The 144,179-nt window shown below is 44.2% G+C and overlaps 1 protein-coding gene across 2 annotated transcripts in view; it reads left to right on the forward strand.

Moving 5' to 3' along the window:
* Positions 1 to 4,652, forward strand: part of mn1b (meningioma 1b) — a 16,334-nt gene extending 11,682 nt beyond the window's left edge. Inside the window, exons 2-3 of one of the 2 annotated variants that reach the window (XM_070834446.1) lie at positions 3,142 to 3,207; positions 3,247 to 4,652. In XM_070834446.1, the coding sequence (XP_070690547.1) occupies positions 3,142 to 3,207; positions 3,247 to 3,416 (236 nt within the window). In that variant the 3' untranslated portion in view covers positions 3,417 to 4,652. Of the gene's footprint in view, positions 1 to 3,141 lie in introns of both variants that reach the window. The other variant, XM_070834445.1, reaches the window with a different exon arrangement.
* The last annotated feature ends 139,527 nt before the right edge of the window (positions 4,653 to 144,179 follow it).

Here is a 144,179-nt window from a genome sequence, read left to right on the forward strand (position 1 = left end):
CTGCTGCGTGTGTGTGTGTGTGCGTGTGTGTGTGTGTGTGTGTGCGTGTGTGTGTGAGAGAGAGAGAGAGAGAGAGAGAGAGAGAGAGAGAGAGAGAGCATCATCACCAGGCACTAAATAACAAAGTACTGCACTTGGGGCGAGAGATATAGCGATATACGTGCATGGCATTAAATTCAGTATTTACTTAACACATCACTGTGGTAATCTTTTCTGGCTGTAATGTGGTTAAGGATATTTAGGTGTATTTGTAGCTCAGCACAGCTGCTTGTGCTGTTGCTGTTCCTTTTTTATTAGGTGTTTTCCCCCTCGCTTGTTGGTGCTGAGCACTTGTTCCCCTCAGATGAATAGGCTGTTATTGAGATATTACTGTGGATATGAATTCCACGTTAGTCAATGAACAGCCATAACAAGATAGATCTTATTGTGCATATAAAAAAGATTTCCCTGCGTGTAAAATGTCATGGTGATTTGGGATTTAGACTTGTGTGATGTAGAATTTCACACTGCCGTTTCCACTTTTGAGCAAACACGCAGCCATGGATAATGCATACAATTTAAGGGTAGTGTCTTGATTTTTCCATAAAAATCACATCCCCTGAATCCCCTTTGGCTACCATATAATACTGGGTGATATTTTAATTCTATGGTGGTCAAGTGTTTGGTTTGTTTTACACGGGCTGGATTTTGCATACGCTGTTAGTGGAAAAAGTCTATTGTACCAAATAGCAGTCAGTCATTCAGATCTGCAGGTCTTTTAAATTATAGGAAATACAACAAATAACAAAACAAATATATACACACATATATATATATATATATATATATATGCAACATTTTATAATTTCTGTTTATAGATATATTTTTACAAATTTTATATGAACTTATATGAAGTGTCAAATGTGTGAGTTATGTTTGTAATTTAAGCTATATGTATTTTTTTTTCAGTCTATTTTCCACGTGTGCTTGCATTGACGCTGAGTGATGTGTCTAGCTGTGATTGTGTGTGTTTCATGCATGCATGTCCCTATGTATGCGAGCATGTGTGTTTGTGTGCATGCGGAGCAGCAGCTGAAGGCTGGTGAGAGTATGGCAGCGGCGGCAGCGGTTGGCGTGTTGTGTGTTTTTGGCTGTGCGTGTTGTCAGTTTGCTGTGTGTCAGCAGTGAGCCAGGGGAACGCTTGGCTGCCTATTCAGGCCGGTGTGGACCCTGCTGTGCCCAGCTAGCATGAGCTGCTGGCGGGTGCTGGAGGGCACAGAGCTCGGAAGAGGGAGTGCGAGTGGGCGGAGGGGTGAGATGGGGTGTGGAGAGGAGGGGGGTTGAGACTGGCAGGGGGTGGGGATCCGCCATGCTGAGGTGTATGACTGGACCCTCTGGCAAATGTTAGATCTTGTCACCGCCACCACCAACACTGCTCTAAATCCTCATTTCTCCCTCAGCCCCCACTTACACTATGTCTCTAGTCCTTGGGAGGGAGGGAGGGAGAGAGAGAGAGAGAGAGAGAGAGAGAGAGAGAGAGAAATTTACAGGGGCCGGCAGTCAGAGAGACAAACGAAACAGGGAACAACGGGAGGCTTGGCTGCCTGACCTTTTACCAAATCCCCCCACTTTTCCATTCCAGTGGTCGCAGCCCAGACAGGCTGGGGGGCTAGCCTGCCTCACTGCCTGCATGTCTGCCTGCCTGCCTCTCTTGGTTGTCCTAGCTGCCTGGTCTGGCCTGGTCTGGATCGGCGTTCTCTTCCCTGGCTGTGTTTTGTTAACACCGTCACTGCTGCCTCAGGGTTCGTGAAAGCAGAGAGGGAGGGAGAAGAAAACAGTAAGCAAAGCAAGATAAAAACTGTTGAGGTAGCAGAGGAAGATGAGCTAAAAAGTGGGGAAATAGGGTTGTGGATGATGGGGAGGTCTGCACGGTGCCTCTCTTTTCTCTCAGGTGAGCAGCAGACTGACTGGTGTGTTGTGATCTGCAGCCTCTGTGCCGTCGACTGTGTCGTCTATCACAGCCTCTCCCGTCTCTGACACATGTAACTCAGCTTGTCAGAGCTGTTTTCTACCTGTCTCTACACTCAGACACCTAGTTGTCCCTGCACCTTAAAGCTCTGTGTCTTTGTGCAGCACACTGATCCATTCGCCATCCGCATGGAGCAAGGCAGTGGTATGTTTCGTGTGTTGAGGAGGAGGGAGAATAATCGGACTGATTTTAGCGAAGGATCCAACATCTTCACACACACACTTTCTCTTTGCTCTGGGCTTCCTTGGAGGCAAAACCCAAAGCACACGATGCAACACTAGTGTCATAACACGTAGCCCACTATTACCTCTTTCCTAGTTGCTGTTTTCCCTCTTTCCCTCTGTGGATTTTGTGTCTCTTCTTCTAAACTTTTCTTCATTCCTGCCCTCTTCTCCCTCACTCTGCTGCAGCCTGTATCTCAGCAGATCAAGTGCTCTTTTATATATATAGTTTAGCCAAGCACTTCCTGTCCACATGTAAAGCATGCATCTCAGGTTTCAGCATTAACTCTGCAGCACAGCTGATTTTTTTATGCCACTTGTAATCAACCTGTGTGTGGATTTTCTGGAAGCTTTGGTGCAACGATTTAATATGAAGCTCCACACCTTGGTGACACGAGGTCGATACTGTGGCATGGTCATTATACCAGTAAATTGGGTCAAGCAGGGTTAAAGGCCAGTATTCTCAGTGCCCTTTGACCCTCTGACTGGAGGTCATGCAGGAGCGCTCCAGATTTGCACGCCTGACTCGGAGCAAATCAGTGCGTGGATGTGTGTTTTTGTGTGTTTTTGTGTGTGTGTGTGTGTGTGTGTTTTTGTGTGTGTGTGTGTGTGTGTGTGTGTGTGTGTGTGTGTGTTTTCACGTGTGTATATCAGGCTTTAGGAGGAGGAGGAGTGTGAGGAGAGGAAGCTTTGCTTACAGCCTCCTTTTCGGGTCACATTGATGGGGGGGTGGAATAGTGTTGAATTAATTTCACAGTGCAGATTTAGAGTGGGATGTGAAAATGACACTGGTTTAATTAAAAGTGTGTATTTTAAATGGTTCATCTGTATCAGAGAATGCCAATTGCTTGAAGTTGTTTTTCATGTTGGTACAGTCTTAATTAACCTTTTCCTCTATGTGCTTGTCTGCAGAATCAGAGCTGTCTCAGAGTAAGGCTGGAGCTGGTGCCCCAGGAGCTGGAGGAGGAGGAGGAGGAGGTGGAGGAGGAGGAGGAGGTGGAGGAGGTGGAGGAGGAGGAGGAGGAGGAGGTGGGAGCAGTGGAGGGAACCACCTGCAGTGCCTGTCCGTCCACTGCACAGACGAGCTGGGGGACAGTAAGGGCCGAGGGGGGCCCGTCTCATCCTGGCGGTCTCTCCACTCTGATATCTCCAACCGATTTGGGACATTCGTGGCGGCACTGACTTGAACAAAAAGCAGGCTCAGCAGGAAGAAGGAAGAAGATCACAGATTAAGACGAAAGCTTCAGAGACAAAATATGATGATGAGGATGATGATGATGATGATGATAAGGTGTTGAGGCAACTGCGAGCAGCTCCGGCCTGTTCAGGGACAGAAAGACATTTACACTCATAAGTGCAAACATGACCACACACACACTCACTCACTCACACTCACACACACACACTCACGCTCAAACACACACTCACACACATGCGAACACGGTGTTTTCTCTGACACATGCAGTCACACTTTAGGACGCTCTCTCACATACTGCTGGACAAAACAGCGCGGGCTCTTCTCAGCGACGCCCACATCTGGAAAACCTCAAATCAATACTTTTTTATTTTATTTTCTTTGTTGAAGAAAAATAAAGAAATGTCAAAGGAGGGGAATACAAAACAAGAAGATGCAGAAGAAGAGATATCCTGTTGTCATTGGCTTTGATTGTATACCAGTGTAGAGTCTGTAGGTCTCATGACTTTGACTGTGCTGCTTCTTACAGGCTGCCTGCTTTCACCTCAGTCATGGTTACAGCTCTGATGTGTACATTATCCCTCCGATAAAAGGGAACTCTACCCCCCACCCCCCAAAAAACACAGTCTCCTAGTACACACAGGAATATGGATCCCCCCACCCCCACCCACTCAAATGAGGCCTACTGCGAGAAGATGCGGAGGGGGGTGATGATGCATGAATAACTCAACAATTTTTGCGGGAGCACAACTTTTTCCCTCTTTGTCAAAGCAAATTTTAACCTTTTATCATTTGCTGCTATTAATCATTTAAGATTTGTTGTAGCTCTGCGTTCTTTATATGGCAAAAATATTTCCCCTTATTCTCCTCCTCTCCTCACCCCTGCTATCGACCTCACGAGCTCAACCACTTGAATACAATTCAGCCAATGGGAACTGAAAATGGAGGTCAAGGGATTGTTTAATAAGGGAATTGAAAAAAAAGACTATTGGTATTGCACATGTATAATAAGAGAAAAATTTGCTGTGTGTTAGGCAATCTTGTAATCTTTAAATAAAGCTTCTGTTGAATTTGAATTTCTGAAACAATAGATGGAGGACTGTGACGGCAATTTACGAACTGATTTTTGTTTTTTGTTTTCTTTTTTTAATAATATGTAAAGTGCAGTCGTCTGTTTTCCTGCATATTGTATATATCTGTATATGTTTTATTGAGTAACTAAATAACAATAAATATGACGTTAAAGGTGCCATTTGTGTTTGCTTTGGTAATTAGCTCTTTTCATCTCTCCATTATTATCAGTCAAAGCAACAAATCAAAAATAATTGTATAGTTTAGTGCTCTGTGTGTAGTATACCACTCTGCTTGTACTCGGGAATATTCAACGCTGTAGAACGGAGCGTGTGTAACCTGAGTATCATCAGTGAATTACAGAGGTGCCTACAGTATATTCCAAGTGACAGATATGACAGGGAAGTTGTGGGCTGATGCACAATACCTGACAAGCATGCAGGAACCTGTGCCATATTAAAGCTAGAAGCAGCAGCATCAGGAATACTAGAAAATGTGGCTTCCTGGTGGATTAGGAAGGCAAGGCGATTAATTCCATGTACACCTGCTCACAGCCTGTGTCGCATTTTATCCACATATCGTTCCTGACATCTTTGCTCCAATCCCTCCAACATTTTATTAATCAGCAATGACAAAAAAAAAACATGCCTTCAGAATAATCATTAGAATATTACTCTAAATACAATATGCACATATAGCAAAACAAAAATCCATCATTATCTGTCTTGTACTTGTTATGTTTCATTTGTTCATTAGTCTCTGTTGTTTTTGTAGACCCTACACCATCTTACTACCCCCCCCCCCCCCCACACACACACACACACACACAGCCACACACACACTCACACACACTCCTCCCCTCTTCCTACTCCCCAGGCCCTCTTTGGCTCACCTGCTCTTTATTGGCCATCTGCATGGATGCTTAATGCTAATCAATAACTCCCCTGTGTGCCAGCTCGGAGGTGGAGACGTCAATGCTACCTAACAGGGCTAGTGATCAACCTGCATCACTGCTGTCTAGGACACACAAACACACACACACACACACACACACTGGAGCTCCCTGCAGGACCCTGTCTGTGTTATTCAGGTGTGTTTGTGCTTGCTGCTGTACCTGCCGCCTGCTGTGTAGGATTGCAGAGCCTGTTGTGAATGTGATGCACAGAGAGCTGCAGCGTTAGCAAACAGCAGAGACTGGTTATGTGAGAGACTGTCATGTCACCTGGGAGGGCCTGTTAAGGGAGGGAGAATGGGGGAGAAAGTGGGAGATGGCTGGGGAATAAATGCTGATTACACTGCTCACTGTGAAAGTGAGGCTGGAGATTCTTTGTTAGGTTTAGTCACTGAATGAGTAAAACCTTGTGTGAATGCTCATGGCATTTTATGTACACAATTGTTTTTCTCTGTCAATATATTTACTCTTAATCCCAGTGAACATATAATGCACTTGGCCACAACTATATAGAGTAATTACACGTGCCACCTTTCTATTGTTCACAGAGGACACTTTGCACAAAGGGACAACAAGTTCACAGCCACTGATGACACTGGTTTGACTAGTATTTGGCACTAGTGCGGACACGACTGACTAGCATACGTTTAACAGATCAAAAGGAATGTCTTTTTCAGCAGTGGGTCGGGTGACTGCTTACGGATCAAAAAGGGTTCAAGTGTTTCTCTATTGTTTACTAAACCTCGAGCTGAGCTCTGTGCTTTGTGTTAGCTCATGCCAAGGTTCTAAATTTCCTTAAAGAGTCACCACAGTCTGTGAATGCCAGGAGACTCCTGGGGTGACACACTACCTGCCTGTCTGGTTTGGCTGACCTGTTTTATGGCAGGACAAGGGCTTGTGCTCACAGGTTTCTGAGGCGCACTGACAGTTGTTGAATACCAGGTTATTGTTATGTACCAGAATGAAAAACAGTCTAAAAGGACATGCTGCCACATTATCTGCCTCAGTAAGAATTTGTTGCTGTAATGGATCTGAATGCAACAATGATTGTAGATCCAATCCAGCGGATCAATTGTTGTGTGTCATACAAAGCTAGAAGTGGAAAATACTAAGAGTTCCCCCTTCTCCCCGACATGCCTGCTGCCTAGCCACAGCCGTGCGGGATACAGTGACAAAGAGGCCTTGGGATATTGGCTCCAGTCAAGATGTATGGTGCTGGACCTTTTCCTTCAATGGGCTCCTCTGCATGGCGGCCATATTGGGAGGGAGAGAACTGTGTGGTCGCCTGAGAACTTATGTGTTTCCCAGCCAACGCGCATCTAAAGAATAACAATTTCACAAGCCATGAAGACCATCCATGGAGCCGTGGAGGCCGTGGCCAGAAAGCTCGGCCAAACACTCTCCTCTCATGCAGCTTTCTATATACTCCTATAAATACATCTCCTATTTGTATAGAGGCGATATGCATCTTTGGGAAAATACCACAATGTTGACTTAAGAGCACCCTCTACACCCCCTCCCCTCCTTCACTGCCACCCCCCCCACCCCCCTCTCCAAACTCTTTCTACCCCTTGCTGAACCTTTCACTGCCTAAGAGAGAGAAAGAGAAAGAGAGAGAGAGAAGGAAAGAGAAATGAAGAGAGACTGAGAGTAAAAGAAGTGTCTCTTAGAGGCCTCCACGGTCTTTAAGCCACTATGGTATCCACCAGAGCCCTCACATACACTCTGCCTCTAAAGAGCTTTTGTCCTGTAAAGAGGGGGTTTGGCTAAATTGTGGGTGCTTGTGGATTGGCGGGTGGAATTGGGCTTGGTGTAGTATATTTGGCTCTCACGTCTCCATCACTGGAATGGTAAAGTTTTTTTTTTTAAGCAGGGGAATTGAGAGGTGGGGTGTAGAGGGGCAAATGGGGCTCTGGTTTTTTTGGGGGGAGAGAGGTTTGGAAATCTTCCAAACAGTGCCTTTTTGCTTTCAAAGAAAGCTCCACTTGTGTAAATGTGCTCTTTGTCCCCTGGCCTATTGTTTGAATAGCATTGTGGACTTTTTTGTGGGAAGCTCACAGGGGCCTGGGGGGCCTGGGAGGCCAAAGAGGGACCAAGGGGGGCTCTGTCTGAATGACTTGGACCAAGGGTGGTAGGGCTGTGAAGGTACAATTAAGAAATGTTCATACAAGCAAGCATGCATCTGCACAAATGCCTGCAAACACTTAAGCACATCTAGTTAACTTGGATATGAAAATGTTAAAAAATTCTAATTCCTATTGCCACACTGAAGTTGTTGAGGTAAATGGTAACAGAGACCAGAGCAGAACTGAGGACTATCCTATTGTAGTGTCCTCTTTACTGATAGAGACAATATGAAAACAGGCTGCCTCCTTCCCCCTATAAAGGGATTTCTTGATAGAGTTGAGTGTCTGGAGTCTGTCGCTGCAGCCAATTCATGACTTCCATCTGTCCTCGCTCTCAAAGGATGCCGGCAGGTGGAGGAGAAGCACAAAGCATTTGCATTATGGGGCCATTTATTCTGCCTTTACAGAGTCCGTGGGTCAGTTGAGTAAAATGTCTAGCCTTGTTGTAAAATTATAGAGGTAGAGTATATAAAAAAAAAAAAACGGACTCCTGAGAATTGAACAGATCTGGGACCAGCGTGCATCAGGGAGAAATGACAGAGTTTTAATTTGAGTTGTGACAAATTCCCTATAGATTTACATAATTCTGAAGCATGCTTCAGTAATCGATTTAAGTATGGATGACTATGCAATTAAACAATGTGACTGTAATGGTTGCTGCAACAGGTGCATGTAGTTACACAGACCAGAAGCAGTCTTAAATTCAAATCCAATGAGGATAATCCAGTGAGGATAAAGTAAGGCCTAGTAAATCTCTCCCTTCCATGTCAGGACAGTCTACCTCTCTAGTTTCTGTTATTCAGTCTTCTCTGTTTGTCTTTAAATCCCTGTGCCAGCTGTATGGTCAAAATCCCCATACTTCCCTCAGTTGGTTTATACTTGAGTCCCTTCTGAGCTCTCCTGCACTGTCATCACCAGATATCCTGTGACCTCTCTTTCCTCCGAACCCCCAAAGAGCAGCACTCCGGCTTACTGCTGGAAGGTGATTGAGCATGGCACCCTGCTCCAGCCCTGTTCTGCTTTGTCTGGGGACGTGTGCCTGTGTCAGGAACCACAATTAGTGGGGCGCGTCCCCTACCATTAATCACAGAACAGTCCTGGATCTAGCGCAGGCTGAGTACCCCACAGCCCCACTCACTGACAATTTGCTCGGCTTCAGCATTCGCGTGGTGGCGCCCATATAAAATTCTACACAGCCATAAAAGATTCAGCATGTTTTGTTTTTGTGTCTTGGTCACCAGTGCTAGTTTCTGTCACACTATAAGCACTCACTGTATGGATACAACATAAATTATTTTATCCAAACGGGTCACCTGATGGGCCAATCAGCTATTAATAATTGTGTCTGTCTTTGAATGTGGAGACCCATAAGCACACGCGTCTCTATTCCTACTTTTATGACTACTGGGAGTCTGAATCCTTCCAAGACCTGATAAAATTCTTGCAGCTTAAAAGCAGTGTCCTTCACATCCACAACAGATGTGAAATCCCAAATCAATGTACTGCCTCACGGCTTCACATGAACTTTGCAGCCCATCCAGACAGTGCTTGACAGTGAAGGCATGGGAAAAAAGATGCATGCATTTTGCAGAATGTACCACAGACAGGACAAATACAAGCCTGACCTTGTGAGAGAAAAACACATCCTCAATTCCCTTTTCACTCAGAGTATTCAGATCGATACTGTGGCTGGACGTTAAATATTTGTCATCAGACGATCACACATTGATGAAACAAATCAATGGATGATAGGAAGGAATGAGACACGGCGGTGTGCTTGCTCCTAAGGGATGGGGAGAGAAAAGAGGAGGAAAAATGGAGGGAGATGGAGATTTGTGGCTCTCAGGGGCTGAGGTTTTTCTCCTGGGGACTATCTGTTTTTTTTCCTTCTCTTTTTGTAGATGGGGGACGACCATGAGGAAAATGATGAAGGGACTTGGGAGTGTGGATGGGGGTGTGTGAGTGTGCAAGAGGAGTTCCCACTGAGAAAATGCAGGGATATGCTGCCAAATTGAACTCTTTGTACTTCATCGGTTTGCTTGCATGTCTGTTTGTCCACCATTCCCTCCTTTGCCCACATGCATGAATATAATACATAACACACACTCAAACGTAAACATATGTGCTAGAGCACAGACACACTCTCACACATATACACACACCACTCTGTATGCTCTCCTTTCTCTCACTGTCTTTATTTAACGCATAATGAATTTTGTGCCCGGTCTCTTTCGATCTCTCTCTCTCTGTCTCACTCTCTCTCTGTTCCCCTCGCTTTAAAAAAACAGAGGAATGAAAAGCAGCCAGATGGTAGCTCAGGCCTAATATAAAATCAATACGCTGCCTCCAAGAGAACTGAAGGAGAGAAAAAAAGAAGAAGAGTTGGTGAAAAAAAGAATACTCAAACACCACGAATGCCAAAATAGAGTTCTTTGGTCTCTCCTTTTCTCCACCCTCTCTCTCTCTCTTCTTCTCCTTCTCTGTCTTTTCCTCTGACACACATATGTGCAGAGAAACACCACACACACACACACACACACACACACACACACACACACACACACACACACACACACACACACATTGCCTTAGTGTACTTCAACCACGCTCTCCAGCTTTGAGTAGGACCCGGACCTCCAAACTTCCCCACCTACTGCCTCACAACCCACCTCTAGGGAAGGCAAGAGGAGCTGCTGTGTGTGTGTGTGTGTGTGTGTGTGTGTGTGTGTGTGTGTGTGTGTCACGGCAAGAATGTCAGGACATCTCATTGGGTCGCAAATTGAGAGAGAGGAGGAGGACGTGGTAGAGATAGCCTTTGAAGAGGGCCATTGAGAAGTCATTAGGGTAATGATAATTGGCACGGTGAATAAGCAAAGAGAGAAAAGGGGGAGGAGAGTATGTGCATGTGTGTGTGTAGGGGGGGTGAACAGATGCAAAGAAGTGATACGTTACAAGTTAATTTGATTGACGGTCACATGTTGGATGGTGGTACGTGTGAAACTAGATGCTCTAGTGAAGTTTTGGAGTCCCTGTTAATTTCATGTGGATGTAAAAAAAGACAGATTGTCTGTGATAGAGAAAGAGGAAGAGGTGTTGTGTGTGTGTGTGTGTGTGTGTGTGTCAGCAGCTCCGCTCTGTGTGTGTGAGGAGCAGTAAAGCCTGTCCCCTGGTGACTGGGCCTGCTTGCCGGGTGACAGATAGCCCAGGGAGAGAGGGGACACCAGGCTGTTTAGCTGATAATTAAGGGGGTTTTATCTTAATTTGAGCTGTTACTCTCTATCCTCTCCTGTGATTTATGAGTTGCTGGCCCAGCCCTGCTCCCCTGCTCTGCCCCTTAGCATTAGGAACAAGACAAAGCAACCTCTTCCCTCTACACACATATAACAAGAGAGAAGTATTCAGATCCTTTACTTGAGTAAAAGCACCAATAGCACACTGTAAAAAGGTACAAGCACTGAAAAGAACTCCGTGTAGAAGAATGTCCCCTTTGACTGTTACTGCCAGACCATCATATATTATATAATTTGATCATTATTACTGTGCATTAATGACCAATAAAAGCAGGATTTTAGTGTTAAAGATCGTCTCAAATTTTGTTCATAAGTAGGATACGTGAGTAAACTTACATTCCACCACTGCTCATACATTACACATATACAACTAGCTGGTCCTTATCACCATCCAAACTCAACATGCACGCAGTGACACACAAACTGATAATTACACAAGGCCCAAGGAATACATTAGCGCATTAGTTCTCAAAGGAGTACAAAAGCCCAAAGCACACAATATCAGCACAGTGGCTGATAGATATCTGCCCGCAGTGGTGCAGCAGCTCTCACTTATGGCCTTTATTCTCCTCAGCCAGGCTCTGGTGGTAATGAATCATTTAAGAAAAAGGGCTGAAGCTTTAACCTCTCGCCGGCTGGCCCAGGAGAAACACACAGAGCGGGGCAGGATTGAGTTCCTGCGAGGTGGAGTGACCGCAGGCAAGAGTTAACTCGATCTTCAGCTGGGTGGGGTACAGGGTGAAGAGGAGGCAGGGTGGAGGAGTGGGGGGGTGGGGTAGTACAGGCAAACAATGCAAGCCACTGTTCTCAACCTATCACCCCCGGGGGTCACAGAGGAGAAGACATGCTAGTGCAACCTCATCTCCTCCAGTCACCTCTCACATAAAGGCCGGGGATTTCTCCAGCGCCCCGGCTCGGATGTTGTTTTTACCCAGATTGTGGGTAAGTCTTTTGGCCAGGCGTGTTTCAGGCTGCGCGGTAATAATCCCACAGGTATTTGGCTGGAGGGGGGGACCTTCACACCTCCGTCAAAATGGCGGAGGACAAGAGCAGTGTGGGCATTCTTTTTGTGTTTAAGCCAATATGTCATTCTCTCTGTCTTTCACGTCGAGCTGCGTTTGTATGAACTTTTCCTGTTTGTCTACATTCAGGAAATAATTCTATCAGGTAGTACGACTATTGTCACAGGGTTTCTTGGACTTAACCTTGTGACTCCGCTTTCTGTATGGTTGACTAAACAAATGTGAAGCTAGTTTGACAAAATAAAAAAGTACCAGAAAAGTAAAGCATCAGACAAGAGGACTAGAACAAGAAAGTACAAAAGCCAAGACACGTATGTGCATGTGTGCGAAGAGATATACAATAAAGATAGGTGTTCACTGCTGGAAGTTCTCCCATTGACCTCCCGACCTTTGTGAGTCAGAAACCTGTTTGTGTTTCCAAAAGGGCCCTCCTCCTTTGCTCTTATCTCTAGCTTGGGTGGGGGGAGGGAGGGCTGCAGGGGAAGTTGCGGTTTCTGCCAAAGCTACAGTCTTCTCAGGGCATGAAACCTCATCTGTTCCCTCCTCCTTCATCCATCTAGGCTCTTAACTTTCACCCCTGACCCTGTCACACCCTCCTCTGGGCTCCAGCAACAACAAAAGGAGGAGATTAGGGAAATCGACAGGCTAGAGGGGATTACTGTAGCCCTTTTCATCTGGGCCTGCACTCACAGTTGACACAGTCTGTTAGCGGTACTTCAACTTAATCTGAGTGCAGTTTACTTTTTAGTTTGTGTGCTTATGTTAGTCGAGGTTTGTACATAGACTTAATTGTTGCAAAATCCCCAGAAATAACAGAAGCTTTCAGTTTCATGTGCTTTGGGCATGTTCTATCCATATACTCCATCCACATTAACAAACATGCACACGTGTGAATGAATAGCTTAGTTTAAGGACCTTCTGTCCACCTTCTGTCAACATCAGAGGCTGGACAGGAAGTGGAGAGCCCAAACAGGAAGTCAGTGGATTGAGGCTCAATCCACCCCAGGGGTCCCCAAGCATTGGGCCGCAGACCAGTAGTAGAATAAAAACTTTTATTTGTCTGCAGGGTATTTTATTTTGAAAAATGACCACTTCCTTCCGCACCTGCAGTATGTTCCCCACAAGCTAACTCCAGCAAAAATGAGTAAAAAACGGATGTCGCTGGAGAGCTTCTTTGAAAAAGGGGGGAAAGAGCCGGTGATGAGGCAGCAGAAGCCTCCAGGACTGCCCCCCAAAACAGAGCTGCTTTTCAAAGAAAACACCGAGTGTCCTGCTGAAACAGGTGATTCACGCGCTCCAGGTCCTCTGTGAGACACGTGGCTGCTGGCTGTCCAACGAAGCCCTGAAACCTTCACGACTGCTGCGCCACACAGAGACCAAGCAGCCTGCTTTAACATGAAGGACAGAACATTTACTGAAGGCCACCGCCTCCACTGTGTGTCTGCACTGACAGCACCAGGCTCTGCGGCCCTGCAGCCCTGCAGCCCTGGACCGGTGCTGAGGACTGTGTCCTGCTGCTGCTGCTGCTGCTGGGGAGTCACTGTGGACCTGTAGGAGAGGCTGCGGTGGAAAAGGTAGAACCAGGTGTCTGACTGAGTCTACTGATGTTGATGAGAAACACACCGTCTCCCATCACCCCCAGATGGGACCGTCTAGTTGCTGGGAAACAAGCTCAGGTCTGCATGATGGTGAGTTGTATTATATTATATAATGTAATAATAATAGAATAAAGATATAAAATGTAATAATAACATTTACATTATATATGTAATGATTACATAGAAACCTGTCTGTGGTGCCAAAAAGAGGTTGGGGGCCGCTGGATTGAGTGACAGGTGGGCTAGAGAGGTGAAAAAAAAGGTCACTGAGGAACAACAGCATGTTCTCCTTCACAGTATCAGAGTGTTGTAGGCAGTGATGCAGTGACATACAGGTGACCAGAGGTCCTGTTTCTGGCAGCAAGGTAGTGAGGAAGTCCAGTGGTTGTAGTTGAAGATAGAAAACTGTGTCTGAATCACAGCGTCTGATTTATGCACACCTGTGCCTCTTAATTATAGTTGAGTATTTCCTCTGACTGGCCACCTCCCCTGTTCAGCCTCTGCTCCCTTTGCCCCTCGTAGCCCACTGAAGCGCCCCTGAATTGCCTCGGTTCTCAGAGTCTGGCAGCAAATCAAAACTATGTGCTCAACCCTCCAGAAGCACGTCTGCTAAACGTTAAGCCGTTTAGCCCCTAATACCAACAACAAACACTCTTTCTGTGCCGGCCCTGGGCATGGAGCACAGTGAGCCGCCTGTGAGAGAGGTCAGACAACTCTATAATCGGACTCTACCCATCTGCCCTCTGCTCTCCCACACTGAGCAGCAGGTTGGGCTCCTCGGCAGGGGACTAAGTGGGACATGGGGACACAGATGCCCATTGACACAGCACCATTCATGGAGCTTAAGCCCCAGCGTAGCCACCCAGTGATCTCACAATGAGCAAATCATTTAATGATGTGGTATTTGTGTGCTTTGCTCCCGTGTGTGTGTGTGTGTGTGGTTGTGAGTGGGAGTGAATGTGTGGATGTGTGAGAGACGGTGTTATGAACATGCATAATTGTGTGTGGAGAGGTGTGTATATGCCTGTATATTTATGAAGTGCTAGTTCAGACATTTAATTTGCCACAGCCTAGTGAATGTGCAGAGAGGCGTCTCAGTAGATGTGTGCTGTCACCACCCTCTCCGCCCCCCCTCTGCCTACCAGCATTCCTTCTCCTCACCCTCGTTCTCTCTACTCCTCTTCCACGCTCCCTCCCTCGACCCTGCCCCCATTCCCCTGTTCCTGCACCCCATGCTGGGGCTAATTTTAGAGCTTCTTCGCTGGATCCCAGCATCCAGCTGGAGGTGTATCTGCACCCCTGCCTAGCCGAGGAGCATCTCGCATGGATGTGCTCCACCGAGTGCTCCAGTGCTCCTCCGGGGCATGTAAAAGGTGTGCTGGAGGGGAGGGAAGGTGGAGCACTGGGGAAGAGGGGATGGGGGGAGTTGAGCTAGGAGCTCTGTGCTCTTTAACCATACCAAGGTGCCATGGTAACAGGAATCTACCTCTCTGATAGGTGATTTTCTCATGCTTTTCCCATTGTTTTTGTTTTCTCCCTCCTCTGCCATACACCCTGTTCACTGGATGAGTGCTGTTCTCCACTCAGGAGTGTAAGCTTGCAGATGATTGGCTCAGCAGAATCCCTGGTGGTCTATTAGCAGTTACACAGTACACCAAAAAGTGTGGTGAACACAGTTAGAGGTAGCTATCTGTCAGACGAACTGAAATGGGACACAGACAGCTGCACAAGCACACACCCAGAACACAATTTACACAAATGCATGGGTGTTTGCATCAAATGTGTCCTAACTGGGATAGTTTTACTGGGCAAGGACCCGTAATGTAATTTTACCCACTATGTGTGTGACTCTGGAGAATGATTCATGTGGGAAAAAGCAGCTCTGTCATTTCCCTGAAATTAGAGTTTCTAGCTGTATTGTGAACCATTTAGTTTATGAATAAAATTGACTTTTCAAAATAAAATCCTTAATAACTTAAGACTGAACAAGAAGTGAGTCAATAGCTGTATTGGTTGACACTGATTTTTGAAAACAGCTTGTGCTGATGATTTAGATTCATGCGTGGAAGAGGTCACATTTTTGAAGATGTCATTTTCTCAGTGAGCTTCTTTTTACTATTTTAAGATTTAGTCTGATGAAAAACAGTATTTGGCCCAGAGTTTTCACTTTAGAGTTGTTGGAAAACACATGGACATGGGCTTTTAGTACAATGTGCAATATACAAGGACATTTTGTAGTTTTGTTCCCTTTAGTGAGTTTTATTATTTTCTAACACAGAGGAAAATGGGACAAATACATTTTATACTGTCCTCGAATTGAGTTTCTTTTATACACTCACTTTTTTTGTATCCCAAACTGTAATTGAAATTGGAAGTGTTTTACCAGCAGACAACAATGCTCTCAATGACCGCTGCACTGCCTATAAAAAGCAGCAGCAGAAAGTTACAAAACAAACTGGGCAATGTCTCACTTTGTCGTCTGTCCGCCTGGATTTGCTTTCTTGTTGTTGTTTTTGTCCTAGCTTTTGGGCCAAATCCTTACATGTAGGCGTTCATTCAACTGCTCTAACAAGCCTACTGGGGCATGAGCTGAGCTATCTGTGGGACATGAATCGGACCTGGCCGAGGGCACAAATCACAGAGAGAGAAGAAGAGAGACCCTGACAGCAGAGGGCTGCGGCTCAGCTTTCTCCCTCCTCCCCTTTGCTCCTTGGTGGATTTTCTGCTTTTCCTGAGCCCTGTACTGCTGTTGAGAGCTCCGTTGGCTTGTTAAAATTAATCTCCATGCACAAAGAGGGAAGAGGACAGTTGTTTCTCTTACCGGGGCCGCTCTGAGCTGTGCTGAGATCTGGTGGGTCGGCTTGTGTGTGTGTGTGTGTGTCATTTTGGAAGGAGCCGGGATGTGATTCATCATGTGGTGGTCAGGCGGACTCAACAGGCGTAACCACAGCCAGCCACACCAGGCCATCTGAGACCATGCAGTGCTGAGGCATGGCTGCTCTCTGCACACAGCATCACTCCAAACACCCTAGGGAGACGGCAGAGGTGGCGTGTGAAACACACACCGGGGAAAGACTGGAGGGATCATGAGCTCACATATGTGCATGTTAATGTGTGTGTACTTTAACTGTGTGCATGTGTGCGAGTGTGAATTTATTTGGTTTTCACAAACATGCATGCTTCTGGAAATCAGTGGTCATGGAGGGAAAGAACACAATTCTGAGAATGTTGTCATGCCTTTTTTATGTCTTTCTTTTCATGGTTTGCCTGTGGAGAAAGTTTCCGGCCGTGGCTGAGGCCTCAGGTTCCTGAGACAGAGTGGTGGTGGTGGGGGGAGGCTGTATTTCTATCCTCTCTTCCTCTCCATTGCTCCATCCCTCTCTCCCTCTCTGTCTCTCTTTCTCCCTATGGATTGAGCTGAAGGACATGTCACCACAACAGGGCACTGGATGAGACAAGCCCACATCTCTCCCTCCCTCCCTCCCTCCCTCCCTCCCTTCCCCCCTCTGCCTCCCAACTTTCTCTATCTGCACACTCTCTCTTTTTCTCTTTACTCTGTCCCCGCAAACACAAACACATAAACAAACTCAATTAGCTAATGACACTGGCCCGGCCATTGGGTGGTCCTAATTAACGTTTACTGGCTGCCTGATGTCAGCTCTCAGGCAGTGATTAATAACTAGCCCCCTACCAGCACTCACACACACTCTCACACACACTCACACACACACACACACACACACACACACACACACACACACACACACACACACACATACACAGCATCAGGGCAGCAAGCACAGAGGTTAGGGGTGCTGCTTTTTTCACATTATGATATTACCATGCAACTGTTTAAGGCTGTGACGACTCAACATGTGCCAGTTGGCCACAAACCAAACCTGTTTTTTTTTTTTAAACAGTAGACAAGCACTCCGGAGAGGGAGAAGCTGTAATATGATCATTAAATCCTCTGCGCTGTAAAACAGATTAGAGCCTGAGGGGAGTACAGTGGAGTAGTAAGGGGCTCAGTCCAAACATACCGGACCCAGCAGACGGTGCGAGAACGGGCCTCTGTGGAGCTCTCCTCAGGAAAAGCTGCTGTTTAGCTTGCAAAGGGTTAACATCTGCTGGTCTTGCAGACTCCCTGCGTGTGACGCACTGTCTCGATGAGGGAAAGTCTAACAGGAAAGGCAGTTTAAAAAAGGTCCCTGTGCAGCGAGGGCCCAAGGTACGTTTTCTTTGGCCCTCTCCTCACATTTTTTGCACTTGTTTTTCCAATTTGCTTAACTACAGTTCAATGGTTTTTGGATTTGCAGATTTCTGCATGGTTCCTCTTTTAATTCCGGTGGTGGAAGCCTTGTCTTTTATTGCTATTGTGGAGCTCATTCTGTGTTTTTGTTAATCTATGTTTCTGGCATGGGTCCCACTTGCCTGCCCCTGGCCCCACTCACCCTCTGCCACTCTTCTATCCTTGTTGCCCATAAGTTCACCCTGCTGTTGGTGCACAATCCCTCTAAGCCGCTCGGAGATTTCTGGTGATAAAACGGCACCTGACCCAAAGGCTTCATGTGTATGTGTGTGTGTTTGTGTGTAAGTGAATGTGAATGAAGTCAGTTGGGAGGGTGGACACAGCAGTGACAAGGCTTCATATGTTAATATGCTGCACATGTGGCTCCGGCATTGGAGGGCTGTGGTGGTCAGAATAACCCCCTACCCATTTCCACCCCATCCCATTCATCCCCACTGAATGTGGCTCTCCATTCACGCTGCTTTCACAGAGGAGGGAGGGAGGGAGGGGGGCTGGCGGGAGGGAGGGAGGGGGAGGAGAGGGAGGAGGAGGAGGAAGAGGAGGGGGAGGAGGAGGGACGATGGTCTCAGAGGGAGAGAGGTGGTCTTTCTCTTCTCCCTGGCTCAGAGAGAAGGAAAAACAATTGGTGTGCAAATGGATGCCTCTCCCTTATTCCTGGATGACCCGCCTCTCCCTCCCTCCATCCCCTCCCTCATCCTCTCCCTCCATCCCTCCTTTCTGCAGTCTCTGACGTTAAGAGAGAGGAGCACAGTGAAGAAGAGGGTTATTGGCTGAGCATCTGTGTAAAATCTGAATAAATAAGATAGAGGAGGGTGTATCTTGTGGGTGTGTGTTTATACTGTTTGTGATTTCTTATGTGTTTGCGTGTGTTCATGTTTGTGTGCGTGTGCGTGTGTGTGCACGCTTGTCTGTGTGCTAGCTAGCCTGTCAAAGGAGAAAGGCCCCCAGTGTCCTCTGTAATTTTCATAGGTCAGAACTGACAATGGCCACTTTGATAGAGAAGCTGTGGAGATGTAAATCAGCCAATGGAGAAGACAAAACAACTGTCCTCCCACTGGCCCCCACACCCTACTAAAAAAGGGGAATTTAGATTTAAAGGAGTGAGCGAGGGAGCAAGAGAAGAAAGAAAAAAGAGCAAGAAAGACATCCCTTCCCTTTTTTTGATGATCGTCTCCTTTTCAGATACTGGGTGAGTTGGTGGTGGTGGTAGAAGCGAAGGAGGTGGGGGAGCGGCAAAGGTTGCGGTGCTAAATGAACTATTTTAGTCAATCCGCCTCATTCCTGGGAAAGTTTGGAGCATCTTCTCTATTGCCTGGCACCTGGAGTGGGTCGCTGGGAAGCAGGACAATAGCATTGATGTTGGTGGGTCGTCGGAGCACGGTCCTGCTCGGCTCCAGACGTGGACACGCTCCAGGCCTCCCCTAATCCCATCACTACAGCAGCCCCGGGGCTGAAAAGACCCTCTGGAGAGGGCGGGAAAGCCTCCAGCAGCAGTCACATTGAGAATATGCCTCTGTAGGATATGTAAATAAGCCTATATGAGAACTTCTAATAAAAGAGAGAAAGACTGAGTGCGTATGGGAGAGACAGCGAGGACAGGGCTTCAGTTTATTGAGTGTCATACATGAGCTGTGAGCAAACTTAGAGAAACAAATTAGAGATGAGACAAACATGCTTACCACTTGATAAGTACAAATTAAAGTCATAAAGATGCCATAAATAATGGATGTGTGCCAGTGTGCCCCCGCAGGCCCGGGAGCATGGACTCTACCCAATTTCCACAACAGGATGACTAATTGCCTCTAGAGGTATGACTTTAGTTCAGGACATGAATGGGCTTGAGGCAGGCCCAACAACAGTAGTGAGTAGCAGGTATGCTTACGTTTATGTCTTCACAGCACACAAAAAGAGTGCGAAGATGGGTGGAGGTTTGTACACCCATCTCCGCTAATGGTTGTGGTCACTGAGTAGGGGATGTGTGGAGGGGTTTGTTTTTTTTTTGGAGTGAGAGCTGCAGGGCTGTGTGGAAGCCTCAGAGTGTGAATGAGCAGTGAGGCGGTCTGTCAGACAGACAGTGGTCAGAGATAAGCAGATGAAAGCCCTGGGGATGGCTGCTGGGAGAGAGATTGATCCATCAAAGTCTACAGACAGTCTATGTGACATTTGATGCCAAACCCATGAAAACAGCACTCTGATGGTTAACGAGTTTATAAAGCAACCTTGAAAATAAACCAGTAAATAAGTCTAGGTAACAATTCGGTATTCTTTTTCCTATTTTCTTTGCTCCAGAGAGAGAGAGAGAGAGAGAGATACTAATTTACAAACACATTTTACCTCATTTGACAATCACTTGGAATTAACTGGATCACTTCCAGTTGTGATAAGACCTAATTATGGACTCAACTTTGGTGATCAAACATTTCTCATTAAACTTAAGTGAAAGTTTTGAAGTTGCTGTCAGGGAAATCCCATGTTACTTGACTTTTGGTGAGTTTTGTGGATTTCACTCATGCTGAATATTTACACGGTTCATTATATGTGGAGCGTGTTTCATGACTCTGGGGACCATGAAATCAACTCAAATCCCAAGCTGAAATTGTGGAGAAAAAAAAACCCCACATGGATTGGCAATTCTTATACCTGACAGCAGTGATCTATTACCACTTGGAATACTAGTGGAGATAAAAATATAGATGTTGGGAATTTGTCTCTTTCTGTGCCTGCATTCACTGGTAGGTTGTCTGTTTACTGTTTGCATGCAGGGACACAAGCTGAAAAGCACCAGTGGAAATTGCTATTAGATAATGAACTCAGTTCACCTCCAGTAGGTGCCAAACAGCCCGAGGGTTCGGAGCAGTCGAGTAACAACAACACACCTGGGTATATAGTGCCGCTGACAACAAGTACAGACCATGATGGAAAAGGGCAACATACCTCATTAAAATGTATATCATGATTGTGCAGCGTGATGACTCAGTCATGGAACCATTCGGTAAATGGTATGGTAAATCTGAACAAGTCTGTCATAGGGATATCATTTTCTGCTATTGATTCCATCTTTATGAGCAAAATCTTTATGGGCTGCAGTAAAATGTTGATTTCAGCCATTGGGTATTATGGCTGACCATTTTGGTCATTTAATGGCCCACATATCCACTCTATGGGACCCTGTGAGGGAGCCTGCAGTTACTCGCTCCCGGCTTGTGTCTGCTGTGCAGTGTAGTTTTACTAGGGATGCGAGCCTGGCGATGGGGAGCAGTGTGAGAGAGTTTGCTCAGAGCTCCTGTGCTGTGGGAGCGACACATCAAGACACAGAGAGCGCTCTGTTCCAGATATCTGAAGAAGAGGAGCAGGAAAACGATGGCACTGAGGAGTCATGAAAAAGTGTCTTTGTGTCAGAGGGTTGAAAAACAGCCCATTTAGAGTGGTCTGCCTATTAGCTGAACAAAGACAAGGGTCTGTCTCTGAAATCTGCTGCAAAGACTATTTAGTGTGTCTACTGTATCAAGGGACGGCAAACAGGATCTTCTTTTTGCGCCCGGCGCTGGCTGTCCCCCATCTTCTTAGAAAGGACTCATCCTTTCTATGCATTCCTCCTCTGGGCCCAAGATCCTCTCTGGCCCCTTTCTCTCTCCATTCATCTTCTCATCTAAGCCTCTCCAACAACACCAGCTTTCCTTTAGCAGAAACTGCAGGATAGTTGTGTCTGCAAGTTGCACAAGCAGCGAGCCACATCCAGCAAACCTAACCGTACTGTGCCGTCTCTGTAGTCAGACTAAACTCTTATGACAGGGCCAGTGGTTGTTATGTCCCCCACTGACCTCTTCTCTCTCTCCTTTCCTCTCTCTCTCCTTTCCTCTCTCTCTCTCCCGTCCAACTTTAAGGCACTTTAACATGGCTCCTGATTCTCCCCTGTCCTCACTCTGGCATGCAGCCATACATGACACTGCTTTGTCATTTTTTTGACGTAGACATGTTGTCTTTGAGGCCTCTAGTCAACATGATTGTGCGGGACACAGCTGTGGCTCTGTGCCTGCTTACTCACCACAGGGCACTTTGGTTGTGTCACACGTTGTTTATTTGTGCCTCCGTATGAGAATGTAACTATTCTATTGGGCACGATAGTTATTTTGTAGGCATGTTGGGTGTGTCAAAACTCATTAAGTCACACATTCTCGTGTGCAGGGGTACAAAATGGATCCCTCTCACTTGTGAGGTGGTGACTACTTTACGTCCTGATATTTACACACATCAGCACTAAACATTATGAGCACACACACACAGGTCTTTGTGAAGCTGTAACTGACTGATTTACCTTAGGGGGTTAACAGTGGAGCTTCCTGTGTTGCAGGGGAATGTGACCTCACCTGTACTGCTGCTCCAGACTTCATTGACTCACGGACACCTGTGTTGCTGACGAATTCTGACCTGTCAACCATTCAGCTGTGGCTTCCTTCACTAATGCGTCTTAATCTCACTCTATCCATCAAATGACCCCTGGCCTCTGGGTACTTTGGCACAAGTCCGTCTCCTCCCTTGGGTGATAAGACACACGAATGTCAGGTGAGCTGATATAAGGTTGGCGTGTCATCTGTACAATATCCTGTTTGCCTCTAATTACTCTACATGTAAGTGTTAAGTAGCAGTTTACATTTCATTCCTTTGTTTGTATCTGTGATGCCTCAGTATGGGCACATTAGCAGGGAGGTAGTCACTGGGACGATCACTTCTTTTTTTTCAAACAAATATGAATCAAACCAAATCAAACCAAACTAAACAACAAACAAACAAAAAAACCAAACCCAAAGCTGTCTTCTAGCCTTCCAGATAATTTTGCTTCTATTTGTTGAGCAATGAGGTTTTGAGATCTCCACTACTGACCTCTCAGCTGCCTCTCAGAGTCAGAAATGGGCTCCTGAACCCCCGCGCCCCCCCCAAAAAAACCCCCACATGGTGTTCATGGTGTGCTGACCTGCTGACCAGAGCTATGGTATCCCACCAACGCCAACCTAACTCGGGAATATTTGAGTGCTCTTTACATTTCCCTATAACGCCTTAGAGGGAGCCTGGAGTCAGGAAATAATCATCAGGTTGCACATGGTACAGCCAATCAATAACTTCATATTGACACCTATTTTTAAAGGCTTTTGAAACGCTTTGTAAGCCTTGACAATTTTCCAGGATTTTTGAATGTACTCCCCCCACTCACTCTCGCTCTCCTCTCCCTATCTTCTCTTAGAATATTTGCCTCAAGATTATGTTATCAAAAGGCTGTGCTCAGCTCAGCCATAGCTGTAAACCATACAGTACAATGTGTATCTCTTCACAGTCTAATTTTAAACCGTTGGCAAGCGTTTGGAGTAGGAGGAACTGGGTAGCCTACTCCCAGTCTAAGCACTGAGCTGTTTGGCTCAGACTCAATCTGCTTGAATGTGTGTAGGACAGTATGGATCCATCCAAGGAATGTTGTACCGGTGCCATGATCATATTCTAAGGGCTTAGGTCTAGACATAGTATCTTAACAGAAAAAGAAGCACACATACATCTGCTCTGAGAGACACCCATTGCTTTTAATGTCATTCGTCAGGAAATGTGTATACAGAAAAGAAGACAATGAAATACAAGAGAATTATTCAAGTAAAATACAGAGCAATCAGCGGGTCTTGAAGCCAAAAACATCTGATACGGTCCCTCGCTAGGTTTGCAGGAGTGAGTTATTCCACAGAAACAGGATGTGGACATGCATTGCTTAGCTCCCTGCTGTATAATGCACTGTCAGGAGATGTCACAACCTGAGCAGAATAATCCATAAGGCCTTTCCCAAGTGCCTCTCCTCTGCTCTTCTCCCTCTTATTCATCTCCACCTCTCCTCCCCTCTTCTGTCCGGATCTATCCTTCCCACCTCCAACTGTTTGAGGACGGGGGCGAGAATAATGGGAATTAGAAGTAGCACCGAGAACACAGACCAAGAGACTGAGAGAAGGTGAGAGCGAGAGTTTCCTCATTGAGTCCTACGGTGACCGTATAGAACATGGTGTGCACTTATGTGCTTTGTACTTCGCGGAGCTGCCCTTTATGCTCATAGATTTTCAGATGATGTTGGGAAAGAATCAATGGGACACAGTCAGTACCAGGAATGCAAGTCCATTGGAGGAAAGCTGCAGTTAGATAGTATTGGGAAATAGATTTTCCTCAGTCCGTCACCCCCCTCCCCCCCCCCACCACCACCACAGGCTCCACAAGCTTTCCCTTCAATACTCACTGCAATTACTTCACAGTCAACGAAGAGAGATGGAGACTTGGCAGAGTAAATGTGTGTCTATGTCTGTGTGTGTGTGTGTGTGTGTGTGTGTGTGTGTGTGTGTGTGTGTGTCTGTGTGTCTGTGTGTCTGTGTGTCTGTGTGTCTGTGTGTGTGTGTGTGTGTGTGTGTGTGTGTGTGTGTGTGTGTGTGTGTGTGTGTGTGTGTGTGTGTGAGAGAGGGACCGTGGATGAGGGATGATTTAATGTAGGTGGTTGTGTAGGTGTATACATCCAGGTGTTCACCGCTCATTCAACATTTACATGTATAACAACATAAGAAATTTCCCACAAACCTCTCTTGTCAAATTCCTTACTTGTGCAGGCATGTGTAAATGGACACACACACACACACACACACACACACACACACACACACACACACACACACACACACACACACACACACACACACACACACACACACACACACACTCTGCTTGTGTTTTATCCCCTCAGGAATCTGGAGGAAGGTGTCAGGTCTGTCTCTGGTCTATCTCTGGCTTTGCACACAAGCTTCTCTCTCCTCCCTCTCTGTCTCTCTCTCTCTTTCAGTCCATCTCTCCTCCTCGTCTTCCTCCTCCAGGCTTCACCATTATCTCTCTCCTTCCTCATCCTCCCAGTCTTCCTCTCTCACTTCCCCCTCCACTTCTCCTGTTGGCCTCCCTATCTCCTCTCTCCTACTCATTTCTCTAACTCTCTCATCCCCTGCTTCTCCTCTCTCCTCCCCCAGACCTCTCTATCTTCCCTCTCCTCCCTCATCTTTTTGTGTCTGCCTCTCTCATCCCCTCTTTCTCCCCCCCCCCCCTCTGCTGTCCTCCTCCAGGTCTCTCTATCTTCCCTCTCTGCCTCTAATTCTCCCAGCCTCTCTTGCTCCCTGCTCGCTTCACTCTGCAACAATAAATTACACACAAACTCAATGTACATCTCTTTGTTCTCCCCGCCAGATAATTCAATTCATTTTAGCCAGGCTCTGCATTCTGAATGATGAATGCATTGACTATGCAATTAAACAGGGCTATGCATTAAAGCGCTCACAGTGAGCTCCCATACATGCGCTGCGCACATACTGTTGTAGACCAATATTCAAATGCAGCCATATATCTGCAGAGAAGCACACGCGGAGAAATAATTCACACATTTTCACATTTTCTATCCTCATTATGGCACAACATAGCCTCCTGTTTTCACCTATTTTCACATATTCATTGATATTCTGGGTGTCAAAGTCATTGCTGGAATGAGTGCGTGGGGCTGAGTATTTCTTATTCCCACACCTGACAGGACAAGGGGAAAAAAATGGCCACTTGGAACATGGATGACAATTTCATGGCCTCCATCCTACAATGAGGCAGATGGAGGACTGTCTACATACCATTTGGGGTTTACAGAGAGGTGTCCTTCTAGAGGTGACCCTGCAGTCCTTGGAGCCACTGGCGGGCGGTTTCTCCTCTGTCCTCCATCTTCCTCTCTGCCTGTGGCTTCCTGTGGTGTGATTAATGTTTGCTCAACAACATCCTGTCTGCATACGCTCACACTTGGCTGTCAAGACACGAGGGCAGTGTCAGTCAGCTGTCTGGACTGGATTAAATGGCGAAGAGTGGCGTTGGTGGGCCAGACTGACTTGTGCCCAGGTGTGCGGAGTGTGAATGTTTTGGTAATCAGAACTCTCTGGGGCCGAGTTGGAGTGATATGTCGAGATAGTGATCAAGGCCAAGGGCAGAGTAAAGAAGAGATAATAGAGAAACCTGAGAGGAGAGGGTGACCAGAGGTCTGGGAATCTTCGTTTCCTTTCTTAAGAGGAGAAGAAAGACAGATTTACACTGGCACCTGTGCTGCACATTGTCCCCAGGACTAGCACCCACTTTAAATGCTGTGGGATTGTGGAAAGGCAGAAGGTGATTAATGGGGCGTGTGTAAACAAAGCCCTTGAAACAAAAGCGAGAGTGTAAAGAATAGAGATAAGGCTCGACTCCAGTCAAGTTTAGCATCATCCCTCTTCCACTAACGACCTCTACTGTCGCCCAGTGATGGCTGGGGCAGTGAGGATGGGGGGAACTTAGAATAGAAAGAAAGAGAGTAAAAGAAGCCTTGACATGCACATTCATTCTTTAAATGAAAAGAGATAATTGTGAGAGGAACCGACCTGTCTTCATTCTTTGAATAAATAAAAACGCATGACCTGCCTGAAATATGGACAATGCCATTACTGATTTAATTTGAATAGACCACTTGTTATTGTGCCTTGCTGTGGCTTGCCATGAATGCTAAAATGGTTGACGTGACTTAAAAACAGCAGAGAGGAAGATAAACCCAGCCTGCTTTGTTGAGAAAAAAGAAAGATCATATGCAAAACAGGTCAGGTAGATATAAGCGTCAAACACAGGTATTTTGCAGCATTGTACTATAGATTTTTTTCAAATTTTTATTTCTTTTATATGCGGTTCATCCAGTATTTCCACACTCAGTTTATCTTGCATCATTATGGCTGCAATCATGAAATGAACCACTTGAACCACTTACTGAAGATGAGTTGCACCAGCCCTTACACCTTTTTTTTTTCCCCTCATCTTTTCTCTCTCTGTCAGCCTCGGTGTGGTCAGGAGAAGGAAAACATGTTCAGTAAGCACAATAAATCACAACAACAAGCTCAGTGAATTGAACTGCTGAAAGCATATTCATTTACACTCTTCAAAATAATGATCCCAAGCTAATATATTTGACAAAAGCTGACCAATTAAACAGATTGATCTCTCACTATGATGTAAGCATGCCTTAATCAAGACACGCTTGTTCTCTGCCGATTTATGAAATACAGCCCGTAAACCTGTGGCACAGCCTTGTGTTTACATAATGATATAATGGAAGAGAAGGCGTCCATGTCCTCCCCTCCAAATACTTTAGATAAGGCGAGTTAGCCTCCCCCTTGCTCCATCCCAAACCCCTATCTGTGTGCAGCCCGGCTCATTCCACAGAGCATCTCTCACCACATAGTGAGGGAGCTAAATCATTGGAAACACATCACGTCATACCTAATCCCCAAGATGCTCTCCTCACAGGAACTAACGTGTCGGATTGAGGGGAAGGAATTCTGGTTCAGAAGGAGAGATTGAAATTAAGAGGTTGAATGAGTCAGGAGCTGTAGCTTTCCTGTTGACTGAACACACTCAGGTATAGCTGCTTGGCTCTTGCCATCTTCCATCCCTCTAGTGTGGTAGTGTCAACTATGGCAGGTTCAACAGCAGGTCAAGGAGACAGGCAAGCAGCCATCTTATTAACCACAACCATAAAGCACCTTACTACGGGAAAGAGGACTGACTGACTGTAAGTGTGCATCCATGCAGCTCGGGCGAGAGCGCTGATCAACACTTGTTCACTTGTGTTCCCCTTCATTGTATTTGGGTTTATTTCCTACACGTATCACCAGGCTGAAATGAATGGCAATGTGGTATACTTTACATTACCATGCAGAACTATTTTCCTGTTGTGTAGATGAAGGAGTATAATCCAGTGGTCAACCCTGACTAAAAAGACCCCTTTCCATTTTTTTATTCCACGCAGTCATGTCATATTCACTTTTTCTGTTCTATGTCTCTTCCCTTCATGTCTCCCTGTGTTTACGTTTAGCTGTATGTTGTCAGTGTGTCTGTACGTGTCAGTGAGCTCCATCTGAGCGAATACGCAGCCATCCGCTCATCCCGTCGACCATACAGTGCTTCCCTGTCTCCTAGCAACTCGCCTAGCGCCTGCGGCCGGCTGTTACCTTTCCGTCAGGACCCGTGATTTCTCCCGGTTGGAGTGAGGTGACTTTCATGTGCGATGTGTATTTGAGAGCCCTCCTCCCATTCTCTCGCTCCCCCTCCCGCCCTTCTCCGCCGGTGCTGTTGGGGTGTAACATGCAGAGAGGCCCTGCTGTCGAAAAGCATTGGTTCAGATTCCTGTTCACTCTCCCCCCAACGGCAATGGCTCTTTGAAACAGGGAAAGACTTGAAAGAGTAAGAATCACAGTGACTGATCACTGGATGTGCTGTAACAAGAGGAAATTCTGAGGATCCTGTTGGAAGAGAAGAGGGGAAGTGAGAAAAAGACAGAAAGGAGACAGTGAGAAAAGTAAAAAGAAGGTTACAGATGGTAGTGAACTGTTTTGACAGGGGGAGAGGGAAGTGGAGATTAATAAAAGAGGAGAACAGTAGGCACCCACTCCTCTGCATTTTGTTAATGGTTCCAAAGAAATAGGCGTGGAACGGTAGTTGTCTGAACCAACACATGCATTTTAACACATGCCGCTGAAAGCCTTGAGCAGGAACGTCAGAGTGCTCCGTGGCAATGGACATTTTCAACACTTCATTCACACCAAAGAGCCACTTCAATAATTCATCACTCATTCTCTGCACAGCGCCTCTCCGCAGCAGGCTAATAGTTTTCAACACCCTTTAAACTCTACTTTTACGCACACACACACACACACACACTCTCTCTTGCACACATACATCATACATTTCACTGACATGGAGAGAGAGCACGGAAATTCATTTGCTTAAACAAAGATCCAAAAATGTGTAAATTGTGAGCTTTATTTCATAAAGCAAAACTATTTTTACACTTCCTACACCACAGTGAACACGTCAAAACTAGTTTGATGTGATTCTATTGCCACAAATGCGATGCACATTTTATATGCTTGAATTGCAGGGATTGCTGGAGTGTAATAGCAGCTCATTCTGACCCTATAATGACCCTTGATATGGCTACTCAGCAGTACAGTGCTTACAGTCTGAAAGGGAGGCCTTAGAGGGATTTCTGGCCTGGCAGTATTCACCACAGTTTGGGAGAGTGAGGTCATCGGTGGGTTTTTTGTGAGAGCCTGCGTGTGTGTTTGTATTTGTGAGTGTATGGGCTTATATGTACGTATGGGAGTTTTCATTGTGCCAGGGGGATATGGGTTTGGAAAGGCTAATTCGGGTTTAAGGGCACTGGGCCCTTGCCAGACGCACCAACCAATCTCATATGCCATTCGTTTTAGGACAACCACAGCCTACATGCACACATGCGCAAACATGCAACCGCCCTCCACCCCCCACCCCCACCCCCCTCGGTTCCCTTCCCTGAGCACAGTCATTCATTCATCAGCGACTTCGGCTATGAATCACATTGTATGTTGTAACCAGTCGCAGCTTGCGTGTCTCCTATCATTCCATCCCCTAAATGCTTATTTACTGTACATGTTCATAACTCAAAAAGTCCTGTGATCCACTGTAAACTGTCATTTCATATTAATCAACTCCTCAAATGTAACAGGAAATCTTCTCTTGGGAGACCTGAGGATTGAATTAGTGAATGTTCTTCTAAATAGTAATTAGGAGAGGAAAAATTGGAAATCCACATATTCCCATTTCTTTTATTTTCCACCATTGCACATGTTTAACACACTTACACACACACACTGCTCCAAACTGGTCTTTTTCAAGAGGAAAAATGAATGCTTGTGCTTTGTTTTCTCTGTTTTAACCAACTGGATGGCCATTTTTAACTCTCACTGCCCCTTAGTCTTTGTTGTTGAAACAGTTGCTCCTGATTAGGGTTCAGTCAGAAGCCTTGAAAAGGATGGAGGGTTGGTGGAGGCGCTGCAGAGGCATCAATGACACACATAGCTTTTCACTCTTCTTCCCCCTTTTTCTCTTTCTTTCCCTCTTGCTTAGACTCTGCCATTTCCACCCCTCTCCATCTGCAGTCTGACCTCTGCTATTCTTCACTATGATTCCTGTGTGTTCAAAGGCGGCAGGATGTCAGTAATTGGAAGGGATGTGATGGAGCGGGGGGCCCCTCCTTGGGGCTGGGAGGCCCCCAGCGCTAGAGAGGTCAGGGAGAGCCTGTCTCACACTGACATGTAGGCTTGGACGGCAGCATCCAGTCACAACAGGCCTGAGGCAGCGCGATCAGCAGCAGCTCTGTCAGGAGAGAAGCAGGCGAGCAGGGCAAGGATCTGCTGCTGCTGCCATTCAGAGTCACCCTTCCACAGATTTCCCACTGGATGTCTGTACGCCATAGACGAGGACCCAACCTGCAGCTCCACGCGTTGCTCATATCGCCACTTCATTTAAGATGCTGTGCTGCCTTGAAGCTAACAACTAATGGTCTGTCCTTATACACTGTTCACCCCTCTACCTGTTCACCTTGCGAGCAATGGGTGCGCCTCTAATCAGCTGTGATAAATTTTCCAGGATACAGAGAACGGTCTCACTCGTCTTGCAGGCGGACATGGCAGAGCGATTAGCACACCTCTTCACACTAGCTTAGACCACAGAGGTGTGGAGAGGGTGGCTTAAGAGGCTACTTTAACCACATCAGCTTTAAATAAAGATGTCTGGACTGCATCAACTCCAATAAGACCCCGACCACCATCGGCCATGTGTCACTTCACACACACACACACACACACACTCCCACACACACACACACACACACACACAGGCTCAGTCATACATGTGCACCATATACACTCAAACATGTACTGACAGGCAGGCAGATGCTTATACACAGACGCACACCTCCAGGAATACGTGTGGATGTTATGAGTAAAAAAATCGTGCAGGCGTGTGGGCGTGTGTGAAGTGACACATTTTACACATTACACACACACACACACACACACTCACACACACTCACACTCACACACTCACACACTCACACACACACACACACACACACACACACACACACACACACACACACGGAGACAGTGTCTGCCTTCAGCATATGTCATCTTCAGCGACCCATTGTGGTTGAGGGCTGTCCTGGCGCAGGGCAAAGATGATTTGGGGAAACACCCAGCTGACACATTAGCCTTGGCTAGCCATGACACGGAGCTGCTACTGCTCTCCAAAAACACTACCTGGGGCTCTGCCTGTGCCATGTGGTATTATCACTGGACCACGTTACCACCACACTACCCACCCACATGTTTTCCAAAAAAACCCACTCCCACCACACCCAAAGGTCTGGCATTTCCACAAGGACATGGCAATGAGAGGAGGCAAGGCTGATGCCCGCCGCTGTTACCATCACGTTAACCCTATGTGGCTCCGTCTGTCTGTCTTGCCCCTGGGGTGTGCCACGGTCAGAAACCCCTCCCCAGGGGGACATGGCCTCCCGCTGAGCTCATAGTTCAGCCCCCACCCAATGCGCTTCCTCCCTCCCAATTTCTTCATGTGCCGTCAAAGCTCACCCAAATCTGGGTGACTCCTCCTTTCTGTCTGTCTCCTCAAATCTTCTGAGGCCATGAAAAATGCTGAGAAATGACATTTTCATGCACACAAAGAAACTGTTTGCTGTATTAATTGCTTTGGTTTGAAACTAGTGTTTTTATTGTGCAATATATTTTTTGTCCATGTTAATTTACCCTGGCATATTACACACTGGATGCCATTAGCACTGCAGTGTGTTGTAGCACAGCGGATTTAGACCTTTTCAGCTTGGAACCCCTGAAAATGAAGCAATGACTACTTAACAGCCCCTCATCATCGCTTTCATATATCATTGATTATGTCCAGGTCAGCAAAGAGTGACAATTTTCCACTATTTTAGGAGAGTGAAGTTGAGAGGCCCTGAAGAAGAAAAATCTCTCTGTTTTGATGCACATATGTACATATATAACCTATGCCATTACATTTATTAATCAAATTCATGTATTTTCAGAAACATTGTGTTTAAAAAGTGTACCAGAGAAGTGAAAATCAACAGAATACCTATATAGAAATATTTTTTCTATTCTTTTCCTTGAGTCAGTGATCTGCTATGTTAATCTTTTTACTTAATGTTGTGAATTTAATGAACTTGTAACCACACTGAACTGTAAGATCTTGGGTCTAAGATATTTTAGAGAGACGGATATTGATATCTTTGATGCTAAACCCACGATCAGCATCTTAGATTTCCAAACAATTCCAATGTTACACTGGCAGTAAACGCCTTCGTAAAGCTTTGTATGGAGGTTTTTTTGTGTGTACTAGAAATTGATTTATTATTGATTTAATCATCCCAATAGAAATACCATATCTTAAACTACATAACCTGTAATGAACAAAGATATAAGTTTCACTGTGACCAGGCTGGGTGCACATGTCTTGGAGAGGTAAGGCCCTGAAGTGAGAATGAAAGACAGTTTGAGCTTGGTAGTGATGGTTGAATCACAGTATATTTCCACCTGCCAGTCTTGTTGGGAAGCACACTTCCAGGCTACGTGCCATCCCCGTGGTATGTGCTATCCACTGTCAGTCCTGTTTTCTGGCCAACGTACAGCAGAGGTTTTGAGAGACTTCAGCCGGAACATCACCTGACTGTGAAGCTCTCCTCTTACACTATAATGAACTGGCCCTAGAAATCAATCTGCTGTCTCCTGTTCAAGCAATATCATCTATTTGATCTTGATTGTGCATCAGTGGACCAAAACATACAAGCGAATGAGTAGCACTGCATCTGTTGGCCATCCCTCTTTGTCATCACGATGAAGACTCAAGGGGTGAATAGTATAGATGACCTGAGCATGGCAAAAGGAAAGGAGGCACGTTACAGGAGGTGAAACAGGAGGAGAGAGAACCAGGGAATCCAGGATACCTGAGCTGGCAACCTGAGCCCAAGAGAAAGAGAAAACCTCATCCCAGGGGAGAGTGGTAGAGCTGGAGTCGACCAGAGTGTGAGTCGGGGCCCAGGTAGAAGGGCGAGCCAACACGCCGCTCAGACAGTAGGATGAGGTTTCAGTTCAATGGGATTAGCAGGTGAGCCCGGCTGGTGGCTCGCTTAGATGTACAGTACACTCCATCTCATTAGCAGAACAGTCAGTGACATCTCTGTATGGGATGGGCGAGATAAGGCGCGGTGTCCAGTTTTCAATGAGAAAAAAAAAGGTTTCTGAGTCCACACTGCAGGCTGGTATTCAATGCCTGCCCATTCCTTTGTTATCTCTCCTTGGCTATAAAGCAGTCAGTGAAGTGGAAGGAATGTGAGGTATTTCCAGGGTCTGACAGGGGTGTGTGTGTGTGAGTGTGTGTGTGTGTGTGTGTGTGTGTGAGTGTGTGAGTGTGTGTGTGTGTGTGTGTGTGTGTGTGTGTGTGTGTATGTGGGGGGGGGGGGTTTCAGGAGGGTGGTCAGTCAGTGCCCACCCAAAGCACTGCAGCAGCATGATGCCTCCCAACACACATAAAGGAGGCCTTGTCTAACGCTCACTCTACCTTCATTCACTTAAAAACGTCAAGTTTCCACATGCTTTTCTCCATTTTCTTCTTCTACGGTTTGTCTCTTTTTCCCACTGCTTCAATCCTTACACACACACACACACACACACACACACACACACACACACACACACACACACAAACTGACTTAACTAAACTAAACTGGCGAAAATGATAATTATATAAATCTTAATTAGTTTCCAGGGATTAAAAGTGTGCAGATTTGGTGAGTGAAGAAAACACTAACAGCTTGAAACCATGATTATCTCACTGCGTAGGTATAAAATTGGGGTTAATACCTGAGATGAAACAAACGGCTTAAAAGTCCCAAACCTCCTCGTGGCTGCCAGGGGATTCTGGCAACATCATAATGACAGGGACTGAAATACAGTTCCATCACAGAGAGAAAACACAGAATATTCACAATTTATTCAGGAGACATTTTTCATCTTTCTAGGCTTTATGGGTGTCTGTACATCTTCTAAATAAAAGATGATGAATTGCACGCGCAGCCATGTCTCGTACAACAGGAAAAAAATCTTAGTGTTCAATGATAGATAAGGTTTTCTTATTTTCTTTCATTCTCAGTCTTTCTGCCTCTGTCTCTCTCTCTCTCCCTCCCTCCCTGCCTCCAGCTGCCTTCCCTCCTCCTCTCTGTGTTAATGCTGTTAATGTACACAGCATTATTGAGAGTGTCTGTGCTTGCAGCAGGATTCAGATATTAGGTGGCTCATTTGGTTAGCTCATTGACTGCTATCAGATTTCAGGTCAATGACCTTAATGATCAGACAGCAAGCTGGAGCAGGGATGGAAAGTGGAGAAATGAACACCAGCATGGTTGTTTTTTTTTGCTTGGCTGGAAGGATGCCTGAATGTGGGGAAGAACAGATGAAGGCATATATATTCGTTCGACTATAGGCGAGATCCAACGCTATTTCAAGTTGGGCAAATAAGGGGCAGAAATTTAAAAACCACCACTGAAAGTTTGACAGCTTATGGTCAAATCAATATGACAAGTTATGTATTACACCATGCAGAGGGCCACGGCAAAACAACGCAGTGTTGACAATATGAGCGTGGCCCATTAAATACGTTAATGATCAATTAATTTATGATTTTATTTTAGAACTTTATCAACTCTTTTTGTGGAGATGGTCGTGTACTTACTCTGTGATGGCACAACATACCAGTCCCTGCACAAGTAGTCCCTTTAATGTATACCATAAATACATTAATGCAGACTTAATTGCTTCAAACCTGCATATGCCTAAAGTGCCAGTCATCAGTGTTGGTGTAAACCCTGACTGAAACCCTGACCCCATTGCAACGTATTTTGCTGACACGTTGTTCATTTGTGCAGTTCAGAGCAAAATTGCTCGCCCTAGTCTTCTGGCTTGACTTGAGAATCAGAAAAGCTTTACAGTTGATCAAAAAAAGCCCACAATGTTTAGAGAAGCACAGTATGAATGTACCATTATAAGGTGGCTCAATCAATACAAATATTAGCAACAACCAACTAACATTCAGGAAAGGACCTCTGTTATGATGCTTCTCAGACTCTTCTCTTCAAACAGTCACTCACTATGGAACTATGACACATGTCTGATTAAAACTATAGAAAAAGTCATATGATCACATTAAAAAGACAGACTTTCATCCTAGTGTAACATTTTCTTCAGCCCCAGAGAGGCTGCATTGAATGCATCCTGACACTTAGATTATTGTGGTGGAATTAAATTCCAATATATGTTGCACACATTGATTTTATGAAAGCATGTGATTGTGTGCCTTGAGGAAAAAATGTTTCGAAAGTTTAAAAAGAGTGGGATGTGGTACCATTACACTTAACAGCCGGATGTCAGTATGTGATGTCACAGTAAGTACTCTGGGCGCTTTAATTACATCTACAGGATGAGTGTGACAAGGTTCACCTACATGAAGTTTTTTCTTTGTGCTATTTGCGGATGTGCTGATCGGAATGATTAAGGAGGGGCGCAGAAAAGATGGCTCTAAAATGGGTCCATGTTTCGATGCTAATGGATGACACTGTCATCCTGGCAACATCAAGAGATACATTAATTAAAACCCATAGATAACTTTGGGCTTACTACTGTGAAACATTGTGATAGGTACACCTGCCTTACACTCGCTACTGATCAAACAGTCGTGACCTTGCACTAATTACATGTGGAATGAGGTGAAAATACTTGCAACTATCATTTTTTGCGTCTTACTTTCCAGACAGGCTCCATACATTCCACTTATCCTGCCCTTTAAAGGACAGGCCCCCAACAGTACAAAACAGTAAGAAACTAAACAAAACACTGGGTTTAAATGCATGATGAGTCATTGAATGCACTCTTGCTGACAAGACATGGATGAACACACACCTGGTTTAAGTGATGGGGATGATGAATTTTTATCTGACTGAGTGGAAGATGGTAACAAGACCAGGAGTTAAAAGGATCGGATACAAGCAGAAAAACAAAACTTTTACGTTTGTGGTTTTGCATCTTGTCACACAGGTTAACTTTTGCATTAGAGGACAAGCTTCTGCTCCTGTGGCACAATATTCAGTTTGAACATTTGTCAGAAAAAATGATAAATGATCATTATTACATGATCCAGTTTTTGTCCCTGTGCACAGAAAGTTTTTGAATGTTGCACTTCTGTCTGCAAACTTTCACCAGGTTTAATTATTAGACAGTATAATATTGCTTGTACCTTTTGTACTGTCACTCTAATGAGTTGCAACATTTTGAAATGCTAAAAACAATAAATATCACAACTCCATACATGTCAAGTAGAGATGCATTTTGTGTCTCCTAGCTGATGGGCTTAATCGTGTCTAGTCCGTTTCAACCGACCCTTTCTGTTTCCCTCTTACTCTGTTACTCTTTTACTCTCTACATGCCTCCACCCATCTCTCCTCCCCCCTTCTCCCTCTCACTGAGTCATTAGCATGTTGCTGATGGGGGCCGGTCATCCATTGAGCGGTGCAGGGAGGTTTGGCCGGGGCTGCAGCGGGCCTGTCAGGGCAGGTCATTAAGAAAACGACGGGTCGGGGAATACACAGACAAGGTTGATTGGTTTCCTGCAGCCGTCAGCAGAGCCCTGCAGCATCTCCTGACCCTGTGAGCCCCATCTAACCTGCATGCACACACTTACACAAATGCATACACATACACGCACCTGCACGAGAGCACACATTTTTCTACACAGGAATATGTGTACAAAGCACAAATGTATAGTATCTACAAGCACACACACACTCTCATACACACAAACCTACCCTAACCATGGCCAAAGGCTAAAAAACTGAGAAAGGACAGGGAGCAACACTGAGGCGATTACCCTCAATCTGATCCGCACAACCCAGCCTGTTGCCAGTTTTTGGATCTGCAGCCCTAATACTGTGCAGCTTGGCACTAATCCAGACAGCACGCCTGCTGCTCCTACTCTCAAGACAGGTCCAGGGAGGAGCCAAAGGAGAAAAGATCCAATGAAAGGAGATCAGACTGCATGAATCAACAAGGAGTTGTGATATTGTTGTCACGCCTTTGAAGTGATTGCTGCTGATACAAAAAAAAAAAAACCCCAAACAAAAAAATCTTCTAAAACCCAAAGATGACCCCTGCTTTCTCAAAAGGTCATATGTGGGATTGAATGCGGCTGTGTGCAAGGGAGGGGCTCCGTCATGCGTGCATAGATGGAATGCTACCCAGCATCCATCTCTGCTGTCTGTTGTGCTGTGAATGTCAAACCCAGAGGCTCTGACACCCATCGTCCTTCCAATCCCCCCCGCTTCACGCCCCCCTACCCTACCTGACCCTCCAGTCTCAAGCAGCCCTGGCCCTACCTGATTAACAGAGCCTCCTGCCGGGGGCTTCTGTGCACCAAATGAGCACTATAATAATGTTACTAAATGTCAAAGGCAGGGTTATTAGCACGTGTGTGTGTGTGTGTGTGTTTAGGGGTGTGTGTGTGTTGGGGGGGAGGGGGTGGGTGTCCTGCGTAGCTGCCACAGCCTTCCATCCATCCCTCAGTGTAATCAAATCCATTAATGTGTAAAAATGCCATTTAGCACAACACATCCGACTGCAGGCTGGTTCTTAGACTCTGATAGACAGATAGGGTTTGACTGACAGTCCCCGGCTGTGGCCTGTCTCTGGGTGTCAATGACACAAAAGCCATTCTTCATGCTTAGGCTCAATCATAGGGCCAGCTTCCTACTTGTGGAATAGTTATGCAGTTATAAGCTACTCACTGAATGGTGCAGCAGACACACCGACAGTCACACTTACACGTGTGAGACAATGCACAAACTGTAATATTAACCCACCCGTGCTGATTGTTAATGCACAGTATAATTGCTAATGGGACCTGTCTTAGGGGTGAAGTGGTGTTAACCTCTGATCAACCCTAGGTCAACCACTTATAGGCCAGATAGAATTCATTACATTTTACCCACTTCATCATCGGCATCTGACTGACCAATTTCACACCATGACAATGACAAACACACGTGCAGATGGATGAAAGCGACACGAGTCATTTTAACCCCCCCAGTTGGTAAGTTATATTTTTCTCTGTCTGGAATAGCAGACACATTGCAATTGTAATTTCACTGTAGATGCATGCTGATGGGACATTTTGTTGTTTGTGTTAATGATCCAGCCAAAAGTGCTCCCTCAGCCAGCTCGCAAGCCAGCCATCCAGCTAACCAGTCACCCAGCCTCCAGAACTGGATGTCAGGGAGGCTCTGTTTAACTCGCTGTGGCTGCCACAGCACAACACAGCCGACCAGGCGGCAATTAAGATGTTAATAGATAGCTTCATAAGGACGACAAAACGGAGGGAGGGAGGGAGGAGGGTGGAAAAGACCCAAACCGCAACAGATTTCCAAGACTTCTAATTAATAGTGATGGCAATTAAAGTGTAATTCAGCCCATTTCCCTCCGTAGCGTTCTCTATCCCTCGCCTCCAATTGCCTTTTCACACTCGCCAAAAGCACTGGAGGGTTGTGACGCATCCTCTTTTTAATGTTAAATTTCTTCATGTACCCTGTTGTTGGCAGTTTTGATTAAACACCCATATCGAACAAGTGGGCAAATAACTAAATTACTGAGTCATCTCCTCAGGGCTAATCCTCTGCTTAAGACATCGTTTCATAGTATTTTCTGCGGACGAACGAAGGTATTTTGCATTTATATGTCATACGCATGTAGTTGTGTGTGCCTGTGTGTTTGTGTGTGTGACAGCAGGGCCAAGCAGCAAGACAGGGGCAGGTGAATGATAGCAACTCTAATTAGCAGGGTTGTGGCTCCTGTGCTGCACTACTCAAGAGACGAGTCGTCGGGGACTCCGAGGTGCCAGGCTCAGTGGGGAGAACTCAGAAAAACAGCTTTAATTGGTGGGAGTTATTTATAGACAAAGCACCTCTTTCAAGGTTAGTGGGTTAAGTCTGTGGAGTCCTCTGTGGGGACTGTCATGTTTGGTGGCAACAAACAGACCGCTGCCAAAAAACCTGCCCCACCTCTCCATCTCTCTAGAGTCACATAACCGTACACGCAGACATCAAAAATCCAATGCCACACACATATACAGCTACATACTGCAAAAATGTATTGCACCTTTCCCACGCACTCAGACATGCCATTGACACCCATGGCTTTGTGCAGAGCAGGAGAAAAAAGACACAGAAAGGGAATAACGGGGAGAAGGAGCAAGAAAGTGTGTCTGAGAGAGAGAGAGGGGGAGAAATAGGGAGACGTGGATGGAAAAGACAAGGTGGGGAGGTTGCTCCTGGGTTGAATCCCTCATTGGAGGCGTCTTCATCTGCCGCCCAATCCTCCCGGGGGCCCCTACTTCTCCATTTCATTAGTTTGTCAGCCTGCACGAAGGATTGTGCATTAGGCCTTTAATTTAGTAGATAGCCAGAGGCTGGCTATGCTGCCTGGTGCGACTCTCAGCTCCAACAGGCTGGAATCTAACTAGGATCAGCTTAGCTCAACTTAATACAGCCACACACTCACGCACCCTCACACAGTAGTACACCCTCACCCACCCACACACACACTCACACACCCACACACACACACACACACACACACACACTACACTGCACCTACCCTGTGAGAGACAGAGACAAGGTGGGAGGTCCAGTTATGTGTCTGTGTATGCATCTTTCTATACTTTATAGACACAATGCACCTTAAGAAAACTTTAGAAAAAGACTCTTAAGTCAACTAAAACACAAACAAACTGAGAAACGTATTCACCATTTTGACAACGCATATACATCATTAACAAGCATACAGCAGCTGAGGAAAACATGGAAATGCTGCAAGTTACACCACAGAAATGACTTACAGCACAACAGACGTTCATCACTGAAAACTGATGAAATGCCCAGAAAAGTCCTGTCAGTAATGTTGTAAACAGGTATAATTTTAGTTTAACATTGTGATTCTATGTTTCAGTATTACTGGAACTATTGCTTATATACTGTACCTAGTTACTAGGGTTACTTGGGTGTCGACCAGTTTTCATCATCCTCCAGACTTGTGACTTCTGAGCATCACATCTATTTATCTGTTCATCTACATGTATCCATCAATCTGCTGTAATCTATTGTATTTTATGTACCTACTCTGTCAGTTTGTAATGAGCCATTATATGCAGTAATTAGTCACACCCCGCAGAGGGTCTATCCAACAGTCCAAGCTGATAGCAGCTTCCTTCAGCGAGCGTGAAGCGAAGCTGGAAGCGATACCCGGAGTATCAAAGGCTTTTCTCTTTCAGACTGAAGGAGCTGCACTTTGAGGGCCTGTCTCTCAATGTCACTCAAGATATCTGTTCAGCAGACTGACATGCAATGGGGAGGTTGAGGACTGGATGGCATGTGGGTGGACTTCCAACAGAACAACAACTATATGTCACAATGCAACAAACAACAAGCGCACATGTACATGCTCGGAGCCGCCCAATTATAAACACACTCGTGTGCATTACCGTGAAAGCTGTGCACCCACACAGCGGCGGGGACACAGTTACATGGAACAAAGAGCAAAAGACAAAGCCTTGTGCGAGCGGGCGAAGTCATCCATCTGACACCCCAGCTGAAAATGTCCCTTCACATCTTCTCTTGTTTTCTTCTTTAAGTACTGCTCCCTATTCTCTGTGACCCACCACCCCCTCCAACTTTTAACCCTCCAGCTCCCCTCACCCTGCCTGACTAGCTCCACAGCCCCCCAACCCCCTCTGTTTTTGGGATGGGAGAGGAGAGGAGGCTGAAGGGGGTGCTGTGGCTGTTGGTGGGGATGGGGGCCCTTCTTTTGTTTCCTGTTACAACATGCATTTCATGGGGAGGCCTGGCTTCTGACCCTGCCGAGCACACACTGCGCCAGGGCTGGGAGCTCCAAGGGAAAGGCCCATCTGTGGCATCCATCAGGGCTGTGCTCTCCTGCTGAGGTACTGTCAGAAGCCGGAGGGGGTGGTGGTGGAGGGGAGGCTTGCGGGGGCACGACAGGGAGGGGCCGGGGGGGAGTGAGGGTTGTTGAAGAATGGGGATGAGGGGGGTAAAATCAGGCTGAAAAAACAGACTTGCGGAACATAAGGCCCTCCTGAAGTCGACGTGGAGCTGAGGGGAGTATGGGGAAGGGGGCAACTGTGTGTTTGTGGATGTGTGTGTGTGTGTGTGTGTGTGTGTGTGTGTGTGTATTTGTGCGCATGTGTAATTAGAGCAAAGAATGTAAAAACATATGGAGCACAAGAGTCTCAGTGGAACTGGGAGTAAGGTGGTCAACAGAGGCAGTTCTGATGAATTAAACTGTCATTGTTTCTAGTGCTAGTTGCATAATGTATAATATATATACAGTTATAATCTGGTATTACATAACACAATACTAGAAAAACACCTACTCCCCTGTAGTTTCACAAAGTGACCGCTGTTCTGGGCATAAACAATGCTTCACATACAGCAGCAGTGGATCAACATACAACACGTACACTGCAAAGAGCGTCTGAGCAGTGGAGTCAGCCCTAGTGCAGACACAAGAGCTGACACACATACAGATGGATACAGATGAAACAAATGTTTTATTTTCCGAGGGCATACCAGAGACAGAGGTTTTCAAATACCAGGAGCCCAGGTAAAAGCTGCTGAGGGTGGAACTGAGAGACACCAGATGTTGCTCTCTGCCTTCCCTCTGCCATTCCTTTCTCTCTGAAGACTCCATGTTGTTGCACATACCTGAGGCACTACAGAGGGAGAAAAGTGGATTGGTTTGAAGGTCAGTTTAAATAAAAATACTTCAGCAAGTATGACAGGCAGGGTGTGCTCTGGATAAATGCAGTGCTCTCATGCCAGCTCGCTGAAACTGATTGATTGACTTGTAAGATGTCATGGACAGGCTGGGGAGGCAGGGAGAGCGGGAGAGGCATAGAGATGGCGAGAAGGATATGGCTACTGTTGGATGGAAGATGAGACGTATATATGTTTGTGTGTGTGTGTGTGTGTGTGTGTGTGTGTGTGTGTGTGTGTGTGTGTGTGTGTGTGTGTGTGTGTGTGTGTGTGTGTGTGTGTGTGTGTGTGTGTGTGTGTGTGTGTGTGTGTGTGTGTGTGTGTGTGTGTCGGGAGGTGGAAATGCACACAAACACGTGCGTTCACACACACAGCTGGCCAGCTTTGGCCTGGTTCTGGTCAGTTGCCCATGGCCATGGCGGGCACAGGAGTCAGCTGTCAGCCTGTGACGGATTGATACAGACACCCCCCACCCCTCCGCCTCTGCCCCCAACACGCCCGAACCTCTACCTCCATCCCTCAACCCCCCCCCTCCTCTTCAGCAGCCGGCCCATGCCTGGTGGGCATGTTTGAGAGGAGATGTATTGAAGGAGGGTGGGTCGATTTGAGGGGGGGAGGGCTTGTGGAAGAGGGGGAGCCAGCCTCCATCTTGACGGTGGCGCATATTAGAACATGCCCTCCTGTCACTCCCACTCAGCCACTCTGTTGGCTTCATATCTGTAAGCCATGTTAGCTACTAGGCTGTGGTCCTTCTATCACTTCATCTGGCCAGCTGACAGCAGCCTGCTGGAGGTCCCTCTGTGCCTGTTGTCCTGTCCAATGAGGACTAGATGTCTTACTCTCCTTCAGCCTTCTGACTCTCCTGTAGAACATGATGCTGTAGAGGCATATTGGACAAACGGGTGGTCACACTGTCATCAGTGCCACAATAGGATACGTTTGTGTCCCAGATCCCAGATATCCTTTTAAAGAGCATTGATTTTACACACGAGGATCAGTTAAGCTCTCAGCATGTGAAAACAGGTGAATAATGTCTTCTGTGTTTCTGGGGGAACTTTCAAGTCAAGAAAATTACCCTGATGAATTTTGATTTTCAATCAAAAGTCTGTGTTCCAAACTGGGAAGTGTGGAGCTCAAAAGACACAGGCTTTTTCTGGGCAGGTAGTGTCTAAGGAACGACACAACTGAGTTGCATTGGAAGAAATGCTGTATTCAGCGCCTGATCCATACCAGGGACTAAAGGTCTGGATATTTCAGCCCCTATTGCATCGATTTTGACCGTTCTTTTTTAGATGCGTCTCTTGTAAGTCTCTGAACTTTATGGAAGTGCAATGCTAAATAACTGGAACACCCCTGTACAGGAGTTAAAGGACCATAGATAGTGTTGCTGCTCTGTGCTAGTGGATTTTTCTCTGGCTGATATCCTGCTGAAGTAACACGTTCCCCAAACTAAACAAACATAGATCAGAAAATACCACATCAGCACCACACAGGTTTGTCATTGCCTTCTGAAACACCAGATATGAGCACTTTCAGATCCAAGGCCCCTAACGGCAGGACATGTTGTGTCAGGGCCTTCCAGAATCGAAACAAAAATGATTCACATGACGGTTTTCTGATTGTCCACTGCTATGGTTTAGGCACTAAAAGTACTTGGCGAAGGTTGTTCACGGCCATGCTTCAGAAAAGAAATGTTGACTGTTGGTAGGAAATGGAAGACAGTAGTCTCTCACATCATATGCTGACCCATGTTTAAACTTCCTCTCTAGAAGGTTTTGCAGCTGTATCAAAACGTACCGTTATTTCCGCCTTTGTTCTCGTCAGACACTGGCCATATTTTACATGGCCACCAGAGGTCCTTGTCAGGTACTAACATAAGTCATTTTAGGCATTCGAACAAATAACAGATGATGTCGTTTTTCTTGTCAGAAGAGTCTCGTTGACTAAAGCCAGTAACGCAGACATTGCTGTTTTTTGATCAAAGCCGATTCGTTGCTCACGACTCAAAAATACAGATGAGCACTGTATGTTTGGACCCATGAACTCTGATCTACTCATTTAGCCTATTTGCTGAATCCCAGGCTTGTTGTCTACATCTACACCGAGATCTCTGGGCCTCTGTCTATCTATATCTGTCTTTCCCTCCATCTTTTACCTTCTCTGTCTGTCTCTCTCTGTCTATCTCTTTCTCCCTGTCCAGTGTGAAGTGTAATTGAAGGAGCAGTCTTCACATGGCCCACAGGCATGGAGGGGACATTGTGTGCGCTGTGGCGGCAAATTGCTCTCCTTGCTCCTCTGAGCCTCTGCCTCTCCTTCACTTCTCTAGTCCTCCTTCTCCTCCTCCTCCTCTCTTCATACTCTGCCCATCCTCTCACTACTTTATTAGTCAGTCCTCTCTATCACCACTCTCCTCTCCCTTCCCACCCCATCCCCACTGTCAACTATTCTACCTTCTTCCACAGTCCCTTAACAAGTTTGAAACATATATTATAGATGATTTTAAGACTTTGTAATGCTTTTTTTTTTTTTTTTTTGGTGAGAATACAGTGAAAAGTGAATATCAACCTCTGCGGTCATGAGCTAGATTCTAATCAAGGATGCTGACATTGTCTTCACCTTCTGCAAATTCTTAGACTAACCACCGTCTCTCATTAGTTCAAAACTCTACCCTGGAAGGACCACATAATTAATTGGTATGCCAATCAGACAGACAAACGACAAATCAAGAGGACCAAGCTTGGTGCTTCAGCACTGGTTGAGTAAAACCTGGAAAAGGAATTGAGGATGCACAAAGAAGTAATAGAGCAGAGGGGGAGTGAACACACCCACTTAGGTTAGTGGAAGTGACAGTGCATCTATGATAGGGGATGCAAGAAGTCTCCAATATGAGGCGCGATTTGAGCAGAATGCCAAGAGAGAAGCACACAGAAGAGGAAAGAGCTACAGAGAATAAGTGAGGGAGATAGACAGAGGAGAAAACCTGAGGGAGGGAAAATAGGGAGAGGGGAGAGTAGCATTCGGTCCGAGACGGAGAAGCGCATGCTTCATTAAGTGAGGAAGTAATCCTGGCTAATTAAGGCTCTCCATGACAGCACTGTCAAGGATGACTGATCCTTCAAATGGCACCTCCCTCTCGTGACTGACAGCCAGCCTGCTCTCACCGCTTTGAAGGTGAGAACTTTCTTACTTATTCCCAAAGCTTTTTTTTTCCTTCGTCGCCTCTTATCCCCAATTCAAAGTGTTTTTCTTTGTTTTTGTATCTCATTATCATTTTGTAGGGAAGTGCATGTGAGAGTAAAGGAGGGAAAAGTGTGTGATACCTTGACTGTGTATTTGTGTGTCTGTATATATGCTTTTTTGCATACAGAATGCATGCGTGCGCGTGCGTGTGTGTGTGTGTGTGTGCATGCAAGTGCGTGTGTGTGTGTTTGTATGTGTGCAGTAATTGCTGCAGTACCTGAAAATACTAGAGGAAATCAGTGGATGGAAGGCGCAGCCCATTGATTGCTTGACTAATTAATCAGCTGCATTGGCTCCATGTGGATCCAGGTTTATTGAGTTGAGGCTTGGCGCAGGGCCCTTTATGAGCCCATAATGATTCCTTAGCCCACGGAGTCAGGGCCTCATCTGGCCTTTAGCACAGCTGTGGTAATACTACACAATATAGAGGCTTAGAAAGGAACCATGCCTTGGTTAAAAGTTCATCCAGTCCTTAAATGTAAAATGTAAACTTAATGTGGTTGTAACATCAATGCATCGACATAAGAAAAACAGCTATGTTTGATTGGGATCACATTTTTTGTGGAGCAGCATGTTTAGCTTGTATTTATAGGGATCATTTTCACAGTGGGGTGCTTTCTCTGCATGATCCATTGTGAGCGCCAACTAGACACCCTACAACCACATGTGTGCACTGACCTATGCCATTCACAGAGGAGCTATGTTGACAGTTAGTGTCCCCCTGCAGGAGAGCCCATATGAAACAGCAACCTGAGCTGAAACCAGAGAGAGCAGAGGCCATGGTATATGACCCAGACGGCCAGACAGGGTTGTACTGTCCTGCCTGACATCAATCCTTGCCTGCCCCCCCTTGCCCAGCTCGGTTCAGCACAGCCAGGCCTGTCCCAAAACGGGGAATTACGACGACCCCCTCGTAAACATGCCTATAAAAGTCCTGTTTGCATTGCACCAGAAGGCAGCTCTGTCCCAACCCCTAGGAGGTCACGTGAGCAAGCGCTCAGAGATGGCCGACTATCTTGGGGCTCTGGCAATCTGAGTGTCACAACAGGTGTCTCTGATGGTTGCAAAACGTCGTCACATATCTAGTGTGTCATTGTTCTGGATTTTGTTTACACCCAGGCATCCATGAATGACTAAAACGCAAGAAACTATTTGAATGTTTCATGAAATATTTACATTTCAATAACGTGTAATGTATCGTTGGATGTGTACATTGGGAAGCATGGAAGCATGTGATGTTACGTGTTATAATATATGCACGCATGTCTGTGTCTGTGATCGCATTGTTTTTGCGTGTGAAGAATATTTATCTGTGAGTGCAGCCTGTTGGTATGTGTTCAAATACTTAAAGTGTATGAGTCCACTTTCCTCAGCTCCGTGGGGATTTTTTAATGGGTGGCTGCATTAACACAGCCAGGCTTTAATAGCCTCCTTGAGGTTTTTTTTCCCTCAGAGTGCCAGCAACTCATGAAATAGATGATTTAACAGCAAGAAGCCTCTCCATCACATGCAGAGTTGGAGATAAAAGCCAATTCGAGTTGGAGAGGCAGTAAGCTATCAGTCTAGAGGATTGGGCGTCAGTTTGTCCATATCATGAGCAAAATAGAATATAAAAATAATAGTATTTTGAACATGGTGGTTGGACATTATAAGGACAGCAGAACAAACTGTTTGTTTAGACTATATTACTCTCCCTGGCCACATTATGAGTAAAGAAAACACATATGCCCTATTGTGTATAGACAGGTATACCTATTTAACAACTCACAAAACGCTGGATCTCGGAGGCAGTGTCAGAACAGCTGGCTGTGGGCTGTCATACTGCTGCTGCTACTGCTGAAATGGACAACAGTGGCTTTCTACCATTCAATCCCATAAGCTCCCTGTTTAAGCTCCCTGGTTCCCTCGGGTGGCTGGACTGGAGTTAAAGCACTAAGACCCAGGCAGTTAAAGTTTACAGTGTCGTAAAGAGGTCTCACGCAGGCCAGCTCTCTAAAGATAACACTAAATACACAGTGATTACAGTGTACGGTCAGCGGGTATGAACTTGGAACTGCAGATGGACACAAAGATGATTTGCAGATTGTAACTGTGCTACAAGTATCAGCAATACGACTGTGACAATGTCCCTGTGTGCTCGCACAAGTCCGGGTTTACCCATATGCATCTCCTGCATTACTGCCATAACAACACGCAGCATATGCTGACTGAGCTTGATTGTACAAGCATGCGCTTTTTTCGCCAAGTACCCAGTGAACATTTGATTAAAATGATGCTGGTGACTCTGCAGAAATGTAAAATGAGCTTGAATTAAAGAACACAGGCCCACATGCGGCTTCTGTGGCTTCACATCTCCTGGTTTCCACTTTGCAGCTCCCCAGTGAGGCCTTCTGTGTGTGCAAGAGGGAGAGAGAGAGAGAGAGAGAGAGTGATTGTGTTTTAGAGTCAGTGAGCACATTAGGCCATTTTTAACCATAGTCACAAGACGCCAGTATAGGGTTAGAACAGAGATGAGCTCCTGCTCTCAGAATAGTCCCTACGAGGCCATGAGGCCCCCGCCGCTGACCCTGGTCTGCATTCCAGTTGGCAGACACACAGTTGTTGGGTCAGACATGGTTCCTGTGCTGGCGAGGGACAAGATGACATGGAGGTGGGGGTGGGGGGGGGGGGGGGGGGGTGATGCAATGTGGCCATTTTACTGCTGACAACTGCACTCTATTTGGCACTCCCCTATAAGGGGAAAGAGAAAGGTGCTGTAGTGAGTGATTTCTCCGTTTCTAGTCTCCGAGTTAAACTTTCCTGCCTCAGTCCAGCAGCGTCATGGTTCTTTAAATCATACATCCCCGCCTTTTCCATGCAGCAACACCCTACCTTCTTACACACCACCCCCTGAAGCTTGCCCATAAAAATATCCATCTCTCACTTGCATGATACATGCCTGGAATAGCTTCCATTGGGAATAAAAAGACCTAAATGCAGCAGGGCGATTTCGAGCAGAGGACAGAGGGGTCAGGGGTAGGTGAGGGGGTACAGTTACGGTACGGAAGGGTATTTCATCCAGCCGTTTACACAGCTGACTGTATCGTGTTATGTCAGGGAATAGCATCGGTACAACTGAGTTTTTTTCAGGTACTGCATTTAGTTAATGTTGAATGTCTGATCTCTTGTGTCAACACTGTGCTTTTTGTTCACGCAGCTACAAACAGACACACCTGCAAGCAGCCTAGCACAACCACAGGACTCTTCTGTGGGCCGGATGGAAGTCAGAGCCTCGCTCAGGGTTGTTGTGGCAGTGGTCGCGTCTTTCTCCACCTGCAGTTTTCAAGCTAGTCGGGCAATTTCAACCGTCAACACTTCAGTCACAAGCCAGCTTCTCTGACCTCTGGGCTACCGCCGCCCCTGAGCACAAGTGTTACAGACACTCAGTTTAGAGACTAGCTGTGTATATGGAGATTGAGCACTGATCTGTGTCTCCCTAGTGGGGATGAGTATATGGAGTGGTATGGAAGAGTTGTATGGACTCTGTCTTTTATTTTCAACACCCTACTCCCAGGTGGTGACAGCCCAGTGCTAAGTGTGGTAATAGCCAATTGATTTTGTTCTCTTTTTTTGTTGGTGGCTAGACATAAATCAAAGTGTCTGTCAGGACCTCGATGTAGTTGGGAGGGTTTGTGTGTGTGTGTGTGTGTAATGGGGGTAGTAAGGGTTCTGTTTGGACTGGGAGAGTGTCAACAATTAATCCAGCCTCTGATCTGCAGGCCACCGCTCTCCTGACCCTCAGTCACAGTCCAATTGGGACAGAGGCTAGAATAAACAGAGTCCTCCTCCTCGATTTTTACAGCATCGTCTTTTATGTCATCTTATATTGTCATTTTATGTTATTTGGCTTAAAGTCTCAATACATTTTTAATGTTCAGTTTTAATGGTCTCCTAATTAACATTCAACATTGCGTCTTTCGATTTTAATGGAGTACTTCTTAAAACTGACTTTGTGTAGCATATTTTGCTTTTCTTGCACATCGTAAAATGGGCTTCAATTATGTAAAATCTTGCATTTATTACACAGAGAATATTTTCTAAGAAGCTCCGAATCCCCAGTCCCCCTCCCTCAAGAAGACGCAGGGAAAGAGGTGGAATCATAGAGAACACAGATGTGAGGAACACTGGAACCATGTTAATCCTTTTAATTCAATTATGGTAAATAGGGACAGAGCTTCCTTCTAAACAAAACACAGTATGCAGGGGTTCAGCAGGCAGTGGCAGGGGGAGCCTCTGATGTAGGCAGGCTGCCCAGTGGGAGGCCTGGTGGTCTCCTGGGATACCTCCCAGCCCCTGAGCCCCCTACTGGGGCTCTCCCCCTTAAGGCTCTCCCTGGCCCAGCACTAGCCTGCAGAATAGGGTGGCAGGGCTGGACAATATGCCTGAGACAATGGGCTTTGAACCACACACACAGTGTGCCTATGTGGCCAGCTGCAGTCATTCCTATACAGACTTAGTAGGGAGGTGGAGGAAGCGGGAGAGAAGAGGGTTGGATGGCGTCTAATGTGTCAGGATTGAGTATTAAATGAGGATCTGCCAAAGTGCTTTGGGGCCTGGCTAGCTCATTCCTCCTGAAATGGTTCTGTACAGCAGTAACCTGCTAACCCAAGCCAGACTGACACCAGCACCTCCTCCACTATGAAAGAGAGTGTCTGTTCCCCAGGATGAACACAGGACATAAAGGGGGAGCAGAGCGGGCTGAGAAAGGGAGTATGTTTTTGAAACAGTTAGACAATCTGTTTGGATTAGGCCCACTGCCGAAGAGACATGGAAATGATGGGCAGCCGGGACGAGGGGAGGAGAGGAAGAGGAGGGGGGAGGAGGAGAGGAGAGGAGAGAGGGAGGGGGGGAGACAGATGGAAAGGTGGTGGAGGGGTTGAGTAGAGGCAAGAGGAGGGGGTGTGGAGAGGGGTCGGAGACTGGAATCTCAGGATCTAAGGCTCTTTTGGCTTGATGGTTCCCAGATGTTGTAGATCCCCCCCCTGCCCCCCCCACCCCTCCTTCCCCTCAGTTGTTACTCTGCAGTGGTGAATACACAGGAGCCCAGTTAGCCATGCAGGACAGATGGGTCAGTGGCGGTGTGGAGATGGGCCTCTTGTGGAACAGGGGAAATAGGAGGCGAGAGGCATCCTCTCCTCCCAACAGCCACAGGGTAGAGAGGGCAGACCTGGCTAGGTTTTCTTATCCTCTCTCCACCTCAGGCAATCTCAGAGGGCACGAGGACGTTTATGTGTGAGTGTGTGCGTGTGTGTGGATGTGCACATTGTGTGAATGTATACGTGTACCATGCAGGTACGCACGTGCTCTCACATGCAGGCTTTTTTGTGCAATGACCACAAACTGCTGTAAAAACTACGAGGAAGTGAATAATAGTAATAATATGATGGCAAGATGCGTAACCATATGAAGAAGTAATGTGCATTTCTACCAAACGCTGCAGCGTCTACATTGCAGACTGCAGAAAGCAGGTGCCTGCTCACACTGTAGCCAGTGCTGAAATTCTGACGCTGCTAAATTTATAGCCCCTGGCTGCAGCCAGCCGTGTTTCAGGATGACGGCGTGTTCCTCGTACACCTATCTGCTAAAACGCTTACACTCCTCGGCTGTGCTCCACACTGCCTCTGCTGCCTCAGTCCTCCTCAGACGCACAAAGTGTTGTGGCCGTATATTAGCAAGTTGTTGACTGGCCACTGAAGCACACATTTGTCAACATATTAGAAGGTGTCAACACTTGAACAACAGCCCATTAGCCCACCCACCTCAGTTCACTGCCACTTGCGTCCTTCCACCTTTTATTAACTCAGGTATTACAGGAAGGGAACCCATTAGCCTAGGTGGTAATGGACGAGATGTTTGTGGTTTATGGTTAACTTTTAATGAATTTGTTGTTGTTTCAATTAGCTCAGTTATTATCAGCTACTTTTCAGGAACACATTAACTAATCCCATCACATTTTACAGTTCACAATTTAACGGTACATGTGAGAGGGAAACGTTTGCCAGTGCAGTAAAAGGCATGTGCCACATTGGTGCATCTACAGTAACAGTAGTTTTCCTTACATCTGCTCGGATTAGAGGTGCACTGTGTGGTGAGCTGGATTCAGCGTTCTTATCCCAACTTTGTGAGTCAAAGCTGGGAGGCTCAGAGACAGTAAGCCCTCTTGTTAGAGAGGGGTTGAGAAGGCTGTTTTATCACCTAATTGTGAATTGATGTTCAAGTGTTCACACATATGCTCATTTCTAGGCTGAGGGGTTTCTGTATCCTTCTGGGCGCTTTTAAACCCCGAGCCACACGAAGGGAATATTTCACAGAAGCCCTCACTTAATTTGTGGTCATGGTTGCCAGATATGGAGAAAGACATTCTATCTCCCTAGAGTAGGGTGGATATCCTCCTCTGGATGGGGTGGGGGGAGGGTATTTTTGGAGCATCTCATGGCTATTACTGGGGACCTGGGGATGGGAGTATGCTTGTATGTGTGTGTGAGTGTGTGAGTGTGTGTGTGTGTGTGTGTGTGTGTGCGTGCGATGTGAAGGAGGGGATTCACATGATCAGGATTCCACAGCTGGCTCATGTCACTCCTTTGACCCTTTCCCCCCCACGTATCCCCCACAAAATAAAACGTCTAGACTGCGCTCTGCGTCCCGCCACTTCACACAAACAGACAAAAAGGCGCACGGAGAGATAGACAAGATAAACGAAGCCGTAACTTTCTCTTTTCCTTTAGGACTCAGTTCAAGAGACTTGCTCTTCATGGCAAGACACGGTGTCTATTAAGCCCATTAATAAATAAAGAAAGGCAATAGCGCCACCAAAGAAATAGATATCACACTATTACTTATTTAACCGCCCTGCTGAATTATTCATTGTTTATTTCAAATGATCTTTTTTTCAAGTGTACACTTTCAGCTTGGGTATCCCATGTGAGCGCTACCAGCGGCAGATGATTTGGACAGCCAAGTTCAACTTGGATGAGTTTGTGAGGGAGAATGTGCGGCTGCCGGTGCAAAACTACTGCAGGGGGTTGGGGAAAAGATCCTTGATGATCGTGTTACTGACATCAAAGAATAAGTACACCAAAGTCAACAGCCAGGCAGCATTAAACACCCCCTGAAAGACAGACAGTGACACGCACTCTCTCTCTTCCTCTCTCTCACACTCATTTACTCTCTATGTCTTCCTCACTCTGTTCCTGAAACACTCAGGGTCCGTGGAGAGAGATAAATTATGGGCCTAGTGGCTTTTTGAAGTCTGCTCGGCATCAACACCAATAAACGCCAAGCATGGCCCGCCTCCCTGCTCCTAAATTAAGTACTTATTACCTCTGGTGTGACTTGGCCATGTGGACCATAGCAACGTCTGGGCAGGGCTGAAGGCCTGGGGTCGGCAGTGATGAGAGGCAGTGGGAACAAGCGGAGCATATGTCCTCTAATGAAATAAAGACCTCGGCTATATACAAGCTGAATGATTTATGCTGATGCACGGTGACCTCTGAGGATTCATGAGTCAAACCTTGTGCGTGACTTCTTCACTCCCTGGCACACATGTCCTAATGGATAGTTATCATTCAGCTCTTCCATAGCGTGTTGTTTGTCGAGAGTGTGTAATTTTCATACCTCTTGTTGGCGCACACTTCAAATTAATCATCATCACTAAAAAATTCTCATCAAGCTAATGATTGAAACCACACGACAGGCCTTCAGTTAGCTGGATGACGTAAGACAACGCTTTGATTTGAGGTCTGGGGCAGTCATGTAAGATGGGTTCTGCAGAACTATAAACTAATATCAGTAGGGCAAAAAAAGAGAAATCGGCAGCTTAAAACAAAAGAATGGAGAAGTGCCAAAGCACACTGGAGAGAGGAGAGTGAAGTTGAGGGAGAGCAGGCGGCTCATTCTCTTGGAGCACCCTTTAAAGTAGTGCCAAGGCCCTCTCTATGGTGCCATTGCACTGCATCTGCCTCTAGGGAAAGACGAGGTATTGAGCCCATACCTCCTCTCCTCTCCTCTCCTCTCCCCTCCTCTCTCCTCTCCTCTCCCCTCCTCTCCTCTCCTCTCCTCTCCTCTCCTCTCCTCTCCTCTCCTCTCCTCTCCTCTGCTCTCCTCTCCTCTCCTCTCCTCTCCTCTCCTCTCCTCTCCCCTCCTCTCCTCTCCTCTCCTCTCCTTGCCTGACACACGCCTGTCTGGCTGCTGCACCAGGGAGATTGTATAATCCAAGTGTGTAAAACAGTCTTTTACGGCATTGTTAAGATTTACTATTGGAGTAAATAACAGTGGAAGACGGGGCTTTTAAATGGAACCCAATCAATATGTCAGAGGAGGCTGCAGTAGAGGACAGGGCTGTGTCTGACTCCACACACAGGTGGATGGGGCAGATCAGTGAGCAGCACATCAAGGAATACCAAAAACTTTTAACCCTCAACATGTTACCTCAGCAAAACCTGAACATGATCAACATTTCTATATTTTGGATGGTGAACTGCTACCCAACCCGCAACACAAGATCAAGCAGAGTGAAAGTTAAACAGGACATTGCGGGGTCATAAACTTGTCATAGAAGATAATGTCTCCAACTTGTGTGGCATAATATGTAACATTGTCAAAGATGAATAATATCCATACCCACAAGCATACACACCAACACATGCTGGTATAAATTCAGCACACTGCTGTGCAGAGACATGCAGACATGCAATAAATTTCAAACCCTGTGAAAGCAACGTAGGCACACACACACACACACACACACACACACACACACACACACACACACACACACACACACACACACACACACACACACACACACACACACACACACACACAGCCACACAGCCCCTATAGACTCACACATTCACACGGAGACACCCCGGCCTCATGAGCAATAAATCGCACAGCCCATCTAACAAGTTCATTTCCGGAGGCCAGAGAGGATGGGTCCTCTGACTTTGGAGTCAGCAGCCTTGTGAGGATCAATGGCAAGAGACGGAGAGCGAGGGGCAAGGAATCGAGCTGAGATACAAAAATCAATCAGCAATTTAATCGCTTCGGGAGAGGAAGACAGAAAAAAAGAGGACGGGAGAATTCCACCGCTTTTTTACTTAAAAAAGCAACACTTTGATTTAACCCTTTGACATGAAGTATACATCTCTCAGTTTTATTGAAGCTCTTCTCTATGACAGCAGAGGCTCCAATGGGAGCAGATCTATTTTCAGACAGATCACACAAATACTGTTTCTCTCTACAGTCTTAGATAAGACTTGGTTAATGTGTCAGGAATAGAGTATGGCATAAATGAGAAATTCCATTGTAGAAATGTATCTTTTAACTACATGCATGCTTTTGTCAAAGCTTGCACACAGTCATTATGCTCAATGTGGGAGTGGGAGCAACTTTGCTGACAGATGCAGATAAATAAATACCCTATTCTTATGAGGTCAGGGGTGAGCTGTTTGTGAACAGGCATTTTACTGGGGATGGTAAAAGTGCTTGATGGAGGAAAATTTCTGTAGAGAAAGTGGTTGATTTGAGGCTGGGTGTTGAAGACGAACTCCTTTAGGTCAATGTCCGAGGCTTGGAATTGACACTATTGAACGAGCAAGCTTTAGACTAATAAAATGAGTGACAGCCTCTGGCTGCAGAATCGAAGATATAGATCCTGTGAGGGGAAAAAAAGCAAGCTGGAAAAAAGAAAACATAGAACCACTCCTCAAATAAGCTTGGCTAGAGGAAGAGACTTAATAGAAAGGGAGTGAGTTAATTGAAAAATGTTGCCATCTTTCTGTGAATGCCTGGGTGTTTAAGTGTGTATGTTTTGCATCTGTGCCTCGGAGTGTGTCCATTTATGTTTTTTAATTCAAACAAGCATCTAAATATTATAGTGTATAATAATACAGTGTATTTGTCTGAACTCAGGAAGTTTAGTTTCTTTGCATATATAATGTTGAAGGCTTGTGTGGCTTTGTGTATTTGCACAAGTCACTGCTTGTGTGCCCAAGTAACTGTTGGTATATGTACATATGTGTGCCCACATGCACATATATATATATTTGTGTGAGTGTGTGTGTGTGTGTGTGTAGATTGGTGGGGTGTAACAGGCTGATTCCTCCAGAACTCAGCCATTGCTGAAACTTAGCAACAGGAGCCAGGGGCCTCCCTCCCCAGAGAGGCTGGCTGCCGAGACACATTCATTACCAGCCCAGAATCTTGGGCTGGATTAAAAATTCATGCTGTTTACAACAACAAAAGGCCCCCCGTTAAAGAATATGAGCCCTTCTGAACAATGGCTCCACCAAACCGTGAGCAGATCGCTGACATCTCAAAGGAGACCAGCGGTTGTGTATTAGTGTGTGTTTGAATGTGTGTGCTGCTAGCAGCTAGTGTTGTGCCTTCTCAGTGTATGTACACACCCTCACAGGCAATGGTGATATAAATAATGATACTGTTTACTGCAGCAGAGAGTGAAAACAGCTTAAGGGCACTTGAATAAGGACACGATTCCCTCAAAGTCTTGCGCCTTGTCATGCTGTTTACACCCATAATAAAGGAGCATGTATTCTCAATGTGCTGCATGTGTGTGTAGGTGTCTGTGTGCTTTCCTTGGAATGAGCTGGATTTTGTGCCGAGTGTGTGACCCTGTCTCTGCTCGGCTCATTGACAAACGCCTGTGTGCTGTGCTGTCGGCTGATTTGTTGGCAAAGGGACCGCGCTTATGAGCTCTATTCAGTGTTAATTAGCACACTCCACAGCGATCATTATATCAGGTTCCTGTGGTGACGTCTGATTGCATTGTCCCTATGGGGGGGCGGGGGGGGGGGAAACTTCACCAGTGGGGGAGCACCACACATAGTACACACACAATTTTTTTCTCTCACACGACCACACACCTAAGCTCATAAGTAAGGTGGCACAGAAATCCTGTGCATGCACATAAAAACATACTGTACCGCATGACCGCACTGAAAAACACAATGTCAAGATGCACCGAAGTGAAATACACAAGGATATAAAAGGGGAAAAGCACAGGGGTGCATAGGCAGGCGCTCACATGAACAGATACCCCCCATTCCATTAATGTCACACCGAACAGGTGCAAGGTCAAAACACGACGCCAATAATAGATGCTCCTCATCATTCTCAGAAATAGTTCTCTCATAGCCACTAAATGTTTCAGTAAGGTTGTGTGCTGTTTGTATTACTGTGACGTGGACGAGGTGAGAGGCCGTGTGTGCACAGGTCAGGGAGATCTCCTCTGTGTGCGCCCAGCCTTGACCTTTCACCTGTCTTCTCCATCGGAGACACACTGAAAACGGCGCAGGGGCTGACAGCACATTGTTGTGCTGCCTTGTTCTCATAGGCTGCTGTTTTCTGTTATTTCTGCCTGTATTTAGTTTGTTTTAAAAGACAAGTGACCATGCAGAAATAGGCTACAACAGCAGCACACGCTCAGGGCATTACTTATTTTTGACATATATATATGAAAACTGTGGCCTTCAAATGCCACAATTTAAAAAGGTTAGTCACTGCAGCTCTCTGTTGGGAGAGCTCACAGAGTTGATAAGATGGTGTTATTTCATCAGGACACTGTGTCCTAACAACTTGTGGCAATTCCTGAGGGGGCACTGGCTCATGAGTCCAGTGTCATTGCATGATGAGGAGGAATGGGGGTGACTGTCACCCCCCAAACTAACATCATGTGCAGGACACCTGTTTTTTTCTGTGGACTGCTCTCAAGGGGGCCTGGTTCAGGTTTCAGCATGATTTTCCAGAGTTCAACAACTGCCATCTCCCAGCCCTGGCATCCCACTGTAACACTGACTGACTGACAGGAGGCTACCACTGACTGTCATGTGCTCTACAGCACTGAGACTTTCTCATCATGGGGCTGTCATCAGTGTAGCTCATCTACTGGAATAGCAGTCCTCTCGGTGTGTGTGTCAGTGTGTGTGTGTGTGTGTGTGTGGCGCACACAAGCATTGATTATGTGTTCTTGTTTTTGTTTTTTATATGTACAGGCAGTATAAGCTGCATGAATTTATTTCTTACAGTTCAGCTGGCAGCATGCTGCACTTCATGTGTTTAGATTGTCTATAAGGAAATAGTCAGTGGCACTGCAGTAATTCAACTTGTGGTTCATTATACATTTTGATTAAAAAGTTTGCACTCCAAAACAAACGTAACCAAATCAGTGATGTTTAGAGAGTGTGGTACGAATTAAGCACAGAACTGTTTGGTGACCTCAGATGAGAGATGATATTTAGGGAAGATCTTGAAAAAACAGAAATTAAATCCAAGTATACATTTGATTTTTATAATATAGAACAGACTGAAGTTAATCTCTCATCAGAACCGTTAGAATGACACAAGTTATTTTGTACACTATAAAGAGTTATGTCAATCTTTATATAACAAATCATGTCTCTGTGATTAATAATCAGGTTTGCCTTTGGATGCAGTGCTTCATAAAAGTGTGCTGCAACATTAAAAAGCCCATTGTTTTAAATTACCTCATCCGAACATGTGAATTCATGTTGCTTACAAGGAATGAGTCTCTGTTAGACACGGGCCTCGGGCAAAAGCGAATAATTCATTCAAGTCCTTGAAATTCACTACATTCGGGAAGACTTAATTGAAGCCCTGGGTTGGTGTTACAGTCAATGAGAGAAAATAGTGTAATGTAGCACAAATTCATTTTACAAAGTCGTGTGTTTGTGCTAATCCAATTTATGGTTGAAGGGTGGCCTGAAGAAAGCCTTTAGTTATGCTTGTTTGTAGTCACTTTTGGCCACTTGATGCAGCGTTCTGGGTTGGGACCCATCACTCCCTTGTAGATGTAGTACTAAAGATTGCCCTGCCAGCAGCTCCAGCGCCCTGACTGCTCATCCTCATTCAAAGCCTCAATCTTCAAGAGGCACAGGAGAGGCCACTTGATCGCAGCGGCTGAATAAAACTAGAGGAATACGATCCTGATGCTAAGCAGGTAAATGCAAAAGAATGAGCCAGCCTCTTTGTCACCTAGGAAAGAGCAAGTGGCTTTTGTATTTGTGAATGAAGCTGAGATCGTTCTATGAATACTCCCCTCGCTTGCCTCCCCGTGGGATTGAAATGCCAACTATCCCTCCATTCCACCCCTCGTTGCCCTCAGCCCTTCGCCGTCGCTCCCTAAATGCGAGCCCCTAACTTACACAACTTGAAAGGGAGACAGAGAGAGAGACAACACACAATTTTACACTTGCGTGCACACAAACAAATAAGGCAATATTGATTGGAGCCACGGCTGCATTCACACTGATGCTCCTCTCAATAGATCAGTCATGCTCTTGCAGCTCGCCCTGCTGCAGCCCTGCAGTTTAACACTGCTAGCCTGCTCCAAAGGACACATTCAATCCACCTGACACCTAGATAGCCCTAATAACCTCCCATACACAAACACTGTTCTCCTTAGAGCACAAACAAGCTCCGAAAGTCTGATTGTGATTGTTTATCAAAATGTTGGCAATTCTAGTTCTAATATTACAATAACAAAACCCCATTGGTCTCTGTGGGGACATTGTTCACTTGCTGGGTTAAAGCACAGGCTCAGTTATAGAGCAGAAACCCCCAAAGACTATTTCAATACGTCAGAGTCTTGATAAACATGTGGCATGAACGGTAAATACTGATAAAAGGTTACTAAATTAAAAGAAGACTCAAATCAAATGAATAATTTGAGAAGAATGTCCTTTCATGTAAGTCCATGTTACTTAAGAGCTGCTATCACATCCGCTGATAACTTCACTGTTTATTTACAAGTGGCGTTATTCAGTTTTTCTGAGATGTGTTTGTATTGTCACATTAAGGCCACATGGAATTAACTCTACTTTGGAGCTCAAGCGTCGATAGTCACACTTACTTGTCAGCCAAAAGACACATTTTCCGTCACAAAGTGTGGGAGTGGCAGTTGGTTCACACTGCCACCAACCCATAGAGTGGCTGACTCCTCTGAGGGGGTGAAAGCTGAATCATAACGTCGACTCTTTCTGCCGCAAAAGGGCCAGGAGCTTCCTTCCTCTGCCTGTCCTGAGGGTGGAGTTGGTTGATTTGGAGAATGTCAACCAGAAATGGTGTTTCACACGCATACACAATATGCACAGACACACACGTAGGGCTCGTTTCATGCTTTTACAAATCTGCAGCGATATGCTTGCATGCTTGTGAGAAAGACAGCTGCATGCGTGTAAACATGTGAATGATACAAGCAGAAAAAACGTGATATGCAATTTCTGTTTGACCTTTTGCAGATCAAATTCCCCATAGCACTGTGCTTGTCTGTGCATTTTGAGATAATGTCAATTGTTTCTTGTTATTGTTTCTCATAGAGATCCATAGGACGTATCTAATCTCTATTCCTTATAAAGTTTGTCTCATTTGCTCCTAAATCCCCCCCCCCCCCCCCCCCCCCCCCCCCCCTCAGACCCAGCCTCTCTCTTCCACCTGTGCAGTTCTCATAGAAGTTGTCTGTGGCTACATCTGTTGCCTGCGTGGCTCGTCTGCAGATAATGATAATGACTCATTAAGGAGGCTAGTGCCCCTGTTTGGGGTAGTCCACACACACACACACACACACACACACACACACACACACACACACACACACACACACACACACACACACACACACACAAGGTTCTGTGCAGGTCCTGCTGGTTTCTTTAGTATGTCTGCATTTACATACATGCTAACATGTATACGAAGATGTACAAGCTGGCATGTAAATGTCCCTCTTGTGTAAGCAACACAAAGAATTTACAGACGAACTATGCTGACTCTAAAACATCCATCAAATACATAATTGTCACCTATTCCCCACAAAAGAGGCGCTGTAGTGATGATTTTGAGAATAATTGCTCCGTTGAGGACATTTTTAGAGCTTAAAGAGAATCATGTTTGTGGTGTGTTTGCTTGATTGACAGATGTCTAAGTCCCATCACAGTCAACTGTGGTGGCTGCCACTTATTCCTCCCACCTCCGCTCCACCAAGGCTTCCTCCTCCTCAACCAAAATTGGATTTTGTGGCTCTTGCATGGCTCCACAAAGATGACGGTGGCAAGCAGTAAACCCAACTTAAAGCTTGAAACCATCCCATCAGGAACGTATGAGTGATGGCATAGATGATAAATGTAAGTCTGTGATCTGTACCCACAGTTATACCAAAGCCACCACCAGTAATTGGTTAAGACGGCAGTGTTGCTAGATGGTCCTCAGGATTTGGATTCCTTTAAAGCGGCAAGTGAACGTAATGATTTAATATTCTGAGGTTATGCAGTGAATCACATCAATCAGCACTTGGGTCTTTCTTCTTCATCAGCTGACAAAATGATGTGGGGTGGAGAATAATGATGTGACTGGGTGACCACAAACTACTGTATGTAAGACCAGAAGAGACTGGGTGTTGCTGCGTGTATAATGAAACACTACAGTGAGGCCAGCAGAATATTTTGGCAAAGAATCGTTGTTTCTGCTGTAGTTTTTTTGTTTTGTTTTGTTGTCAGACATAGATTCAAATATCTAATGTAATCTGTGCTAAAACATGTATTTTCTTGAAAACAGGCCACTCCTCTCTCTTAGAAGACAAACACAAGAATGCACACATGGTCAGGTCTTTTAGCACCTGCACACACACACACACACACACACACATTATGGGGGTAAAATGGTCACATAACAGATGTAGATACAACAACAATGACAAATCACACTAGATTATTAATGCAGTCCACATTCACACAAACAGCTGGTTTTCTGCCTCTGTGATAACAGTGATACAAGTCACACGGACGTGCATGTGCAGTTGTGTGATTGACACACAAACATATGCACACACACACACATGCATGTTCTAGGAGTCACGTGTGTGCATGCACGTGCATCATGGCCGAGTCGAACTGATCACACACAGATACAAATACGTACAAACGTGGGACTTTTGGTAAATAATAACGCAGGCGTTTGTTCATGCAGGTTGTCCTCTCTGAGCCTTTTCACCCCCCCTCCTACACATACCTACGCAGACACACATCCGCACGCAAACAGACACACACAGACAAAACCCTGCGTTGCCCTGCCTCCTCCATGACACCTGCACTGTAACACTAAGGTGTTTACAGGAAACACCATTCCAGTTGCTCTTGTGTTTTGCTGTTAAGGCCCCTGGGGGATAGAGGCCGCCTCACTATGGAGCAGCCCTGTATGTGTCTGCTCATGTAGGACATGCCCCGTACATGCACGCACAGCCAGCATCTCATGCCTGAGTGAGTCTGCTGGCGGACCCTGGGCTGGGAGGGCTGCCGAGTGCAGCCTGTACGGGCAGGAAAGAGTTAAAGCGCCACATTCCTGAGTTTAGAGGCTGTAACTAATATGGGAGTTTATAAGTGGAGGAGTTGGAGGCTGAGCGCGGCGTAGGTGTTCGCATCTAGAGGAGACAGTGTCTGTCTCTCTCTCTATCTGACTAAAGCACACACACGTGCACACAAGCATTCTGACACTCGAACATGCAAAGACACACACATGCACACACGCTTAAAAAATGCATAGATACAATAACAGACACACCTGCATACGCTCGTTTGTTACTTCTCACCTGTGTTCAGCAGAGTGTTTTTATCCCTCCGGTTAGTGGTTACATATCATTACTTTCAAGCATAATTGATGGTTTTGGTGATAAGTAACACAACCCTGTCACTGTCTTATTTACTGTGGGTTAATTGTATTTTGTAGCTGGGTATTTATGATGGCATATTTGATTAGATTTTTCGATGCGTTCTGCTTCTGTAGGGTAATATTGGTGTTTATTTTGAATATCAAAATCCAGGTGAAAATCAATTTAAACAGATCTACTCCTTTAAAAAACAAAACAAAAACACATGAATGAAATCCTGAAAAGTCAAGTGATAGATTGAGCCAAGAGGGAGGGATGATAGATTTAGCATATATTCAGTATGTGATTGAGGGTATTGTGGCAATACCTTGTGCAAAGCAAACACACAGTCACAAATCCCTATTCGTGTTCTCGCATAAATGAGCACAATTTCCAAAATACTGGAATATTCCTTTATCTAATTTTGACGTGATGCTTTTCTGTTGTTTAAATGGACCTGTAACACAACAGTCCTCCATTCAGATTGGTGTCGTGATTTCAGACAGTTAACTATACGTTGTTCTGTGCGACTCTGAGGCTTCACCATAAATATCTCTCTGTTGCTTGTGGCATCTGAAATTGCTATTTACATAGCTCTTAACATAGTATTGTATTGTAGCGTGAGCTGTGCCTTGAATGGCAGAAGGGAAGGAGAGCAGGGTTAACAAGTGCAAGGCAACGGCCCACAGTGCAAAGCTTGTCACTCACAGAAAAAGAACCCCCAGATTGTTCAGTAGCCTATGAAGTGTCAAGACGATGTGGAATGTCACTTTCAGGTTTCAGGAGCTCTGAAGGCCACAGGTTTAGCATCTTTTCCTCTCTTTACCCTGCCTGGTACATTCCTCTCCGGTGGGATGGACGTAGGGAGTTGTTGCACACACAGTGGGTTGTATCTGGATTTCATCACCACTGAACAATCCTGCTCCCTGTTAACTCATACAGAGAGAGGTAAGTGAGGCAAGAGCTCTTTAAAGTGAGAGCTGTCGCAATCAGTGTTTAAATACTGATCTTTAAAGAGAGTGACAAGGGTTGTGGTACATCAAAACCACCAGGGCATTTTTACAGTGACAGCTGAAGTCACTGGTTTATCTCAGTCATTACTCAGCTGCTTTATGGTTGATGGTGATTTGTATGTTCATACAGCATTGAAGGAAACTAATTTTGGTTACAGACCTTGTGACTAGTTGGATCATCCAGCATCTGCTCACTGATTAGCAGGTCGTGACCAGGCGTAATCCTGTTTTGTGCAAAGCCAAACATTTTCTCTAAAGCAAACTACACCTTTGTTTTGCTCTTTCCTCTATTGTAACATTTGGTATTTAAATACAGATACAATGAATGCTAATTGGAATGTGAAAACACTGCCAAAAGCAATTGTTGCTGTCCAGCAGCGTAGCAGCCAGATTTGAAGTAACAAAAATTCTCACCCAACAAACAGGTTTTCAGTTGCCTGGTACTGGGGCTATTTCAACAGGAAGAAAAACAATGGAATAATGACTGAAAGAGAAAAATATTGACAAATATCCCCTGCAATGTATGATTGTGGAGCCCCATTCGTTTATTGCCTCAACCCCCTTCCCTCACCCCCACCTCAATCCCCCCACATTACAGCCATTTACCTAATTGGATAAAACGACTCCTGGATGTAAGCCAAAGGGGTTTTATAGTCCATGTTTGCGATTCGGATGTTTGATTATAAGCTCTCTTTGATAATTACTCCCAGTTTGCTACCAGCGAGCCGGGCCCACTCTCTTTATCGCTTCCTCGCCGTGCTGTGAGCAGCAGTTGTGTGTGCCCAAAATCAGCCACCGGGCTGTAAAAGGTACCACAGCATGCCTTCTGGGCCCAACATCATAGGCGTGTTTCGTGCCCAGTTTACCGAGGCTAATTATCCCTAATTCGAGGTAATGGCGTGATCAAGTGTGTGCTATTATCACAGATCCCCACTCACCCTCCTCTTTCAAACTGCTAGTCCTTCAAAGGTTAGCATTCCCTCGCTTTGTTGTGTTTCTGCTGATTGGTCCCCTGTTTCCACTTCCTCCACACTAACACATTCCATTCTTTATTCCCATCTGTTCGTTTTAGTCCGAACCGCTTTACATTCACATGCATCTGAAACACAGTTAATGCATCAAGGATTCATGATTGTAAGTGAGAGAGATAGCTAGCCTCACCTGCACCGGCCCTGAGGGGGTCCTTGAAGCTGATGTGGTTATCAGTGCGCTAAGAGGGAAGGAGACATAATCCATTCTGTGGCACATGGGGGTCTTTCATCGACCTTTCCTGCTCTGAAAGAGTCTTTCCTGCAGGTCTCACCCAGGGCTGCGATATGGCCAGTCTTTGCTGTCCCTCCAGCCTGGCTGATATGGCCCAGCTCTATTAGGTCTTGTCTGCATGCTTGAGCTCATGTCAGTTATGGAGCCTGTCTACCCAGAGGGCATTAGTTGGCAACTCTGGAAGGTAAAGACCCTAAGGACATATTGAAAACTTGGAAATTATTATAACTTAGTACACTTTCTTAGTATAGTGTTGGGAAGCCAAGAAGCAGCTCCTTCCTTATTATGCTTGGTTCAAACTTTAAACTTTTTCTGCACATTTGCTTCACACATAAAGTGAAAGGTTAGGAGCGAATTTGAATCATTCACACGTGTTTCCATTTTGTTTTCATTTTCAGATTGAAACTGCGAATCTAACGTACAATTTTGCTCTTTTTTTGAATTGGAAAGTTCTAGATGTTGGAGTTGTTTTGACACCAAAAGATGGGTTGACCACAGATTTTAATTACACCTGCATTCTTTAATCTTTTTTCTCTCTAACGCTCTTTAAAATCCTGTCTAAGATGAGTTAAAACTGAATGCTTTTTCTGTACTTCACTTTCTGTCACACTTGCATGCATGTGTGTATAAACAAACACGTAAACACACACACACACACACACACACACACACACACACACACACACACACAGCACCAGTGATTACCATTGTTCTAATCCTTTTATTTTATTTCCCTCCCCATCGTTGCCTGCTCTTTGGCAGCCGACATGCAAATGTGGTGGGTAATGAGCAGAAACAGGCATTGAGAAAAAAGGGGGTAGGAGAGAGAGAGAGAGAGAGAAGGAGAGAGAGAGAGAGAGAGAGAGAGAGAGAGAGAGAGAGAGAGAGAGAGAATTTCTATGCCTCTGAACAATCAAAAGAGCAGCACTCCCCCATTCTTTGTACTTTCCTTTGGCTTGTGAGTGTGTGTGTGTCTGTGTGAGTGTGTGAGTGTGTGTGTCTGTGTGTGTGTGTGTGGTGTGTTGGTGGGTGGGAGGGGGGTGGGGAGGGGTGTTGCTGTCATGTGTCTGACAGATATTGAAGATAATTGTGCGCTTTCTTCGTCTTGCCTGTGTAATTCCACTGCTGCTGCAGCTTGAACAACACTCACCTGGGCAGAAAAGGAGGGTAAGGCGGACACGAAAGGGAGTTGCAGAGAGTGGGGGTTGGTGTGAGGAAGAGGAACACACTCTAGTTACTGCTGTTAGTGAAATCTATTTTATAGTCAGAGTGGATTCATGGGTTTTGTCCTGTTGAAGGTGTTGTGCTGCACAGAATGCTGATTGCTCCTCCGGTGTGTTGGAAGAGGAGGCAGCCTTTACTGACATATAGGCATGTTTAGGTCTTCTTAGAAAGTTTGCCTGGTCTGCGGCTCCTTCGGTGAGCAAAAAGAGTCCCCGTGGTGCTGCGGTAGGAAAGCACAGGGTGAAGTCATGGAGACCCAAGTTGCAGAACAGGTGTCTCATTGGGTGGAATACATTTGAATGACAAAAACCCAGGAGAGGATTATTCAGCCATCTCCAACCCTGGATGGAGGGCATCTACTATTAATGAGATGGAGGGATTCAGATTTCCAGACCAGCTCCTGGCTACGCATGGGAGCTCTGCACTGTTAAAATGTTGACTCTGGGGAACAAAAGCATTCAGGTGGGTTCGTGTCCTGGAAGTTCCTTAGCATTAGTTACGATGAACTGCTTGCACTGAACACTCTCCAGGCACTGGAACATTTAACATTTCTGCATAACAGATACGAAGAGGAGTCTGTACAATAATCTGATGTTAAGAAAGGGCTAAAAATAACGTCGTTTGTGGACCTTGTTTTGACACTGCCTGCAATGTCGATGTCAGACTGAAACTAAACAGAAAAGATTCACAAATTAGTCTTACTAGTGTTTTAATTTGCTGTGTTAAACAAGTGGGACGTGCACACACATTCATGAACACATTGTAACACAAAGGCAGAGAGGACACAAAGCGAGCACAAGTCAAACACGTGTGGACTGCAAAATAGTCTAACCCAATGATTGCCTGCACTCTGGAATGTATTTAACATACTTTGCCTTGATTAAAGATACCTATCACCATCTTATTCATGTTGATGAAGTAATCTGCTGCAACAGCCGATTGAAACAAGCTGAGAATTATTGTTGGTACCAAATGGTGGAAAAAAAAAAAATGAAAGAAACAGAACTTGAACTCAGCCCCTGCATCTGTTGTTTTTTCCTAAGTTCTAGGAAAGCTGTGGAATGGGAAGAAGGCCGACTGTAGCCTCGCTTCTCCTCCTCCTTTCGGCCCAGACTTCTTCAGTGATTCCACTGACCCCTCCTCTTTTTAGGCAATGCTGAAAACACTGGAATATGCAGCCAAATCAAACAATGGTGGGTCCCATTGCTAAGCAGTGTCTAGAAGGACTGGGCCGGCCTCCAAGCCTGTGGTCACTGGAAACACTGGTGAATGCTGGGATAATACCAGGCTTTAACAGAAGCTTGCTCCACCCACATGTACACACTGATGCACTGCGAGTGCACAGACCCACACATGGACACTACAGCATGCTCAGTGGCAGATTTGGTCCTGGCGGCTCAACATTGGCTCCTCTGCTATACTTTGTCCATCAGACTCTTAGACACACCAGACTGCTTCTGTGCTGTTAGCTGTGATGAAATGCTGCTTCAGCCTCTATTTTTAGCCGAGAGGTGAAGTCACCTGTCCACAATAAGGTCAGACTGTGACTGTGACACTGTACGTGGTGGCTTCAGGACTCTATTCAATCAATGGGCTGCAAGTTCATCCTCTAATTACTGCAGTAGGCTCCCTCACCTTCTCTCTGCAACTTATCAATAACACACTTCCTTTTCTTCCCCGTGAGCCATAAATCTTTGGTGCTGAGCTTCCTTCAGTCTCCAAGTAAACGGCCTAGAGGAAGCCTGGACACATGTGTTAACAATCGTTGACAGGTCCGCCCCCCCCCCTCGGTAAAGGCCGTTGGAGAAGAGAACATGTTTACGTTTTCTTGTTGCTCCACTGACTTACCAGCATTGCAGTTTGTCTCCATGCTCCTTGTTTCTATCTGTATCTTTACCTCTCTGTGCTCCCTCTCTCTTGCTCTCTGCCCCCCCCGCGCCCCTTCTCCTGTATATCTGTGTTGTTGTCTCCCATGTTTCTTTCTCTTTATGGTCCTTTCTCTTCTTTCCCGCTCTCTCTCTTTCTCTGCCAGAGGGTCAGGATTATGTCTAGAGTAGGGGGAGATAACCTGTAGGCCATGGATGAAGGGATTTGGAAGATGGAAAAGTTTTCTTTTTTTAGTTAAGGTGGGAGGGAAGGGTAGAGCGATGCCGCATGCAGGATGGAGCTGTTGGATTTATCACCATATGGAAGGTGAGACATCAAGGAGAGAATGACGCATGGTTGAAAAGAGGAAAACCCGCCCAGAACACATGCTCATCAAAAACAGACACGATGCTCACAAAATAAGCATTTTATAATATTCAGTATAGCCTCAACAACAAAAGGAATTACAGGCTGCTAATCTTAGAGTATACGTAATTCTCTGGGTCTTCAGCAATGCAGCCAAACTGAAAAGTTAACAGTGACAACCTGTGCTCTACAGATAGAGAAAACTGAGGAGAGAAAGGGGAGTAATAGTTAATGTGAAGGATTAGAGAGCTGGCTGAAAAAGCAACAAGGCTTCCTCTCGTCTCTTTTATCTCCAAGGTGCAGATCCAGAGGGTTGACACAGGGAAAAAAGGGCCATGTCATGACACCACTGCGCACCCACATTTACGCACACACACACTTATACGCACTTTTTTTTGGAGACATTATTTTATATTGTCCTCTCTTTGTTCTGCTCTACATGGATCGGGACAGCACTGAACAATGAGCTCATGCAGGCTGAGCGATTCCAGCATCCAGGTGATGCTCCCGGGACACATCCCCGCGTGCTGTCCTACATCTGAGAGCTCCTGTGTCTTTGAACCCAAACAGGGTGTGGCAATCCCATTACCTGCTTGTCCCCGTGCTGTCTGCTCACTGCACAAGAACGGGGCTTTTAAACGGACAGGTGGTGCCGTAGCCAAGTTGACATGCAGAGGTACAATATACATTGCTGTCCTAGCACTGAAATTACAGTGAGGTTAGATTTCACGGTACAGATAGAGGGTGCAGATAATGGAGGTCATACACGGGACGCAGCACGCATCACTGATGCACTTCACACCAGGAGCTGTTGGGCAAATTCAAACTTTTTTTGCAGTGCTCAGGAATTTATGATGGAGGGGAAAAAGACACATTCATTTGAATCCTGTCAAAATTACTGAAAAATGCTCTAATGGCCATTAAAATAATTTCAGATTCATTTATTCAACAGACACAACATGTATGGTGCATGATGTCTCCAGTAGGAACAAAAGATGGCCTTACAGCTTCCAATAGTTCAGGAGAGAAAAATTCTTGCATTGTGCATTGTGATATAATCTTTCATGGAAGGGAAATGCGATTCTTTTTTATCATTTACAATAATAAAACCAAGATTCTCCCTTTGAATTTAGAAAAAAAACCCTGATGTCCAGAGGACTCTCTAATATTTTCCAGTTTCTTACCCAATAAAAATATAGAATTTTTTCCCGTGTAAGATGATACTCTTCTACTGAGCTAGGTTGTTTTGTAGATTGTGTCCTACTGTTGTAGCAACCCTGGTGTGTCTATTTTGGAGGAAAAGAAGAAAGGCTTAAACAAGCATGCGTAGCTGTTTGTTTGAGTGTGTGTAGTGTGTGTGTGTGTGTGTGTGTGTGTGTGTGTAGTGTGTGTGTGTGTGTGTGTGTGTATGTGTGCTGGGATACAGTACATATGTGTTTGCATGCTCCAGCAATGTGCAAAGCATTAAGTCCTGGCAGTCCCTCCACATACATAAGTTTGATTCATATGTACAGTAGTGCTCCAAAAGACTGGTTTTCTTTCCAGGAGTTGCCAAAGATGACTCACTTTAGCACTCAGGATAGTCTGGCGAAGGGACTCTAGCACTCTTCTTACTAAAAGAACAAACTGGAGAGCCAGTGGTCAGTGACAGCAGATACATCTTTGACCGTGAGCCTCTGCTGGGCTTCAAATACAGTTTCCTGCCTTGTTTTTGCTGGATCACAAAGCAAAGCGTCTTGAGAATTTGCCCAGAATTTGCTTTCGCTCTTTTATTCCTCATGTTGTTGTGGTTGATGGCAGCGTCTGGATGTGTGTGGGAGAGAGGAGGTGAGTGCAGACTTGGCACGCGGCCTGAGTCCCCACTGTTCAGAACGTATCATGCCAAGGTTCTTTTAATTAGGCTGATCAAGTGTTTTGTGGGAACCGGACCCACGCTCCATGCCACTAACACATCCTCAAGCACGACTCCCACTCCCCCTCTACATCCCTTTATCTTTCATGCTTCCATTGGGGTTTTTCATCTCTTTTTATTATCACATCAGAGACACTTGCTACATTTTTCCTGACTGTCTCCCAACGGATGTTTTTACCTGTTAAGTGTTGAGATACCACATTAGTGCTGCGTTTGTTTCCTTTGGAAGATCACCAAAATAATAACTGCTGGTATGCATCGCATTCCCAGACAAATCTGATTTTACAAGAAATAAATGAAACCAATTTTTAAATAGATTTTCGAGAATATTTAATAATTCATGTGCGTGCAGAGTGGACAATGAAATTACTGTACGTCCTTCAGAATTTCTCCAAAACGATCGCTTTGCTAAGTATAAACAGTTTGAATGTCTGAAGGCAGCGATAAGAAAAATGAGAAGCACAAATGTTCAATGGACATGAGACATCTGAGCTGCAAAAGTCATAGAGACCCCTGAAAAAAAGGCATTTGGTGAGGTGACTGTCTTTGTATTTAAAAACATTAGCACTTTCTGATTTTTTTTTTTAATTTTCTTTCTTTATGTTTTGAAAGAAAATAGCACCTGTGGACCGGCCTCCCAGAGTGCGCTGTCCATCAGCGGGATGTTGTGTGCTGCTGTTGTTCAGGGTTGCCACGGTAACTGTCCTCTTTATTTCTTAGGGGGCCCAGAGGCTTTTGGGTTGCATATTTTATGTGTGGAATGTAACTCCCAGAAAACAAGGAAGTGGGGAGGTGGGGGGGGATACGAAGTACAAGTGGAGCAGCTGATCATCGACTATTGGTGTGTAAACCCACGCCTCTATGCATATCTACTTAACAGACATGATATGATAACAACTGGAGGCCTGGAGTTTGGACCAAGACTTTCACTCTTGGGCAGGAACACATGAGCGTTACGGGAGCAGTGTACTGCTGTAGCAGTGGCACCTTCCCTCCAGTGATACGTTTGCCTGCTCTCTACTGACTCCTACAGCATTTTTCCCCTCTGTGTCTGTGCCTTTTATTATGAAGTTGTGAATTTAGTGAGGTTATTTTAATATGATCAGTTAGATATGTGAAAACCTTAATGATGGCAGAAACACTAAGCCATAGGCACAAAAATATGTTGGATAAATATAAATCCTTGGCATAATCAAATCAATTAATGGCACCATTTCACTGCTTTACCTTGGTAGAGAGCATGATTAAATAAACAGAACTGTCTAACGAGAGCTGAGCATGAAACTCCCATTGTCAACTGTAAAGGCTGCAACCTTCTGTGTGATGCTGAACTTTAAAGCTCCTGCTAGTTTTTCACGTATCACAGAAAACAAGGAGCTGGGGGAAGATTTATGCTACAGGAAAAACACAATTATCTTTCAAAAAGGCATAATGGCAAGTGACACACATAGGTTCATTATTTATCAGCAGTGTGGATCCTCGGCCCTGAGGCCCACTCCCCATACAGAGACACACACACACACATATGAAGTAAAATAAGTTAAACCCTTTCATTACATACCCGAGCTTGGTGTCCCCTGGGAGTCGTGCAGATGAGATCCTGAGCGGTAACATCCCAACGCCACCCCCCCACCCCCCCACCCCCCCACCCCCCCACACCACCACCACCACCACCTCCTCACGGTCCACTGACCAAGTCCTGCCATGAAATACAAGCCTACAGAGGTCACAGTGATTGACCTCTGTCGTAAAACGCCAAGTGTGATGCATGCTCAGACGGTGTCTGTTCACAGATCCACAGCTCGCTGTGTGTAGTGCAGCCATGTGGGGCTTTGTAGAGTATGTTTGTGATTGTTTCTGAATTTGTTTGATATTCTTTGGTGAGTGGATCCATCCAAATGGCAATATTTACTCTTCAGCACATGTGTGTCAAATATTGCAGGAGATTACTGAGAGCGATTTTGAAGCATGTTTTTTTTTTTCTTTGAAAAATAAAATCCAGAGTGTGTATTTCTGTGTTATTTATATGGATCATCTTTTGTGTGGACAGATTTCAGAGTAAGCATGCCACTGAGTTGGTTTCTCTCTTGCTGTGCTCACAGATTTGCATTGAATATCCTTCTATCCATCCTGTATTGCAGGGATGAGCTGGGACGAAATGAGCCATTGCAATGAAATGCAGTTTCTGTAAAAAGCAAAGACTGTTTGAGTGGGTCAAAAAGAGTCTATTCTCATGTCCTTATCTGTCACTAGTTCTGTCCCTGGTGTGTCTGGACAGAGTGTATGAAGTCCCATAACACCGGGCTGTGTCTGAACGCCAGCTACAAACCAGCACTGGCTCTGTATATAAACACTGAGTAGGAAATGATTTCCAGACCCCAGTTTTTTCTCCATTCACCATACTTGTTTAGTCTCTCCTCCCTTGTTTAACACTTTCTTCTCATGTGGAGAGAAAAGATTTAGCCATGTATATCTAAGACGGTGGATATGATCATGCATACATCCACCCTCTCTCTTCAGGTTTCACTCCCCCTGTCAAGGTGGATGGCGGTCACCAGTGTGGATGTGGGATTTGAATGCAGGAGCAGCATGGTCATCACTGTGGGCATACAGAGGAGTGTGAGGAAGGACAATAGAGGTGAGCTATCCTCAGGGGGAATCTCACAGGGGTAAATGAAGAAGGGCTGTGTTGCTTTAGTTGAGAGGTCAGTGTTTAGCATGCAGGTGAACTCTTTGTGGAAGCACGTGGAAAGCCTAACCATGTCAAAGCAACCTAGAGTGAAGAGTGAGAGTCAGCATCAGACAGGGCACCTTGTTTGGAGGCACTGGTATGGAATGATATCCGGCTCATACCAATCCTGTGTGTTCACCAATGGAAATACAGTCTTGGGTTTGTAACGGTGAAAACCCTGCAATGTCCCCAGTAAAGCTGGTGTGTGTGTAAGTGTGTGTGTAAGTGTGTGTGTATGTGTGTGTGTGTGTGTGTGTGTGTGTATGCGAGGTGGGTCCTAATGAAATTCAGTATCGATCTGGGCAAAATAGACTTTATACATCATTCATGCTCTCTATCAATCACACGCTGCTAAGTTTTCCAAAGCTGTTTGTTTTAGAGGAGTAGAAGGGAAAAAAAACTGAGCAGAGCAATAATTACTTTGAAGAGATTGTTTTAAAGTCTTTCCTTTAGCCTTTTCTCAAGGTGTAACAAGCTTATCTGTCAAAGACAATGTCCATTGAATGGACTGCTTAATTTGAAATTGATTGAGGTTCTTTTTGGTTTAGGTGGGGAAAAACTCCTTTCCGCAGACCCGATAGCGACTTGGGGATTTAAAGCTACGCCAAAAGACAGGTCACAGACAAGGCAGAGTCCTTCATGGTGGGAGAAGTATATCCCTGAAGAGATAAAGATGCCTTCGTCACTGTGAAACACCTCCTCCTAATAGCTGAGATAGTGCCATCCTCTCTTTTGTATGGTTTGGTGGATGTTAGAAAAATCCTATAGGGTGGATACAGACAGAAAGCAAAGAAAATAAACACAGGACGTGGTAACCTGACACAGGAAACCCAGTGAATGCTGGGAGTGAGCAGTGAACCGTACTTCCTGTAGGACAGCACAATGGTAAGCGGTGGCCCCGGATTCCTTAAAGAGGCTGTAGTCACAGGGACAAGGAAGGGCAGCCTGTGTCCTCCGGTCCAGTGCTGATAAGAGCATAGATAGAAATGGCATTTATGTCCCTCTCACTGCTTTGGGAAAGCAAAACTTCCTGAAGTTGCCTTGGTTACCCGTTTCATTAAACATTTAAGAGAGTAATGTCAAATGTCCAAGAGGTCTGAATATAGTACAGTTTACACCAAATGAGCCATTTGTTTTTCATACATGGAAGACAAACACTTCCATTGGGTATGAAAAATAATGAATAAATACTCGGGGGTGGGTGGCAACGCATTACGAGCAACAGAAAGAGTAAACAATGTTTTTTAAAGAACATGTTTCTTTTTTTATCAGTACTTTTACATACATTATACAGCTTCTTCTGATTTGAGTGTGTGTTTGAGTCAGTAAAACCTGTTGACTTCTGAGCTGGTGCCACCGGTTATGAAGTAATATTCACGTGGTGATGTGATACACGAATGGGTGTTTTATTTTGAAAATGTACCAGGTTCTCTATGCCGTTCCTGTATGTGACTTCCCCCCGGCTCGTCTGCTCTCTGGAACTTGATGCGGCCATACGGTGGCTTCCATCAAAAGTAGACTAGGCAGGTATTTTTGGTGGAGCAGGGTGGAGAGCCACTTCTGGGGTGCAATGCAACTGCAATGATACTAATACTGATACTGCAGGTGCTGTTTTTTCATTATTTTGCAATGCACTTTTAATGGAGCATAGATTTTCAGTACTCTACCCACCACTAGCATCATCAACTTGAAAACAGTGAAGTAGAGAAGAGTTGTGTCCAGCACTTCTAACCCATATCTAGGGTTTTTCCACTGATTCTGTCTCCCGCTTCGCTCGTTTTGCCTCCATCAAAGATGTCCTCTAGGATTTTAGGTTTATAGCTTGTGGACCATTGATTCTTTCAGTGGTTTAGCCACTGGACTTTTTGAATACTTTCAGTCAATTCTGCACTCACAGCACTTTTAAAGTGGTAGAACAGGATGATTTTTTACAGTCATTTGGGAGGGTCCGTGTTTAAATGTACATTAGATGGTCCGACAGTACTGTGAGATTGATACCATGCTAAAATCCATGAACATCGTTTGATGACTTGGTTGTACACAGTCCACATTCCAACATTATGTACTTTTGAATCAAACATAAATGAACTGAGGCAGGTTTTTATTTACTTTTTGCAAGAAACCTTTCCTGGTGAGTTGACAGCGTTGGTGTAATGAAAGTCATAATTCTGACTTTTATTATGTTGCACTGCCAGGATGTGTGGATTGGCTGCTTTATTTGCTGCTGTGCTGATGCACTTCCTGATGTCTTGAATCTTCTGGTTATTACACCATGAAAACGTATACAAATGTTTTTCCTGACTGGCAGGCAGGTTGTATTCTTGAAAATCCAACATGATGGCATTAGGCCAATGGGTCCTGTACAGTAAAGGGATTTATAATTATAATAGAAAATATAATTTTGTTCTATGGAACTTTTTAAACTCACAGAAACAACAATGATCCATACGTCCAACCAGAAGCAGACCTCCCATCACTGAGATGAGCCTCCAGTCAGGTCCTAGGCCCTATGTCTCTGCTCTTTTCTATGGAAAAGGGGGATATATTCACATATATCCATGTGTGATCCAAATCATAATCTGCCTATACATGCTGCCCAGTGGTGGAAAGTAACCACTCAAGTGCTATGCTTGGGTACAATTTTGAGGTACTTAACTTGAGTATTTCCATTTTCTGCAAAGTTATACATATACTCCATTATAGTTTGTAGGCAATTATTGTACTTTTGACTTTACTTTAGTTGCAGATTCAGATTAATAACACAATAACTTTACCAGCTGCAACATTACAGCGATGTACACTGTGATGTACTTTATTTCATCAATACATGTAACCCAATAATGTGATGTACATTATGTTGAAAATGTTTGCTACCCTGTGGTTGTTCTGCTTTTACTTGAGTAATTTATCTGAATCCACCTGAAATCATAAGAAATGACTCTTTTACGATCATTGAGCAGTGTTTTTATAATTGTGTAACCTAGCTGCTGATATAAAAAGCACCACGATAAAGTCAGTATGTCTGTCTGTGTCAGTGACTGGTCCACCCTTCCTCCTCCTCCCTTCATCCTACCCCACTGACCTGCCTCTGTGTCCTTCTGCAAGTAACAGAATAAAACATTCTTGTTGCATTCTCCTCTGATTTGGCACTGATTATCCAAACATCAGACATCTCACTTTTTGACTAAAACGTAGTAAGTCAAAACAGATCTTGTTGAAATACCATTAATATGTGTTATATCGGTTTATTTGAAATGGTTTATGATATTTTAGCCCATATATGGTGTGTGTGACTTTCCCCCCCAACTTGACATGTTTAACGTAGTTTGTCTGTGCAGAGAGCACATCAAAGGCTTCCTCCAAAGAAAAAAGATATATCCCCTGTATAACAGGAAAATATTTGCTAATATTTAAACTATTCGTTTGAATATTCCATTTGTCCAATCACACTTTCACTTTCTCCCCAGCTCTCTCTCTATCTCCTCTGTTTCTTTCTGTCTATCACACACACACACACACACACACACACACACACACACACACACACACACACACACTAAAGGTGCAGGAACAGTGCTTGATGCCTGCTCATTTTTTTCTAAATGCCATGTGTCTGTGCCTTTTCCATGATACCCACAGAAACCAAGTGGGATGTCTGTGCTCCTTATCTGGCTGTTTTGTTTTGTTGTTGACCCCATAGCGTGAGTGTGTATTCACGGTCAGTTCCTGCAGGCCCTCCCTGTCAAACTAGGCATGCGTGTTAGCTTGCCCACACCTATCTGCGGCATTGTCCATTCAATATGATTATCGCTGACCCACACCGCCTCCTGTCTCCGGGGCTCACATGAACCAGTGCTTCCTCCAAGGAAGGAAACGTTCGTTACCCACGGGCCAGCGTCACATGACACACTGTACAGACCCAAAAAGGCAGGTCTGACTGAAAATTCATCAGCAGACTGATATTTTATGCCTCCTTCCTGGATATCAAGGCACCCAAAGGATTCCACGTTTATTCACATAAAAAAAGCATAAATGCATTCCACTTCAGCAACATTTTGTAATCACTAAGTAAAACTCCCTCTCTCTTGATAGCTCGTACTTCTCTCCATCTCTCTCCTCCCTTCTCTGTCTTGAACACAAATACACACTGACACATGCACAAACAGTTGGGCAGTGGGACTACGAGGGAGAGGGAGATCATTTGTCTCAATCTGCAGTGATGATAGTTTATCAGAGGCTGGAGGAGTGGTGTGGGAGCAGGTGGTGGAAGCAGGCTTTGTATAGAGACCACAGTAATCAGATCTGCAGCTCAACTCAGAGCTGGGGGAGTCCAGCGCTGACCTACCAACCAACCAAACAATTGCACTGGGTTAACTCCCCCCCCCACCCTGATCCCCGGTCGGCCAATTAGAGACTGTGGACACCGAAGCCACGGAAGCAAGATCCACAGCCACTGTCTTCAACCTGGACCTTCCAGGAGGTGGAGCTCCCAGCATTCAACCTCTTAAATGTAACTGACCAATTGAAGAAAACTCACAGTACATTGTAGTGATATCTGCCTGCTAAAAAGTTATTTTATCCTTGCGTTTATCTATTGAATGCTCTCCCTTTTTAAACTGTATGGAATCCATTTAATGGCATTTAATGTACCATCCATTTAACACTGAGTCGCCTCTCCTCGCCTCATACTCATAGTCTTTCTTTTTCCCTCTGACCCATCCACTTGTGGCAACAATAGATGGTCTTTCTCTCATTCATACAGTGTAGTGTATAGTAATACTGTGGTGGTTGCCATAGCAACCCGCTAGTCAGACGATCTCATTACTGGCCCTTAGACATTTCTTTCTCACTCCCTCTCTAAGGAATTACCACTTTTCATTATGATTTCCCTCCCCTCGCTTCCAACTACCCCTCCTTCTTTATCTCTGTCTCCCCCTCTCTCCCTCATCCTCCCTCCTCAAAGGTCAGATGTCCTCCATGGTGGGAAGAGAGGAAATCTGTAAAAGCGTTGAGGTCTATTCAGTAACCCCCGTCTCCCCCCGATTGCACCCCACAATCATTCTGTTCCTTTCTATAGCCGCAAAGAAAGGAGCTAGAAAGAAGGGAGGGAAAAGAGGAGCCTTGAGTTTGCTTTTCTTTAGAGCACATTTTAAAATCTGTTTCTTTTTTCTGCCCTTCTCTTTTCTCTCCTCAAAGCTTTCTTTTGTGTGGAAAATAGCTCCTTGAACTGATGGCGGAGTAGTGGTCTGTGTTGACTTTTTTAAAATGTTCCTGTCCACAATCGATAGCCCCTAAATTCACTCACACACACACACACACACCTATGGATGTGCACACATGCTTATATACTAGCTCATGCATACAGCGTGTATGCATTTATGCAGGTGTGTAAACACATATACACACATTTAGCTTTGTCTGATATTCACCAAAGCACATATAAATATTTAGTATTTTAATATTGTTTGTATTGAGACGCTTATGAAGAAGCTTATATTCTACAGAAAAGAACTTTTCTTAAAAGACCAAACTGGTGACTTTGAGTGTTTTCTATACATTTGCATACAATCGCTGCAGATTGTTGAGTGGGATTTTCCCGCCCTCCAGGCAGGCTATTTTGTGTGGTGTGGAGATCAACTTGCAAAGACTTGAAACATGACTGTCACAGGAAATCTAGCACAGTGAATAATTCTTCTTTTTTCTTGTCAAGGTTAGACGTCATCATTATGGGTGATGCAATTTGAAGTGCAGACTCATTTCAAAAGCCAACTTACTAAAGTCACATTTACATGCAGGTTGCGTTGCACCAAAATCTGAGATATGACAGCCATGCAAATGCAAATAGACTCATCACATATACATTGAAAACAGCGAACAAGGGGCCCAACCCTTAGTTAAGGATTTGTTCTTTTTCCATGCTCACTGATGAAATACTTTGCTATGGAAACAAAGATGACAGAGCCTGTCTCACCTCCATCTTGATCGCCACTATATCTCAGGCTTTCAGTCTCCATCTGCTACAAAGGGACGGTGGACAGTGGGCAGATCCATAAGCCCTATTGCTCCATCACACATTGATCCATATAGGGCTCTATCCAACTGCATTGGCCACACAATTGATCCCGGCCTCTCTGCTGCGGTAAACATTTTACTCGACTTGCCTCTACCCTGATCAATAGCCTTCTTTTAATAATGTATCTCATTGATCAGTTTGGCCCCTGAGCAAATTGATCAATTATTCTAATCTTTTTTTTTTTCTTTTTTTTTTGTGGTGTGGTCAAATAAAGTGTTCTGGCTAAAACGTTTGGTTCTATTGCTCTCTGCACAACTATAAGGAGTTTCCAAATGATCTGCCCTCATATATGTTGTTTTATTAATCCGGTCAATATGATATTAATGCAAACCTGGTGGGGATAATCAGTGTTTCAGAACAGATGAGAACAGAAGAGATATGCAACTGTTGTATTTTATTGTTAGTTCTAAATAGTGTCTAATTAAGCACTTTTATTGTGAAATGGAGAAAAGATAAAACAGAACGCTCCTTCCTGTGTAAGGTGGGATGTTACTGTGTTCATCACACTGTCTGCATCTTCGTCCCCCTGATGGACTTCAAGGGCATTGGTCATCGGCATCGGTGAGGTAAACAGACTCCACCCACCACATCTCATTACTAGTTCTAATTATCCTGACAAGTCACCATTGGCTTGTGTGTGTGTGCGTTTGTGTGTGTGTTTGTGCCTCGCTTGATTTCACAGACACAAACTGCTGCAAGAGGACACTGGAGTACACACACACACACACACATTTATTCTTGGCAGAGACGCATGCATACATTGAATGCACAGACATAAAACAGTGAAGCAGCGGATCAATAGCCAGCTTGTGTCCCTGACTTCATGGAAGGCAGCAGAAAGAGGTATTTGAAAGCCAAAGACTTATTGGAGGCAAGAGGAAACGGGGAGGAGGTAAAGTCTTTGTTAGTTTGACCTTGCTGAGATTTATCTTCTGCTGAGATATTTTCATAGATTGGCCAGGACATTGCCAGACAAATTTAAAACGGAACAAAAGAAAGGCAGTCACTCAAATACTTGATCATCGCATGTGTGAAATCCCTTCCCCTCGCTTATGCTAATGCGCACAAGCATAAACATAGTAATTTCTGGCAGACTCTCTTTGATCCATCAGGATTTTCTGTCTCTGCCTTACCTCCCCGTAGGCCAGGGAACGGACGATTCCCATGGTAATCAGTGGCTGATCAGGTGTGGTGAGTGTCGCCACGTTGAGCACTGGCTCATTAAAGTCTCATCTTCATACCCTTCCACCCCCACCTAGCTGAGATGACGTGACAGAGCCCATGGCACTTTAAACAACCACCACCCACCCACTCCCCCCCAGCCCCCCCTCCACTAGCCACGCCAAAATGCTCTGATGATCATCTGTCACTTGCCAACGATGCTCCACTTCTGCTTGCTCGCTCTTCCAGAACACGTGTGAAGTAGAAGCAGAGTTGAGGAGAACTTTTTCTACGATAGAAACCTCGTCTTTTCACACTATTGTCTGGCACCATCCCAGTGGATGCGCTTCATTTCCCAGATCATGCTAAACGTTTGACAACCGTTGTGGACATTGAACCACAGAAAGGACAGAGAAAGAGAATTTTCTCATGGATTGTCTGGTTTGCAAAGACAAATTTCAAAATCTCACATGAAGTTACTTTCAAATACAGATGCACTAAATTTAAGGCAGACATGAAATTAAAGAAAAGCTGTTTCCACTGCAGTCATGTGACCAATGCAAGATTTGTTGGGTGTGCAAACATGAGAACATGCATCCATGTGTGTGTCTGACTGTGTTGCTGTGCCCTATTGTGTGTGTCTATAGAGAGACCGCTAATTGTAAAGGATGTGGCAGGTTAAGATAAGGTTATCTTGACGCAGTGGAACGTCTGAGAAAGAAGGCCAGAGCTTGCGGACGGAATTAGATTGATTAGTGGAGCCATATTTGGGCCACAGTGCTATTTCCAGATAGCCCTCGGTGAGCCTCATCCTCTTTGCTTGGCATGGCTCTGCTTTCGTCCTCACCCTCACCCCCAGCTCTCTCTCCCTGACACTCCTGCTGTGCAGCAGGACAGCTGATAGTGCCACAGGCTGTCACTCATGTGCTAACTGACTGGCCACTGCAGGGCTGAGATAGTCCCAAAGAGTCCCCCTCTGACATCCACGGTGAGAAAAAAGGGAATAATTAAAAGCAACAACGTATGCACAGTTGCAAGAGAGAGTTCCTTTTCCGGGCGCAAAATTGCGTCCTCCGATTAGACTGTAAGGGCTCAACACTCAATTCAACTTCATGTGTAGTAGAGTGTAACATAGACTTCAATTTTTCATTTCCATTCTGCCCCTCTCTTTGGACCTAAGACCTTGAAGTAAACTGATTCTCGCTTCAGCTTCTGTGGTTTAAAATAGAAAAAAAAAAAAAAATTCTCATCTCATAGACTCCGTTTTAGACGAGGATGTGGCGAGGAAGTCAATCCCAAAAAATCCAGCTCTCAATTCCTGCCATCAGGATCCTCCATTAGCCAAGCATTAGAAACAAATTAACTCTTCTCAGTTGAATGGCTTGTCAGAGGAAGTGTGGGAAAATCCTCTATTAGGCAGGAGTTAAGTGCCTATTGGAAAGCTGGAGATGGAATCCTGCCTAATAAAGGAATAGTCAACCATTGGAACGCCGGCTGAATGGAGAAGAAGTGCTAATTAAGAGAACAAAGTGTCGTCTTACAGGCTAGTCCATTAATGTGAGTTTTAGGGCTCATCTCACTGGCACCCCCTGATTTCCTCAATATGAATATGGGGTTGTGTGTGTGTGTGTGTGTACTCTGCGTATGAAAGAGTGATAAAATGTGTTTATTTCGGGTAGTGGTGACAGTGTGTAAACAGATAAATAATGGATCTTCACTGCTCCCAGAGGCCACACTTTTTTAGACTAGTCCCATCTCTGAATTTGACATGTCGTAAGCCATGCAATGAACACGCTGCTCCCAAACTATTTGGGGCGTTATGTCTCAGATGAACCGAGCCAACTCAAACCACAGCTCCAGTCTCCTCTGCCTCACAAACGCTGAGCATTTTCCAATTTTCAAGCTGTGAAAAGTGAGAGGGATGGCGAAACCGCGTCATGGACCGAACCGGGCGGAGACTCAAAATAAACTCATGCAGGTTTGGCTGAGTACGCGCTCCATCTCTGTTTATCTTAGTGAGAGTGAGCATGGGAGCCCAGTGATGAAATCAAAAAAGGGAGGAAAAAATTAAACGGAGTTGAACAGGCCAGTGTATTTGGTTGGGGTTGCCATGGTAACAGAGTGCATGGATGCAGATAAACAGCACGTTGAGTACTCAGGGAGGAATGCAGCCCTTCTGCCTGCGGTTTGGAGAGGAGGTTAACACTTCTCTTTCTCAACAGCTTCACCACTCAACAACATATGGGACTGAGTTGGGGGGGTGGGGGGTAGCAGAAGTGGAGATTGCACTTTAATTGCGCACATCCAGGGATAAAAGGGAATGTGTAGGAATATTTGGAAAAATGCGGAGAAAAAGGGAGCGATGTGTAATGGACGATAACATATCATGGCTCTAAGTTGTTGCAGTGTTTTCGCTGAACAATTGGAATGAGAGAGAGAAATGTAGAAAACTTAAAAATGAGAAACAGAAAAGGACAGAATAGAATTATTATTTTTTTTTTTGCAGTTCTCAGAATTGAGTTGTGAGTCTTGTGGGTGGCCTTCTCCAGTACAGCAGATTACACTGTGAGCGACCTGTGAAGTACAGTCCTCATACAGTGCAATGATCCGTACCAGCAAAGAAAAACTACCTTTGATTTGTTCGGATATATTAAAAGTTACAAGGGTGGGTAGGAGTTATGGATAAGCAGGTGGGAACGATGGCAAGTGAGAGAGAGAGAGAGGGAGGGAGGGAGGGAGGGAGAGTGGGACAAAGAGGGAGATGGTCAGGAGAAGCCAATTTGGTGAGGAATGGTGGCTGGGGCTTGCTGATAAGAGGCTCTCTTTCTCCGCTCCCCCTGACGGAATGGGGAGGCCCTGTCTGTCGCCCCATTAGCAACCATACCTGCATGGCGCTGCCTACTCTACATGGCCAGCCTTCAATAGGGGAAAGAAATGGAAAATGGCTACTTAACCAATGATTACGCGATTGAAAGGTACCTGTCATGGGAGGGAGGGGGCCAGGAGAATAGATGGGACACGTGGGGGAGTACAGGAATGAGTGATTTCGGTCCTGTCTGTGCGGCGAGATGAACGTGTTACTGTGAGATTAAACCAGGAGTGCGTGTTTATTAAAGCCATGTATGGGGTGGCGGGGAGGGGCACTGGGGGGGTCGACAGTGGAATAACTTTGAGCACAGCGGAGAGCGTCTTCACTTCTATGGATAACCTCCTGCTCTTTTCTCTTTTCTTTTCTAATATTTTATTTATGTACTGTATTCAGTGAGATTGTTAGCATTTCATTCAGCGCTGGCTTAGAAGTCCACCAATCATCCCAGAGAATAGAAACCCCACGTCTAGCTGCGGTCCGTCCTAATCAGAAAAACAATTCTCCTGGTATTACTGTTAATCAGAGCACCGCTCCCTCACTGCAGAGCATTCACCTGTACTTTCTTTTCCAGCAATAATGGCTGCTTTTATTCTCCTCTCTAATTGCTTGTCGTATCCGTCCCTCTGGCTCTTTGTTTCCACGAGTCGCTCTTATCACCTCGCCGCGCTGCCATCCACCAGTGTCACACAAACCACAACACTTCTGCCCGGATCTTGCGAGGGATGCCCTGAGCCACAGCGTTTTTAATGGTCCCCGTAGGCCTGGCCCACAGTGCCATATGAGTGGCTTTATGGAAGCTATTATTAGTGTTTACTCACTGGCACTTACTGGGTCGGCACACGTCCTGTGTCTGTCCATGTGCAGTGAGGCACTACAACCCTGACTTCTGATTTTAATGTTATGGGTAACGTTATGGCTCTGTCTCTTTGCTCAATCGTTAACTCTGTGACCATTTTATGGGGTATTAATTGAGTTGTAATTTTGACTCAATGAAACCATGTAAGAGTTTAATGCCATTTTAACTTGGGATCTAATTGAAAACAGGCACTAAGCTGTCACGCTTGACACACTGTCCAATATGACGGAGAATAGCCGTTTTTAAAGTTATGTGTATGATTTTATTCTTCACACACGGCATTCTACACGTGAAATAAATAGGAAACAACAGCACATGTGGACTCAACAATGTCATACAGATAAATTCTAGCCAACATTTAACTTAAAACATGAAAACAAACAGTTAAGACACACACATGTATGAACCCATGCAAGCACATGCACAAAGGGGAGAGTAAAGAGAGGTTTGGATGGTGCTCTGGACTGATCACATTACCTCATCTCACATGTATTTCAGAGGCCTGAAACCTGATATGCATGCAATTGTTATTTTAAATCACCGTCTGGGAAAGCTGGACCCAAGGTCTACGGAGTCACTAACCCAGGGGGGGTTTAGAGGGGGGAGGCACGGAGACAGGATAGGCCACAGGGGCAGGTGGTGCATTATGAACTAACAAGTATAGCTGTGCAGTTTCAATGAAGCAAGGAAAATGTCTCCATCGTTACAAATATCAATAAAATCCTGACTTTTTCATTCGTAGTCCTGTGCACGGCATTCACAAAAAGGCTTTGGTTTAAATTAAGGACAGCTATATTAGATGTCATTGAAAAATCCAATTAAATTAGAGAAATCATAGTATGTTTGTTAGGCACTTGACACGTTGCTGACTGTGTGCAGTGAAATGGTCGGGCAATTTCTCTCCCCTCTCTCTCTGCTCTTTCTCTTCCCTCCCTCCCCTCATCTGCCTCATCCTTATCTCTTGTATCCCTTCTCTCTATCATCTGTCCCAATCTTTGTCCGTGTTCACACCTGCAAGGTTAATGTGTATGTGAAGGGAGAGAATATTGCATGGTGCTGACTTCAGATCCATAAGAATATATTTCACCTCTCAGGGCTGGACAGGCACCATGCCAGAGGCCACCGGATAACTGCTCCTTCCCTCCTATCTGCAACCCAGGTTAATTAAAGTTCCTCATCCCCCCTCAAAGTATGCTTTTAAACAGAGTGCTATGTGTCATTGGATTGTATTTTAGTCCTTTTAATGATGGACTGTGTGCCGCGTGTGTGCATGTGTATGCGTGGGTGTGTTTGACTGGACTCGCTGCACATTTAATTTCATCAATTGGCGCGCACATTCAGGGCATGCATGTCGATCTTGATGCTCAAAATGCCACTGGAGGTCAACCGTCTTTTAAAAAACGACATGCCTCTCAAAACAATGTTTAACCTTGATATGTTTGATGAATGAAGCGTGTGTTATCCCCGCAGCGTCCGAGCTTGCAGCAGTAGCTGCGAGTAGCACTCTCCATGCCCATGAGGGAGTGATTACTATCAGTTATCCCACCCACACAAAGACGTTGACGTTGCATCACCTGCGTAATGAATTCATCAGAAACTTGCCACTGATTCGGTTTCAAGTAACCCTACACCAGAGGCCAAATGGGAAATACTGTAAAAGAAGAGACCGGGGATGAATATGGGAGCTCGACTTGTGGATCTCTCTCTTGAACAAGCCACCGAGCCACAGGCCCTCAAAATTCCTTTCTAATGATGTGTAATACTTTGAATCCACAAGGTTAAGTGTGAGTGGAGTGGGCTGCCTGCTGGCTAACTTAGATATGACTCACACTAAAGCAACTTTAGCTCACAACTATCAGCGTAAAGTGTTAATGAGCAGGATGAACAATTACCTGGGGGAGAGAAAGGGTGACACACACACACACACACACACACACACACACACACACACACACACACACACACACACCAAAATAGACAAGCATATAATCAAAATACACAAAGTGTTACAAACACAAACATATTTATGTGCATACAAACACAGATGTGAATTGCAACCAAATGTATGGCCAGACACACACACACACACACACACTTACACATACACACATGCATGAATACAAGCGTGCTCACACACACACACACATCTCCAACACTACGCTCACACACTCTGTATGGTGTATGAATTAATGGTTATAATGCCAGTGAAAACAAACGTGTCAGAGAGGCTTGTGTTAATAATTACATCAGGAGTTTTTCAGTGCAGTAGAAAAGGAAACTTCCTGACCTTCTCTTTTTTAAACTCTCATTTACTTCTCTTTAATTTCTCTTTCTTTCATCCCATTGACTCTTTCCAGATCATTGAGCTGTGGCAACTAGCAGGACTGTACTTACTGTAGAATCCATGAATAGAATCCATAAACATTAAACTTTATTTCATTATTTACTTTATTGGAACTGTTGAAACAGACTATGTACAACCTGCTCAAGGGCAAATAGCTTCTGTGAGGGGAGTGAAATCCTTCTGTCTGTATTGCTTTTTCCAGTTTCACTCACTTTTTCTCCTCCTTTTTCTCTCCTCCCCTTCTCTCCTTTCCTTGGGTGATTTATTAGATGATGATCCCTTCTTTTCCTCTAAGTGTGAGCGTGTGCTTTGGGCATCCAGCCAGCGGAACCTGCTTTAATTGATGTCAGTAATCTGGTCACCTTGAGAGATAGTTAAAAGGGCAAATCTCTATTAGCTTTAGTTTATAGCGAGCAAATTAATACACACACACACACACACACACACACACACAGAGTTCCCAAAGACAATGTGTTGAAAGCTGCACAGGACAAAATATGTATGTGAATGTAACACATACTGCAGATATTAGTGACGATTCTTAGAGCGCTAATCTCGTCGACTGCTGTTTGCTGTGAGTAAACATGAAGGTGTAGTCTCTCTGCCGAAACCCCTGTTCCCTTAAACGCTGTACGAAATACATTACGACTAGTGCAGAGCCAAGATAAGTTATTTCTGGTTGGATAAGCACAGGGGGGTGTATCTGAGGGAGCCAAAAGAATCTACATTAAGGAGAGATATCTGTTAATTAAATCTGTCCCTGCCTGATCTCTATCTGTAGCACGTAACTTACACCGCTGCTGTTGTTGCTGCTGGATGAACGCACACGCACACACACACACACACACACACACACACACACCCTCCGATACACTCGTCCACAAACAAACACATGCATATATACATAAAACTTAAAATACCAGACTTTCCTTTCTATCATTCCATCTTCCATTGCAGGATATATATTTCCTAACATACAGGAGATGCAGGGTGGCGTTATATGTTTTCACACAGGTGATGTGGCCAATCGTTTATACAGTAGTGCCATAATAGCTTCTGTCCATATCACATGCATAAAGGCTAATGATCCTACTGCTGGAGAATCAGGTGTCTCTGTCACCTTTCATATCGTGTCTTCTCAATCCGTGTTATGACAAAGAAGTAAAGGGCTCTCCATTACCGTGACAAAGGTGATAAAAATCTAAATACTTCAAACATTAAATCATTGTAAATTCAATCAGTAATCTATTACAAAGGCCACATCTATATGTTACTCATTAATACAGCATGTTTTGCTTTACAACAAGGATTCCTGCAATAGAAAAGACTTTTTTGTCTGGCTTCATTTTTATTGCTGCTTTTGTTGTGTGTTCACTTTCTTCTAATTTTTTTCTTCTTCTTCGTATTTATGTTCTTCCACATCTTCTTGTTCTTCAGCCTCTTAAATGTCTGGGGAGTCTGGCTGGTTGGTTATTCCCGAGAAGGACAGGGGCTTGGAGGTGACTGGGGGATGAGGACTTGGGGTGTATGCGGACCAGATGTCTGGGCTTTCATGAGGCTGGGGAGGGGCAGCGGGAGAGGACGGCAGAGAAGTGGGGGGACATGGCTGTTCTCAATTACCCTGATCAATGGAAGGGGGTGGGGGGGTGAGGGTGAGGGTGAGGGTGAGGGTGAGGGTGGGAAAGTATGGGACTTGAGGTGGGGGGGTGGGGTACCACGCACCACTGTAAAAAAATAAAATAAAAAATGAGACAAAGTTATGGATGGATCATGTTTAGAGACCAGCCCTGTCAGCCTCATCAAAGTACTTTCTGAATGCTAACTATCACCATGGGTTTCTCATTGGTTACAATAAAAATGGACAGTAAAAACTGTGTTAAAGGCACTGAGAATGAGATAAAGTCTGTTTTCACACTCTTTATATGATGATAACCTTTTAATAAGTTGTAGTGGTTTTCATGTATGCTTTAAAGCTTGCACATGATACAAACAGGTATTCATTAGAGCAGTGTAGGATGGCAGTGATGATCGCTTGGTTTGCTTCTTTAGACTGTGACCATTATTTCATTAGTGTGGCTTCAACAACAATAAAAGATCCTGAACTAGATGACGGTTGTGCTAAAGCTGAGGCCCTCCTTAGATCAAGTGGTAGCTCTGTTCTGTGTTTTAATTAGGATTATATGTCCTCTTTAAAGGATCCTTTCTCTGAAGCCCTTCCCATTTAGAGCCCTATAGGGTTACACAAGATTAAAAGCACTTTTCCATCTTTACCCTCTGATACATCTTTGAAATTGTGCTTGGTTCCCTGTCTCTGGAACACTTTATCTCCCCCTAAGAAGGACTGAGGGGTGAAAGGAGGGGGAAGGCGAGGTTTGGGTGCAATGCCAGACTTTTCTTTTTTTTTTTTTACCTTATTTGCTTTGTACTTACTCATACATTTGCTGACTACAATGTAGATGTTATGGTAGTTTCATTTATGATATCACTTTGATCAGACAGAGGGGAGTGTCACATTACACACTATAGCTTTACTGTGTCCTCCAACTTTTGATACAACAGGCCTGTGTCCAATCACAGAGATCTTCCCCCGTGACCCCTGACCTTTACTCCTGTGAGCACAGAAAGAGAAAGGCATTGGTTTCAGCAGAGGGAGGGGTTCAGGCTGGCTGTCTCTAGCTGCAGACAGCTCAGTCCACCCCCCCCACCACCACCCCCTTACATTTTTTACTTCTTCTTGAAACTAACTTTATTCTAAACACTTGAAAATCCTCCACATGTGCAAGCAATTAGGTTTCACGACTTGCTCTGGATGAGAAAGACCCACAGACATCCACAAGCACATACACAAACACAGCTAGGTTAGCACATGATCAGTGGATGAACACACACTCTCATTCACACACACACAGCCGCACACATACACTAAATGATTACAGAGGCAAACACGCAGATTTGCACAGAGAACGCATAAAACACACCCGCACATATACATTGAACTGTACTATGAATACACTGTATAATTCAACAGTTAAAATAAGAAACACACAGAATCATATCATAGGCATTTGATAAATATTCAGCCGGAACAGCATGACTGTAAGAGAAATATAGATTCCCGCTTGTCCATGCCAATTGTCGTGCACATTCCCAAATGAAATATTTTTGGTTTCTTACATGTATGTTCCCACAATCACAGAAAAGTTTAGTATTTGTATCTAAAACTATCCAGAATAACACAACAACAGGGAGGAAAACAATTACAGAAAAACAGAAGTGGTCTCCGAATGAGGAGGAATGTGCAGGAAAAAAGGGCAAATGAGGGAAAGTACCAGGGCTGCTGGTGTTTTTTATTGTTTCAGACCATCATAACTGTGTATTGCAAAAATAATCCTGTTAATTTTTTCTACAGAAAGATCCCAGTCATTTTAAGAAGCAATCAGTGACTCGGTCCTCAGTGCACATGACAAGATGTACTTTTTATTTGGAGGGATAAATTATCTTACCCTTTGTACATCAATTTTGTAACAGATTAATTGTTCTTTTCAAGTTCTGCTCAGCTACTGAGCTACCTGTCAGTGTGTTCTGAGTTCAAGTTAGGTTTACATCAAACCCAACCACTGAAACAGTCAGTGGGCCATTATACAAACGGTAATTGGACCCCAGGCCAAATTTTTTGTGACTTCCTGAGCCAGAAACTCAACTGACACATTGATTACCAGTGGCATGGACATGGTGCACCTCTTATCACAGGAATTTACTGGATGAACAAAACACAAACTAGTGGAAAATATACACGTGCAATAGAAAAGACCGCAGAAATCATCTAAGTTTGCACAATGATGCTCACTCTGCCAATAAACAGCATAACCCTCATCAATTTTATTTCTGTTTTTGTGCTTGAGTACTCTTTTTAATAGTCTGGTCTTAATAGTTTGCCTTACAGTCATAGTGCACGGGGCTTTAGCCAAACCAGGCTTGTGCATTTTTGGTAACCCTTGTGTGGAAACAGTGTAGTTTGTAGTACAGCTGACAGTTGTAAATGTTCCACTTTAATTGCTTTCAAAATAAAAGCACAGGCACATCAGGATAATGCAGTGTGTCCTCAATCTGTTTCAGCTAAAGTCACAGATCTGCAGCTAATGAGCAAGAGATGAGGCAAAAATGAAAACATGCAATAGAAAATAGCCTGTAAATGAAAAGTAGTGCAATTGTGAAAATGACTCTGGAGGAGAGAAGTGTTTCAGGCATAACAGTAAAATAAACACTTGTAAATGGCCCAAAGGTAGAGTCATAAAACAGTCGTTTACTGACAAAAAAATGTTTTAATCATGGGTAAAAGATATGTTTTTCACCAAACTGCACTACTTGTCTTCAGACGACTTTTCGCTTTGTTATGACTGTTTTGTAGCAGCCAAGCAGAACCATTTCTAGCTGGTTGGCCGTTAGAGAGCAGAAGCATTTGTACATGCTCCACATTAACAGCAATTTAGTTAATTAGCTACCAGTGATTTGTATACCAAGGGCTAATTCCTTAAGTGGCTGTCAGCTGGACATACAGTGGCTTTGGTCTAATTGATTATATGTACTTTTACCTCACTCTTGTAAAAGGCATTGGCTGTGGTGCTGTGCTTAACCGCAGTGAGCAGCAAATGACCAGCAGGTGGGTGAAATGACACTGACCAAGCAAACTGGAGGAGGATGCTTTTGCTATTAATGACGTTTGAATTGATGTTTTCAGGAAAAGATTTCACAAACTGTTTTTGTCGGAGCAGATTTTATCCGTGTTTGATGATGAGTGTGACATGTCACCTGATCAAGACTAAATGGCTAAAGATTCACTGAGGTGACATAGGTACGATGTGGATGATCATTACATTAATGACACACGCTCACATGGAGTGTAATTTAAAAGCAATTATGGGATCAGTAACCTTTTTAATCCAATCATCACCTAGAGTAGGCACGGTGTGTCATGCAGTATCACCTGAACCGACAAATGGAAACATTAATAAAATGTTAATCAATCACAGAGAAGGCGACTAAGCTGACGGGTAGGTCAGATAGAGTTAACACACTGATAGAGACGTTATTCCTTTCTGCTGGAGTTATGGAGGAGATTCTGGAGAAATGTGTGCAGGCAGATTTTCCTACCAAGTTTAATTAAATATACCTTATAATGTATTTTCCACAAAGTGTCATACACCATGTATAAATAGTAACAGACACACACACACACACACGTACACATATGCACAAACACACACACCCTCAGACACAGGCCTCCAGTTTTGCCACAGGATGCTGTTTTCCAGCTGTTTAAACCGCATCTCAAATTAGCTGCTCAGCCATTGGAAGGAAAGGCAGGCAGGATACCAGTAATTACTGTCTGATTGGTAGAGTGGCTGCAATTAGCAAGTTTGAGTCTTGAATATTTGCATACACATAAAAAGCTCAGGAAAAGCTTAGGTGCGGTTACCGAAAAGTCCCTCAGAGCACAGTGGGGCACTCCAGGAGCTAAGGATAAAGAGAGGATGATGCAGCTCCACCAAGGTTCCAGCAAATCTTACTTCTCTTGATGAAATAAGTATGAACAAATTCTGCAAGGGCAATGATGTCATGTGAGTGGAGGCCAGTGTGTGTGTGTACTACATTTGAGTTACACTCACATCATTGTATCATTGCAGCCAAATTAGTGCCAAACACAAAACAGATATCACCCACAAAAAGCAGTGTGGAGGAATCTATTTGCTCCCTGTACAGTATCCATGTGCTTCCACCCCAGCAGCACCGAGGAGAGTCTCAGCAGTGGTCCTCCCTTATCATAGCACATTTAACAGGGGGCTAATCCAATCAGGTGGGATAACAGGGTTGCTCTCTGTGAGCGGAGGAGGATCAGGCGAGTGCTCCTCTGCTTCCCATTAGTGTGTGTCTCTCCAGCCGGGCCTATCCTAATCCCATTTCCCCATCTAAAGCCTTAACCCAAACAAGCACACAGGACAATAATCTCTGGTCACACTCCTGTCGGCTGCCCCGGGCCTCCTGATGCTGCTAATGGAGGGCTAGCCGGAGAGATGCCAAGGGAGACTAGATGTGGTTTGTTCAGCCAAGGAACCACAACATCCACAGCTGTTTCTTTGTTTACCACTCCCTTATTGTTTTTCTCTTTTAGTCTTTAGTAGTCCTGTGTATCTGTTGCTGCTTTATGTTTCCTCTGCACCAGCAAACACATTTAACCACAGAGACAATCTGGTCTGTGCAAAGATCATTTTTCAATTGAGCGTGTCAACAGCGTCGTTTCATAAACACATTTGATTATCAGTAATTTCATTGTACTCACCATATTCATTGTCACGAGAGCTGTTTGAAAGCTACTTTTGCGATTTTGTGAAGCTACAAAAGGGATTAGGTGCAGATTTGTGGCATGGTCAGGGCAGTCATTCGTTTGTTTTTAGTTCAGACAAAGGAAAAAAAGGCATGGAGAGCGAAAGAAAGAGGTTTTGGCTCCGTATCCCAAATCTTTCTGTCCCTGCTGACGGCACATGTGCCCCAGATGCAGGGTCCTGATCCAAACCCAGGCTCATCCAGACGCCACCCCGAGTGTCTCAGATCACTTACACACTCTCCAAGGACCTTGGAAAAAACAGCCTCATCCACATTTCTCATTTCTCTTGGTTTCCATAAGAAAAATGTAGCCCCAACTTTCTAATGAATTCCAACTGAAATATGGTTGGTGCAACAGCGTGTACCTCAAACAAGGCTTTTCAGCTCAGCATTTTCATGTTCCATATGGAAGATATTAGTTCCCTCTTATGCCATTGTACAAATTTGATCACTGCTTTTTATTTTTCAGAGTTACAGTGAAAAAACTAACCGAAAGTAGAATAAAACAAAAAGTGTCACTTTTCTTTTTGGATAGTTGCTATTTTGGTGAAGGTAAGACTCATTTCTCTCATCATCTACGTCGTTACCCATTTTCTTTTTACACCCCACCCCACTATCATCAACCAGTTGACTGACTGACTGAATGGTGAAGGTGCACTGTGTGTCTGTGTGTACACAGCTGCCAGCAGAGCTAAATCACAGCTATTAGACTAAAACAATTATCAGGCTGATTTTTCTACTCTTAGACAAAGCTCATATCTGAGTCTGCTGGCTGTCTGGTTAAAATATCTTGTTGCAGAAAGATCTTATTTCCATTTTTACTTTAACACTGGAGATCTGCTTATGAGCATGTTTCAGTGTGTGGGTAAGCTCTCAAATGTAAGTGACAAAATAGGTCATTTGTCAGTGTTTTCCAAAATGACACAGTTTTCCAATCAGCCTGCCTCTGCACATGGTTAAAGATCAACAAGTTAAACGCTTGGTTAAGGTTTGGGAAAGAATGTGATCATGGTTATATGGAATGATCGTTTCCATGGTTAAAAGAAACAGAAAGTTCTGCCAATGTCTCAGCAAACAACTGCCTAACATTACACACACATGTAACAGACACGGAGCAGCATGAGCGTACATTTCACCTTCTCTCTTTATGTGATAAACGCAACAAAGAAACAATCATACTAGCTAACTTTTTGAGAGCTTTCGACTGCATCTTTGCTCTCTTGTCATGCAGGTAGTCTAAATGTCATCATGTGAACTGACTGTGAGGTCAGACAGTTCACACATGGAAGTTGATTTTAGAAGTGGCCCGACTGCTTACAGTCAGTAATGAAAGCTGCAGCATGCAACTTGAGAAATGTTTGCACATGAATCTCCTTTCTAAACATACAGACACCTTCAGAAAAGGAACTTCAGTCATGTGACAACAAGTGGTTGTGTATGGGTAAAGATTGAAACCCTGGATCTGTTCAAGGATGGTCTTCGTCCTTGGATGGAGCGCTATGGCAACTGGACCTTGAGTTAAGTTAAACTCTCAATTAATGAATATAAGTCTGATTAGCACTAGCAACCCTTGATTCAAAGGTAATATCATAACGGTTGCTCAGTGAAGCTTTAATCAATGATGGTGAATTTTCTTTTTAATTTTGGTAATTGTCAGAAAGCTTATGGTCACAATTGCGAACATCTCTCTGCGTCATCCCTCCGATCTCCAAATCAGTTCGTCATTTCAACTCGAGAGGACTGCTGGTGTCAATTTACTTAGTGTCAAGTAATGACTGCACGATAAAAAAAAAAGATTGCTGTGTTACTGGCAAACAAACCAGCACAAGTCTACTTGAGAAAAAAAGATTCATCAGAATTGTTCTAAATTGTTCCAAAATTGTTGACAGCTGTGGAATGCGGTGGGAGAAAAAGTTCAACCATCTAAATCATCGGTGGTGATCAGGTTTTGGAGTGAGTCAATTCAAAAACCATGGTTGTCTTTATAAGTTCATCATATTTACCTCAATGTTCAGCAGTTAGAGAGAAATGAATTGAAAAACATCCTAGAGCCACCAGTTTTGCTCAGCAACAACTGCCTCAGTCATCCATTATGTAAGGCTTTTGCGTAAAGGACGACTCACTTTTTCTCAACTGGCAACAACAGTTCGCACTCTGTCCACCCACGTGTAAACCAGTTTAAAGGCTGTGTACAGCCCACATCAAGCTCCATCAATCAAGTGCTTAAGGTTGCTGCACGGTTTGGGATTTGCACAGGGCTTTAAGGCAATGCTGCCTACGAGCCTCGACTCGGGGCTAAAAAAAGTCCATAGCCCACTATCTACCCAGGATTTTGTACTGGGTATATTGGCCAGAAATTGCTAAACTGATTTTAATTAAAAAAAACAAAACCCTCAAATGTTATTGGTATGAAAGCATCAAAATAATCACACAGTCAAAGAGAAGCCTTAAACTCCTCAGGCCCATTTTCTCTTCCCTGGTACAACACGTCATATTTGCAAAACTGACCAAATGTATCGTGTTCGCCTAACCTGCTTTCATATGTTTGGATTTCATTCCCATGTGATCATCTTACGAAGACTTTGATGTGGTGCTGATCTGTTAAAGATCTGTAGCTACAACTATGCATTCTAAATTATTGCCACGAAACCCAAGTCGAGGATCCTCGACTCCACCACAAATGGAAAGAAGAAAAGCACTTCAATCGAGTTTGCACTGACCTGCACCCAGAGTTATTACCGCAAATGGAGAGGTCAGCTTGAGAGGCTTCTCATCGTCATAGATGCTGTAATTAAATTGGATGTTAAGTAAATTAACTTGTGAGCACTAATCAGTTTCTGGCATAAAAGTCTGTTGTTACATATTTGCTGACGGTCTTAGTAAATAGCCTACGGTAACTATCTTTATTATGCAGCCAGCTTGGCACAGCTGGAAGTTTGACTTGGCTCGTGACCTCAGGGAAAACATCACTCATAGCTGTGGGTGCGTTATCATTGACTTTCGAATGATGCTGATACAAATGTTGTTTCCAGCTATGTTGAAGCCAGCAACACTGAAGCATCTGTTCTTATACTGACAATCTGTCTTGGCTGAACATCAGACAGACAGGCAGCCATTTGATTGTTGTCAAATATCACTCCAGTAGACATGCCCAGCAACCATAGTGGCAATGCTACCCTATTAGTGGTCTAACATCTCTGCTTTGCTGTCTTGGGTGTGTGCCAACGCATATTTGCCATGTTTGTTATTGAAAATAATTACATTCATGAAAGCTTGTAAAGATGACCATCTTTTATTCTCTTTCCAGTTTAATTATCCAATTTTCCTCCTCCATTGATGTAAGCGATGAACTCCTTCTTCTGTGAAAGAGTCGTTTATTCACCAGAAAGTATCCAAAGATTCCTGATCGATATTTTGTTCTCAGTGTCTTCAGTTTTGCATGTCTAGACCTGCGCAACTACCTTAGAATAATCCAAGCTAGTGAGTTTAACAGTTGTTTTACACACAGCACGTGCACCAGTCTCCTCATAATGCAAGCTAAACTAGAAGACTGGGAACTGGATGAAAAATATGCAGCCTTTTCTTTGGTACAACTTTCAAAAACCCAAGATCTTCCCTCTGTGGAAAGTTTGCCATGATGTTATTCCATAATTGTTTTCAGTCATGCTTTTGATAAAGTGCTAGTTTCCAAAGTTGTAATTCTACGAGCCTTTTACTGCTTTGGCTGTTATTAGTAATACGTTAGTGATAGGCACCGGGAAACACTGTCTACTACATGTTAGACACACAAGTGGCTTTAATGCCAAAAAACCTGCTCACTGGAATCACAGCTCCTTTAATTTTATTAGCAATGTTTTGATCAATTACAGGTTTTTGTCACACAAATACCTACAGGAAGGAAATGAGGGGCTTATATTGCAAAATGACCGAATAAAAAAAAGTAAAATGTGTAAAAATATGAAATGCAACATACAAGTCATACAGTCTTACACAAATGTTCCACTACTCATTTGATGCCAAACCTGTCATCAGATTCTGGGTGAGGTGACACAGTATTGGTGCAGTTGGTGCAGGTCTACTCAGAGTCAGAGTTCAGATAGTAGCGGCACAACACGTTTGTGCCTGATGTCTGCAAATCTGTTTAGTCTCTTCTTTTACACATGGTCACCTTCAATGCATAGCATTTTGAATTTTAAAACTTAACTTACTTAAAAAATACACTGTATATGAAATAATGTTTGGCATTTCATGCTTGGGAAGTCTCATCATCTCCAGCTGTTAAGGAATTGCTTTTGCCCGCAGAGTAGTGTGCGGCCTGTGGATCAATTTCCTGATGCTCCCCTTTCAAAATATACACAGTGGTCTCAATGGACACGGTACGCATGAGGGCAGAGAGAGAAAGTGATGGAGGGAGGGGGTGAATGAGGAGGAGAGTTTGGCCCTGGAAGTCTCCACCTGGTGGGGTGGTTGAGGGCCAACAAGGCGCCCCCACAGTACACAAAGCTTGCCTTGTGTGAGATAAGCAGCGGGCACCAGGAGGGCCCTGCGGCACTATTTTCACAATCAGAGCCAGTTTGTTTTCTCTAGGCCTCAGAGCCTGTCAGGAGAGCAGCATGCTGGCAGGCATGCGGGCTGGAGGTTGTGTTGGGTAGCACTGGTAGGGGAAAAAGAGGGTCTCCTACAGGGTGGGCCAAAGATTTCAGGGGCTCCGAAACATTTTCCTCTTATTTAACTATATTTGTTTACTTAACTTATCCCTCACGAGATAGGTTTCCAGTTTAGATTTAACACAGACCTGATGATTCAATGTAAAAATCCTTACTTATCATTGATAACTAGTTTGAAAAAAAGAGCTTTGCCATTATTTTTTGTATGACGCTCATTGCAACCAAATCATTTTGAGAATCATGCACTTAATTCAAGAAATCTGTATGATGCCTACAAGTATGAAATCTTTAGGAATACACTATGTCTCTCTACCAATAATTATAGGAGTCAATTTGCTTCCAACAAGGTTAAATAGTTTCTACAAAAAAGCTGCTACTCTAATGTGCCAGTGTTGAGACTGTTAGCCCCAAAGCATAATATAGGACATGTTGGTTAATGCTCTAATAGATACTGTACATATCTTCTTATAACCTCCACCAGGAATACTGCAGTGCTAATGTTTCTGTTCTTTTTTCTTTTAGCAATAAAGTTGTGGTGTAATATTATGAGTGTTTATAGTGAAAACCCACAGTGTAAAAGACTCAGAGTTATAAGAATGTTTTCTTGGTAAAGACTATTCGGAAAATGATACTAAAATTTAATTAGAAACAGTTGCGTTACTGTTGTAAAGATGAGATGCCTAGAGCAAGTATTTTGAGTCGACTAGTTTTATCCAGAAGTGCAACAAAGAAAACACAGAGAGGTAATAGTCAAGGAAAAGAGATTTTTCATAGAAAATGTGACCACAGTTAAGGAACTGCAATATGCAACCGTTCCTGTGATTATTTTGAGTGCTTATCTGATTTTAAGTTAATTTCTCATTAGGCACTGGTAGTGTGCAAGTAGCGCTCCGAGCCTCGTGTTGGGATTATTTAAAAAGTGGTTTCTCTGCAGGCAGGTTTCATGATTTTTCTCCCCATTCCACAGTATGTCTTGGCCCATCAGAGGCGGCTGGCGGCCAGGACTCCTCTCAGCTCACTCCCTGAAGACCCCTGGCTCCACAGAAACAGGAAATGGTAATAGTATTGCACTGCTTTTCCTCCCCCTATCTGTATCCCCATTTCTCTCCCTCTGAATGAACAAAAAAAGAGAAAAAACAGATGTGTAATAACATATATGTGTGGAAAAATGGACCTAGACCATGAAATAAACCAAAAGTACACATTGTGTTTTTGCACTTTCATCAAAGCCATGTAGACATTAAAAAAATGCTGTACAATCAATCAATTACAAAGGTCAGACTTTGTCGTTAAAAAAACCCTTGAGCTTATTATACTTCTACCCGATAGTTTCCACAACCAGAGATTTGGAGAATCTGATTTTATTGTCTTTTGCTATGGGACAGTGAAGTGAATTGGAAAATTATTTGAGAGTCATTGGTTTTTGTCACTGCAAACTCAGCATATTTAGTTTTCACTCAGACTACAAGTAGCAGTTGTCAATTCAACAAATGATGATTGATTCCTATCGTTATTATGCTGTGACAAAGAAAAAGAAAAAGTTGTCTTCCGACAGCCAAGCACAGGGTCGGCTGTGTCTGTTTGCACTACAGGCTGTGTAGTTTCTCCACAGGTGGATGAACACCACCACCACCACCCCGCCGCCGCCGCCGCCCCCCCAACAAACCCCCCAACCTCCAAGTGTTTATGAGTCACTTCACCCCTGGCCAACCATGTGGTGAAGCCACCCAGCTCCAGTCATATCACAGGGATCTGCTAACTAGCCCCCATGGACACTGCCAGGTTTTTATAGTAAATCGTGGAGCAAAACCACAATTGACTAAAAAGAGATAGGCTCGCTCTGACTTCATAGCATTTTGTGGTCTACATTTCCCTTTGAGTTCTTTTTTCTTCAGAGTTCTTTCCCTTCTCTGTTTTCCTTTCATCTTAATTTAAAATGCAGCTGGATCCTCCGTTCCTCCTTATAGTTTTCTTTGTTTTAGCCCTTTAAAAACAGGGTTTTATCGTTTCAGCTTTCCATTGGCATATTTATTTTTCATGAAAGTCTTAATGTGTTCAAGAAGTTCCAAAGTTAGCTGCTTTAATGGTGCAGCAACAAAAAAAATCCTCAAACACCATCACTTGTACAGAAACATTTTGTCGTACAGCAAAGTTCTGTAGGTTGCTGTCCACACCTTAGAGCATCCAGTTAAATATGATCGCCTTACCCCATTTTTCTTATAGAAAGGTTGCAGAGAAGGCACAAAATAACTCCTGTGGAGCACAGATGTGGGCAGCTCGAGCCAAAATCACCAGCACTCTTTGCCAAAATAGAACCATAAAAATCTGCCTGCAATAAGTAACCATGAAACCAGAATGTCTCTTTTCCTATAGCAGAACTGTGGGATGTGCCCCATCAACCGTGAACCTGAGTTGCACAGGGGAACCCGAGGGGAGTGTTGAGGCCTGATTGGGTAGAAAGCCATCTGGGAGGCTGAGTTTATACTGGACAAAAGAGTCAAAAAACATAGTTGCACACAGATTCTTACAGGGACCTTCAGTTTTGTGAGGCGTACATCCCATACAGGCACCATCTGTAAATACAGATACAGTACAACATTCTTGTAACCTTTCCTCAGGCCACACCTTACACTGATATCCATTTCTGGCATACCAACACTCACAAGTAGTACAGAGTCCTGGCTTTGCTGCCAATGGTTCCTTAGTGCTGTGCCCAACTCCACAGCTTTCAGCCCGGGCAGAGGAGGGCAAAGTACTGGGCGTCTGTTCTCGTTCCCAGGATTGGACTCACTGTATTGCACTTTACCCCTGTGGCTTCACTCAGTGTGCCAGTTAGGTGCTTGGCAGAACTGCAACATTTTCATTTTTCATCTCATTTCTCCTCAATGCAGTGACGGGCCGAGGCAGATCCCTGCTCAGAGATGTATGTGCGTGGAAATGTTCAGTGTTTGTATCGTTGTCTCTTTTCTGTGCTTGTTCATTGGTTTGTCTGTGCTGGGTTCAGTTTTTGGTACATTCCTGATGTGGTGTGTTTGTTGTTTGTCTGCCGCACTAAGAAGAAAAGAGTTGCAAACAATTAAAAGGTGAACTGTAGAAAGTTGTACTGATGAACAACAAAATAGGTTTGCAAAGTGGTAGCTTTGTAAAAATATTTTTTAAAACCAATTGAGTAAAATTGAAAATGTACATACATTTTAGAGGAAATTTCGCTTTTGACACACTTTAATTGTGTCATTGTATGTTCAGGCAACATGGAACACTTTCTTTGTCATTAGTTAATGTTAATGAATATAAATGAATGAGGATTTTTCATCATAGACCGTCATCGTAGCACGTCTTCGGCGAGGGACGTGTGACTGGAACATTTTGTCTTTATGTAATAATGAATTAATGGAATAGTGAGGCCTTCATAGAGTTTGCTACTATAGCAACACACACTTCTTAGGTCTCCCCCCTCTGTCGTTCTCTCTCTGTCACACACATTCACACGTAAAGTGCTGCTGTGCGTCAGTATGCTCATGTATTGTGACCTGGAGGGGCGCCAGTGAGCCCAGTGAGCCCAGTGAGCCCAGCGGCCTGAGGCCTGCCGACACCTTTCCCCAGCCCTGTTGAAATGTTTATTTATAACTCTCTTCCAGCTCCACCTCCCCCTGTCGTCTGCCAGCCGCCATGCCAATCCAAACACGCTAGGCCTCTCCAGACTGATCCAGAGCATGATTTCAGAAAGAAGAGAACCCTTTCCCCTCTTTTTTCCCCCTTCTCATGCCCAAATTCTCCAACCCTTTCCTCCCTCCCTCTGCCTCTGTCTCGCTGTGTCTTCCAAAGAGTAACGCTTAGGGAGAGGAGAACTGAGTAGAGACAGAAGGGAGAGGAAAGGAAAGGAAAGGGAGGGAGGGAGGGAGGGAGGGATGGATAGAAGAAAAGAGGGAGGGGGCAGAGGTTTACTCCATCCAGCATGGGCTGCTAAATTGGTTTCAGAGCAGCAGTTGGGCTCCGGGGATGTATGGCACACACTGCCGACTAGCTGTGTTTGCTTTTGTGGGGTGTAGGAAATCTGATCTCCATCCATGTAGCCAACCCACATCCCATATCCCACCCATAACTACCACCAAGAATGAAGGGAGCTATGAGGACAGTCGCCCCAAAACAGGTATCACTGATACTTTAGTAATAAGAATAACAAACATTAAATCCAAGTGTGGAAAAGTGCGTATTTCACAAAAATACTGAATGGTTACATCATACCACATGAGCCGTCTTTGTTACAGGCAGGAAGTCACATGTCTGTGGAAGGTAGGATGACATGTTGAGTCCCTGGTGAGCCCAAGGCTGAGGGCTCTCTAAATAGGTTTAATTGGGCCAGGCCTAACACTGCCATGCAGACATTGCCAGACAGACACAGGGCTACAGGGAAAAGCAGCGCACCCAAGAGACCTCAGGCACTGTGTCCCTGTATCTGACTTGGTGCTGCTGTGTGGCTCATTTAGTATACTCACAGTTTAAGGACACACTGCTTACACATTGTCGTGTCCAAGGGAGCTGTGCCAAATTACCAATACCAGTTGTTTATCTAAAAAACATGCTCATACAGCAGAGCTATGATTGGTTTGTTGCCCAAGGCATAAATCTAGCTCTCAAAAGTGGGAATTGTTTACCTCCTTGTGCCTGTGTGTGTTTGTGTGCTTGTTTACGCGTCTCTGTTTATGCGTAAGTGCATTTGTCTGCATGCCTTAGCATGGGCGCCTTTGTAACCGTCCTCTCCAGCTCAGCCACCGAGGTCTGTGACATCCCCTGCAGCGAATGGTAAAATGTAGATCAGCCATAACAAAATTGAAATATATATACCATATTATTTCCCCTCGATAAATGAAGCTAGTGTCTGATAAATAATATATGATGCGTCAAATATTTATTCAAACAGCAAGAAGGGGAAAAGGAAGGAACATGAAGACAGGCACATATACGTATTATATATACAGTATGTTAATAGACAGCAGTCCAATTAATGCAGCCCTCTTCAAGCTTCGTGCGGTGTTAAGGCCACAGTGCGCCTTTGATACACAAACCACTTTTCCTTTAATTTCTATGTGCGTGTGTGTCTCATTTCTGTTTTTGCTCTTTCTCACATATTGTACAGGCACACACACACACACACATGCAAACATATACTTGTGGTTGGGACAGATTCTCATTTCTCTCTCAGACAGTTTGCTTGCCTTGCATCCGAATGGACTTGTCTTACATCGCATGCGTATATGATGACAAATCCTACATTTAATTTACTCTGCCTTTTTGCAGCGCGCACCAACTTCCTTTATTTAATAAATGATCATGCTTTAAAAGCAGCCAAGTGTTGAATGAACCACTACACAGAGTAAAACACCTTCCGTTACAGCAAATGGTTGTGTGAGTGTTTGTGCGTTTCAAAGCATCCAAGTATGAGTGTGCGTGCGTTCAGCGAGTGGAGCTGACTGTTTGTGTGGTTGTGGGTTCCTGGTTGTGCATTTGTGTGTTTATACCCTTGTTTGTGTGTTTGTCATGAGTAAGTCCTGGGGGAATGCGGTCTCCACAGTAACCGTCTCTCTTGGTGGTCCGTCATTAATAGTCTGTCTGGTGTTGATGATTTAGATTCAGTCAAAAAAAAAAAATGGTGCAGTCCGATATATCAAGTGGAATCCCATAAAATCATTTAACAACTCTGCATAATAAACACCTCGACAAGTGAATAAATAATCTGTAAATCAAGAGGTCAGTTTAAGCAACCTTTTTTCAGGCTGTGTGTGTGTGTGTGTGTGTGTGTGTGTGTGTGTGTGTGTGTGTGTGTGTGTGTGTGTGTGTGTGTGTGTGTGTGTGTGTGTGTGTGTGTGTGTGTGTGTGTGTGTGCACGCACGTATTTGGTGTTTGTTTTTCCTCTTTGTCTCATCTCTCCCCCCCGCCTCTTCTGAGTGAAGAGAAATTGAGAAACCAATCTAAAATCCATCAGGACTTCCCTGCCCACAAGCCTCTCTCTCCCAACCCCACTCCACCCACTGCCCCCCCACCTACCCACCACCCAACACATTCCCACCCCCCACTCCTGTTTTTTGTGTTGCAAGCGTCTGGAAATTGGATGAGATGTTCGTTTAGCGGGCAGCTGGTCTGGGGCCGATATGAATTGCGTTTCCCCACGCCAGGAAAGGTCAAGCCCCCTCGCCTTGACGGAGTGCATCGGCCTATTGAGTGGCGCTTTAGTCCATTTACCAACCGCCAATGGCAAGGCAGCAGAGGGGAGAGAGGGAAGCACGGGTCTGTGTGTAGAAGAGAGAAAAGAATGGCAGCACGTCGGATATAAATTCATTGTTTCTCATCACCCAGCTGGGGCAGGAATGGCTGGGAGTGATTGCTGGGATGGGGGAAGTGAGGTAGGAATATTGCCGTCTGAGGAGGCTGTGCCTGCGTGACAGAAGAGATGAGCGCCCCTCTTTTACCACCACTGGCGTCACATTCAGCCCTCCTGCCCAGCATTTTGAAAGACAATGTGTAGAGCTTACGCTGTCTTTCAAACACCCAAATAAAAATCAGATAAGGTGGCCTCCATGATAATTTGCTCAGTAGAATTAGTGTTCAAAAGAGAAGAAAATAGGCTGGTTCCTCTCATGTCATACCTCTAGAAGTATACCTTTGTATTTAAAGAGAACAGGAAATGATGCCACAGCACAGGTGATGCCTTTGTTAAAAAAGGAATTATTCCAGAAGCTAAAAATAGGGACAATTAATAGGTTGGTTACATGCTGGAAACAGACACCTTAACAGTACACAATATAACTACGCCTCAGGGCTCCTACATCTCCCTGTCTCTCATACATGCATGCAGAAAAAGGGTTGCTGTCCCTTTAATTTTCATCCCTGCGTATCTGGAGGAGTTAAGGCAAAGCAATTAAAACAAAGGCATATTTAACATGGGGTTAATGATTGGCTGACCCTGCAGTCAGCACAGTGACAATATCTTAATTATTGAGAAACCTAAAGTCATTACGCCTACGAATGGCCCGAGGAGCGTCTCTATTGATCGGGATCCAGTCCCATTACAGGCCCAGCCCAGACCAATGAAGCCCCCCCATTATGGACAGCTTTTTTTTTTTTCTCTCTCTCCCTCTCACTCCTGGTATCTGTCTCTCTTTCTCTCTCGCTCCCTCTCTCCTTCTCTGCGTCTCACTGCGAGCTATTGGATGTGTTGAACGGTGAGACAAGAGCCAGGCGAGGCTTGTGGGCTTTATTGCTTTCTAAAAAATTCATAACCAAGCCTGACATTTTTGCTGAGGAATGATTATTTTCCTCCCTCTCTCAATCTACTTTCCTTTATGGTCCTTCACATTTTTTTTGGTTTAAGTGGCAGAAGTGTTAAAAATCAAGCACTAACAGGATTGATCAATTCTCTTATCTTATACAAGGTTAGACACCTTTACTGTAATCCTATGGATTTTGTATTTTCATGCTGATGCTTTCAGTTTTATTATCATTTCTGCAATTTAAAACAAGTGCTTGATGCTTTACTGTAGCTATAAATATGTCAATTGCTCACTCTTTTCAATTTAAATATTTAGTTTTATACAGATGTTGGTGGCATTACTATTTGTTTAATTCTGAGGAACTCTTACCATTACAAGTGCTTGTATTTAATTATTTCAGACAGAAAATGTGGTGAGATTGGACACCTACAGTAGCAGTGAAGGATCTGATACATTTCAGAGCCTTTTGAATGATTACATACAGGACGACGCCTGATTTCTCTAAAAAGAGATTTGAATGCGAGTGATGTTTTGGCCGAAAATGATTTAGGCTTTGCTGCACTTCATGATAATACCTGAGAATCATATAAACACGTTAAAAATCATCAGAAACAAGCACTTAAACAGCAGATGATGTTCTGAAAAAAGCAGTGTGATGATCTTCACTTTGGTCCTCCTCGTACATTGTGATGCCTTAAAGGTCTGCATACATGACAGTGTTAAACGCAGTTGGAAGCATTACATGTAATCGACTGTAACCTCTGGTGTTAATTAACCAAACATTTGTTCATTATTCAAACTATGGAAATGCTTGGATATATCATCAATCTACATATTTAACAACTTCGAATAGCTAGACATGTTAATAGCTATATTATCACCTTAACTCGTTAGCTGTGACAAATAGCTTTTAGATTGACTTTTGATTTTATTTCATTTAAAAAATGTTACTTCAACAGAAAATAAAAAAGCTTTTCAGATGAGAATATTTCACTTAACTCCTACGGTAGCAAATTCCAGTGCCGCATGGATCGTCTTGTTATGTAACTCTGACACAAAATGAACATTTCACTGGTGCTTAAATTCACTGTATGATACGTGTCTAATGTTTTATGACTGCAGTTGTAATGCATCGATAAGCCTTATGTGCTCTTATAAGCATGGCCATAGCAAAATATAGGTGTCTTTATAGTGTGCTGTTGCACAGTCGTCATAGAAACCATAAAGATTTGTTATCTTATTACCTTTTAGTGCCGCTGATTTCCATTCTTTTCATGAACTCTGTCTGAACTCTCCTGATTTATTAAGGCTGAATATTAGATGGATGTAATGACCGTGATGATTGTAAGTGTAATATTTGTTTTGGTAATATTACTTAACATGTTCACTGATAAAAACTGTTCACTGATGCAAAACACAGCAAATTTTTGGTTTTTACATTTTTAACCTTTGACTTTATATATCAAAAACGTTTGTTTGCCTGATGTGCATCATTCACACCCTTACCCAGTCATATATCAAAGACAAGTGCAGGTGCATACATGCAGGTTCACGTATGCAAACATTTGCTTGTTGATTGATTATACACTGCACCTATTTATCCAATAACCCTGTCATTTGACTGCTGAGAGGCACAACCCAATTCGATCTCTAATGGGAGGTCAGTGAGTTGGACTCCACATCGTGATGTATGTTTTATGATAAATATAGAAGCCAGACAACTTCTCCGCTGTCACATTGCTTCCTCCTCTTGTGGCCCCAGAGTGAAGCAGCATGGGGAGAACTGAGATGTAATTACCCAATCAGTGTGTGCCATCCTTATTAAAACACTACTAACAGTGCTCCATTATTGAAATACCCCCCACCGGACTCTTCTTAATTCATTAAATAAATTAGCGCCAGCGCCTTTAATAATTCATAGAATGATGTCTACGTTTTTTCTCCCCCACAGAGGCTAACTATGACAAAAAACCATGGAACTGAAGGCAAGGACTGTTGGATGATACTGAAAAGAGTGGCTAGTAATGAGGAATCAGTGTGAATCAAACTCATCACTTGTACAGAAAAGAAGTCGGTTTTTGTGATTGCCAGAAACCAGATTGCTGCGCAGACTCTGATATAACTATATTTTAACTTTAAAGTTCTTTATACTTAGTATGAATATATTGTCATCTATTCTTTGCTGTTGTCATTTACTTCTTGTAGATATCAGCTACTGCTGAATTAGCCACATAAAGTTAGCCCATGCTAGCCCATATAAAGTGACGCAAATCCTCCAAAAGCACATCTTTATTTTTTTCCCACATGGCTCCCAGGCTGTCTCCTGTGTCCCTCTCATTTGTGTTGCATTAATGTGTTAATGAGAATATCCTTGAGCTAGGCAGAGAAGCTAAAAGACAAATAAAGCGAGGAGTCAGACGAGGGATCTCGCTGTGTTGCTACGTATCTTTAATTGACACATCTGCATCCCTGATGAAATATTTACCGCCTCTGACGATGGTGCGGCGATGCATGGCGATCAACGCTGTGTTGCCGATGGTGATGTCGACATGTGATCGTGTTATTGATGTTATTAGCATAGCTCCTGGTGAAGATCCAGATTTATCTAGCTCTCCAAATAAATCGGCAGTGTGATTGTCCGAGAATGTTTTCTTTTTTTTTTTCATTTTTCTTTATTGGTCTTTTTTTTACCTTCTTTTATTGTAGAATTGAAGGGTGTCACGTGACTTAGGTGGCTGGATCTATACCCATGACATCTAAACACGGAAAAATGACTATTATATAGATATATAAATAACTATAATAACTGCTGTTTTTCTCTACGGTGGGACTCTCAGCTGTCACTGAATATTGTGGATGATGAAAGTAAAGAAATAAGGTATGTGTGGTTAGCCATGCTGTTAGGACAGAGGAGAGATTCAGAACACATCCTCAATCATTGATTGAAGCAAATGTGTATAGAAAAGGATTCTGTGTGTGTGAGTGCTGCTTTTTGTGTCTCTGTTTGTATCAAAGGAGTGTATGTATGTTGGTGTTATACACTGAACATGTAAGCATGTGTGTGTGTGTGTGTGTGTGTGTGTGTGTGTGTGTGTGTGTGTGTGTGTGTGTGAGCACTATGCCTGTTGGGATGTGGCGGCCCTCTCAGCCATGTCAGGGACAGCTTCGTCGAGGGTGGCAGCCGGGGAAAATGATGATGATGAAATTAAAATTCTGCGCCCGGCAGAAGGGGCTGCCGCGATTTCACTGGCGGCTGTGCGCATCGATCTGTTCCAGCATTTGACTTTCAACCATGACAAAACTGTGGGCAAATTAATTGTTCTCCAGGATATTAGGCATCAGAGTCCATTAATCCTCTCTGGAGCGCCACGCCGCATGAATACTAATCGTCTTTCCAGGCAGCCGTCTCATCCCTTGCTCCCTTCTCTCTTTCTCCTCTCTTTTTTCTTTCTTATCCCTCTTCCGACTCTTCTCTTGCTCTTTACAAATATTCTCTCTGCTGTTGTGTCTTTACTTTCCCCCCTCTCGTTGCTTATTTCGGTCCCAAATCTTTTTTTTTCCACACTCTCTGTAGGTTTTATCTCCTAGCCTCTCCCCCTTAAAAACTGACAACAAAGCTGGTGTTGTTTTATCTGTGAGCCTTTTCACAGCTAAGTGAAAAAACTGATAAAAATTTATTTCCCGAAAAACAATCAAGTGATCTGCAGCAGGAACATTATGTTCTTTTATTGATTAATTTTTTGGCTTGACAATAGGAAAGAAAGTGGAACCTAAAAAAAGTGATGTTTAGGAAACATGCAGGAGAGAGTCTGTCTAGCCACTGGAATGGGTTTTTGAATTATATAGTACTTTTCTATATATTTCATCTATATTACTTTGCCCAGATAAGATTGCTCTAATGGTGTAATATTAGTCTCTATAAGGATCAGCATGGCATTTGAGAGAGGGAGGAAAAAATAGCCCCCAACACCAATTATGTAAGATATTAACACATTAGTCGGCACAAGATCTAATTGGATGGCAGCCCTGTGCACCATGACAACAATCACCTAGACCCTGTTTATCTCGTAATTGATAGTCTGGAGCTTAAGCAGCAGAGGCATCAAAAATTCATACAGCACAGTGAGGACTGGCCCTTCCTTTCAGACCACACATTGATTGGTTTTTATTTTCTTCCCTCTAACCAGGGTAATTTTAAGAGTTTTGGGACGAGCCTCAGATATTGACGTTTTTCTGTGTTTTGATAGATGGCTGGTGGGCTGTGGCAGTAATAGTGTAAGTTATCTGACATTCAGGCAGGCGGGGTCATGGGTCCAGACACAATATATTCACAGCCCTTGCTTATTGACAAACCATCGCAGGTATCGGCTACGTCCCATAATAAATATGCATGCTGTAGATTGTTTTTTTTGGCACAAATAATCGGTTTCCAGTGCATTGTTGAGCTACCAGCCCAAGGGAAAGGTCTGGCATCATCATAAACTAATCTGAAAAGCATTACAATAACAAATCTATGGTGTGGTTTGATCAAACCTGCATTAATGCTGATATCATAGACATGAACGACTGTAGAAGAGCCATTAATTGTGTTGCACCACTACACTGAACATGTGTAGAAAAAGCTGTCATCGATATGATTGGAAGGTGTGATTTAAACCATTTAAAGATGAACCGTAAAACATTTCCACACATGCACCTGCTATTTTGGCCCAATACACATGAACCTCAAGGTTTCCAGTGTTTCTCCGTAAAGCTGCTCTAACATTGTGTCATGTGAAATGTGAAGTGTGTCACTAGTGATGAGCCTACAAAGAATTATCACCTAATTCTGCAGTTCCCTGCACATCTCTGTATCGCATTTCTTCTGGTTTCTTTCGTGACCCACAACTTTACTGTTTCACTTCACTTTCACCGCTCTCATCCTCTCATTTTTAGATCCAGCAAACAGCTGTTTTCTAATGGTGTACACTCTTTCCCACTGTGTGAAACCTACCCAGCGCCAAACACTATTGATGGGCAGATGATACCGAAGCTCTGAAACTTGTTTCACTCCTGTGACGTGCTGTTTGAACACATTGTGTCAGGGCCTGTGTCAAATGAAGAACACCACGTGACTTGATGACGTCCGAAGTTTCAAACATCACAGAATCTCTGCCTGAAATTTCTAAAAGTTTTGCACACAGAAATTGAACGAGTAGAGAAGACAATGAGAGCATGAGAGCATTCCCACCTGATACCAAGTAACAATATCATAAAAGAAATAATTTGATCAAATTCAATGACATTTCATCCTCACATCACGTTACAATTCACATGAAATGGTACGTGAAATAAACATAAACTATGATGTTAAAACACATCAGCCCACAATGGATAACTAGGTTTTGTGGACAACGTGCTTATTGATTATTTCAATATAACCTTTGGCAAAGTAAGATCTACGTTTAATGCAGTCCCTCTGAATAAGAGTATTATAGATTTAATGATATTGTGCAGGCTTCCTTGACTTTTATTGCAAGTTTTACAAGCCACCAAATGTCACCGTGCTTGCTGAGCTTGAAGGCCTGAAGCTCCAAATATTTTCTGCGTCACAAATAGAAAGAAAGCCCCGGAGCTTCTCGAGGCTTCATCCGGCCCTCACCAAACGGCAAACGAACAGAGACTAGCTGGTGAAGCGTTTAGCAGCTGAAGAGCCAGATATTTCCCTCAGGAGTTGGTGGAGGTGGAGAGTGAATATTGTGCATTCATCAGGTGGACAGACGACTTCAGTGAAATGAATGCTAAAGTTGACTCATATCTGCTGGCATGTAAATAAGCCACTCTTTGCTAACACATTAATCTTTTTGGCCAAAATAAATCAGTGTGTGCAGGTTTAAGTGGTGTCAGTTAGATGAAATGTTTTCTGTGCCTACGGACCATTTCACATGTAGTCTGTTATAGTCTTTCATAGTCTGTGTCTGCTTGTGTCTGCACTTCACCGAAGGGCCCACATTCCTCTATTGTGTGAAATACTTAATGGTGCAAATCATCAAACATTTAAGTAATTCTAGACACCATTTTTATGGCTATGTGACATCACATGGGAATTTCCGGATGTCTTTTGCATCATTTTATACACATTTGCATGGAATTCAGCCATTTGATGGAACTGTTGGATGTTGACCAGAAGCTCGGTGAGATGGACCCACTGAGGGGCCAGTGTCAGTGGTGTGGTTTCTATTGACGTAGATTCACCCAATCGTTGTTTTGCTCAGAATGACCTAATGAGAACATTTCACAATGAATTTGCAATACACGCAAATTGGACAAAGTGCAACGGCTTTGTTATCAAAAGCAGACTATTATACTGGCGTCTCGGACCTCTATGAGACTGTTAATGACAGAGGGAGAGCATAAGGTGATCCAGGAGTCAGACGAGCACAGTGTAAGAATAAAAGAATGAGCAGGAGAAGGAGGGAAATAGAGCATGGAATAGAGTAAGGGTGAGGAGGTAGGAGCAGGAGAGCGAGTCCCTGGTGGCCACTTCCTGGCTAAATCTCTCCCCTGCACTCTGGCTGCTTCTCCTCTCTTCTAGTGCTAATTAATTGGGCTGGGGAATCAACGCTCTCATCTTAAATCTGCTCCCTAATTGAGCAGTCCTTTCTGCCAGCGTCAGACAGCTCAGCATGCGTCTTCCGCATGATTTGGAGCTAAACGCACTGTCACTTTATTACCCACCACATAACTTGTAAAGCACTATTACACCACTCAGATAGTTACTACAATTAGCATGTTGCCATTTTCAAGGCTCTTCATTAAAGGCCTAACCCCCCTCCTACCCACTAAAGGTGTCAATGAAACCATGTACAGCACAAAATGTTGCCTCTGTTTCTTTGGAGCGTGTAAAGTTAAAGATGTGATGAATTCACAATTGACATTATTTTGGAAAAACAGAAGTTTTAAAGCTGTGGTTATGCTTTTTTTATCATCTTAAATGGTATGGTCTCATGTTGGGAAATTATTACCTTTTTTGCCAAGAATTAAATGAGAAGATTACCACTCACAGTTCAGTGAAACCATAGCCAGCAGCCTGTTAGTTTATCTTAGCATAATGACTGGAAACAGGGGAAATAGCTAGTCTGGCTCTGTTTGAATGTAATAAAATCTGCCTAGCACCTCTAAAGATCACTAATTAACACATTCTATCTTATTTGCTTAATCCATAGCAAAATCCAAGTGCAAAAAGATTGTTGAAGACAGAGCCAAGCTAGCTATCCTCCCCACTTCCAGTGTTTGTGCTAAGCTAAGTAAGCTGGCTGTTGGCTGCCGTTTCATCTTTACAGTACTGTACATGTGAGTGGTATTAATCTTATTGCCTATAAGACTATTTCCCAAAATGTCTAACTTTTTAAACCAAATGGTGACATAGTAGACTTAAACCCATCGTGCCGGGCACCTTTACCACTGTTTATGTTAACATTTGCACACTCTCTTCGTATATTGCGTACTCTGTAGAGGTGTGATGGGACTAATTCTCTTATGGGAGGTCCATTGCTTAAACTATCTGACACGTTATTCCATAGAATCATATTCAAAGGTAACAGATATCATCAGCATTTGGAAACAGGCTCATGTTTCTTCTTCGTATTGATTATCATTCTCATTGTGTCACATGAACAATATTAAAACATATATATTTAATAATATAATATTAAATTGCTGTTTGCATGTGTATTTAAGTAAGACAAACTGCAGGCATTGTAATTTCATTTCACTTTTAATAGTGAACTGTTCTGTCGCAGAGGAACATCAACAAAGAAAAATTAGAAATTATCCATTAAATATTGGGACAATAGTTCTAAAGTGGCTGCATAGACCAATGATGAATCACTTCCTTGGTGTCCGGTGGTCTGTGGTGTTGAGATATTTAAGTCTTCTCACTTTTTGCCATCGTAAATCATGACACACTGTATGCCTGTTTTCATAGGATTAAGTGTGGAAACACAGGTAAGGGGAAAAAGTTATAAGGTGCTTGAAGTCAGTTCATGTGTCTACCTTTCACTGAGAAATGTTTTTCACATGAAGAGCCTTCAGGAGGAGATCAAGCATAAAAGAAATGGTGGGCATATATGCCTGAAAATAAAATCTGGATCTACTTATGAGGAGCTCCCACCCACTTCTTCTCTTGTTTCCATGGTGGTGAATGGTCACATGCACATACACACAGTAGAAATAGGGGCGAATAGTTTGGTGTGTGTGTGTGTGTGTGTGTGTGTGTGTGTGTGTGTGCGCGTGCATGCGTGCATGCGTGCATGCATGCGTGTGTGTGTGTGTGTGTGCAGAGTGATGGTCCAGCACTGCAGTGCTTTGACTCTGTCTTGGAATGAGGGAGTGATGTCATTGTTCCCATGGGGCTTCAGGGTTACTGGGATGAGGTCACAAGGGGTCAAGACAAGCCTGGATTCATTGCTCTTCCCTACCCCCCCCCCCCCCCCCCCCCACCACCACCACCTCCCCTCCACTACCATTACTTAAACACTACCTTTCTTCTCCATACGTTTCTCATACAGCAGCCCCCCCTCACCCATCTCCCTCTCACCTGGATTGGATTCAAAACTTGTACAGTTTGAACCCAGACTTTAAACTGATCCCTCCTCATTGTTTGGTACTGAGAGGTAAAAGCAGTGCAGCTTCGAGGCAAAATCAAAATCCAGTTTTGTTGACATCCCCTCACGCGGCTCATATGCTGAAGCAATCAAATTCCCCCAATTTCCATAAAACCAAACTGGAGGGTAAAATTTTGCTTTGCTGGGACTTTCTTACTTCAGGTCCATGTTGTGCAGTTCGTAACAGGTGTATGTTCGTCTACCTCCTCTGTTGAACTGTTGACCAGGGAGGAGAGCCAGAGTAAAGCAATATTGTATTTCATTCTAATGGTTTCCCAATATGCAGAAAAACTGTGAAGGAGCTGAGAATTTTCCATAAATGGCATTAATACAAGCATCTGGTATATTTATGAACGTATGCATAAAAATTGTAGCTCATCTGGTATGTACATTAGTTTAGGGATATACTGCATGCAGTGCAGACATTATCTAGAACTATATCTCATGATCCAGTTGAGAAACCTACAGTACTTTAATCTGTGAATAAACACACAAACACAGCTTATCAAACAGAACCACTTCCTGCAGTAGACACATGAGCACAGTCATAAACACAGATATTAAGAGGAAAGCACAGTCCTATCAATACCTCCTTTTCACCTGCTTTTCTCCACATATCGTTGCAAGCTGTTCACACGTGTGCTTGTCCCCATGTGTCTTGGTGGTGTTATGTGTTCGCTCTCATGTGTGTATTTTGTCCTCCCATCAAAATGGGGGGCGGGGGTAAACACGACTTTTGGGACAAGGGGAACAGCGGGTGAGTAACAGTGAGCTCATAGTGGTCATTATCCTTTGCTCCATCCTTGGACCTCCTACATTCCCCAGAAGCACCTGGTCCCCGCCCCCCCCCTTCTCACTCTCTCCCATTGCCCCAGTGCAGGTCCTTGCAGTGGGGCAGGGCGGCCTCAGGGTTCGAGGGTCCCAGCTGTGTAAATGTTTTCAGTTGCTGTGTGACTGGAACTGGGTCCTTCTTTTTGATCCGATGCCAAGACAAGCCCGGCCTCGGTTGTTCTTGGCAGCTGCTGGGGACGAAAGAATGTCAGCATGACTTTAAAAATATGACGGTTTGTAATTTGGACCACAGAGTGAAAACTGAGCCGCTGGTACAGTTTGTGATCATCTAATTATGCCACCCCCTCCCTCCCCTTCTCTGAATCCCCCCACAAAATCCTAACCCCCTCCTTTTATTCTTATCCAGGAATGAAGCTGTAAAGCTGCTTTGTCCCCTGTGAATTATTTTCGGGGTAGGCGTAATGGCTTTGTGCCCTGCTGCATTAATTCTCCCATGTTTCCCCTCATCCCTCCTTCATGGTTGCGCAGTTCTGTGTCTAGTTCGCATCCTAACCTGCAAATATTCAGGGGCTCAAGTCTAGTTGCAGCGTTTAGACACAGCCCACTATGAAGGACTTAGGGAGTGTAGCAGTGTAGCTATAGTGGTATTGTAGGTCAACACCTGTTGGTAAGGCACATTGTGCAATGTGGCCTGGGTAGTTTGCATGTTCAGCAACTAGACAGTGATAAATAAATTGGCTTTGTTAGAATAATGAGATTAACATCTTGTTTGAGACTCCGCTTTTGTAGTGAGCCAAGAAGTCTCCATAGAAAAAACACTGGTGCTGCAACAACAAAGAATTGTCTACATAGAGGCAGCTAATAGCACATTACAGTGGATTTTGTGTTCATATGCACATACACGCAGTTGTCTGGCCTGCTGTAAATGTGCCAGGTTGTCTGTGCCAGTATCAGAGGGGAGCATTTCTCCCACACAAGTTGATATGAAGTACTCTGTAAATCCCCAAGCTCAAAGCTCAAGCATAGATGTGTCAAATATTTAACAAATGAATGAGTTTTTAATCTGGGGCTCAGGGGAATGGAGCGTCATGATAAGGTTCTTTTTTTGTTTTCCCTTCATTAGCATAATTTCTCTGGAGTACATGTGCAGATTTCGACGGCTTTGTTTGGGATCCCCACTGAGATCTGAAATGGAGGCACAGAATCATAAGAAAAACCTCTGAGATGTTACAGAAGCCTGAGTGTACCAGTAAAGGCGAGCATTGCCAGCAACACAGCTCCTATTGTGTCTCTGGCTGTTCATCCATTTGCCCTTAATTGGGTTAATTGAAAACTTAAATGCAAGGTTTGTGTTTTTTTTTCTTTTCTCCTATTCCCTAATTAAACTGTTGTTTTGTGTCTTATCCAATAACACAGCGCGCGGACACAGTGCCAATCAGCCAAGAACTCCAACTTAAGCCATTAAGGGCTGTATGGAGGATTACAAATGTTGGACCACCTCTAATCAGACGACCGTTGAAAATTCACCTAAGAGGGGAAAAAATGATACATTAGGCTTACACAGACTTACAGACTTATTGCAGATGTTTGAATTTATTTTGCCTCTAATCACTGATGGTCTTGAAGGTTAAAAATACAGAGCTCATTGTTTACTACAGTGAAGCTGGATAACATGTTGCCCGCTAATGTGAGGACGGATGATTACATGTCAGAGTTCTAAAAAGCCAAAAGCACAACTACTTCTGACTGAAATATTGCACTGGAGACAGATCTGGATGAACTTTATGACTTCAGTATGATCCTGTTTTTTCCTTTTTTTTTTTTTTATCAAAGGCTGCAACAACAACCACTACAACTTCAGTTCTTGATATAGACTTTGTGCTCACAACAATTCTATTTAAAACTGTCATGTCAAAATGCTTCTAATGGCACTGAGGTTAAAAGAAGGAGAGAGACAGTAGGAGAATGGGAGGGGGAGAGGCTAAGAGGGTGGCAGAGTGAGTGCCCACAGATACAGTAAACAAATTAAGTCAGACTTTATTTTGAGGGGCTGGCTACACCGAGCATGAGCTGGCGTCTGGTCTCAGTGTCAGCTAGAGGACCTTTATGCGAGTACGCAGTCCATCTCACGCCTTAATGAGGCAATGGAAAAGCGTACAGGCCAGCACATCAACAGAGAAACAGCACTCAGAAAATACCAACTTAATAAGGCAATACAAGCAAATGAATGATTTTTAGAATCATGTTTTAAACAAGTAGTCCTCCCTGAGCACACAGAGATGGAAGGGGTGAGAGGAAATCTGCATATGTAAGTGTGTAAGCGTGTGCATGTGTGTGTGTGTAAACAAATTCTTCTATAAACCTGGCAGAGCGGAGGCTGCCACAGACATCAGCTCTGCATTTGCATATTCATGGCTCAATTTGCACTTGGCTATGCAAATGTATGCAAACATCGTTTCAGAACATTTCAAAAATAGAAACCAGCATTCCAAACGACGTTGTGCCTCTTAATATGCAGCCACACAAGAAAAAAAAAAAAAAAATTAGTGGGGAAAATCGAACGGGCCAAGTAACGGCTGAATATCTGATTTAAAACTGAGAGCCGTTCTGCAATCTTCTGCAAACAGGTTAAAGCAGGATAAGGCCAGTGCTTGGGACGCTGTGGTGTAAATGTTGATACGTAGCCATTAAATGTCAGGTTTGTATTTTTCAAATGCCCTTCTTACCATTCCTGTGCTTTAGAAAAACGTAATATGTAAATATGTTAAGATGTTCTTTTTGTACAGCCCATGTTTCTCCCAGGCTTTTTTCTGTGCTAATTAGACTGTGATGGGTTTGTAAAATATGATGGTAAAATTATTGTTTCCAGACTCCACTACTAAGACTACAGTGAGTACATCAAAATACAAAGAATTCTAATTTGATTCACATTACTCTGTACGAACTGAACACTGAATCAGTTTTCTATTATGTATTTCCTAATCTTGGCAACCGTGCCAGTTGAACTCGTCCAACACCAAAGCAACTGGCCGTGTCTTCCTCTCTACCCCGGCTCATCTACAACACGGCATTGTCTCCGCCGTGGCTCTCCTTCAGAATGGGGAAAGTTTTTCTAGACAGAGGATGAATGGAAGGGGAAGAGTTCAGCAAAATCTACTTTTGCTTAAATCCTATTCATCTGCTGGGCACAAGGCAGAGTAAGCTGTTCCCCTGGCACAGGGTCTGTCTGAGGGGCCGTGTGGGGCCCTACGGAGCTTTATCTCTCCTCCCTGTGCTCCTCAGGATAAACGGCTCCACATGGAGCCCTAATCCCCCTCTTCACCCAGTCCATTTTCCTTTCCTTTCCTTTCCTTTCCTTTCCTTACATCCTGGCTTTTTATGCCCTATTTCTCACCCCTCTTTCACTCACCTCCCGTCTTTCTTTCCCCAAGCACCACAAACGGCAATTGCTGGCCAGTAGGGACTGTGCTCTTTCCTCTATGCGAGACAAACAGTTCACCCAGGAGACGCTTGTTAAACCCCCGCCACAGTTTGAGTCTGGTTCTGCTGTTTTGCAAAATGTGTTAATTTTATGACACTAACGCCAGCAGTAAAAGCAAAGCCCCAGCTAATTAGCCAGTGGTGTGAGGTGAGTGGCAAAGAGTGGGCACGCCACCGCTTGAGGTGCCTTAATCATTGTTTACGAGTTAGCTCAGCAGGGTTTTTGGCTCTTACTCTCTTCTCTCCACCTTGCTCTGTAGTCCTGATTTAGCCTACACCCACAATTCTATCGTTACTCATTTTTTCTTACCAGACAATAATAAGATACAGTAGGTAGTTACAAGCAGTAATTACTCTATTGAGGAACGATTTGTGCAAAAAAAAAAAAAAAGAAAAAGTCATCTCCTGTGCACCAGGAATTGTCCTTTTTTGTATATATTTCAGTGCAAGGGGAGTAAATGCAGCAGAAAATACCCTTTAACTAACCGATACATAATCACACAGCATTGTATTTTTTCTTCTTCATGAGGTTTATTTAAAGAGTGTCCCTTAATGGTGCTGCTTCTCATAAGTGGCTACAAGCCTCATTTGGCTTTGTTGGGCTGGTACAATGAGGGAGTGGGGGTGCGGGGTTACCATTGAGGGGTAAGTGCATTACCATTCATGGAGAGAGAGAAAAGGAGGTTGTGGAGCAGAGAGTGGCTGCTGCCTCTTTAAGATGGGCTTAAGTGATCAAAATTTCATGCAAGGCTGCAATTGGTGGTATAATGTTGCTCTTTAAGAGAGTTGCCTAATGATTGCCATGTGTGGACAGTGGGTTTTGGAAAGGGATTTTGTGGAGGCAGGGGCTGGGGGCCTGAGACTAGGCCAGACTCTGGAGTAGACTGGTGAGGTCTGGGGGCTGGGGAGCTTGGAAAGCTGAGTGGAGAGGAGAGAGAAGTCTCACGGAGGGGCTCAGAAAAGGCCAGCCATATGAGATTACAACATACCTAAGAAATGTGCTCGTCGGGAAAGTTTGTGTATTTTGGGAAGTGCTCCAAATTTTCCACAGACAGCTTTTTATTTTTTGGGTTATCTCACTCTCCCCCGCCTCTCCCTCTCTTCATAGTTTGGACTAATTGCGTGGCGTAGCGCCCGCTGAGTCAATATGAGAAAGTCTGCTCCCTTTCCTTTTTTTTTTTCTTCCCTCACCTCTCTTTCCAAACATCCACTGATAGTATGTGTATTTTTCAATGCAAAGGATAACATGTCTGTATATTTTTCAAGCGCATGGGTTCAGGGTTTTTTGTAGGTTTAATTTAAAAAGGATGAAATTTTGCAGCGGAGAGAACCAATGTTTCCAGTTTGCGGCTGACAGGAAAGCAGAGCGGTAGCGAGATAAGTTCTTAGGGGACACGCTCCACTGGTGTCCCAAGAAAATAAACACCAGACATTAAGATGTTTGATTAAACTTGAGAAAAGGTTAATCTGATATTATAAAGTAATTGTAGTATTTACTTGTATTTAATGTTCATTATTTCATGAAAGATGAGTAGATCATGAATACATTCTTATTTTACTTACTGAACTGCGAATAAAATCAGTTTTCATCTATACAATCAGTTGACAAACTGAAACTCACCTGACCTGACACATACTTGGCTTCTGCAGGTTGGACAGCAGCAGCACTTCTAGCAGTGAATACAGGCCATGCCTCCACCTGCTGTTCAGCTCTCGCTCTGTGCAGTCACAGATCAGTAGACGCTGCGGTGGTTGTGTTGAACTCCAACGGCCTGCAAACACTGACCCGCTTCAGCAGTAGCTGGAAGAGGGCTTGACAGCACCTCGACGCTCCCTCTACCAGAGCACTCTGTTTCATGAGTGCAGTCAGAGTTGTGTTACTATGGTCTCTACCTGGAGAAGGTGCGACTGCACGAGAAGAAACACTCTTGGGGGGCCAACTATTGGTGTTCCACTGCAGTCCTGAAGCTGCTATGTTGTTTATTTGGTAATTAAAATGCCCTTCTTTCTCAAAACGCAAAGAAAGAGCACAAACAAAATGATAAACAGAGAATATGTCTGATAATAACCAAGAATGGAATCATTATTTTATTAGGTTTGCAGTATTTAAGATGATAATTCAAACATTGCTGCCACAATGATAAAAAATGTTCAGGTTCTTCATTCAAGGTTCATTTAAGGAAATCCTTGAAGTGCTTCATGTTATTACAACATAGTTACCCATCATTACTTGATACCACATTATTCTCTCACTTTATCTTTATCAGAACACTTTATCAGTGTTTATTTCACAAACTTTTCTCATTATAAAATGATAAGCTGGTTCACTGTTCTAACAAGAAACCTACACATGTTGTTCCATGTTTGATCCAGACATGTGGCAGTTTCTGTGGAACTAAAAGGAAAACGTTTCTCGTAAAAACCTGAATAATTTGTAATGGAGCAACAATGAGAAAACAATACGTCATAATGTGAAAAATACACAATTAGAGGGTGAAAAGGATCTTGTTAAAGTTTCTTATGATAGCAGGAGACTGAGCAAATATCCTTTTGTCACAGTGGCACCATCACGCCGCCACAGCAGCTGAATAGTTAACGAGATTTACATTTTATTGTGCTCAGTACTGGTTGACAACAAAATCAGCTGCTACAGCTGAGCAATAGGATTGTGATTTGCAGTTGTAATTTGTAGATTTAGCGTTGACTGATAGAAAAGATATTTAATGTAATTTAATCATTGACGGACAAAATCCCATTCATGGATAACAAGTGATATAGACACGCTGAGGTGCAGTCGCAGGAAAAAGTATTTATCTGAACCTAGCTCTGTTGCTGGCTGCCCTGCTCTCTGTTCCCTCTCTCACATAGATACTTATCAGCTTTTAGAGGCGGCGATTCACCCCTATCACCCATCAACAGCACCGTGCGACATACGCTGCCTCACCACTACAAATCCCATTACTTTTATCCTTAGCTAATACTGGGGTGCTGTTGCCTCCTGTCAGGGCCCACGGCACAAACAATTTGCTTTCTTCCTCCTTCCATTTCACAGAACTGCTCACGGTCGGAGCGAGAGGGTGAGGCTGGTTAGGGTGAGCTGTGGGCCCTGCTAGCATTGTCACACAAACTTTGAAATGGTTGCCAGAGTTAAAGTAGCCTGAGGACCAGAGAGTTTGATTTCAGAGGATGTGTCTGTGTTATATGATCAGCCTGGTGACAAACTATAAAACTGAGAGTAGCCTGTAATGATTTGATATAGGCTTTTGTTCTGTTTTGAGCTGTAAAATATGTGGATATGGAGCCTTTATTTGCACTGCAGTTTGATCTTACTTTACAAGAGTAACAGGCGCACACACACACACACACACACACACACACACACACACACACACACACACGCTCCAGCCCATCATCCCTGATGCGTCAGGGCTTGTTGTGTTCACTCTCTGCCCGACTCCGCCTGCCTGACCCCTCTGACCTGAGTGCATTCCTTTCTGAGGTGATTGGCAGCCCATGCAAATACTACAGAGCCATGACTGGCAGTGAGAGCCACTCTGTGCCCTTCCCACAATGCCCCTGGCCCCTCCCCGTCAATAGACGCTGAGCTGGCGTCATTGTCCAGATACAGTGACCTTTTACCTCTCCAAAGTTAGCGCTTCCTGGGAACCACCCCAGAACTTTTCTCCGATCCGTATTGGAATGTACAACATGTAGGCATGATCTCTCTGTTTACCTCCCTTCTCTCTTTGCTATCTCTGGGTTTTTTTTTTTCTTCTTCACTATCTCTCTGTCTCTCTGTATCCCTCTCCCTCTGGCAGTCCCAGCTGCGAACACAACATAGCGGGGGAATGTTTTCTATAGCCCCCTAAACAATATTCTATTAGCATAAATTTGGTTCTACTTCTCTGCCTTTCTGCAATGTCACAGTCAGATCTCTTTGCTTTAAGGACTGAAAGGTAAACAGCTTTAGGTGTTGTTTGTGGGTTGGCTTTCCTTCTTGGCATGACAAGGCCTTAGGGCACCAAATGCATTACAGCTCTAACTGTGTCAAATCTCAGAGGGCTGGGAGGACCCCAGCCAACCTGTGTTCTCTAATGTCACACACCAGCAGTAAGCCAAGTCAATAAAATGAACACCCAGTGATCAAAGAGGTGACAAGGATGCTCGTGACAGTGGGATGAAATTCCAAGTTACTCAACGACACGACACAACACAGTGATGCAAACCCTTTGCATACATATCTTCCCCTGCAGCACTCTGTGCGAGTGGTAGTAGAAGGGCTTGGAGGTATTTGGATCGTTAATAGATCCCACCACTGAGCTGTTATGCAGTACTGTACTCTGCCTGGGAATATTCCCTAATGATTTCCATGGACCTCAAGCCTTCTCCTTTCCCCCTCCCAGCCTAATCTGTTATTCCTTTTGTTCATTTGCCTTTTGTTCTTTCTCTTTATATTTTTTGCTTCCATTCTTTAATTACTGTTCCCACCCAGCGAGGGCCCTGTCTCTGTGGCCCCCCATGTCCCAAGAGAAGTAGGGAGACGCGACCATGTGGCTTTGCTGACAATGACATGAATGGCCACGGTGGCAGGGCCACCTCTCTGAGGACCGGGACACGAGGGGGAGGAGGGGGGGCAAGGGAGGTGGAGGAGGAGGAGGAGGAGAAAAGATGGAGAGAATGAAAAGGGGTGGGAAAGATGAGCGCAGGGAGCCCGGGTTCAACCCTTACTTCTCTTTCTCTATTCTCTGTGGTTGGGAAGGAATTCTCAGTTCCCTGGGTGGTTTTACAGAGAAAGGTGGGATGAGGAGAGGGGAGGGGAGGGGAGGGGGTTTAAATCATGGAGGACAACAGGCAAACAAGAGGCAAAACTTCAACAAATCCTGAATTTCTATTAGCACTTTAGCCCTGGTGATGTAACAGCTATACCCAAGAGGCCAATAAAAGTTAATGACAGAGGATTATTTAGCCACCAGTCAAGCTCCACAGAAGACTTTGAATCAGTGCTTATGGTGGTTAAGAATTTATTCCCAGCAAGCACTCCTGATCCATAAAAAGCAGTATGGCATCCATTGAACGGTCTTGCTGTGAGTTCACCAATGAAGAGGGTGGTAAAGACAGCGGTGATGATGATGATCAAGATGAGGTTGGTGATGTTAATGACGTATAGTTAAAGTAAGTCCAACCTTCGCTGTAACGCCATGTAGGATGTCATAAAGATGTGCTTCCCGCTGTGAGCAATCACAGACGCAGTGCTGTATAAGTGTATAATAGTATATATACACACATCTATGAATACGTTTATATTGACACCGAGCTGACAGCTTAATGCTGTCTCAGCCACGGCAACAAGATGAAATCAGATTGGCAGGATATCATGAAAATCCAGACTGAAAGTGAGCTCATGAAAATCTGTAGAAAAGAATAATTCACATCTAAGCTTGAGGAAGACAGACACAGTCATCCCCCCCTCCACCCCCCACACACACATGCACAAATACACACACACACACACATCATCATCCCACCCCCACTCACCAACCCACGCATGCTAGCCGCTGCCAACTAGTCCATGTTCATTCCACACACATCTCCACCAGATAATTTTTGTTTTAATAGAATCGCTTAAAACAATTAATTACTGTCGCCTTTTCTCCCCCTATACACTTCTCCTTTTGCCCCCCCCCTCACTCAATCCCTCTCCCTCTCTCACTCATTCCCCTGTGTCGTAGGAGATACAGGCGGTAATAAAAAGCCGTTTATTGGACGATTTTCTGGAGGCCCGTTGGTTATTAACATGTAAATTAAATCATCACAGCTGTTCCATTTTCAATCAGATGGAGTTTGAGGGAGGCGGGGCGCAGACGAGGACCCCAGTGCACTGATTTTATTACGCACACCTTCATTAGGAGCCCTGCAGCCACGATCACCACCACCACAACAATCAACCTCCTGACACACACACACACACACACACACACACACACACACACACACACACACACACACACACACACACACACAGAGTGGCAGGCTCTGGCAGACACAGGCACACACATACATTACACTGATAATGCACAATGTTCTCTCTAGCATGTAAGCTACTCCCACATAAGCACTGATTCTCAATTTTAAGGTGGTCACTCACTGTTTAATACCCGCTTTTATTTACTGCAAGATAACAAAAATGCACAGTTAAACTGCACACCATGAAAATATTCAGACTGAGGAAAAGCCTCTAATTTACCAAGCTGAATTTGAAAAATATTTAGGATTTTATGTGTAATATTTCAGCTTCACTTTACCTAGCCGGCGGTAATGTACATGAACTGGTGGCAGCCAAATGCTCATAGATCAATACTTTTTCCTGATTGTTCCTCTGAGTGGCTATCTTGTCCTCTGCGCTCTTGACCCACACGTGAACAGCGACATGCTCTTAAAGACAATGACGCCTCACTGATGGTTGTTGAAAAAGCCTTGTGCCTTTGAGCAGAAAGCACCCAGACCCTTCCAAGCCCCCGGGGAGGAGCAGGCAGAAGGCAGACGAATGGCTGTAACTCAAAGAAATTGTCAGAAAACGTGTCAGATGATGGACTTTATCAATAATCATTTTTCTAATGCATATATATATATATATATATATATATATTTCAAAGGCCTCGGAGACGGCCAATCTCATAAATGAGCCATGTTTAAAAGCGTGGGGCAGCGAGACTTAGGCTGTGATGAGATATTGGTAAGCTCATGTAGAAAGGTTAATGTTACCCACAGAACGTACTAATGGTTTTGGTTTGACAATGGCCTGTGGGGAGTGTGGTGGAAACCTCATAGAAGCTAACTCATTGACACATAAATTGTACATTTTGAACAATTTCATTATGATCTACACCATCTTACTATGACATATATCAATGGGGATGAAGTGGATGGTGTTATTTTTCTTGCTTTTTCCCTTAACTCACAGGCCTGAGAGGATATTGATCTTTCATCTTTTCGGAGGAAGAATCACATTATTGCCGACGGAGAATAAAGTGCCACAGCCATATGGACATTAAGGCACAAGAAGCGGTGGCATGCAGCAATAAAGTAATGCATGTCAAAGCACTCATAGCATTTATCTTTCTAATAAGTATATATGGATCAGCTGATTAGCATCATATAGCACATAAATAATGTGCATTGTAATTATCAGCTAAATGAATAGAGGAGGTGATTATTATGGATGTAAACTGAACTTGAAACCTTTTGCAACCAAGTATCTTATCATCCTTCTCTTCAGATAATGCAAGATATATTAAAGGTGCAACAAAACAAAGCACTGATAAACTGTCTTTGTGGATAACACTTAGAACATTTAGGTTTTTGCCTTTGAAGGAGAGATGCAGAAATACTAAAGCTGTGAGAAGATTGCATATGAGAGAGAGGGAGGTGAGCTTTGTCTCTGTGTTTGGCGCTGAGGAGTCAGACAGCAGCTTGTATGGGTAGTGGTGAGATAATGGATTGACCTCTAGTCTGCCCGCGCAGAGTGGCTGCATTATAGCAAAGCCAGTGTGAATAAAAGAAAAGATGGTTATTTTTAGCGCCCGATTGAAATGCTGAAGGAATCTGCCATTGGGATCAGAGTGCAGAGTTGTGAGGGAGATAAAATCATAGAGGAAGAAAGAAAAGAAAGAGGAAGGTAAAGAAAAAAATCAGAGGGGCTGAAGGAAAGCAAGAAGTAAGGCAACTTGTGGATATGAACACTTGCCATTTCAGTGCAGCCCCTGGTGCTGCTGCCTGCAAAAACAATAGACACAATCCTAAAAGGGGATGCATAATTTACATAAATTATATATTAATCCAGATTAATTAGCATATATATTTGAATTAGGATTTAAAAGCTTTAAGGCCTATTTTGATTATTCCACTATGACTCCAACCTCTGATCACGCTGAAAAGGGGATGTGAATTTGTATATTCAACATTAATACACTGTGCTAATAGTGGCTAATACTGATATGCAGATTTACTTAATTACTAAATGGATTTTACTCTACTTTGCTATGCTTTGCCACAGTGAGTCAAGTGTGTTTGTTTTAGTTTATGTTCAAAGAGGCTTACAGGAACTCACGTCCTCCAATTAATGCAAGAGGATAAACTTTGCAGGGTTTTTGGCTGGTTTCCCATATTTTTTGAAACAATAAAATCCCATCCTACATTTCCTCCTCATTTTTATGATTATTGCCGTCCCAAGAATCATCTATATCATCGCTCTAATTTGCCTCATTAGTTACAGTAGTTAGGGTAACGATGATCCTCCTATAATATGTCACCAACCTTTATGTGTAATCCAGAAGAACTATACATGCCTGTGTCAAGCCCTATTAGAAACAGAGTAATAATCTCTCACTGTGTTGAATATATCAAGCGAGTAAACACTGCAGTTTATTGGCAAAGGCTGCTGTTTTATGACTTAATCTCCCATGGCAACGCAATTCGGCTACAGGTCATATTGGTTTATTGTTGTTGCACTAAATAATCAATAACATAGATGTTGGAATGTTATTGCAAGCCACTTCTGGATTGATCTACGAAAGATGCGCAAGATTCTGCCATCCACGAAATGATGTAGAGTATCACATAGAGAGCCGTCATAAGTTGCTGACTTATGATCAAGTGCCTACCAGCTGCCTGCAGTCACTTTGAACTGTTTGGAGATGCTGTAGCCACATAGATACAAAAGAAAAGTTTGAAAAACTATTTTTTTTTTCTTTATAAATGCTTCTGTGCTCGTTTCGTTCTTATTTCGTTAGCACCATCCAAGGTAGCGTTTGCGCATGTGTAAATGTGATAATGTCAAATGGCTATTTATGGCGTTCCTCCCTCACTGCGTATCACGTGATACACAGTGAGGGTGTTGAGTGACTCATAAGTGGAGACTCAAGAAACGTATTTATCCCAGGGGTATATATCTCCCCACCTGCCAACCATCACCACCCTTAACCATCTAAGGATACACAATCCCCCCCATGCAGGCCCCCCCATCTCTTGTGTCACATGCAACATTGATTGTCTATTATATTACATTGATCAAGGGGTGATAACTTGTAATAATTGGACGTTAAATTAAAGAGCTCTCTCTTAGTTCTTGCCATCTCAATTGTAATTGTCATTGGGTGGCAGTTATGATGATGTATGAGGGATTGTGTTTTGCGCAGTGGAGCATGACCCTGATGAGTAATGCTCCTTTTGGCTGCTTGGCATCTCTCCATTTCTCGGCCTTTGCTTTAATGTGTTCCGATTGGAATATTTAAGAGGACTTATGTGTGGCAACGAAGAAGGGGTGGTGGGGGGGAGGGAGGCTAAGTATGGCTTTGGGGTCTTGAGGATGAGGATTAGGGAAAGCAACTTGCAAAAAGCATGTTTTGCCCTCTCCGTCAGTGTGTATGTTTGTGTACAGGACAGCGTAGTATACGTCTTACCGGCCCTCTGAGCTTCTGCCTGCCTCCAAATAGCTGTTTAGACACTCACTGACTCTGCTTGTCCCATGCCGAGCCTGCCGTGCTGTCACCTGACCTAGGAGTGACAAAGCAGAGTCCTTACCCCTTATTATGAGAACATGAGGTCAAAGGCACAGCCGCGTATGACAGACACCTCCTCACTTCCCGACCCCTGTCACTTCTCATCCATATGAACCACTGCTATAGGCTCCATGTCCATGTCTGCAACACAAGGACACTATACTACTCAAGTATATCATCCACAGAATTCATCCTCTGGGGGGAACAGCCTCTACACAAGGTCCTTTGCTAAGAAAAAACTGTGACCGTATCTACAGTACAGTGCATTTACTAAACATCTTACCACTCACACTGTCAGATTGCTTGAGTCTGTTGTGCCAAATCAAGCTTGTAAAAACAATTTTATTTGAAAAATGACAATTTGGTTACAAGGGTGAAAAACAAATATTTATTATAAGAATTAACTGTGTTGTAGAGATGTGCAATGGATCGTTAACAATTCCCGTAAAAGCTAATGCATCTTTTCAATAGCTCACCAGTGCTTAACCTGTACTCCTTAGCTGATGAGCAAGCAAACAAAAAATTATTGTGGCGCTGCTGCCGCTGACGACATAGAGTTACAATTCATAAACCTGTCACCTGCTCCAGCTCAAGCTCAATAAAAGCTCACAGAAAAGAAATGGCTGACAACCGATGAGGAAAAAAGATTTGTTGGAGCTAGTCCAGACTCTCACATTAAAGGTTGTGCACGCAGGCTTCACTGATACAAAAAGAGACTGGTTAACACACAGTCCACAAGACAAATCTAGTACACCCATAGATAAATATGCTCTGCAGCGAACACGTAAACATGGTAACGCAAACATCCCGCGACCTCCTCGTCCCACATGCACAGCGTCTCATCCTAAATCAGCAGACAGAGGCAGAGGTAGATAGCAGATAGTGAGGCTGCAGGTACCGTACCACAGGAAGACAAGGAGTGCAGCCCAAGCATCGAGACTCACAGAGCTACAATACTGAGAGTATATACACACATGTACCTACGGCACAGAGCTACAATACTGAGAGTATATACACACATGTACCTACGGCACAGAGCTACAATACTGAGAGTATATACACACATGTACCTACGGCACAGAGCTACAATACTGAGAGTATATACACACATGTACCTACAGCACAGAGCTACAATACTGAGAGTATATACACACATGTACCTACGGCACAGAGCTACAATACTGAGAGTATATACACACATGTACCTACAGCACAGAGCTACAATACTGAGAGTATATACACACATGTACCTACAGCACAGAGCTACAATACTGAGAGTATATACACATATGAACCTACAGCACAGAGCTACAATACTGAGAGTATATACACACATGTACCTACAGCACAGAGCTACAATACTGAGAGTATATACACATATGTACCTACGGCACAGAGCTACAATACTGAGAGTATATACACACATGTACCTACGGCACAGAGCTACAATACTGAGAGTATATACACACATGTACCTACAGCACACGCACGTACACACATATTTTCACACATGCTCACACTTTCTAAGTTATCCTCTGAAGGCTAATACGGCAGCAAATTACCATATTCAACAGGCTCATCTCCCTCTACTCATTAGGAGATAAATGATATGCCTATATTTAAAGTACTATCACACATTAGTGTCATCATGAAATGTGTGTGCACGTGTGGATGCACATGCATGTGCCTACAGTGAAGTGTGCACACCACACACACACACACACACACAGGGATGTATACGGTGGTGTGTGCATCTTAACTCGACAGGATCATCCTACATCCATCCTCTTCCTCTTGTGTGTCCCTGCGCTGTGGTTGCTGTCGGCGTCTATGGTAGTGTGTGTGTGTGTGTGTGGAGCTCCCTGGTGATGTGGAGCCAGCTCAGTGAGCTGACAGTGGGGGGGGCAACACCAGCACCAGCGATTAGCATGAGCTTCCATGGGGCGCCGCAGTGGCTGCTGGGAGATTCCATCATAGGCATGGACCTGTCTCTTCATCGGAAAGTGACAACCCCCCGTGGCACAACGCGCTCAGCTCGACAAACTCGGAGAACCAGCTGCAGTTGATACATTCGTACCTTCCTCCCCTCCTCTACTTCCACATCAGCATCATCAACATAATCTCTTCTTCTTCTTCCCTCATCGTCCTCTACGTCCTCTCCATTAATTGGCATATCTTCCTTATTGTCTTGATTGCTCTCGTGGCAGCGGAACCATTATCATCAGTGTTGATGCTGCTGCTGACCATATCAGCCTGACAGTGAACTCAAAACGCGGTGTTAGCCTCATTAGCTAGCTCATAGCAATTCACTAAATAGTGTAAAAGGTAGGCTAACCCTCTTGTTGGCTTCAACGGTAGATGGTTACCTTATGATTCAGCAAAGTCAGTGCTCATGCTCATAAGCAGTTTGTTTGATCAGTGATGACACCTGCCCCGAGGAACATAGCTGTCTTACTTGTCTTGGTCTGAATGCGCTCAAGACTGACAGGTGCAGCTTGATGTAAAGCTTGTTCAGAGGGTGCGATAGATTTGACTGGTGTCATGTATTCAGGTTGGTTGATACAGAGACATTCACAACTGAATGCTCTGACCACTAAGGTACACAGTCTGTTGGCCCCCAAAGGTTCAGGCACTGTGAGTCTCCTGTCTCCCCCCGACTGCATCTCCCTCCTCCTTCCAGCTTGTCAACCCAGTGAACAGGATGGTCTGCCATAACCTATTTCATTGGGATGCTTTGTTAAGCACCAGATAGCTGGTGGCTGTGAAGCCCCTGTGTTATAGTCTCTAGGTATGACTAAAAAGTACACAGTGGAATCCATGTGGATAATCAAACTCTCCACAGATCCCCTTCGTGTCACATGTAACTTAATAAGTGCTGATACCTATGTGATAATCGTTTTGGACTCTTTTCATGCCACATTTCTTAACCCTGAACATACACAATCTTTTTATGGCTTTATTTGTGTGGTTTTCCACAGAAAAAAATGCAAAAACCAACAATGCAATAGCCTGACTTTCCCAGCCTGTCTGTGGCACTCAGCTCCAAGCTCATTTGTTTCAAGTGAAGATGTAAATCATTCAAAAGTGGTCACCATTTATGCTATTTATGCATATTTTTGTTTTTTTTTAATGAAAGCTAATAAGCAAACACGAGTAATTATTGCATTGGTTGTTGTATTTTCAGCAGTGTAAGTGTTGTATTTGCTGCCTGTGTAAGTTGGGCTGGATCATAGTAAACTACATCATTGCCAATCTTCACCTTAATGAAGCAACATATACTTGTTAGTATAATTCATTCTAGGTTTTGGTCTTTTTGTAACTTATTGACAACAAGAAAATAAATTCTAGAACATATCCAGAGTTATAGCTCTAAATGGTGGGTTTTGTCTTCTTGGGTTGAGTCCACTGACACACTGTGTGTGATAATGATCTATACATTTAGCTTAACTTAGTTTCCTGCATAATTCAACTGGCTGAGGTATCATAACATTTGAAATCAATGCCAGCTATAAATGATTCAGAGTGCTATACATTCAGCAGTACAGGAACAGGATGCATGCAAGAATTACATGAATGACATGATGATGCTAATCTCTCTTTACATACTATTCTGTTTGATATCTGTTGTGAGGTTTTCCTCTCGTTTTCTGGTCTCTCCTCGGGCCTCATCTCATCTGGGGCTCAGGCCTTTGATACTTTCTTTGTTTTTCATTATGCTACTCCTCTCACTCTTTTGCTTTCCTCCAGGTACACTACCACGCTATGATCACCTGTGGAACGAGCAGGATGCACAGGGGCTCGAATGTCTGGAAACATATACTGTAATGTCTCTTTGGAAAGCAATAACACAAAAGCTTTAGCAGTTTGCTTTGGTAGTTCATTTCGTGTTTCAGACTTTGAGGCGATGACCAATTTTTTCATCCCATAATGCTTTTATAATCATCAGCATTATATTCAAGTATCAAATGAAAATGTATTTATGGCAATATCTTTCCTGGTGTTAAATGTCACTGAGTCTGTTGATTCAATTCAATTGTACAATACATGACACATTGAAGCACACATTTTAATCAAATAATTGCGTAATTAATATTGCATTAGTGTGTTAATGGACCCGTTGCATTCAAAGACAAGAGTGCTCTGCCTATAGGGACAATTGTTTTAATGCAGTTGGAATGCAAAGCAAATTATAGTCTTTCACTTATTTGTGAGACAAAGTCTGCCTCCTATAAACTTGTCATGTTTGACTGAAGGGTTACTTCATGCTATGTATCTCCCTAACTGATAATGAGACACACACACACACACACACACACACACACACACATAGAGCATTCTGACAGGCCCTCAATTTTTTTTTTCAAATCATGAGTAAAAATTTGGGTGTTTAAAACATTTATGACTGATTAGCAGAGAACTTATCCCTTTTAAAGCCTTTCATGTATAAATCATGTGTATTTTGATTTGAAGGGGCCGCTTTTGCGTTATTGATGAGGCGCTCGACTCTAATCAATTAGTAATTGGAGCACAGCTTTTAAATAATGCATTTATTAGGCCTTGTGATGTGTTTAATGGCAGCCCCTTGCAGTGCAAATACGTCTGAAGTGCCCTAATGAGTCTTTTATGGGCCAACCCAGGGAAAATGGCTCATCTCACTGTGATATTGCTGCACAATATGCCTTGTTTACACTCCATTGGCGAGTCAGAAAACCAATGCATAGAAGTTCTTACAAATTGTTATCTTGGTTATTACGCTCTTCTCCATGTGCCCTATGGAAAGAGCTTGTATTCATGTTTTTGTTTTGTCTCATCAGCTTGTTTTCTGTGTGTCTCCCAACTTGCCAATTAGTAACCTCATGTAATAATCAGCAGTATTTATCAGCATAAAGAAAACAGCAACCAGTACAAAACAGTTTTGCTAAACTTTGACAGTTTAATGGTGCTTAACATGTAACGCTAACACATTATTGTGGTACATTCCAAATCTTTTAATGTTCCTTATATCATGGAAATTTCCTCATGTGATAATTATCCTCCACATCACTGGTAAACCACCTGTGTGGAAGAAGTGCACCACCTGCCTGAGGACAGACCCCTGGGGAAGGCCTGAGCTGTTTAGCCAAAGTCTATATCACCAGCCAGGTTATGCACACCATCCATCATCGTCAGCTTGACTGTGTTTGTGGTCTGTCAGCAGCGTGCGTATGTGTGCGCATGCATGGTGCACATGTACGTGTGCGTGTGGGAGAGCGGAGTATTGTTGGAGAGCTGTTGCTCTCCTGGCAGGGGTGGGTTTTAATTGGAACACCCAGTGAGTGGTATGAGTGCTGGTGTCACAGCGAAAACTCCACCGACAGGCCCACACTGATTCACTCATATGGTGAGCTACTGTCTCCTGAGGGGCTGCAGATTATAAAGGCATTCACAACTTTAAATACCCATGCATCACATTCCCTGACTGACTGTGCATGTGTGGTGGTGTGTGTTCACATACGTCTGTATTTACGTACCTACTGCATGTTCTGTCTTTTCACCTTAAGGATCTGTCAAAGACATTCTCATTGCCTATATTGATATGACAACCTGACTGTTGTATATTGTATTGTTATTTTGACTTGAGATTACAATCAGCATGCAGAGGGGTGACAGTAGACACGCTGGCTGCTGAGTGTATGTATGTGAGGCTTATGTCAATAATGCATGCATAAGAATATGTTTGCCACAACAAATCACTTGGCTGTTGTGCCAGGGTTTTATCCTGACTTGGCACATGCATGTGTATGTGTGTCTGCGCGTGTGTGTGTGTGTGTGTGTGTGCTGCAGGAATTCTTTGTTGCCACAAATATCATTTATCAAATTTAATCCGTCCCTATCTTTCTCCATCCTTGTCCCTGCCCAAATACCTGGAGTGATAGTTTTCTTCGTTCCATCTCCTCTCTTCTAATACTTTGAGCTGTGTACTTCTGAGTCATATTTATCCACCATTATTACAATTCCCTGGCAGTGAGTCTGTTACTTTATTCTGTTTTTCTTCTGGTGTTTCTGTCTCATTTGAATTCAACTCGCAGCACACCCTCCCCACTCTCTTCCACACAATTTATATACACATGCAGCCCCGCATGCATTCACAAACATACACGCACGCACACACAGTTATACACAAGCTCAGCCCTCCCCCACAAGAACAACCGCACACACACACACACACTCTCGATGTTTCAGCGGGAGTGGTGCCTGACAGGAACAAGTGACAGCTCCCTAATTACCTCCTCACTGTAGACGCTGACGCTGCCTGAGACGCACTGCTCATTTTCCTCTTTCTCCTTCCTCCCCCTTTCCTTCCCCAACCGCCCTCCCCCCCCCCCCACCCCACTCCCCCCTCCCCCCTCCCTCTCTCTTACACTCTAGTCCCTTTCTTCCTACCCACCTCCTCTCCTATCTCCCCCGTGGTGAATTATGCATGTCCAGGAACTCCCAATCTGCATTCACACCAGCCCTGCCGAGACCAACCACCTATATGTTCCCTTCGTCTGTCCTTCTCTGTCCTCCTCCTACACATTTCCTCTCACTTAGCTTCTGTGCTGTGGAGAATGACACTCCTATCAGATAACATAGTAATACAAATGTTGGTTTTTTTTTTAAAGAAATAGTGCCTCGGTCAATAAAGTTTTTTGAACGCTGCATGTGGCTGTGATGAAGAGGAAAGGCTAGAGGCCGTTGTGCTCCTAGTTAGTCCTCCTCATTGCAGGCCACTGAGATCGGTTCTCCCCAAGCTGTCCAAGTTTGAAGGAGGGAGGGGGCCTCGGGAAGCTGCCTGGGATCTCCCGAGAATGATAACATTCACTCTGGAGTCCCACAACACAACAGCGGCCCCTGTTCCCCGCACCACACCCCTACCCCACCCTGGGTGTCAGCTCAAAGGCCCAGATTGCATTTCCAGTTGATGCCTGCTGGCCCCACAGGCGTGTTTTGTTCTAATAGAAAATGGAACCCTCACATCCCCCCCTCGTCCACCCTCACAGCGTGATTGTCCACTGGGACCCAGTGCACAAACACCAATGCTATCTAATCATGAGATGGGGAAAGGGAAGGAAAAGCTAGGATAAGGAGTGAGGTGGGGAGAGGAAGATAGGGGAGGAGAGTTTTAAAGAGAGCCAGTCAGAACAGAAAGACAGGAGGAGGGAGAAGGTAGACATGGAAAGAAAAAGAGACAGAGGGCAGGAGAGTCAGGGAGAGAGCAGAAAAGGCGAGAAACAATCCTAAGAGAGAGGAGGAGGCAAGATAGTACAAAGCGAGAACAGAGAGAGAGCACACAAAGAGGCTGAAGCGGAGGGGGTGTTGGTGGCATGTAGGCAGCTGATAGAGTGTCACTGACAGGCGTCACTCAGGGGGGTGAGTCGCCAGGGTGCTGGTTAGATGAGCCACTGCAAACAATGCAGCTCCTCCTCTGCACAGCGCTTCTGTACACAAGCTTTAGTCACCATATTGTTATAAAACAGGGATGAGCTGAATTACTGTCTCTGTAATCTGGACTGGACTTCTGGATGCTTCCCACTTAAAAGACTGTAGTCCCTGTATGCATCCAGTAAAACAGTAGATCCCTTTATTTGGCTGTAATCGTGTCATGTTTTACTGAGGCTTTGGAGTCAAACAGAATAAAGACGCTCAGTCACCTGCTAAGTAACTGAAATTACTACAGAACAGTCAAGGGAAAATGTACAGTTCAAAATATCATATACACAGCGTTGTTGGTACGTGTGGTTATCAGGAAGCTCGGGGGTGTCTCACCTTCGGGTGTTAAGAGGTTGAACTGCTTTATATAGCTACACACTGCTCCTGCTTGTGTGATGGTTATATTGATTATGTTTGTGACCTGTTTCACCAGTTTGCTCTGAAAGCAGCGGTTTCCTCCTGCCTTTGTCAGCACTGAGCGGATTATACTGCACCATGGCTGTATGGATTATCATATAGTAACACAAAAGTCGAATCTCAGGGTACTGGAAATCAGCTTCTCTCCTCACCACCTCTCTGTACATTTTATATCAGGCGGTTTGAAATCGAGGAGAGTTTTTGTAGTGAAAAGTGCTTCTTTTTTTAATGAAAATAAGTGCCGATTTACTGGTGAAATGAAGTTTAAGAGCAATTTAGTAGGTTTGAATAGCTTTTTAGTGATCAAGAGGGATGACTGTTTTTCCTCTTTGAAAGAGTAGTTATTAACTCTGCCAAGTAGCACAAGAGCACACTTAGTCCAACACCAGTGTTTGTGCTGGCTCCAATGAATGCTGTGACTCATAAAGGTTGCCTTATAATTCCTGCACTGCCAGTAGAGCCTTACTTTAACCTGTTTCAGTTTTAGTCAAACTAATAATTTAACAGCAACACATCACTCCTGTGGAAATACAAGGATTTCATTTTCTTTGCAGAATTGTCTTTTTATTGCAGATAAATGTTTTTATGAGGAAATATTTGAATAAAAACTTCCTTGATGAATTTAAATCAGTGTAGCCTAATTGTTTATCTCCATCCATCACAAAGGAAAGTTATTCTTAAAATATAAGGCTTAATGCACGACTTATCGCAAAATGCATAGAAACAAACATACACTGCTCACAAAAAGTTAGGGATATTTGACTTTCAGGTGAAATTTATGGAAAATGTAAAAAGTGAATGCTACAGTGATATTATATCATGAAAGTAGGGCATTTAAGTAGAAGCATGCAATGGTGATTTCTTCATCTTAAACAATTTATTGAAAGAAAATCTACCAACAGTGGTAGGTATACCACAACAAAACATTTTCAGTGTCTCAATAAATTGGGATGTGGCCAAAGGACGTCCACTCCTCTCCTTTCTGTGACTCTTCCAGTCTCTGTATCACTGTTCCAACCTCCTGATGACACTCTGTGACCCTCTAAGCTCAGTGAACACCTCCGTCTGAGGACTTCCTGTTTGAAGCCTCCAGTGTTGAGGTGCCGCTGATCAACTGTTAGGTGTCGTCTTGGTCTCATGATGTCAGAATGTGAACAGCAGGATGAGGAGGACTGTTTAAATACCAATTCTAACTGAAGCAGGAAATGTATTGGTGGTGGTTCATCCTGAAATTTCACCTGAAAGCAGAATATCAATAACTTTTTGTGAGTAGTGTACATGTTAAAAAAAAATTATTATTGGGACAATTGACCAGTGATGATGGGAATATTTGGCAATACCACAGTGCAAAGATGGATGATATGTTAAAGTCCTGCATTGATAATTACTCAAGTATGTACGGATGGACGGATGGATGGATGTGTTATTACTGAAATAATACTAATATATCATATTTTATAAAACTCATCATATGTCATATGTATGAAATCTTCATTTGTAAAATACCCAGTAACTAGAGCTGTTCCATACATAGAAAGTATAAAGTACAGTATTTCCCTCTGAAATGTAGTTGTTATACGGTTGCCTACTTCAGATTTGTATTTACTTTAATAAATGTACATAGTTACATTCACACATGCAAACAAAATATGATGCAGGTTGTTGTTAGCAGTAGCCAACACAATACTTTAAAACTTTTGCACATTTATGACAACATTTCATAGTTATGAGAACCTGAGCATTTAACATTTCAATTCAGCTGCTGGCAAATACAATCCATCCCTTATTCCCTCCGATGCAAACACCTCCTGAAACCACTGAAAATAGCATCTTTGAACAGTGTGAATTAGTAGAGGTACCTGAATGACCAGCAGAGGGGCCACCGCTCTGTGAGACACCGGCTCCTCCGTCTGTGGCCACGTCTGCCTCCAGATAGGAGAGCTCATTTCAGAGTTTGTGCTTAAGGGCCATCGAGGTCTCGGAGAATGACTGTGTTCCTCTGCAAGCGAGGGGAGAAGGAAAGGGGAGGGGAGGGTCAGGAAGAAGCAAGCCGAGTGGCTGTAATGGCTTTTCAGGGTAAATTAAGACGCAGGGAGCTGTTTGGGTCTGCCTCTGCGGAGTGGTGACCCTTATTCACACAGGTCGTCAATGCCTCCTCACCATCACGCACTCGTCACAATAGTTTCTCCTCCCAATCAGCTGCAGAGCACCGTTTATCTGACTGCCACTGCCCATGATTTATTACCCCAGTCCCTGCCACTGGGGCTGAGTGTCATCAGGCCTCTGCCACTCTGTAAAGTCACTACAAGGCCCTGGGTATCTCACCTAGACCTCTTGTTGGGCTGCAGCTGTCTGCAGCAGGCTAACCTGTTAAAGCAAGGTAATGCTGGTCAGATAGCAACATATGAAGGTAATGGTTTGTCAGGATCCTTCAATGTCACTTTTCTTTGATTGTAACAGACTTGTACAGTAACATGCTGTCAGGGTCGGCTGTCTCCCGACACACACACACACACACACACACACACACACAGACAGCTCCCAGTCTCTGCTCTGCCTCTACAGCTTGTTTATAGACCGCCAGGGTACATAAAAAGGCAGGACCTGCTGAGGTATGTTTAGTCTGTTTCTAGTTGGAGACACCCTCTCTCACTCCATTCCTCTCTCTCTCTCTCTGTCTCTCTCTCTCTCTCTCCCCCTCTGTCTTTTGGTGGGTCTTGCAAACAGGTTGTAGTCCTGCTGTAGTCCTGCTGGCCCTACATCATCATGGGTAAAAACCACTTATGTAAACACATGTTTATCCATTTGCTTTTGTGCTAAACAGTCCTCATCATGACTTTTATTTACTGTATGTTTATTTACATATATCATTGATTGAATACAATGCTCCTTTAGTTTCAGTTGTTCATAAGTAATATGTAGAGAGAATAGATTAGAAGGTGATAGATGGGGGGAGTGTTTCCCTAACCTGACAGTGGTGCCTCACGTGGATCTTCCACGGTGCATTCATCTGATTGGAAATAAAATGAGGTTAGATCCAGTCCTACATTTTCCATTTTGCAAAAGTTGCAATCACTTGTGCTAATGTGCTGCCCTATTCATCTTCGCAGCTCAACCTTTTATTGTGCCGGAACAAATTCTGCTGTGATGCCTGAAATTGCAGCATGAGAAAATTACAGTGGAGGGGAAAGAAATGAGCGAGGACTTAAGCACGGGTGAAGAAGCGTTACGCTGTTGCTAATTACTGCCTCATTAGCAGCAGTGCTTAGCCATGTGGACAATAGCAGCAGAACAGATGATAAAAACACATGCAGAGGCTACAGTTGAAAGAACAGTGCTGTGTTTTATGTCTTCATTGGCTCACTATACATTTTAGCGCGGCAACATCCAAAGCACTGGGGATGAAATTGGTAATTAAAGCAGCTAGTATGGTGGGATGACGGATTTCCATTTTTTTTGGTGTACAAGATGCTGCAGTAGTTGCAGCGGTGGATCTGTGTGCTCTGGTGTTAAAAATGCCAAAACTGAACAGCAGCCTATTACACACCTTCATCCCCACACCTACACCTCCTGCCTCCACCCTTTCCTCCCTCCCAACCCCCAGGCATCCAGATGTTGCTGTCACCCCTGTTCTGCGGAGGCGCTGCAGTGTGGAACTGCCTGAAGTGATGACAATAAACACCTCCGCCATAACCTGGGCCTCTGCATTTGCATATTTGCCTGGTTTAATTTGAGGGGGAAGTATGCAAATGTATGCAAAATGAAATCCATCTCCTAATGACATGAGACGATTAAACAATTTTTATGCTTAAATATTCTGTTTAATGAAATCAAACGGGCCCACGCGCCGCGACAAATTTGCCTAGGCATGGGCAAAATTAGAGGATATCACAAAAAAGGAGAACTAGGGAGAGAGGGGAGAGAGGGGAGGAGAGGGAGGAGGGAAATGCCTGTGGTTGGTGTGCATGACAGCTTTTTAAAGTGTCCCTCACAAGAAAAAAAAATCAGTAAGCTCCTGAATTCAAATAAGATTTCTATAACAATTATAAAATCTGTCAGTCTCCCCTTTTCATACACCCACTTTCTCAGTTGAAAGAACAGCGGGTGATGAAGTGCAAAATATACTTCTAAAATGTTCTGAAATAATATCTATATCTGTTATGATGTATTTTCAAGCTAATCCAAAAAAGCCTCACCATTCTCTTGCAGATGGTGTTGAACTTGGAAGTGGTGCACCAACTCACTGTTTAGAAAGCTGATATTCCGTCTCAGGCCTCTCTGTCTCTCTCTCTCTCTGTCTCTCTCTCTGTCTGTCTCTCTCTCTCCGTCTACCTTAGCTCAGGAGTGATATTACCTCTGTTAATACACAGCTTAACAAATAGGAAAATAAAATGATTTCCTCGTCCGAGTCGGCGCCTAAAGACACGATCACCCAGGAACAGAATACATAACGAAGAGGACAGCACTGTGATTAAAGTTGGAGACAGAGGGAGAGAGAGAGAGAGAGAGAGAGAGTAATATGCGACTGCTTAATTGTGGCTTTGCAGGGAGCCGGTGACTAATGGCCTTTCCACGGAGCTGTTCAAGCCATGAGCTGCGCATTAATATAAAGGGGGTTATTATTATGTTTTAGCTTCAGACCTGATTAATCACATGGATTTACTTCCAGCTCAACACCTCATATAGGGAGCCGTGCTGCTGTTAGGCAGCCATCAAACTCATGATGTAGGTGCTTACGCTTTCTTTGAAATGCAAATGTCGGACAAGATACACTGTATGCAGTTAAAGCAGGTTAGACTGTCAGATGGAAGTGATTCCCACAGGTAGAGAACCCAAAGCTATAATCATGACTGTCAAACTGAAAATAAGGCGGCCTATACTGGATTTGACCTCTTATTCACAGGATGTACAGTATCCAGTGTTCATTACTGGAGCAGGGGGGGGGTATGAGTGATGATGGTGGTAGCAGTGTAGAGGAGTGCTGGACTGGATGACAGCTGGACACATAGTATGAATGGGGCACTGATTGGTTAGGCTCAGTTAGCCTGCGCACAGCCAAAGAGCAGCCAAGGCCTCAGTTGGACCCCAAGGCTGGAGGGGGATTTCTTCAGCCTGATGCTTTGTTGCCTCCTAATCCTGTTGGCTTATATATTATCCCTGCCTTCCCTCCGACAGCAGGCTAATAGAGGAAAGGAGCAGGAGCTCTCCTTATGGCATGCTTCTCTCTCCAAACAGCTAGAAGAGAGTGCTCTCTGTGTGTGTGTGTGTGTGTAAACTGTTGATTACTGCTAGTACAGATGTTAAAGTGGACACAGACTGAGAGAGAGAGAGTCAAACACACGCAGACACACATGCACGTACACACATACACAGTTAACTGAAGTGTTGGGGGGGGGCTGGGTTGGGGTAGAAAGAGGTAGAGAGAAGCTGAGCTTGTTGTAGCGCATCGATCGATTTCAGGCTCCTCCGACAAGATCCTCTGCTCTTACACCTCAGAGCTCCTGATGATGCAGTGTTGGGAGCAGTGAGGGGCTGCGGGGAGGGGGAGTTTAAGGTGGTTCGGGGTTGAGGGGGGGCCAGTTCCTCTGGGTCCATGCTCCGCGACACCCTGCCAACAGTTGTAACACCGCCATGATGTCAGATGCACAGGGACATGACAGACCTGAGAACACAGTCGGTCTGTGTGTAGGTCTGTCTGTCAGACTGTGAGCGTGTGTGTGAGATAGTGTGTTTGTATAAGGGTGTGTGTGGTTAGCTTATGCATGTGTGCCCGGTTTTGCGGTTTGCACAAGTCTAGGAATACCAGCACAGGTCTATTTATGTGTGTGCATGTGTACAGTATGTGTGTGTCCGCATGTCTTCATATTCAGTAAAGTACATCTGGATACACATGTTAATGTTAGGGATTTGAGGTTGGGTGCAAAGGGGAGCAGGAAGAGGTGGAGAACTGGATTATTAACCCTTAACATGGAGCTTGATGTGGTTTGCTAAAATTATGGTGCGGGGGGATTTATGTGATCCCCATAATCCCGCAGGCCTTGATGCTCCAAATCCATTGTCATGCTTCACTTTTATAGAGGGAAATTTCCATGACTTCAGCTCCCCACTTAGATTGCACTTTGCATAACCACAATCACACACACATAGCTGCCACCCATTCAACATTCCTGTCTGAATACCCCGGCATCCCATTTCACAGGGCAGGTCTTTGATGTTATTACACTCCTTTATTTGCGGTTTATGTGCTTATACCAGTGGGCTGATTATATGTAATGCCCAGTGCACTAAATGGAGTAGTGACTGAATGAAAGGAAAAATGAAAACCCCTGGTAATGAGACTTTTGTCTCTTTTTATGTGTAAAACTAGGCAGGTGATAATAACAACGGAACATTTGTTTGTTTGTCCATTTAGTTATTTTCTGAAAAAATAGAAAAATACCACCACCACCCATTGCAGATACGGCCACTCCTTTATTTTATGATCAATTAATTCTAATAAGCATGACTTGGAGTTGACCTCACCAAGGACTGCTTGCAGGGACAGCAGGTGCTCTGGTAGTCTGAAATGTGGCACATTTTAAACTCCGATCCAGTCGACAAAAGGATGTGTGATTGAGGAATATTTTCCATTCGCCTCAGATATTTGAGCATTTAACGGTTTCTCATCACATTTGCATGAACATATGTGTTCTGTCTTTGAAATGAATTTCTGTGAATGTGTCAGGAAGTTAATTAGCTCTGTGTGTTTGTGTGTCACCGTGTGTGCATGTGCATTAGTATAATGGCATATGTGCGTGCATGAGTGTGTTTTCGCATGTCCCAACTCCCCCCCCCCACAACCGCCACGAGAAGACAAAGTCACAATCATATTTGTCACGGCTGGGGGTAAATGTTACTTGCTAAGTCATTCCTATTGCTTTATTTTCATCTAAGTGGAAGATGGTAAGCATCTTTCCACTCCTCGCCCTCTTTCTGCTCTCTTTCTCTGTGGCACATTTCCTCTACTAAACTTTCTCCATCCCCTCACCTCTCTCTCTCTCAAGCTCTCTTTCTCCGTCTTTCCCTCTCCCTTCTCTGCGGGATGGTCATTTAATCCATCTAACCAGCTGGAAAGATAAATATTCCTTAGTGGAGTGTGAGGCCCCTGCCTCTCCACTCACGCAGACCGGAGATGAGGGGAAAGGCTCCCTCTCTGCTGAACTCAGACAGCCGTACGCCTTAATAAAGTCTTCGACTCAACCAGACGCTAACATGAGGACACCTCATGGAGGCTTTCTCTTTTTATTTAGAAAAAAAATCCGATCTTTTTGTTCAGTTGACTCAATTTGTACGCTGGTTATCATGCGCAAGGTACAAAAATTGGCTTGGTGGTTTAGGGGGCCGTGTCATTGTAAAGGAAGTATAATAAGTTGACAGAGGGTGATGTTTTCTAGGATGATATCAGGTCTAAAATCAGCACACTTCTATAAAAAGTCTGTAGGAAGAAGACTTCTTCATGTTCATATATAGCCAAGCACCTACATCACTCCTATAGCGTGTACATTTTCCAGGCTGCATTTGGCTGATTATCCCTAAAGGAGTAACGTGGATGGGTTCCTGAGGCTGACTCATGGTTTCTGTTTGGAGAGGTCCAGTCCAGTGCAGGCTGGCCCGACTGGAACCGCTGTTTACACAGCCTCTCAGGCCAGACTGGGAGGCCCTATTTTCACACCCAGGTGCTTTCCAAAGAAAACCTCCTGCAGAGGCCCCTCGCCTTAGGTACACCACACTGAAAACCATACATACTGCCTCATGTTCCTCCTGTCGTGTTGCATGCTTCAGCTGCACATTTGCTGTAATAATACAGAAACTTGGTATAGGACACTGTAGCATAAGAACTGGATAGTATTCGTATTCAACCTAAAAGTAATATTTTCCTTTGCTCACATGGACAGTGAGTGCATGATAGTGAGTGTTCTCTATTTCTTATCTTGCCACTACTCACTGCAGGGAAATTTAGTTTCTCTGTGTGTGTTATTTGGTTGAGGGAGCTTGAAAAATTGGTATTCAAGAGGCTGATAACTCTTCAGACAGCTTCACTGCTGGAATGAGTCAGCATGACCCCCTTTGCCTGTTTACGAGTGTCAGACCTTGGCCTTCAGAGAGATGTTCAGCACAGGGTCATCCCCAGAGGAGATATGCTGCAGAGGTGCGGAGGCAAGAGGCTGCACCGACTGGTTACAGGAATATGAGGGTGGAAAAGCACTCTGCCACCTTTTAAATACAAAAACCAGCAAACAAAACAACGTTGGAATCCTGAAATAAACACATAAGAGACAGCTGCACATATGCAGTTACACATACAAGCCACTAGCACCTGAAAATATCACTCCAAAGCTCCCTCTCAGAGTGAAAAAGGCTATGCATATATGTATATAATAATTACATTCCATATATCTTCCAAAATCCCATTTCCATCAGTGGTAATTCTGCTGCACAGGAGTAATGGGTGTATTATGCCGTTATGACAGGCCCAGCTCCCTCCCTATCCCCTCCCCATCATCTGGCACACATCCCCCACCTCCGCCCCAACTTCAGTCAAACTGCTGAAAAATCAAAGTAAAGAGTAAAAATATGCAAAATGGAGGATTTTTCAACCCACCTCTCCAGAAAGAGTCAGTGTAATGCAATGTGGAGACTTGTTTTTAGCTTGAGAGGAAAGTATGAACATTGTTCGTGTGCTCCTCTCCAGAAAAATACCACTACACATAGTGTTGAGTGGGTGTCTGACTCTGAGGTTATGTGACCTGCTATAAAACACTGATCATGTTCCCGTGAACCTTGCTTTAAAGCATGATAGCCCTTGGTGAGCATACAAGGAGGAATGAATAAATGAGTGTATAAATGACTAGGCCAGTGATTGAGTGAAGAAATTATTGAGCTGGTAAATTAACAAATGTTTGAGCGAGCGAGTGAGTGAGCGGCTGGGACATTGAGTATGTGTCTGACTGAGTAACCGAGCCGGTCTGAGAGCCACACACACTAGAGGCAATCCAAACAAACAGCTCTAAGTGCTGCAGTGTTCGCTGGGGGACCTGGGAAAAGCCCCATCAGCCCAATGAATGAGAGCATTCTGCCCCTCGCAGCCTGTTATTAAAATCAATTAATGACGGGGAGGGAGGCCCCTGTAAAAGCTGACTTGTTGGGCTCTAGGGGTCTTTTGCGACACGTTGCTTTTCTGGATCACTTGTGCCATATGGAACCTCCCCTCTCGTGGCACATAACTCACTTTTATGAGGGCTTCATTGGCTAATGATGGAATAGAGCACGAGCACTGAGCAGGGAGTGTTCCTGGCTCCTTAACTGTCACTCCCTCTGCTGTCATTGTCTCTGTCACTCTGATCTTTGCTGAGACACCACTGTTGGCGTCACAGAGAACGTCTCTGACAAGAGGTGAGAGGGAGAAACGGGTAAAAAGGGAGAAAAAAGGCTTTTTTTCTCGCAGCACATTCACTGTTTGTTTAGACACAGCAGACAGAGTGACAGAGAACATCCAGGCTTACCATGACAAAATAAACTGTGACTCAAACAGGATCATGTTGTGTTGTAACAAAGCTTAAGAGTCTGATGCATCTTTTACCTGCCTGTCTTCAGTGTTTAACGCGTCGGTTTTGTACACCTACAAATGCGTCACACACATCAACATAAGAATGTGTCATTCCAGTAGACACACAAAAGCAAACTATCTCAAACAGTTTCTGAATCTTGGTCCAGCTTCAGGCCAGACAGGCCCAATTGAAGAGGATATTGGCCATTATAGAGGGGCAGGGTGGCTCTGCTGGAGGATGGAGGCGCTCCATTTACCAGCGCTGAAGGAGCCGCGCACTCATTTTAGCAGAGTCCCACAAGGCGAAGGAAAAGGAGACAAACTTGCTTGGATCTCTTGTGTTTTCACAGGAGCCGTCTGCGGGAAATTGCTCTGTTTTGCAGTCTTGTTTGAAGCACTGGATATGTTTTGCAGCTTTACTCTGCAATCAAAGGTGTCACCCCCCCACCCCCCCGCCTCTACCATCTGGTGGTCTCAGCTCAGTGTTGACAGTCACACCTCAGTCACACACACACACACACACACACACACACACACACACGCCGCAAACATGCTCACTGGGCAATTTCTCAGGGATCACTAACAAGGGGGATGCCTTCTCCTTAGAGATGAGTTTAGCTGACCCATCAATTACTTTCTCCCTGGAAGAACATAACACGATAATAATTATGATAATGACA

Source organism: Pempheris klunzingeri, chromosome 7 (assembly GCF_042242105.1).
Source record: "Pempheris klunzingeri isolate RE-2024b chromosome 7, fPemKlu1.hap1, whole genome shotgun sequence".
In the NCBI taxonomy this organism is placed as follows: Eukaryota; Metazoa; Chordata; class Actinopteri; order Acropomatiformes; family Pempheridae; genus Pempheris; species Pempheris klunzingeri.